Source organism: Biomphalaria glabrata, chromosome 10 (genome assembly GCF_947242115.1).
Source record: "Biomphalaria glabrata chromosome 10, xgBioGlab47.1, whole genome shotgun sequence".
NCBI lineage: Eukaryota > Metazoa > Mollusca > Gastropoda > Planorbidae > Biomphalaria > Biomphalaria glabrata.
Window position 1 is genome coordinate 10,258,891 of NC_074720.1, and position 122,824 is coordinate 10,381,714.

Genomic DNA, 122,824 nt, shown 5'->3' on the forward strand with positions numbered 1-122,824 from the left:
ATAGAATAAGGCAGTCTCTTTTTTTATTTATTAAGACTGATGTGTGAATAAATAGTTTGAATCTTGTCTGTTTGGGACTAGACAGCAATCGAACCCCTTGACACTCTTGTATAACCACCCCGGAACAGTAACATAAAGCTAACTTGTGAAGTGTATCTAGTCGTAAAATCGTACATTTCCACCCTCTTTAGCAAATTAGGGGAGCTAAGCGCTGCGATTCCCCCACCTCTACCCTGGAATTGGGCCTCACTCTTGTTTCTAATTCATTTCCTGTAATTTGAGCTTCAGCCGACAGTTCATCCTATCAGAACGAGCGCAAGTAAAAGAAGGGACGAGCAGTCCAGCAGTAGGTAATAAATTCGAGAGACAGGTAGTTTTGCTTACAGCTGTAATAGGATTGATCATCGTAACATCATCTTTGCACTAAACAGAACTTCTTTTATCTGGAATAAAATTCTTAATCACAGGTAATGACGTCAATGTCACGGCCCTTGGGAAAACATATGGGTAGAATTTGATCGACTGAATTATTTCCAAAAGTCTACTGTAAGAGAACAATTTGAACCCATTTCTTAGCAGACACCTCGCACAAATACTTAACAAAGGATCCTACTTTTTCAGATATGAAGAGGTGTCTTAATTAACTATTTCAATATGTCCAAGGCATTGGTTAAAATGTTGTTTTTACTTGATCAACTAGAACACTCTTTTAATCCCTTGAAAACACAAATTACCGACTGCACAATAATGTCAAATATCTGACGGACTGTTTAGTTATTGTTTACTCAATATTTTCACATTTTTATCCTCCATGGAGCTGAAAGCTTTCTGGAGTTTTGTGACTCTGTCTCTCTTCTTTGTTATTCGTGACTCAGGACTGACGCAAGTTTTATTTATTCAGGTCTATCATTGTTCTATTATGTATCATACATTGTCATGAGTTTAACAATGAGTGGGCTATTTGTAAAGGACAAGAATGTTGAAAAAAGAAAACAAACAAATAGCGCTATCTTCATGAAAAACAACAACAAGTTCGAAAATTTTTTAATACAGATTTCGTTTATTATATGAGTGAGAACTTTATTTAATATGAAACAGACATATTGCACAATTATACATAAATAAGGGCCTTTTTTCTGTCTGCTAAAAGAATTTCATCACAATGTGAGAAAAAAACAAAGAAGTTTACTTAAGTTACAGAATTTTAATAGCTATACAATCCGCTTCAGAAATTTACTGCACATGTCATATGGAAAAATCTATAGAACATCGAATTTCAATCAAAGACACTTTTAGAACATCGAATGAACTCCAAAGACACTTTTAGAACATTTAATTAGCTACGAATTATCCCAAATTCACTTTTAGAACATTGAGTTAAATCCAAAGAATCTCCCAAAGCATAGAGTTTAAACCAAAGACACTTTTATCATTTTAGCTCCAAAAATACTGTCATTCTACTCCACAGAAATTCTTTATAATATAACTCTTATACATTTCAGACATCCAATCAACTCCACACTATAGACATCAACAATTTAACTTGGAAACGCTTTTGTTATGTCTGTGAAACGAATGAAACATGGAATGAAACGTCTTTCTATATAGTGAACTCATCGTATAATAAACAAACAAACTAGAGCTTGAATTAATGTGTTCCACTATATTGGATACCATCCACAATATTTGATTAAATCCATTATTGTTTCCATAAGCTACAAAGTTGATCTTTAAGATTGCAAATACGCAGAGAATTAAAAAAGGGAGATAAGTAATAATTAAGATTATAGCCAACAATGCGGTGATCTTGCTTATAGACTTATCTCTCTTGGTTAAAACATCCAGCTTCGAGTCTCCGTACGTAGCCAGACTTTTTCTCCATTTTGTTTTCTTGGCGAGTTGAAAGGTCAAAAACAAAGTGGCAATAACTATGACGAAAAACAGAGCGACGAAAAAAATTGAGTTTATCGCCCCTGAGACTAAATTTATGTAATTGTAGTTGTCGTTGAGTGCCAGTCCAAATCTGGAGGTGTTTGCCGAGTACTCAAAACGGTTTGTTAAATAGACAGCGCCTGTGTACACATGAATGTACACAATAAATGTACAGATAACAAATATCGATATCAGTATTATCAAAGTTTTGGTCGTTGTCAGCAGGCTCTTCACTTTGAGAGGTGACGCAATGCACAGGCATCTTTCTAGTGTGATGAAGACTGTGATGCAACAAGTCACTCTGGAAAAGGCCGCTCTCGGAGTCACTATGGAGAGTGATTGGCTTTATAAAATTTGGGACTGAACACATAAAGCTGTACTAAAATTATTAAAGTTTCATTTGTGGGACTGGAAATATTTTTGCATACGACAAAATCATTGTTTTATTAGGGTGTGTTCTTTAAGAAAATTTAAAGTGTTTACCTATTTCCCTGTTTTCCCTGCCATCTGCCGGTCCCAAGACCGGGTGAGAAAGGAGGAGGGTTTGGTGTAGGGCTAGCGACCCCACCCCGTAAAATCTCAATTACTACAAAAACGACAAACTTTAAACATAAAGATAATTTTCAAAAACTAGGAATCCACCACTTAGGTTTTGACAGAGCTTCGCAGGTTTGCAGGACATGTTCTCGACTAAATGAACTACGCATACCAAGAGTTGCGATGACATGGAGGCCAATACGAGGAAAGCGCAAACAGTGACGTCCTCGTTAAACCTGGCGTCATACTTCCATGGAGGACGTCAGTACAGTGGACGCCACGTGGGAAGAGACTTCAGACATTACCAGCAGCAGATCTTTGTGAAGGCAGCTTGCCGCCCAATGTTCGGAACGGTGCGGGAGGATCTAAGTCTAAGTCTTAAGTAAGTTTACCTATTTAACCTACAGATATAGATAAGAAATTACTATAACAAGCTAAAGATACATTGAACATGCACCAATGAAGAAGCTTTAGAAAAGCATGTGTAGAACGCTAACATGAAGTCAATTAGTTTACTGGACGTAGTTATATAATATACTCGCCGAACTGTCTAAATGTTTCACTCTTAAATAGAGATAAATTTAGATATTTTATTTTTTTTAGGGCCCCCCGGTTGTAGGAGGACATTAAAGATGTTTCAATTTTGTAGCGGCGACTAAATTAAGCTTATACCCCCACTTCAGTCAAGTACAATTTCTTTCCCTTGTTACCAAATAAAATAATTACTTAACAATTGTTTATTAACTAATTGGTTAATTTTTCAAAAATGATTGTTGCGTTGTCAGATAAAAGAATTTATTGTGCAAAATGTCAGCTTGATCCGACATTGGATGTCAGAGAAATAACGTGTACAAATTTTAGGCCAGACAGACAGACACACAAACAGACAACCTGATCTGAGAATGGGAGCTGAATACGTGTTCAAAAATTTGTAACAGACTGGCAGAATACGTTGATATGAGCTTTGTAACAGACTGGCAGAATGAGTTGATATGAGCTTTGTAACAGACTGGCAGAATGAGTTGATATGAGCTTTGTAACAGACTGACAGAATGAGTTGATATGAGCTTTGTAACAGACTGGCAGAATGAGTTGATATGAGCTTTGTAACAGACTGGCAGAATAAGTTGATATGAGCTTTGTAACAGACTGACAGAATGAGTTGATATGAGCTTTGTAACAGACTGACAGAATGAGTTGATATGAGCTTTGTTACAGACTGACAGAATGAGTTGATATGAGCTTTGTAACAGACTGACAGAATGAGTTGATATGAGCTTTGTAACAGACTGGCAGAATACGTTGATATGAGCTTTGTAACAGACTGACAGAATGAGTTGATATGAGCTTTGTTACAGACTGACAGAATGAGTTGATATGAGCTTTGTAACAGACTGACAGAATGAGTTGATATGAGCTTTGTAACAGACTGACAGAATGAGTTGATATGAGCTTTGTAACAGACTGACAGAATGAGTTGATATGAGCTTTGTAACAAAAAAGAACGCACGTGTTTCAATAACAAAAGTACTATATTATTACTACTACTATTTAAAAGTCCGTGTTACGATTACCAAGGTAAGATTGTTTAAATTGACTTTGTTTTTAATATTACCATTTACCTGATAAAATGTAGATAATAGTGATTGGATCAGTGACCAGGTCCGTTAACTGAGCCAGCGCAAAGTTTCCACAAATCGAATAGACCAGCCCAGCGCTGAGGTTGAGAACATCTGTCAGAGAGAGTGCCAGAAAGGTGAGGTTAGAGGAGGTCTTGATGCCAAGTCTGGAGAAGAGAGTATAGAATCATGATCCTGTACAAGGTCTAGCCTAGATCATACATTTATTGTATTCTTCCATAGCATCTAGGCGTGCTTACACAAATAGCGTTAATGTCTAAAATCTTTAATGGGCGGCTGTGTTGCGCTGTTTAATTAAGTAGCCTGCAATCAAGTAACTTACAATCAAGTAGCTTACAATCATGTAGCTTACAATCATGTAGCTTACAAGCAAGTAGCCTGCAATCATGTAGCTTACAATCATGTAGCTTACAATCATGTAGCTTACAATCATGTAGCTTACAATCATGTAGCTTACAATCATGTAGCTTACAATCAAGTAGCTTACAAACATGTAGCTTACACTTATGTAGCTTACAATCATGTAGCTTACAATTAAGTAGCTTACAATCATGTAGCTTACAATTAAGTAGCTTACAATCATGTAGCTTACAATTAAGTAGCTTACAATCATGTAGCTTACAATTAAGTAGCTTACAATCATGTAGCTTACAATTAAGTAGCTTACAATCATGTAGCTTACAATTAAGTAGCTTACAATCATGTAGCTTACAATCAAGTAGCTTACAAACATGTAGCTTACAATTAAGTAGCTTACAATCATGTGGCTTACAATTAAGTAGCTTACAATCATGTAGCTTACAATTAAGTAGCTTACAATCATGTAGCTTACAATCATGTAGCTTACAATTAAGTAGCTTACAATCATGTAGCTTACAATTAAGTAGCTTACAATCATGTAGCTTACAATTAAGTAGCTTACAATCATGTAGCTTACAATTAAGTAGCTTACAATCATGTAGCTTACAATCAAGTAGCTTATAATCAAGTAAAGTAGCAATAATACATAAAACACTGAACCATAATCTTCAAATACAAAAACAAAATTTAATAAAATACTCTGAAAGACACAAAGATAAAGGCACATTCCTCGTCCCATATGCTAGGACAAATTTGTACAAATACTCCTTCTTCCCTAGTGCTATTAGAGCATGGAATGGGTTGCCTGAGCTAGCCAGGAAAACCAGTGACTTGGCAGAATTTAAGTCATTGGTTAATATGCATGACTAAATGCATGACGCGTAGGACGTAATCATCTTCTTTTTTGAAGTAACGTCTGTATTATATAAGATAAGATAAGTAGCTTACAATCATGTAGCTTACAATCATGTAGCCTGCAATCATGTAGATTACAATCATGTAGCTTACAATCATGTAGCCTGCAATCATGTAGCTTACAATCATGTAGCTTACAATCATGTAGCTTACAATCAAGTAGCCTGCAATCATGTAGCTTACAATCATGTAGCTTACAAGCATGTAGCCTGCAATCATGTAGCCTGCAATCATGTAGCTTACAATCATGTAACTTACAATCATGTACCCTGCAATCATGTAGCTTACAATCACGTAGCCTGCAATCATGTAGCTTACAATCATGTAGCCTGCAATCATGTAGCTTACAATCATGTAGCCTGCAATCATGTAGCTTACAATCAAGTAGCCTGCAATCATGTAGCTTACAATCATGTAGCTTACAATCAAGTAGCCTGCAATCATGTAGCTTACAATCATGTAGCTTACAATCATGTAGCTTACAAGCATGTAGCCTGCAATCATGTAGCCTGCAATCATGTAGCCTGCAATCATGTAGCTTACAATCATGTAGCCTGCAATCATGTAGCTTACAATCAAGTAGCTTACAATCAAGTAGCTTACAATCATGTAGCTTACAATCATGTAGCTTACAATCATGTAGCTTACAAGCAAGTAGCCTGCAATCATGTAGCTTACAATCAAGTAGCTTACAATCATGTAGCTTACAATCATGTAGCCTGCAATCATGTAGCTTACAATCAAGTCCAACAAAGCAGAAAAAAACAAGGCAAAAAGACATTCACTTGACTAACCTTGAAAAGATAATGGTGTTGATGATATTTGTGACGAGACCAAAAGTTAATATAACGACAGACAACGACACGTGTAGTATATTTGGCCACTGTGTCGCCAGATTGACTGTGTCTTGTAACTGGATCTTCCAAGGGACAGAACTAGCATTCATTTTGAAAGCTATGCCAAAAAGTAAATGCCATTAAAAAAAAATGTGAAATGTTAATTGGAGTTTTATTTTCCTACTAAAACAATAAAGAAGTAGAGTTATTGTTTTACATTTTTGTTATTATTTTACTTTGAAATTGTCTCAAAGGGTTGTACAAATGTTTGCTGAAATATGTAGACATAAAACAAATCTATTTTAATTAGGTAAGTCCCTGTAATTCTGTTCAATGCCCTAATGAAGCATGCCTATATCTACATAATTTTGCTTTTTTAAAATAAAGTACAACTACGCTGAAAAACAAATGTAAGATAATTGATTGCAATAGCGAGTTCTTATTTCATATTTCCGGAGACATACTGAGTTAAAGTTCATCTCATTTCTGCATGTGGTCCCTTGTGGGACATAGGCCACCAACCAGCTTGCTCCAGGCGTCTCGGTTCTGGGCCAGTCTTTAAAGTCAGTCCACCAAAAAGAAAACCCGAAATGGAATTTTAAAATGATTTGTGATTTACAAATGCAACACACACCAGATCCACAGTGATCGTATTTCAACGACATTTTTAAAATAGTCGAAAAAAATGTCTATTCTCCTGACAAAGACAGCCCTAGACAGTGCTAGACAGCCCTAGACAGTGCTAGACGCCATAATAATGTTATTAGAAACTTAATTCTATATTGTGGCATCATTAATAATAGTGTACGTCTATGATCCAGAATTAATTAAATAGTATTTGTCGTTTCTTAGTATCAAATTATCTGTAAGGAATATTCAGTATTCGCATTATAATCTGCCACAACTCAGTTATGTTAAATTCTAATGGTTGCCCTTTAGCTATACATGCATTTAACATAGTAAGACAAAGATATGGGGATATAAATAATAGCTATTTATAAAACGATCGAAAGGGGAGTGAACTAATGAAATCGGATTGAAGATTTATCAAAATCTGGAGAGCGGTTATTAGTCTAATGGCAGTACATAATAATTATAATATACGTATATCCAGATGCAGCACGCTGTTCTTAATATATATTTAATAATTCTGTGCTTATTCTATGTCAAGTTATCACCAGCCATATCTACATTTTTAAACAATTTTGTTAGGCTTGCAACAGCAATGGAGAATCTGGTATTCATCATTCAAATAACATATAATGGAAGCGTACTCTACTACGCAAACAAACTCGTAATGAGACATTTTGAAAGATCGCATATGAAATGGAAAGAAAAACTTTTTTTTGGTAAAGTAAAGCTTTAGTTGAAAAAAAAAGCTACTTAGTTTTGATAAAGATATTAACCATGGCATCTACAGCTGTTTCACTGGACAGTGTAGTCAGGGAAAGAACAGGTGCAAAATAAAGTTTCTGCAGGATGACTCGATTTGGCTTTAGTAGCCACTCAACAGACGAGAGGTGTCCATCATCACACTCTTGAACCCGGGCTCACGATGACCTTGTCACACCACTGAGGTGTATCATACTGAGACAGGGCAACTTCATTGACACTATCAATGTCCTGGTATCCTGCTAAGAAAGACGTTAAGTCTCAACACGTTTTATAAATAGACCAACACTGATATTATATGTTGAGAGAACTTAACGATGCTATAATTATGAAACAAAGAGAAACAGACGTAAAAGAAGAGCATCGATTGTGAAGATTACGGATGAGTTCAGTATTTCACAGTACCACTAAAACCCAGCTGCCACCTACGTATTTTGTCACGTCTGACGCAGATACATCCCTTGATTCTTTTCGTCTTTTGTGCTCACACCAAAAAAAACGATCGTATTTTTCATGCGCCCATCCCCATACAGGTATGGTGTCCGAAGCAGTGCAGAGGTCGAATGGTAAGTAGTGTTTCTATAATCTATACTGTCCACAACATGTTTGTTCGGTAGACCCCTGTCAAGAAGATTCTTTTAAAATTTAGACTATATTATTTTTTATTTAAAATAGTAAATAGATTAGTACATTTTTAGAATGTTGAGGCTGATTGGCAAAACTCAATGGGGTTCAAGTTCGAATCCCGTCTCGAGTAGAGCGCCTAAAGAAAGCCCGGAAGCTTACTTCTAGATGTCCCCTCCACCTGTGTATTGTTTCCTGTGATTTGATCAGAACGCACTGAACATGGTTAAAGAAAGAAAAAAAAGCGTGTTATAAAAAGGTATTTACAAAAAATTATAAAGAGAAGATTTAAATCTCAATGTAACTTTTGATTTATAGATTTTATAGAATGTTGAAGCTGAGAGGCAAAACTCATGTATCAATGGGGTTCAAGTTCGAATCCAGTTGTGGGTAAAATACGGTGTGGTGAAAGGGACGCCTTTGTCGGGTCCCAAGATTACACTTCATTGGGTTGGGAATGCAGAGCAGGTTGCACACCTGCGTATCGGAAAGATTGCCTTTTTGAAATCTGACTTTGCTGTTAGGCTATGTAGCACAGATGTGGCACTGATGTAGCACTGATGTAACACAGGTGTAAGAGGTTCGAGTCAGATCGGGTTATAACAAGGACTTAAAGTCTCAGACTTTTAATTTACATCTACGGCATTGTACTTTTATGACTTAATCTTTCCCAGAAACAAATTTTTAATAGACAACCAGATGGAGGCAAACATCGGGTGGTCTAAAAATTCCGAGTCTAAGATGCAGTTCTTAGGACAATTACGAAGAAGAAGAGGAAGTATTTTATATGATTGCATAAAACATATCAATGAAAATATCAAATCAAGGAATATAAAAATATCTGATAGCATACCAATTACATATAAGTTAACTTACACTGTTTTGTAGCTTTATCTCTTTGTGGTTAAGGGTTTATGAAAAAAGTTTTTGTTTCGCTTCTATTCCCTAGAAGATATAGTAGTATGCATAGTCTTATGATGTTATAATTTTTTGTTACAAACTCGCTTGTCCTGTGTTGGTACACGTTAGTTCTTCCACACCCAATCTCGGATCAAGCTGAAATTTTGCAAAAAGTTTTCTTACACCTGACAACACAAGAATAAAAAAAAACGTAATAAATTACTTTTTTTTCTCTAATAAGGGAAAGAAATAGCACTAGACTGAAGTGGTGTAATTGGTTGAATTAGTCCCCTTTATATTAGGCTGCCGGCTAAGTGAACACAAACATGAAATAGAAAAACTAGATAACTATACGAATTGTCGTAGACAATTCACCAGTAGAATGGATACCATGCTGGCTTGAGAAGGCTTGAGCCATGAGTTTGAATTCAGGTCGTTCACCCTTTTTTAGCCGCCCCCGTAAGGGGAAAAAGCCGCTATTAGGTTTGTGCAAAATGTCCGTCTGTCCGTCTGTCCGTCTGTCACACTCAGATCTCGAAAACTAGAAGAGATATGAAAAATATTATTTCATTATTAAATCCGGCTTGAAAAGTTTAGGTGCAACGGCTACTTTTGGTTTTCTAAAAGCAAACCGTTTAATTTATAAAATTAATTATGCAAGCGATTTTTTCATAAAAATACACCAATTCTAAAACAATTACGTAAATGTAAGGGAGGCAATGTTACAATATGCTAACAAAGATGGGCAATTTCTGTGTATTTTCAGTATCACTAAGTCAAATATATTTTTAAAATGTACAGGAAATGTTTACAACAAATACAAATAATAGTTAAAGACGTTTTTTCTGGTCAACTAGCTGCTAAAATTAAAAGAAAACATTTCTGTTTGTTTATAAAGGCTAATAATGCACTTTGTATGTAAATATCACGCACATTTTTTTAAATGGACTTTTTATGCAGCGATTTTCGTGCAGTAGCGTAACGTCGCAACATGATCAGGTGCTAAACCAATTCCTTAAACTTTTTTTAAAAATCAGATTTTATTTATTTTTTGTTTAGTGCCCCCATCCGAATAAAAGAAGCTTATTTTTGTGCGTTTTGTCTGTTGGTCGGTCTGTCCGTCACGATTAGATTTAAAAAACTAGAACTCTAAAAGCTATTGAAAATCTGATTTACCCTTTAATGTTCCTCCCATAACATCTCAATAGTTTTAAGTATCTAAAATTGATTGTTCCGGATTTTTTTGTGCAAAACTAATCAACGCCAACAAATGTTTGTTTGCTCTTCTAACTTATATTACATTCAATTTCCATGCTTAAACGTTGCAAAAACACATTATCAATAATATGTTGTTCCGTTTTTTATGTAAATAGCATATTAATGCTAAATCATAATCTCTATACTGACTTATATTTCATTAAGTGTAAAAATGTTCCGGATATTGTTTTATAAAACATGAATTATGCCTAATGATTGTTTGAAATCGCACAAGGCTTTAAAAAAAAGTAATTTACTAGAATTGATTACTGAAAATTACTTTTTAGACATTTAATTTTCTTGTAAAACATAACATAGAAGTTTTGTAATCGATAAAGAAAGTTCCGGATTTTGTTTCTTACAAATCGTCGCCAGAAATTTCCGAATTTATTTAAAAATCTACTAACGCCAAATAATTGTTTGAACTCCCTCTTCTAATTAATAAACAAATAATCTTCTCATTTACGAAATAATGTTTTTACGGATTTTTATGAAAAATATTTTATCTCACTACTCTCTTACAGTACATTTAACTTTCTACCTAAAACATTAAAAAATCTAATTATCGTTAATATTATGTTCCGATTTTTAAGGAAAACAGAATCCAAACACCAAAGTAAGGTATGAAAATCTCTCCACGTGGCTGTAGTACATCTAATTTTTATACGAGACCATCCAAAAAATTTAATTAACGGTATTACATTTATCTGAAATTCTCTTTTTCTTTTACTATTTATACAAACATCCGGAACAATCTATTATATAAACTTTTCAATTGTGTTCATACCTAAAAATTATTGCGATGTTTTGAAACGTAAAATAAAGGTTAATCAATTTTTAATAACTTTTGGTTGTTTTTTTTATATCAAGATAACGGACAGACCGACTGACAGACAAAACGCAAAAACAATGTGGCTTTGATCTTTTTTAAATAATATCTATTAGAACTCAGTGCACCAATGTCAATGAACCCTCGTTAAATATCTCGTGTAAATAAAGACATTTTTTTTATGGTACCGGTACTAGCCTATTGTGAGGTAATGGAATTTTTTTTCTTTGACGTCATATGAATGGACTCTTTAAATGTAATGTTAAAAGAACGCACTCGGTGCACCAATGTCTATTAACCCTCGAAAAAAATTGCTTGTATTAATGAAAACATATTTTAGTCTAACTAAGCCGTGTGACGTAGTGTTTTTTTTTTTCCTTTGACGTCACATGGAATGAATTCTTTAAATGAAATGCTAAAAGAACGCCCTCGGTGCACCAATGTCTATGAACACTCGAGAAATCGCTCGTGTTGATAAAGGTGATTTTTAGTCTAGCTAGGCCTTGTGACGTAGTGTTTTTTTTTCCTTTGACGTCATATGGAATGAATTCTTTAAATGAAATGCTAAAAGAACGCCCTCGGTGCACCAATGTCTATGAACACTCGATAAAAGGCTCGTAATGATGAAGGCGATTTTTATTCTAGCTAGACCGTGTGACGTAGTGTTTTTTTTCCTTTGACGTCATATGGAATGAATTCTTTAAATGAAATGCTTAAAGAACGCACTCGGTGCACCAAAGTCTATGAACACTCGATAAATGGCTCTTATAGATGAAGGCGATTTTTAGTCTAGCTAGGCCGTGTGACGTAGTGTTTTTTTTTCCCTCTGACGTTATATGGAATTAATTCTTCAAATGAAAAAAGAACTCGGTATAGTAATGTTTATTAAGCCTCGTTATGTGACTCGCGTTTAAAAAAGGAATGATATCTTGATTTAGATCTAATCTAGATTTTTTAAACTAGATCTAGATTTTTAATACAGTATATCTAGATCTGGATTTATATTCTAATTAAAATTATTTTAGAGTCTAGATCTAGAATTTCTAGATCTAGTTTAGACTAAAATAGACTAGATTAAGATGTAGAATTTCAATTTCTAAACTTAAAGTGTAAAAAAAAATGTAGATTTTCATTTCCAAACGTTTTGATCAATATTGTAATGTTTTAATATACTAAAACTAATCTACTTTTTTTTTTTTATTAAATTTAAATTTACGGCAAATGAATCTTTGAAACATTATTACTTTTGACCATCGGATGGCTGCCTGGTCGTGCGGTTTGCGCGCTGGACTGTCGTTCAGATTTATGGATGGCCCAGGGTTCAAACCCTGCCCGCTCCCATCCCCCGTCGTCCTGCGGGAGGTTTGGACTAGGAAGTAATTATCTTCAACTCTGAAGGAACATCCGAAACGTGTAAAACATTTTACATCAAAATTAAATCACCTCTTGAATATTATTTGCGAATATGCAGATCCGACTTCGACGGGGGCCGCCTCTGAGTTTGTGTAACACAATCTCTCTTTGTAATCTTGTTGTATTTATATAAATCCTTTTTGTTATTGTTAGTCTAGATCTATTACAAATTCAATTGCGCGACTGATCCGAACTAATGGATACAAATACGCTTAATATAAGCTTTGTTTTGTTTTTAAGTATTTTAAAATATTTTTTCTTGTTACACTTATCTCTTCTCCCTCTCTCTGATCTCCCTCTCTCTGATCTCCCTCTCTCTCTTCTTCCTCTCTTTCTTCTCTCTCTCTCTGATCTCCCTCTCTCTCTTCTCCCTTTCTCTCTTCTCCTTTCTCTCTTCTCCCTTTCTCTCTTCTCCCTTTCTCGCTTCTCCCTCTCTCTCTTCTCCCTTTCTCTTTCTCACTCTCTCTCTTCTCCCTTTCTCGCTTCTCCCTCTCTCTCTTCTCCCATTCTCTCTTCACCCTTTCTCTCTTCTCCTCTCTCTATTCTCTCTCTCTTCTCCCTTTCTCTCTTCTCCCTTTCTCTCTTCTCCCTCTCTCTCTTCTCCCTTTCTCTCTTCTCCCTCTCTCTCTTCTCTCTTTCTCTCTCTCAATTCTTCCTTTTCGCTTTCACTCTTGTACAATCTGACAACGTTTTCCATGGTTAACGTCCACACGAGGTCACCTGACCGCCGGTGCCATCTTGTAATTCACTCAAAGACTCACCACGAGATAGTGAGTGTATCATCTGTCCTATCCGCCCATCTAGCACTGCACACACACACACACGCGCGCACAGTCTAACTTACGTTTGAGCTCAAGACTTGCACTGTCTTGAAACTAAGTAACGAAAAAAACTCAAGTAACTACTCGAACAGACAATGAACAGAATACCGGTTTAAAAGTCAAAGGTGAGTTCTTCACTTGATTTATTAGACATGTTGTGTGCTAACTTTGGTTAGTTCTTTGAGGGGGTGTCATTTAATGCCCCGACTGTAGATCATGAAAGCGTACAAGTATTATAGATATGAAACCCAATGTATAGAGCGACACTGACTAGGTGCTGGTCATTTTAAAGTATGACGAGCGCAGCTGGGTTTAACACCCACGGCTAAGGGTTTGATTCTCAATTCATATTCAACATGAGATGCCACCGTGGACGATTCCCCGATATCACTTATTGCTTATTATTGGTTATTTTAGTATACACTCAACAAAGGAGAATTAGTCTTTATTTACAGCATACAATGGGTTACATATGTAATACACAATCACCAATACTAAAACGTATTGAATGTGCCCAAATTAAATATTCAAGGGCGCTTAGACTAGATTCAATGATCGATTACCTTAAGGGTATTATGATACAACATAACATTATCCAAATATTTAGCAATTTCCCCTAGAAAGAATAAAATCTCCTTACTCTAAACATAATAACCGAAAAAAATCACCAACACCCTACTCAGACCAAGTCAGCTCTCCAACTGACTAGACTGACCACTGGAAAACCTTATTAACCCGAGCTAAAACAGTTTACTACTCACAACCAGGGCCGCCGCTACCTATTGTGCAATGTGTGCATTGCACGCAGGCGATCGAATGTAAGGGGCGGACAAATCATTTCCAAGAATCATTTTTCTTTAAATTTTTGGTTTAATAATTTAAAAAAAAATTATGTTTTATTTGAATTCTACTGATTCCATTATCCTTTGAAAACTGGTGGGGGGGGGGGGGAGGGGAGACGATATTTGTACAATAAGAAGTTATTTTGGAAACTTAAGAAGAAAAACAAAGTTTCCCCACGGGTTTTTCCATAAGCGCCGACTCTTTCTTGACCTTGAATTTTCGCGGGTTGTTTGTAATCTGGTATAAACTTTATCACATGTAAATTATGATTGAGTCTGGTGTGAATGTACACTTTGGTTTCTTATAGTTATAATGTTTTTTATTTGGTGTAATGCACAAATTTTAAGACAAATTTCCATACGGACAATAAAGATTATTATTATTATTATTTGTTTCGAGTCAAATAGTGTAAGTAGATCTAGTAATTAAAATGTCAATTTTAAAACATTGTCACATTGTATCTCGAATTGGGGGGGGGGGGGCTCAACTTCCTGACAAAAAGGGGTGTTATAGAGTGTGTGTGTTTCCTAGGCGGCGTTAAGAAGAGGTTAAGCGATTGATTGGTGATTATGCTTCGCCCAGGACCCTACCTGCGGAGCTTCGGGGCGGGGGGTCAGCCGAGTGGTCGGGGTGATTGCCCCTACCCCCCCCCCACACTAATCCGCCAGTGACACAATCTCACATCTTACACACCCCTGCTCTTGACAACCATATTAATTTAAAAAGAAATATGCCAGTGTTATTATCAGAGATTTTCACACTAAATTTCAATCACAGTAACTCTGCACAGGCTTTCATCTCATTCCTATCAGATAATAATAATAATAATAATAATCTTTATTGTCCGTATGAGATGACCCATAGTTTGTTTAATTAACACAGGCTTTCATCTCATTTATATAAGATGACCCATAGTTTGTTTAACATAGGCTTTCATCTCATTTATATAAGATGACTATGACCTAGAATTAGGATAGGTCATAAGACCAGTGACCTCTGCTGTACTGGCATGTTAGTCCAGTGGTACTTTGTGGTCCCAAATTATATTATCTAGGCTATTAATTATAACCTCTAGATATATAACTTACTAAGACATACAAGTAAAAACTTTGAGATTTCATTACAACTAATAAAGAGTTTATTAAGGAACAAAAGAAAAAGATCATTAAAAGAAAATGGGCATAAGGGCCAACAAAGGCAAGTCAAATAATGAAGAAAAAATCAAAATAGTAGGGCTGGTTCAGTTCAACACAATCATAGAACTGCCATCACAGAGGCACAATAGTGTCTCAGCTCAAAACAAACAATGAATTACAATAATATAATACAGGAATCAAAATAGTCCATGAGACACACAACTGTCTCTTCTCAAGACAAAAGTTTGTCTTTTACATACTATACGACCCAAATCTGGTCTTTAAAAAAAAAACATGTACAGGAAAAGGATAAGAGACTAAGTAGACATAATATTCACATCAACCAACTTATTAACAACAAATAAATAAAGTCTACTTAGCTCGTTAGTGAAAGATACATTCCTATAAATTGACACACTCCTCTTGATTAACAGTCAGAGCAGAACATCAAAACTATCATATAAACATTATGGAAATTTAGTTCACAATAATGTACAGTGGTCAGCTCAAAGACTGAAGAGGAAGTGGCAATTGTACACAGTTAACAGCGACTAAAATCAAGTAATAAAGGGGAGTAACTCTAATAAAAAAAATAAGGTAGCCACCCTTATTGTCCCTCTTGTCACAATGACCCATAGTTTGCTTTGCAACTGAAGGAGTCAATATTTAATATAATTATGTGCATTTGCATTTCAGATCACACTTGAACATATGCAATGGCCAGCAACATCTCCTTGGGAAACGTGACGAAAGAAACTCCGCAGCTTTGTTTCGGCATTCAATTTTTTGTCTCCTATTTCACGGTGGCCAAATGGATAGATGTTTCCACTATAGTTATAGGCACCGCAATCAACACATGGTTAATTGCCGCTATTTTAAGCTCCAAAGACCTACGATCGCGCATGCGTAATAAAATGCTTATCGGCATGTGCTTCCAGCATCTCTTTGAGGTTCTGATTTATTTACCGCTACAACTGAAGGTCAACGATGAGTATAAGATACTCTATCAATGCCACTTCGCAAAGGCTTATATATTAGTCTTCTATTCCAACGAATTCGTTTCTAACTGGAATTTCGTAATGATTTTAGCGTTTGCTGTTTATACCGCTCATGGATCTGAAGTCTTCTCCAAGATGATTGGCTACAAGCGTGTTATTGGCTCCTACGGTGTCCTCTTGGCGCCATGGCTCAGTTCATTCATCTTCATGCTGCCGATCGTGTTCGGCTTTCAATTCGCCTCCATCTCCCAGAATCCTTCAGGCGTCTGCAAAGGCGACCAGGCCCGGACGAGGCCGATAATATTAACACTAACCGTCGGCATCCCAGTGACTCTAGTAGTGATGCTCTTTGCGGCTTTGGTCTTCTTGAAACGTAGGCGCCAAGCGATGGAGAAGCAGGACGAGGATATGTCACAGCAGTTGATTGATGAGAGTTCGGAAGCTGACCCTCTCGCTCCATTTGTAGCATTTGTTCTGATTGTCGTTCTCTGCGACATCTGGATTTTGAATATGTTTCAAGTCGTGGACATTTACAAGGACTGCGCAAAGTAAGTGTTTTTGATTGTTAATTTAAATGTCAATATTTCTAAAGAATGCGTACTCTATCTAAAGTATTCTACAACCTTCATATTGCACATATGATCTATTTTTTTTTATAAAGTTTTTATTAACTCTATCTTTCCGTCTGTCTGTCTGATAAAAAGTTTGTACACGTTATTTCTCCCACACAAAATCTCAGAAAAAAAAATAATTTTGCAACATTGATTCTTTTACCTGATAAAACAATAATCAATTAAAAAAAAATGTTAATTAACTATTGATAAATAATTATTTTGTTTTGTATTGAACTAGGAAAAAAAATTAATTGACTGATGTGGTGGTATGAGTTGAATTAGCTCGCTTTTAACTATATAGAAAGAAATTGGTGGCCGTTTTAAGTTTGAAACGAACGACAGATAACTTTAAAAACTTCTATTTTCATAATCATTTCCTTTGCACAGTGGTTAGTGTTTTGGCTTGAAGAGACTCAAATAGACTTAAGACATCGAGTTCGAATTCAGGTCGTTTCAACTTTCTTTTTTTGTAAATGCATTTAAAAAGCGATCACAGTAACCTTTATGCAGGTATCCCTTCTCCCCCCCCCCCCAAACCCCTTTCCCACCTGGTCCGGACAAGTAATAGAATCATAGCGTATTGAGAAAGTTAAAAGCAGGAAATTGCGCTAAACAAAAGCAATTGGTAAAAATATTTCTAATCGCACATATTTATTATTGTTAGTCTATTACAAATTTAATTATATGACTGATCCAAACTAATTGATAAAACTACACTCAATATAAGCTTTGTTTTTGTTTTTTAACCATGTTTTATTCTCTTATTGTTTAGAATGATGAACTTGAAAGCGCGTAACAGACAAACTTTAGTGAAAGAAATAACGATAGAGACACATTTCTTATTCCATATGCTAGGACAAATTTCTACTAATACTCCCTCTTCCCAATGGCCATTAAATAATGGAATGGGTTGCCTGAATGACCCATGAAAACCAACGACTAAGCAGAGTTTAAGTCATTGACTAACATGCATGACTAGATTGACACATGAAATGTGTATGACGTAATTATCTTCTTGTTTGAAGTAACGTCTGTAATATATAAGATAAGAAGAACTATAAACTAGCTTTCTACAAAGCTTATATCAACTGTTTCTCTCTGTCTGTCTGGTAAAAAGTGTGTACACTTTTTTTCTCCCACGCCCATTCTCGGATCAACAACATTAAGGAGATGTCCATTCACATTGATTTGTGGAGCTGAATTAGTTACGAATGGGGACTTCTGAAGCATGACCTCCGTCTTATTTTTTTTATCCTTGATGGACAAACCAAACGAAGCAGCAGTCTCAACAAATTCCTGGTCAAGATAGGCGTGTGCAAGAAGGGCCCAATCGTCTTCATTGGGCTGCTCAGTAACAACCCTCTTGTTTATTTTTGTACGGGAGCCGAATGTTATTTATACTGCCATCAGTACAGAACTTGATTTAGATATGTATATGTGAGGATGTGTACATGTGTAGATGTATACATGTGTACATGTGTAGATGTGTAGATATGTAGATGTGTAGATATGTATATGTGTAGATGTGTAGATATGTAGATGTGACCACGTGTAGATGTGTAGGTATGTAGATGTGTAGATGTGTACATGTGTAGATATGTAGATGTAAATTCCGGCACTATTGTCTAGATTTCCTATAATTTGATAATTTATGGGATGTACATGCGTAGATTAATAAATAATCATTTCAACAAGTTCAAGAGCATAAATCTAGACTATCGATGGAGAAGTAGGTAACTATGTTAACAACACATAAATACCTGGAAATGTTCCTTACATAACAAATCTAATGTGTAATTCTATATGTTTCAGAATCTTAGTGTTGTTCATCCTAAACATCCTGGAGGGAGTTCGAGTTTTAATACTTCCATTGGTGTTGCTGCTGTTTCCAGAAGTAAGAGGTCAAGCTTTGCAACTCTTTCGATTCCTAAGACCCAAGACTAAACCAGCTTTAACTTTTACCTACACCAAGGAAGTTTAGTTGACCCCAGTGGACTCTTTGGTAGCATCCTCAAGATGTGAACCTGCTGATGTTTATAAATTATTATACATTCCTTAAGAAAGTTGAGATTTGACTGCAAGCCTTTTATGAACAATCAAGTTATTTACAAGTTTGAATAAATGTAATCGGAATGAGGATAACATTTCTTTTATTTTTCCTTTTTTTTTTTTTTTGGCTTTTAAAAATTCTTTTAAGCTTTTTTTTAAAACTTCAACTCGAACAGAAATGTGACTTAATAAATGGGACGTTTAGAAAATATGGCTGACGAAAAAGCATTCTCGGCTTGCAAGACGCTTTTAAACCCGATCTTTTATTGCAGGTCAGGTTCTAAGACACTATGGATTTTGCACATGAATAGGGATGTGGTATTTTCCCCAAAGAATTCCTTTTTTATAGACACCTCTGTATTAATTTCTTTTTATATTAGTCACTTCCATCAGTACCTGCTGTTCTCCATAATGAACAAATATCAGGTGACCGAGCCTCGCTCGGATGAATAATTTGTTAAGGAAGAATACATCCCCGAAGTCATTTTAGGAATATTTTTGTAATTACGAAAATGAACGATCGGGTAAAGACTATCAATCCGAAGAGTTGCTTTTTCGTTCTGTCAGTTCTCAATGTAATCGTATATGGCGATTAGAATAGAAAGTCCCCCCAACAGTAGGCCTATAGTAAACCACAGCTTACGTCTTAACGTTTTACATTGCTTCTTTCGCGTAAAACTATTGGGCTATTGTTGTAATTATGAAAATGAACGATCAGATAAAGACTACTAATCTGAAGAGTTGTTCTGTTAGTTCTAAATGTAATTGTACATGGCGATTAAATATAAAGTCTCTTAAGTCCTCCTATAGTCTAGAGTTAGTCTAGACCAACCACAGCTCACATCCGTCTTATAGTTTTACAATCCATCTTTTGAGTAAAACTATTGTAGGCCTACTATTATTGGCTTAGAAGAAAGTCTTTGCAGTGTTACTTCTCAGATGGTTACGTTCAGACATTTAATTATGGAATTAGTATATATTCATTATGGCTTTAGTACGAAACATCAAGTGACGCAAATCTCTACGTTATAGGGTAAAAAAGGCACTTTGTGACAAAGTAAAATGGCAAATTTTTTCTTAATAGACTTAAATCATTGCATTAGTTTTCTAAAGAAACGTTTCCGTGGGGCACCTCTGTTACGCCGAAAAATATGTTCGTCTCCCATACGGGATACGTGCCCTGCCCAGCCTGACTGTCGGACTATAAGAAGTTCATAACGGCTTTTGTCATCCATCCATCCATCCCAGTGGTGCTACAGCCCGTGGAGGGATATGGCCTGCTTTTACAGATCTCTCCATTCAGATCTCTCCTGGGCCTTCCGTCAACACGCCCTAATTCCAAGCTTTTTACCGAGGTTTATAATTAAATCAAAAGAGGCTGCAGCGTACGCAAACTCGCTGGCCGCTGGCTAGATATCATGTTTAGTGTGAGCAAGTAAGGCGCAGAGAAGCTGTGTTATGACCATTTCCTTTGTTTTGGTACAGGACAGTAGACACCGAAGCATGAACACATGGTAATAATTCACCAGCAAAATAATAATAATAATAAGGCTTGTCTTCGATTCCGAAAATTAATGAGGATTGCAGCTGTGACCTACATATTTTGCCACATACAGGGCAAGCATAACCATTGTCCGCGGTGATCGATTAAGATTTTCTTTTAGCGTCTGCGTCTGTCCTCGGCAGCAGATTTTCTTTTGGTCCCAAATGTGTATCCGCGTCCTTTGTATAGAGGGAATTCTTTAAGTCCGACAGTTACGCTGGACAGAGCAGTATCCTGTATGGGAGACGAATCTCAGACGAACGTATGCCAAAGGCAGTCTAGCAGAGAACAAGAAAGCTGGAGGTCACCAGCAAAATAAACAACAATGTAAAAGGTATCTACACCACTCTACGCAATTAAAGAGTAAACAATTTATTAAGCACTTAAAACACAATAACTAATCATACATCGGCACATTTAATTTCATTACTTTTCTTTCATAGTTCTATAATAAATCAATCCACAATAAGATGGTGCGCAAATGTTTAATTAGGTCTATTGATCCTTTAAAACTCGTTCTTGTTTGCAAAGAAATATTTTAGTGTACTGCGGTAAGCCTAGTGACGTAAGCAGCATTTTTCCCGTTTACGTCATGGAAAATTTTCATTCATAAAACATTGCAGCCAAAATTAATTTTTCGATAATGAGGCATTTTCAAACCGATATAACGGTCGACCTCGAGTTTTCCCGATGTGGCCAATGAGTTGAGAATTTTTTTCTCACTATTATGCACATACCTTGAAATTTTAAAGAAAATCGTTAGAGCCGTTTTCGAAATAAAATTTATATATATATATATATATACATATAAATATATATACATACATACATACATACATACAAGAATTGCTCGCTTAAGAGTATAGGATAAGAGTTCAGATTCATGTCTGAAGATATTGCTAATAGTGGGGTTTGTTTTATTAAGTACAATTTTCCAGATACAACCACGTGACCTCTAGTGTAGATGAATGCTTAATTTTTTTGAGCTGTACAATGACTAGTTTGTACAGTGTACTTTTTAATAAAGTGGTTCAGCAGCCCAATAAGCTTTAAAAGTCGGCGATTTTACTGACCAGTGCAGATCACAATTAGAGACGCCTATTGAAACTGAAACTGGAATTAACACCCAGTATATCTTCTCAAACAGAGGTCCATAATTTGTGTATCACATGATGGGCATCCCATTCTACCTGTCCTCAAATTCATTATGTTAAGTTTGATAAAGTTACACCTTTCAGACATTGCGATCTATGAGGCAGATGATGTAAAAGTCATTGTCATGTACGCTTTGTCTATATTTAGCTCAAGGTTCGCCGGCAAGATTTCAGCTAGCTCGAGATATTACCGCCAGTGTCGAGCGGAATGTGTTAGAGATAAGATGTACTAAAGTCTCGTGTTGGAACACAAAGGAAGATGACATAATTATATTATTGTGTAGATCATTTAATCTAGTAGAAATATACATATTCTGTTTTATTCAATTACAGTTAACCATTGTAATTATTGTGAATAGCTTTTCAAAGTTTTGAATTAAAGTATTTGTATTTGACGAGCAGAAGTTTCTTCATTGATTATAATAATAATATTCTTAGATCGTCTTATCAACTAGCAACTTCTAGATGATCATCTTATCAACTAGCAACTTCTAAATGATCATCTTATCAACTGACGATTTCTAGATCCTCGGCAATCACGATCATTGATTGTGCTGTTTAGATCAAGATTGACGAGGATGTCATGTGGCCATCACAACGACCAACCACCTTCACTTTTCCCCAACTAACGTCAGGTATCCGTTAGAGCTGGGTGGATCCCGAAATTAAAAGTCTCAGTCTTCACCAGGATTTGAACACGGGACTCTTCGTTTCAAGCTTTCCCACTCATCCACCGCGCCTCTTGTCTACGGGCGTAGGCTGTTACATTAGTTTTAAAAAGTGTTAAATTAGTATTACACTGTAGAGTCTGTAAAATTGTTCTTTTAAATACGTCGCTCAAATGGTCACTTTAATAAAAGAATATTATAAAACCACTAAGAATTCATCATTGTCTAATGCAGCGGTTTTCAACCTTTTAAGTACGGCGACCCCTTTTTACAATCTCCCACACTGCCGCGACCCCACCTCACACACACACACACATACAGCAATAGAAGAATAGACAATAACAATCCATATTTTTGATAGTCTTAGGTGACCCCTGGCTAATCGTCAATCGACCCCCAAGGGGGTCGCGACCCACAGGTTGAGAACCCCTGGTCTAATGGCATCCATACGGCCATTTCGGTGGTCTACCTTTTTGGTACCGGCCCACCAGGCGCCCGAATGCCCATATTGCCAGTCCGGCCCTGTTCACTAAGGAACAAGCCATGGATAATAATACAATTATTGTCAATGAGGAAATTTGTCTTACAATTTGTGTAACTTTTAAGATAAAAAGCATTGTAGCAAAAGAACTTATTTTAAATAGTACAAATTGTGACATTCATTAAAATCTGCCTTTCTTACCGTCGGAAAGACGGGAAAATGAGTAAATCTTTTTCCTCTTATCTTTGACTTTTTCTTGGCTTAATGGTCAGTGAAATATATAACGTTTTCATGTTGACAACATCTAAGTCACAGGTGTGGACGACCTGATTTGGAAACCGGATATCCTTGTAAAAACTAGTTGACACGTTTTCTAAGAACTTTTATCCGGAAAAAAAACAACAACAACAAAGAGTTGTCTCTCATTGTTGTTGTTGAGTCTGGGTGAAGATAGAGAAATAGGTCATAAAGATTAATGACATATTGTAGACTCCACTAGAGTGTTTGAGTGAAAGTACACTAGGTGTGTGTCATCCAGTAGCGTAGCAAGGTGACCGTTGGCTCCTGGACAGAATGTGATGGTAGGCTCCCTGTTGATGGTCGTTGGTTTGTAACTCCAAACAATAAGTACAACTAAACCGGTGTATAAGTATTATATTCGTAGTGCAGAACTTGGAAATAAACTTCAATATAGCTCTTACACAGCTTTCAACTTTATTATTAATGTACGTAGAAATACAAGTTAAAAATGATTCTTTCAACTTAAACCAGCTCAAGCTCTCACTAAAATGCAGGTTCTTCTGTCCCGCATCTCTCGAATGTCTCGTCAACTTCTACATCTCTATTTATAAGCAGAACTACGACAGACAGCCTCGTGGTTTCGTCAGAATCTCTTCAGTCTACACAACCAAACCATCCGCTCACCTTTACTCGTGGTAACATCAGAAATACGCATGTTACACTCCATGAAACCCTCTTCCGTAGTGTAATGAATACCTAATCGAGTCGTCCCGTGTATACAATACATTTAATAAATGGTATTCTAACGCAGCTACAGCTTTTAATAAGGATTAGTGACTGTCATTACACGCCATACAGAAGCGGCGTATCGCAAGTAATACATGACAAACGAATTAAACATTGTTTTTCTTCTCTCGAGTCCCTGTGGGCCCTAAATGGGCATGGGCGTTGGTGAAATTAGCCTGTTCGCGTCATGGTTGTTACGCCAATGACCAGTACGACATTATACTTCAAAGATTTTGGTTTACAACACCACTGACCGAGACCACTTGTTATAGAGGATCTGAGCGATGACCAGCAACGTCGCAATCTGTGGGCAGTTTAGACCAATAGCTCGTTGCCACGTCGTACAGACCTGTCTCGCTTCAACACTGACCTGCGACATCTCGACCTGAGTGCAGTTAGGACCAATAGCTCGTTGTTTTCTCAATGTGTGGTAGATATGAGTTATTTTTTTCCTCAATATATTTGACTTGCAAGTTAGTTTTTTTTTTTTTTCGTAATATGTTCTATCGGCACTTCTAGATTTAGCTATTGCATAGGGTCTTCACTTGCTATCCCCCCCCCTTTCCACCCCCAAAAAAAAATCTTTCCATTGATATTTGCAAGCATTTCGAAGAAAGAGCCAAGAAAAATTGCCTTGGGCTTATCTTATCTTATATAATACAGACGTTACTTCAAAAAAGAAGATGATTACGTCCTACGCGTCATGCATTTAGTCATGCATATTAACCAATGACTTAAATTCTGCCAAGTCACTGGTTTTCCTGGCTAGCTCAGGCAACCCATTCCATGCTCTAAAAGCACTAAGGAAGAAGGAGTATTTGTACAAATTTGTCCTAGCATATGGGACGAGGAATGTGCCTTTATCTTTGTGTCTTTCAGAGTATTTTATTAAATTTTGTTTTTGTATTTGAAGATTATGGTTCAGTGTTTTATGTATGATTGCTACTTTACTTTTGAGCCTTCTGTCCTGAAGGCTTTCTAAATTTAGTGATTTTACTAAAGGTGTTACTCTAGTCAAATGTGGCTTATTTAAAGAGGGCCCCTTTTTCTGAGTTCGCTTATGATGTGGACATATATATGTTTGGTCCTGATTACGGGACTCCTAATGTTATAAAGTAGTATATAATCTAACTTTCCCAATATGCCACAGATAGTTAATTAACTGCTCACTTATTATGCTACATGAAAATGAAAAAAAAAAAAAAGGCTGGATCCTTCTCCAAGATTATAATTTTTACAAGATCCTTTCAATCCTCGTGTATTTAAACATAGCAAAAAAAGAGAAATCCTAAAAAGTCGAAAAAAGGAGAGGTTCGGAAAAAAGTTTAGTGGTCTCCCCTGTTTTTCCAAAAATAGATGTCATAAATCAAGCGGCTCTCCAGGTGGGTTATAAAGACACAGCGTAAGTGGCATAAAAAAAAATAATAGGATTGTCACGGATACACAGAAATCAATATAAAGCAGCAACAAATTATGCATGAAACAATAAGACCTCCCTTTAGTGTAAAAATTGCATCTAATTAAGAAATTATCCGAGGATTCTCTGAAGTAAAATGCTGCCTTTAGTACTCTTCACATTCTCTGCTATTTTCTTCACTAATTCAGGTACGTACATTTTATTTTTCTAACATTGCTTTCTCTTATGATGTAGCCCGCATTTGATCATATAATACATATACCTATTTATGGCTAGACTATTTATTTCAACCAATGGATGATATAGTGTTGAATGTGTTGACGTATACATTCTAGAAATTTCTTTTTCGGAATCAAAGCATAGGCTTTAGACATTAATTCATTAATTTTGACCCTCCTGACATAGTCAAACGGTCAACTATTTACTATTATTATTCAATAATTTTAGAAACCAGTTATGTCACAGCTAGGGATACGTAGCCTTCTGAAATACTGCACTCTCCCTTAATCTTCGGATTCGATGACAAGCCTTATCATTATTACTATTTTTTTAGAAATGAATTAATATTCATTCACTGGCACTGCCAGGGTCGAGCTTCGTTAGAGAGATTTTCAGCAGTAACACAGAGCGTCTATCCACAACAGTCTGTTTTGTGAAGTGTAGACTAATATAGATTCTCATGAAGTCCTTGTACAAAAGTTACATCATGTACATGTATTATTGAAATGAATTTATTTTCATTCTGATTCACTTCCTGGGTCGAGCTACGTTAAAGGGAAACAAAATTCATTGTAGCCCCCTTATTATTCATTAGTATTATAATAATCATATTATTTTTAGTATCGGTCCTAAGGATTATCAAGAAAACCACCCTCTCTCGAAAACCTACTTTTCCGGCCATTCAACATAACTCTAAACACAGTCACAAAATGAAACTGTCTGGTAAAAGTTATTCTGATGATTTCAAAATTCTTCTGAGAAGGCTAATGTATTTTACATGCGATATCATTCCACTGATGATTGAAAGACAATGAACAAAAGCAGATTATTACCAAACCTGAAAAGAAATGCCCTAGAAAGCAGCAAGCAGAACATGAATAAATCACAACTTAATGAATAATGGCATTCTGGTAAAGATAATTTCAAAATCATTCAGCAATTTTTTTAAACTGGGGGACCCAGAGCATTAAGGCCAACCAATCAAATAGCAAATAGAGACCAATCGTAATAGCAGGCCTGACTGCAGTGGTCTCGACTGACCAATCGTTGCCCCATCCCAGGTCTGCAGTCAGGCCAACTGTAACGAATGATTTAGGTTCAACACCAGACATTCAGGCTCGTGGAGGGGAGAGCACCTAGAAATGTTAGGGATACATTACTCAGGCTTCACTCCTAGCATAAGACCGTCTACTAGATCTCCTTGCCAATATAAGAGGAAGTATAAATAAGAGGAGATAATAATACTGTAACTAGCATAATTAACGAGATACTTGGAGTTAGCTCCCTTTTTAATGCAGCCGTAAACCAGACACTTAATATAAGCGTTTCTCTGTCTACAGTTATCGCGCAATGGAATCCTTGTAATGGCAGACCGGAAGGCGCTTTGGCAGAGATAGCATGCTGGGGCTACAAGCGATGTGAGAACGGTATTGCCAGGGTGTATAACTGTCCCAAAGATACGGTCCTGGAAAGAGACTCCTTGAAATGTGTCAAGTAGGTACCAAGCACATATTATTTCTTTCTGTCAAACATTTCAGTTTAAATTAATGTTTTCCAAACATATGTTTTGCCTTCCTGTGTCCAGTACACGCATGCCCTTAGCAATGAAGTAGCAGTAGCGGCGACAGAAGTGGTGCGAGAGGTGCTAACTGCACATTTAATCTAAATTAATGTTTTCCATATAGTTCTTTTGCCCTCTTGTGTCCAGAACTGGTATGCCCTTTACAATAAAGTAGAAGTAGCTACGCAAGGGGTGCGAGGGGTAACGAAATGTAAAAAAACATTTTATGAAACAAATCGGTGCATATTTTACAGTTGTCTTAAAGATTGTAGGGAATTATGTATATCGCCAACGACTATTAAAAAAAGAATACAATAAAAACAGATTTTTATTGGGAAACTTTATTTGGAGGAAAAGATTGTATGCAGGTAATCGCGCACCGGTTAACGCGACTCCCTGCGACGACGCTGCCTTTTAGACTGTGGGTTGATGATTCATTGAGGCTAGTCCAGACCAGACTTGAATGATAAATGTATTTGAATGCAACAGTCACTCTTGGTGACACATACTAGCACACTGCTCTGCTGTCATTCTGACCAGCTTGTCTCCCCCTTATCTTTTAGAATTGGTACAGGTAACACAGCTTGCGGCAAAGTAAAGGACTGTACCGGCCTGGCTGATGGCAACTATCCAGACCTTGATGTAGGATGTATCTCGTTCTACGCCTGCTCTGGCGGGACCTTTATGGGCAGACATTATTGTGACGCAAGTAAGTGTTTTTCTTTTTTTTTTTTAAGTCATAGACTTCTAACTGAACACAGTATTTCTTCAAATGAGTAAAAAGAAATAAAATTTAAAAAAAAGATACAGATTAAATTATACAAATAGTTTGAAGCTTTTTTAATCACTAAAGTGATAGATGTAACGAAAATGCAAAGATAAATCATAGCATACAGCAGCACGCCAGACAATATAACCAAATGTTCAATACAAAAAAAGATACAAAAAGTGATTAAAATAACACAATAAAGACACCAAGTAAAATAAAAAGACAAAAAAAAAAATAGAAAACTAAAGACAATAATACTAAAGAAAATAAGACTAAACATCTCAAATATTTAGTTTTGTGACCGAATTTGTGTATCATGAAACAGAAAAAGAGAGAGAGAGAAAATGATTTCTTTAATTTTTTTAGTTTAATAGTTATCTTTAGATTCTTGTGAGTATCTGTTGTCTTCGCTCTTTATTAATACGTGATCTCTTTGGTGTATTAAAAAAAGATCTGAGTGGCTCTAGAAGTCACCAAAGTAGTGAAATACACCCGTGTAACATGTGACCAGAGAATGACCAACCTATTCTCCCATATTATACGTCATCTAAAGGCACGAACAATGTAAAAGAAAAGTTCCATTTTCAGACCTTTCGATCTATAGGGCAGATGATGTTAAGCTGTGTGGTTAAGCGCCTGGCTTCCGAGCCTGGGGCTCTCGCTCCGAATCTCGACGTAGACTTGGATTTTGAATTTCGGGATTTTTTGGGACGCCCCTGGGTTTACCCAACTCTAATGGGTACCTGACTTTAATTGGGGAAAGTAAAGGCGGTTGGTCTTTGTGCTGGCCACATGACACCCTGCAAGTTAACCGTTGGCCAAAGAAACAGATGACTAGCAATGCACTGGCCTCAACTTATCCATATAGAAGAGAAACTGAGGAAAAAAAAGTGCTACCAGATCATGAAATCACTGCGCAGTTCATCTCAAATATAGTACAAGTTTTTGTAACCCTCCGACATGAGAATGACAACGCAGGAGAACATTTGAAAATTCACACCTTAAACTTTCCAATGCACATTAAAACGATATACATCAAGTGGTTTCACCCCACGCATACACATGCACACTTATTAAAGCAATTACATGTTAGCGACATTGTTAAAGAATTGGTTACAATCATCCTTGTAAATGTATTAGTTTAGCGCATTTCCTAATTGTCTCAATTCTTTTAAACAGATCTGGTGTACGATCGTCGCCTTGTGGCCTGCAACTACAAACAGAACGTTCCAGCGCCATGTGGCACCTCCATTAGAGGCTAGGATGTCTAAGCCTACTGAACAAATTTATATTTAAGCTTTGTTTGATTTGCTATTGAACAAGAATTCAGATTGTAATGATGAATGTACATGTTTCTACTACATTTATAAAAAAAAACAACCTTGATCTCAAGTTCCTTTGGTTATGCATGTGTCTAACAATAGAATAATGGGAGATAAATGTATCAAAATGGCGGAGAATACTTTTAGTTAACTCTTTCATTCAGTAATTATTTTCCACGTTCCGATGGAATTATTCATTTTGTTCATTTGTGTTTCACTACCTTGTTATGATTAAACTTCAAATTTTTTTTTAATGTTATCAAGAAATGTTATATTAGGTATAGAATTATAGAAGAATGCATACCCTTTTTACATAACAAATTAAAGTTTATAAAACCACATTAAACGTAGCGGGGTAGATCCCATCAATAGATTACCAATTAGAAGAGAAAGAGTTATATACTTTATAATTTTGTTGTTCTATATTTAGTTAAAAAAATGTTTTTATAAGCGACAACATACTTCCAAAACACATTGAAACAATTTACTTGTAATTATTTGTCATTATTATAGATGTTTTTATCATAATGCTTTGATCAATGTATCTATTTTTGTGGGTATCTAATTTAGACAAACCAAAAACAAACCAAAAAAAAAAGGTAGTTTTTTATTGACAGGTGTAAATAACCGCTGATGTAATGAGAGTGGCCACAAGTTGATGATAGATCAATATAAATCCAACATTAGTATGGAGCAGAATGCTGACAGAGTAATTCAATTTGATAATAATGTAATTTCATTGATTGTAGCAATGCTTTAAAATCCAATTAAATATAAATATATTTTTAAAAAGTTGTGACTAAATCATTTGTTGCAAGTAGGGGTGCACCGGATAGTCCCTCCGGCTCCGGCTTCTGCCGAATATCCGGCATTTTTTACTATCCGGTGCTATTCGGCTCCGGTCGGATATCACTACCGGATAGTAAACCGGATAGTAAAAAATACACCTATTTTATATGCATAAAGTGGACCTCGTTCCATTACTGTCTGTTATAGAATGTATTAATGCTTATATGAAAACAAAATAATGTGCTTAAAAATAGAGCCATTATGAATATGCACCAAACTTCGTTTATTATAAAGACAAGGCGTGTTAATAACTTAATATAAATAGAGATGAAACTTTACATCATAAATGCGCTTTACATACAGAGCAGCAATGGCTGGCACTTTTTTTCAATTTGTCTTGACCTTTGAGTAAGTTAGTTAACATGTTAAAATGCTACATTCCTTGACTACGTCATGCTGACCAGACGTCTGTCTAGCTGTGCGGGTATATCTCCAGAGGTAGAGATGAACAACTCCCACCCCCTTTTATTTGTTTAGTCCATCACATTGAGTTTTTTATGGGTGGGTAACCACAAGTTAAATACGATGGACGTAGGTTTAATGTCAGCGTATTGACACTCTCTAGTGGTCACACCTTTCGAGGGAACTGAGTTTGTTTACTTAGTAGTTAATCTTTATTAGGGGGGGGGCTGGACTACAAGAGCCACACCTCTAATGTAACCAGATATATTTCTAGATGAACAACTCCCTTCCCCTTTTATTTGTTTAGCCCATCACATTGAGTTCATTGATTGACAGGTGACCCCAAGTCAGATACGATGGACGTAAGCACTCTCTAGAGGTCACACGAGGGAACTAGGTTTGTTATTGGGGGGGGGTGGACTAGACTTTTACATTATAAATTCGTACTACATACGTAGCAGCGATGTCTGGCACATTTTAAAAGCTTGTCTTGACCTTTGAGTGGTCTTGTAAACACGTAATATTCCTTAACTACGTCACGCTGATAATCGGTCTAGATGTGCGAGTATATCTCCAGAGGTAGAGATGAGCACCCCCACCTCCTTTTGTTTGTTTAGTCCATAGCCTTGAGTTCACGGATAGGCAGCTGACCACATTAAGCCAGATGTCAACGTGTTGACACTTTCTAGAGGTCACATCTTATGAGGGAACTGAGTTTGTTTACTTGGAGAGAAATGTCAATTAGGGCGCTGAACTACAGGACACATCCCTACAAGTATTTTGTTACACAAGCCACGGGTATAAAAGTGGCTTGCAAGGGCATTTAGTAAATTAAATAGTAATAATAATGACTGATAAAAAGAGTCATCACTTATATGGCGTTACTTTAATGTCAAAACAATGGACAACTCTAAAGCAGTTTGCAATGCTTGTAAAATACAACTGTCACGTGTAAACCAGGCAAACCTAAAGACTTCTCAACCACCACTATGATTAGTCATCTACGCTCGAAACACCCAGACTTATTCAACGAAATGACTGCATTGAAATCAGCATCAAGTAATATCACTGCCTGTGCCAGTACGTCTACGAGCTCCAGTGATTCGCCAAGCCTCACACACAAGCAGCAACCAGGGATTAAAGAGGTCTTAGACAAAGCTAAATTGTGGGATATTAATAGTGATAATGCTAAACGCATTCACTTGGCCATAGCAAAGATGATTGCAACTGACATGGAACCTTACCAAGTAGTTAAGAAGCCTGGATTTATTGGACTTTTAAAAGTACTGGAGAAAAAATACACTGTGCCTAGTCGCAAATATTTTACAGAACGTGTTATTCCAGATATCTACGACAATATTTCCTCAAAGCTTCGTGAAATGCTATCTGATGCTAAAAGCATCGCTTTCTCAACGGACACTTGGACAGCTGATAATACCACCGAATCATATTTTGGTTTAACTGCCCATTGGTTGAATGAGTCATTTGACCGAAGCAGCTATGTTTTGCATTGTACAAAATTTAATGGCCAGCATACGGCTGCAAATTTGCTGTACTTAAGATATTTACTAAGCCATTATCTGTATTAGATACAAACCAGAAGCGGTTTGTGGCCTTTAAAACACGAGCCTAATGACAAGTTAATGGTGTCAAATACATGAACACAAACATCTACCCACTATACAACTTAGATTGTACTTAAGAAAGATTTACGCTATAAAACCAAGAGTGAACTTTACCTTTGAAAGATTTACATTAGTTACATATATGTTTATATATTCTGCATGAGTTATCCCACATTCTACTTTACAATACATACGCACACACCATCTCATGTTACAAAGATTAGTTTATGATAAGCATATCTGTAAAAAAAAAATGCTGTTCATTTTAATTTATCAATCAGTGATAGAGTTTAAAGTAAGAAAGTAAATAACAAAATAATATGAATATAGGTATGTTATATAGAAGATTTGCAAAAACTTCAGTAAAACGAGCTGTTTGAGTCATGTAGGTATCCGGCTCCGGCTCCGGCTCCGGCCGAATATCTAATTGTACTATCCGGTTATATCCGGCTCCGGCCGGATATCAAAAAGTACTATCCGGTGCACCCCTAGTTGCAAGTCTTTTTTTTTCTCTTACTACATTACCAGCTTTAATTGAAAAACATTTGATTTCATCCAGGGGTTCAGGGTTCAAATCCTGGTAAAGACTGGGATTTTTAATTCCGGGATCTTTAAGGCGCCTCTAAGTTCACCAAGTTCTAATGGGTACTTGACATTAGTTGCGGAAATGTAAAGGAGGTTGGTCGTTGTGATGGCCACATGACACACTAGTTAACCGTGGGCCACAGAAACAAATCCCATGATTGCGTTCATTATTATTATTATGTTAGAAATGAACGAGTAGTCCTTCTCTGGCACGGCCATGGTCGAGTTTCGCTAAAAAAAATTCATTGTAGTACCTTTATCAGTGTCCACTGAGGAATTTTTTGTTGATGTGGCAGGTCTGCAGCAGTACCGCCCTCCGACAGGCAACGAGAATGTTCCTAGGAGTGTTAAGGGCCTTGAAGGCATCTGTGAGGTCAGTTGTTATTATCCCCTCGGTTGATATAACAATGGGGTATATTGTTGTTTTTGATAACTTCCATAAACGCTTAATCTCCAAGCCTAGGTTCCCATATTTTCTTCGTTTTTCTATCTCAGTTTTTCATAAGTTATGAGACAGTGGTACTGCGATGTCGATAATGGTAGCGGTTTTTTTTTTTTTTTATCAACGAACAGCAGATCAGGGCGATAAAAATCGACCGTTTTGCCGGCCAAAATAGGCCTATCCAGTACTGCAGATGTTCAGTAGACTCCAGAACCTTTTGTTGAGTGTACTTATAATAAGGAGGAGTATTCTAACCGATCAAATTGTGTTTCAAAGCCAAGTGTTGGTGTATTAGTTTTGCAATTTGATTATGGCACCTAGGTAGGCAGATTCTGATAGGGCTGAACATCCTGCCATAATGTATTCAATCGGGATTATTATTATTATTGATATTACACAATAGCAGTTAAATCTCAGGATTGATACACACTAGCTATATGCCTGATACACACCAATGGTTTTTGTGATACACAATAACTAACATTTTTCACAAGCATGTCTGAAACAAACCAATTCGCATAACATACATTATCATGGCAAGGCTAGTCTTGGAGTCTAAATATTAAGAAATAGCGATCAAGCCAACGTGCAAAGTGATATTAGCATGTCAGCAAACCAGGCACCAAGTCAGACAACAGTTGAAATGGTTTAGAAAAAGTATAGATTTAAAAATGCTCAGGTCTTGAACGAAACGGACTAACGTTCAATGCGATGATAGCTTATATACCTTGGAGAAGTATATAGACGTAAGGACCTATCAGAATTGGCCTATAAAAAGTTTGACCAAAGGTCAAGCGAATGAAGCGCACCCATCGTCTAGACAAAACAAGTGTGTCTATAGATGTTTGAATACGTCTGGCCACGGCTTTGATACTAGCCAGCCAGATCGGCCAGATAAATTGAATGCCAAGGCCAGTTTGTCCAAGTTTCCTCTCTCTTCAGTGTGACGGCCAAGAATATAGTTCACGGTTTAATTTGAGTAGATCAAATGTTAAAAGCCATTTTCAGCTGAGTGACATCAGTCAAAACGGCCGAAGATGTAGTAATAATAATTTTTTTTTTTAAGTGGCACTTTTAACAAACATTCTGTAGAGTGAAGGCGCTGTGATAATAACAGATGTATAGATAAAATAACAGACATAAAAATAAAATAACAAACTTAAAGATTAAACAATAAATATAAAGAAAAATAACAGACATAAAGATAAAGTAACAGATATAAAGATTAATTAGCAGATATAAAGATAAAATAACAGATATAAACACAAGAGTTAAAATGACAAACTTATCTAAATAATTTAGGAACAATCTGTTCTTGATGTTCTTCTTGAATACAGTGGAGCCTGTTCTTTGTCTGAGAGCAATTGGGGGGGGGGGGGGCGAGTTACAAAACTTTTGTCCATGCGCTGAAAAAAAAAAAGCCCAAAACCGTTACTTCTGAAGGATACATGTGTCACAGAAGAATTGAGACCAATTCGAAGAAAGCGCAAAAAAGGAACGTCGTCGTATAACTTGGCGCCACGATTTCATGGAGGACCTCAGAGCAGTGGACACGAGGTGGGAAGTGGCTTAAGACATTGCCAGTGAGAGATCTTTGTGGAGACAGTTTTCGCCCAGTGCGCCGAACGGCTCGGGAGGATCTAAGTAAGTCTAACGGGGAAAAAAATGAGTCCATGAGAAACATATGAGCTGATCAGTTTATTAAGGTACAAAGGCATTTCTTGATGTAGATGCATTGATTTCCAAGAGTGGCCACCTTGTCGTTGATTATAGCATTCACAGGAAGCCAAAGGAGTGTACGCAAGGGGGCAGTGGCAGCGGGGCCGGATTTAAGTATGTGGAATTCCCGGGTCAGGATTTGTGTGGATGCCCTATAATTTTATAGAAAACTTTAATAAGGATCCACTTACAAATGAAAATACATATTTCTAAAAGCGTGATGCATTTTAGAAGAAAACTATTGTAAAGCTAATCTCACTTTCCTTTAAAAAATATTTAATCTAAATAGGTCGATTCTTTAAAGTAAGATTGTAACAAACAATAGATAACTATGCAATTCTCTATGTTCATAGGCACCTCACTAGCAGGATGCTCTGTATGTCAGCTTGAGGAGGCTTAAGCCCAGAGTTTGAATTCAGGACGTTCTTTTTATATATATATATAAATGCTTTAAAAGCGAATACGTTAAGAATTCACCCACATATCCTTTTTCTTCCCCCCCCCCTCCTCCTCCCCCGTTTTGCCAACTGGTCCAGATAATATGATCACAGCGTATAGAGAAAGAGAAAGCTGAAAGCATAAAATAGCGCTAAACGAAAACAATTGGTAAAAAATTCTAATCACACACACTTATTGTTTTTTGGTCTAGATATATTAAACTACATGACTGATTCTAACTAATTTACACATCACACTTTGTATTAGCTTTTTTTATAAAGTATTTTTGATGTTTACCTTGTTTCAGATTTGTTGTTAATGGTTCAGTAGCATTTAAAATACATTGCAGTGCTGATTATAATGCCTTTATTAGACAGTCCAAATTTAACAAAAAAAAATACCATCGCCATCAATTGCCTAACATGTGAAAAGCACTACTTTTAGTATACGACGAGTTAAGTAAATAAGTTATAGTTTTATAATTTATTTCATTTATTTTTCTTTCAATTAAGGTTATGAAAACAAAATATGTTGCTATACTAATTTTAATTGTTAATTTGTATTACACATTAAATGATGAGAAAATACACGTTCTAGCATTGCACATCGGCTACGCCCCTGGATTTGTTCCCAGGCTTCATATTGTTGACTTAGGACAGATCATCCGTTCATGTACTTCTAAAAAATGTGCAGCACAGCAACGAGGCCCGTAACATATTTTTTAGTCCGTGATAACTAGTATCTGCTAAGTGAATTGGAATGGCCCACACTCTTTATCTTTCCTTCTCTCTCTCTCTCTCTCTCTCTTTCTCATTTTCTCTCTCTCTCTCTCTTCGGAACTTCATTTTATTTCATACTGTGAATCGTTATGTTTTAGTCGTTCTACCTTTCTCTCTCTTTCTCTCTCTATCTCTCTACTTATCTCTATCTTTCCCTTTATATCTCTCAATTTCCCGTCTCTTTCTCTCTCTCTACGTATCTCACTTTCCATCTTTCTTTTTTTTTCTCTCTCTACATATCTCTATCTTTCTCGTTTCATCTCTCCTTCTCTCTCTTTCTCTCTCTCTCTATCTACGTATCTCTCTTTCTACCTCTCCTTTTTCTCTCTCTCTCTTCGGAACCTCATTTTATTTCACACTGTGCGTCGTAATGCTCTCTGACATAGACTTTTAACTTGAATTGGAACGACCCGTTTTATAAAGCTTCCCCCCTCCCCCTCGACACACACGCGCACAGCCATAAATTAAAGTATCTATCTTACCTGGTACCTTAATCCAGGACATGCCCAAACAATGGCAGGGTCCAATGCGAAATGGATGCACGCGGCCCAGTCAGGGTAGGGATAAGGATAATAAATGATAATTAAGATTTTATGTTAGAAAATAAATTAGTTCTATCATTACAAATTTATTAAATGAAAGCTGACAATGTCGGGTTGTTGTTTTTTTCGCGCGTAGGTAGGATTGACGTTTACTATATTGAATGACACCCCGAAATGACAATAATGTATACTTTTAAGGACATTTTTATTAGTTTTCATGAGATTTGAATAATTTCAGAAGATTTCCAGGACTACTTTTTTTGTATATTTTGCGATTTCACGAGATTTCGAGGACTTTTTCGTATATTTTGCAATTTCAAGAGATTTCCAAGAGTTTCTGGAAAATCAGGAGGCCACTGGAACCATGCTATAAGTTATAATTGTTTAATTTAATAATTTACTCCTAGAATTAGCGCGGGGCCTATGAAATAGCTGGGCCCACTGCGGCCGCATAGGTTGCATTGGCTTAAGACCGGCCCTGCCCTAATCTTGGTATCTTAGTGCTGCTATTCTTATGTTACATGTCTTGATCATTTCAGTTATCTCTTATCTACACAGCACCATGTTCACATTTATCTAGTAATTGTAACTGCTACATTATCTTATTTCAACGATTCATTAGCCAACACAAATAGTGTCATGAACTCTTTTATTAGGAACAATACGGTAAAAACTAACCGCACTAACTACTCTCTTTATAGACCTTTGCTCATTCTCACGGTGATGGCGTTCCCTGAAACGTTCCGCAAGGCGGAACCACGTTGCTGATCCAGTCACATGATGCGCTTTTCTCACTGAAGACGAGATCTGGTAAAAAGAAAAAGTGATAAGCACGTGACCCTGACGACTGATATTTATAGAAAGTATTGACAAAATAATTGAATAGTTTGAATAGATGATCAGAATAAGTGAAATATAGTTTCACTTGGAAGCTTTTTTAATTAGTTCTTAATTGACTAAATTTTTGTGTCATTTTACGTCTGCATATTAGATCTATTCTCTTTGCAACTTGTGTGATTAAAGAGGCCAACCATTAATGCACAGCTGTTGTCACAGATTGGGCATATGTAATCACCAGGCGCCGTTGCATTTCCCCCTTTCTTTCTGCTACTGTTGTGTATGGCATCTGCAATCCGGGATCCTTCCTTTAAGCTCGCTCTCCATGTGAGTAAATAGAACCCTTTAAAATAGGCACCATTTTTACCTTTGTAGACATTTTTTTTTAAATCGAGGGCACTCTTGAGAATGGACTCAAAAAGAATAGACTTTGTCTTTAAGTGCAAGGATCTTAAGGTACATGAACTATTCGGATACATAAACTATTGGGGAACATTTGGGTACATGAACTATTCGGATACATAAACTATTGGGGAACATTTGGGTACATGAACAATTAAGGGAACAAGAATGATATGAGTACGTGAGATATTCACAGACATGAGTTATTTGGGTAGAAGAGCTATTTGGTAACATGAACTATTCGGGTACATGAATCATTATGAATGTTCAAGTTTAGTTCTGGTTTATATTAAAGTTCAATTGAAAGTAAGTTCAAGCCTTGTAAACTGGTGCTGGTTTATATTAAAGTTCAATTGAAAGTAAGTTCAAGCCTTGTAAACTGGTGCTGGTTTATATTAAAGTTCAATTGAAAGTAAGTTCAAGCCTTGTAATCTGGTGTAAGATCAATATAAGCAGCTATATTGATCCACTATGAAACGCTTTGGATAAATATTTGTTTATAAAAGCAAATATTCACACAACATAAACTACCTAGGGCCGAAATAACACACAAGCAGTTTTCCAATCTATTAAAAGACGGAGCCACGCTGAACTTTTTTAAAAGTCTGATCGGCAGGACCGCTGATGACGAATCTCACAGAGTGTGGCTGCCTTTTCCCTGGGTATGCAAACCGGGTTGTGGGACTGTCGTTTCATTGGTCCCAGGTTCGAACCATGCACTTCGTCAGAAGGTTTAAGCTGTGAAAACAGGCGCACAAGTTGCTGAGGAAAAGAGAACAACGCTGGCAGAAGAAGAACGCCAGAGAAGAAAAGCAAGGCCAATGACAGTAGCTCCAGCTGGAATAACCTGCCCAGTGTGCAACCGAACATTCCGGGCTCCCATAGGTCTCACCAGCCACATGAGGAGGCACAAAACCCCAGTGCAAAGCCCTCAGCTCCCTTGGATGACAAAGTGGTCATCATCAAACCACGATGGACGAACTATATATTTAAGCAAGGACATTATGATCTTCAGTTCTGAAGGAAAGCCTGAAAACGTACACTCAGTAACACACGAGTTCTTGTTCTTTTCAGTCCTTGTTCAGACAGAAACCAAAATTAAACCTTCCATTACAAATCTATTCCAGGACAGGAGCCAGACTTGATAGGGCCCTAGGCCAGGCTAATTCAGCTATAGGGCCCCTTGTAATTATAAGTATTGAGACTGCACTCATTTTTGGCAAAAAGATTTTCAGAAAGACTAACTCAACTAAACCTTTGGATCGCGGTGCTGGTCTAATTTATTAAAATAATCCATACTTACGTGCAGCGCAGTACAGTCGCCCTAGACTGACCTCCCCTGCACAAACGTAATACGAGATACAGTTGTCTGACAGGTCAGCGTAGTAGCCATCAATCTTCCCTAAGCAGGGCTGGTCCTTGCCGCATTCTGTGTGGCCAGTTCTCGGACTAAAAACAAAAGGATCTAGATTTTCAATACTTGAAAAGGTGAGTTGTCAAAAAATATTCAGAAAGTCAATGCTTTAAAAAATGTTACTAGTTTGTTTTTGTTGTTGTTTTTTTTTTTTACAAAGCCTATATCAGCTCACTATGTCCGTCCGTCCGTCTGTCTGTCTGGTAAAATGTTTGAACACGTTTTTTCTTCCATTTCCTATTCTCGGATCAAGTTACAACTTTACACAATTATTCATTGAGCCTGACAAAAAATACATCAATAAAAAAAATCAGCATATTAACTACTAGTAAGAATTGATGTTCACTTGCATTGTTTAATACAACGACGTTGTCAGTATCAGTTGGAGAAAAATATGTAGGCCACAACGGGGTTTGCGTGGCCATGCACTCGTCCTTAATCTTCGGAATCGATCGCATTGTCATTATAATGACGTAAACTTGGGCTTATTATAAACACATTGTAAGGATGAAGACAACCTGAAGTTAGTTCCAAGAAATGTTATAGCTCTTTAAGCAAGACTGTCACGTTACAATAGCATACATATCTATATCTTCGGACGCATGAAGCAAATGACCATCGGCCATCTTCTCCATTTGTAACTCCAGGTATTCTTGTTCATATGTAACTCCAGGTATTCTTGTTCATATGTAACTCCAGGTATTCTTGTTCATATGTAACTCCAGGTATTCTTGTTCATATGTAACTCCAGGTATTCTTGTTCATATGTAACTCCAGGTATTCTTGTTCATATGTAACTCCAGGTATTCTTGTTCATATGTAACTCCAGGTATTCTTGTTCATATGTAACTCCAGGTATTCTTGTTCATATGTAACTCCAGGTATTCTTGTTCATATGTAACTCCAGGTATTCTTACTGTTACGGAGTGTATGTGTGTCTCGAATGTAACGACCAGGGAAGGGAAAGTTTGTTTTTGGTGGTTTAGGCTGATGAAACCATGGGCTGGTCTGTCATAATAAAAGTTAATAGAAGTCAAGTGTTTGAGAGTTCAAGGGGAATCTAAGTATAGATAAAAGACAGAAAGGGGGTATATTTGTAAAGAGTTATCTCTTGTTTCTCCATACAACTTCTCTCAAGTTGAATCCATGTATAGCTGTTAATAAAAGCTTCATTACGTTTTATTTAATCAAGAAGTTTAAAATAAAAGCATAGTATAAAGGGGACTAACTCAACTTATACCACCACTTCAATCAAGTACAATTTCTTTCCCTTGTTCGACATACCAAACAAAATAATTAATTACCAATTATTGATTCATGTTTTGTCTGGTAAAAGAAATAAAAAAATACGCCCACATCGGTTAAGTTGTACTAGATGTTTGGAGCTACAAGCCAATGACTGACCAACACCACTTACGCTAGACATTGTTTAGAGTCTCTGTCCAGGACCGTTCCGTTGATGGTGCAGTTGACGATATCGACCAGCTTGCTAGAGTTACAAAACTTGAATCCCCAGCAGCCAATCTCCACTGTCCAGTTGTCTGGCCGTCCAACACACACAGGATCTTGGGACACTGGAGGCACAAAAACAACATTGCAACAACTCAGAAGTAGAATTTATTAAAGATGTTCATCTCTTGCGAATTACTATAAACAAATAGCTACAGAATATAGGAAGTGTATATTAGTTATGACGCAAACACATGCACGAACTGAGGCAAAATCGGCCGCTCCAGAATTGGCTTGATTAGCCCCGTCTCAAGACGTAACCAAAACCAGTGACTCATCTGGGCGCATCCATTGTCTTCCGAAACAAAAGGAGCCATATATATATATATATTAGCTATGTAATTAAGAAAGTATCTGAAAATTAAGTGCACAATTTTGAACTAAGTTTTGTTATTTAGTAGGCAACTTGTGATCTATTAATTGAGCGTCCTTGACATTGTTTGAAATAAATATATATCGTGAAAAGTGTTATGGAGTTTCTATGATGTAGCCATAAAAAAGAAGAGAAGATGGTTTTGGTTGTATAGACTAAAAAGTGTTAAATCTGTGTATAATGTTAATAAAAGTATTAGGTTTTATTTAATTAAGAAGTTTGTTCTAGTTTATTTAAAGTTCTATATAGAAATAGTATACAAATATAAATCTATTTAGTTCTACTAACCGTTTGGAGTTGAAAACCAACGACCTAGTAGCAACTGGCAGTGATGTGTTATAATGTACGCTAATAACCGAACATGGGTAGGCCTAGCTAGCCCAAAGTAAATGGTCCTTTTTCATTTACCCTACTATTCGTTCCTTCAAAATGGTATATTACTAAATACCAGCCCAAACCTCTTTCTGGATGGCGCAGTATAGTGGGCAGGTTTTGAACCCAGGACCATTAAAACGACAGTCCAGACCACACGACGAGGCAGTCATAGTCCCAAAATAACCATTAGATCTAATGGCGAACACTACCATAAAGATACAGTCAAATCAATAAACGTTTATAAATGTTTTCTTAATTTCGAAATAATTGCTGAGCTCCAGATTTCATTGTTCTCTTTTGTTTATAATATTAATTAAAGCATTCATATGTTTAGTTCTACTTTAAAAAAAAAAGTTCATCTGCCAAAGATAAAGAACAAGGAAGCTACAGATAAGTGTAACATTCGACTATCTTGTTTAATAAGGACTCTCTAATTTTTTTAGGTTGTAGATTTCAAACAAATAAATTTGCAACTTTGGAAGACATGCTTACTTATAATGAAAATGTTGATATTGTATTGGGAAACAGATTACATAGATCTATAGGAGAATGAGGAGGCGCGGTGGCTAAGCGGTAAAGTGCTTGGCTTCCAACCGTGGTCCCCGGTTCGAATCCCGGTAAAGTCTGGGATTTTTAATATTGGAATCTTTGGGCGCCTCTTGGTCCACCCAGCTCTAATAGGTACCTGACATTATTTGGGGAAATTAAAGGCGTTTGGTCGTTTTGCTGACCACATGACACCCTCGTTAATCGTGTGTCACAGAAGATTAAGGATGAGTGAAGTGTTTCACTTGACTTCGCAATCCCAGTTGCGAACTACTTATTTTTCCGCACATCGTGCAGACAAAGCCGTTGACTTCGGTGGTCTATTTAACTCTTTCTCTCCTAACTAACGATACCAACGTTGATTCCACCAGAATGTTGTAAATAATTACGGAGAGAAAGAGTTAAGTTTTCTTATTGTCTTCTGCGCTTTTCTTCAATAAATGCAATGTTGAAAGTTAGCCGCTTTTTTACTCGGGGTCGATACGACAATACGTAGGATTTGTGAAATAATGTAAGGCATCCAGCCTGCGTTAGTTGTTGTTAAAGTGGGATGTGGATTGCGCAGTCACTATTAGGAATCAGGAGCGAACATTATTTCAAAAGAGAAAGGTTTTGATTTAGAGACAATGACGCGACTAGTAAAAACAAGACCGGGAATTGAGGAAGATTAGCGAAAAGTAGTCAGACTAATTTTGACGGCCTTAGAGAGGGGCTGTTTTTATGGACGTATAGATTTAGCTTGACGACATTCGACTGTTCCTTTTATTATCACTAAACTTGTTAATCGACATCGCACCTCTGTATCGTTGGTATTTCGCCTGTGTTATTTTGCTATTTGAAAGTTAATTCAGCGTCCAACCTGCGCTAGATATTGTTATAGTGCAGGGGTGGGCAAATTACGACCCGCGGCCACATGCGGCCCGCCGGAGTGTTTTATGCGGCCCGCCGACACCTACAGAAGTCAGGTGTGCCCACAGTATATACTTATAAAAATGCAAATATATTAAAAAATGCAAATATATTAAAAATAATATAAATATAAATTATTGAAACTGTCATTATAAAAAGTTTCAAGCAAACGAAGACTATGCTTTTTGGCTATACATCAATACACTCAATTCAAGACACGGTCTCTGATCAGTATTTATTTAATGCTATGAAGAACTGTGTTGAATGTTGGGTATGCTTGGAACAAGATGGCAAGGGGGACAACTGGTGAAGGTCGATCTTTGACAGTAAAATGGTGTTTTTTTTTTGAAATACCCCAACCATAAACTTTAAACAGGAAAGTTTGCACAAAGCTGCATAAAATTTCAACTTCAGAAGTGGAAATCTGTTGTAATAAAACTTATTAAAGCCAGGGTGTATTAAACACAGGTAGTTTCGATTATGAATAAAATAATCCAATATATCCGCCATCTTAACATGGGCAAGGTAAACGAGAACACTATAAAATATCAAGGAAGAAATTCTTCTGTTACTTGAAGGACATTGACTGTGACTTTGTTACCAATATTTCTAATGAAGAGTGGAAGACAGATTTTATGTTTCATAATTGCTACTGCAATGAGTCTTTTGCACATGAAATGTAAATGGATGTTAAATCTTTTCAAACAAGGCCTTCCCATTTCTACAAGCAAGCAAAAGAAAACAAGCTTTGTCATTTTCCTTTGCTGAAAGGTGAAATTATTTCTAGTGAAATGATTAAAAGTACAACACTTATTAAGATTCCTTAATTTTGCAATTTATAAAAGCAAATTTTAAGACGTCAAGAACCGGCTTTCAATACAATTACCTCACCCTTTAGCGCAGAAGCTGATTTAGCTGAAGAGTACATAACTCCGAGCAAAGAGAATTTCCAGTCAGTACTTCCAAAGGAGTCTTATAGGTGCCAGAATCTGTATGTCACTTTACAAAATGTGCTTCTGTTCACACAATTTGTGTACACATACACCTGTTCTTCTTCTTCTTCTTTCTTCTCATTTTACATGTTGGAGGGCTCAGATCAGTAATCCTATATCTGAGATGAACCGCGCAATGTTTTCCAGATCAGGCAGTTCTCCGAATAGCTTTGATTCTATAGGAGGGCTTTGGGGCCAGAGTCCTGTTCGGGTCTCTGATTTAGTATGCACCATTGAAGGACATGGTCTGCATTCTCTGGTGATGTCCCAAAAGGGCAAGTTTCTCTCGTCCCGACATTTAACTTCCGGAACATATGTTGTCTCATCCAGTGAACAAGCATTATATTTTGGGTGGGAGGAAACTAAACAAGCATAATTACTGGTCGATTTTGACTGACTCTAATTTGACAGCAGTCACAAGGGTAACAACTAGTAAGCTAGTTCCACAGTTCCGGAACATTATGCACGAGTGTAAAAAGTAAAATACTACACATTAAGTACAACTGTATATTAATGGGGTTATTGTAATATAAAAAGACAGCTATTAAAAAAATATTCATTGATTTCAAAAATTGCTAACTTTTCTTGTAATTCCTTAACGTGGAGTGTGGAAAAAAAGAAACGTGAACATAATACAGTGTAGCTATGAATTAAAAATTAGCTAGAGTATTTTTCTAAGTTGTGTATACATATGCGGCCCGCCATTCCCAAATTTAAAGAAATGCGGCCCTCGATCTAAAAAGGTTGCCCACCCCTGTTATAGTGGAATATGGATTACGCAGACCATGTACTGTACATAACCGCGATAATGCGATATTGTGATGGATAAAAAAAAAGAGTGTTATTGAAAAATATGCAAAAAGAATTTACTTACAAGTATATATTACACAAAAAGCCAAGGCAATAATTATATATACTACTTTGGTCATTGTTTGGCTTCTTTTGTTCTGTGTGTAGAGATAAAGAGATTTTAAACTCCAAGAAAGATAACCCATTCAGCCTTGTGTGTTGGTTATAAAGAGAGAGAAATTCCATGGTCCTACAAAGATTTTAAAAAAAATTTTTTTTTTTTTGGAAGTGGACATAGAACAATGACATTGTCTGGTCTAACATCTGTCGCAGTGCGTTACTTGGAGCGAGTTTTTCTCATGCGTAGATGATCAGGCTGTTATCAATGTATTCTCATCCTGGTTCGACCGCGTATTCTCATCCTGGTTCGACCGCAGCCACCCACTTAATGACTTCTGAGAACAAAATGAATAGATAAATAAAATACAATAAATGAATTAGAATATCCTTTTTTAATTCTTCTATATCAGTGTGAGTAGGTCATCTAGTGCCTTTCGACTTATCGTGAAAGTCACACCTATTGCTTGACTCAGGGCTTCGGAGTAACATGCAGCTCCCTTTCCTAGCTTACTAGAGGGGGAGCTGCTTTTCTAAGACTATCTCCAGAAGAACTATGTTTCTAGTATACAAAAAAAATAATTACGGACCACTTTACCGATTAAACGGACTAGCTCTAATGAACATTCATTACCTTACAGTTAGATTTTAAGCATTTTGTACAAATCTATGCAAAGATTACAAAGAGAGTTTGTGTAAACACAAACTCAAATGGGGCCCCCTCAGTGATCTATATCCTTTGTCTATAAATTTATATATTATTACATTCCTAAACTGCTTCCGGATCCTAAAATGATAGCGTCCCCTCAGACCTCAAAGGGGGACGAATGATTTGTTTTTCCGTGTTGGAGGGAGCTTGTCACAGTTTAAGAAAAACTTATATATGTCAGTCCGCGAATGTTTACGGTACCTTCATAGCCTACAAGAGCATCCTTTCAGGTAAAATATTGAAAAGTGTTTTTGAAAGCAGTTAGGCATAATTTAAATGTTGCTTTAAACCAGTGCCCAATGTTATTGTTGAAGTACACAATACTAGTGGCTTGGTCGTAAAGGTTCTGGATTATTTTATATATGTTTTTATTTATATTGTATTTTCCCATTGTCGTCAACAGCCAGACTGTATAGAGTCGTAAACCTTATAACGGCTTTTCGTCTTTCGTGGCCAATTACTAATAATTAAAAATTAATTTAAATACATACCTGTATAATATTTGAACAGAATTGATGATTCTTTTTATGCATTTTAATATAACCAAAATATTGAACAAGGTGACTGCAAGAGAAATAATGCCGATTGCGCTAAATGGGAGACAAAACTTAATTGCAATTATCCCTCAGGGTTACAAGTTGACTACTAATCAGGCGTGGTTAGATAACATTTTCAAAGAGAAGTTTCAATAATTTCTAAATAAAAGAAACTCGTGTCGATTTAACACACATCACTTTCTTTTCCTCTAACCTAGTGATTCCCAAAGTGGTCTATATAGACACTCATGGGTCCTCAACGACTTACAAGGGGTCCACGAGACCAAAAATAATTGTGAACCACTGCTCTAGCTCATCCACACCCTCGACTTATAAAGCCTAAGATCTTCAATCGCTTATTAAAACAAATTACATTAATGAGATAAACTTTGATTTTTACGAAGCTTATATCAAATCAATCTTTCTTTCTGTCTGGTAAAAAGTTAGTAAAAGTCATTTCTCCCAAATCCAATCTCGGATCAAGTTGAAATTTTGCACAATTATTTCTTGTACCTGACAAAACAAGAATCAATTTGTAAAAAAAATGGGTAAATAACTATTGATAATTAATTATTTTATTTAGTACTGAACAAGGGAAAGAAATCGTACTTGACAGATGTGATGGCAAAAAGTTGAATTAGTCCCCTTGAGGAGGTTTGAGCCCTGAGTGACTAAGGTTTTATTTTATGCATTTCAGATTAGAAGATTGAAGAAGCGGTGACATTGACAATTTCCCCCTTCTCTCTCCCCCCACTCGGTCCTTTTCCCCACTGGTCCAGACACAAGTGATAGGACGATAGCGCATTGAGAAATCTAAAAGCTTGAAAACATTGCTAAAAAAAAATTTCGAATCGCAAAGATTTTTTATTGTTATTCTAGATCTATTATAAATTTAATATCATGTGTGAGACACTTCGTATTACTAGTTTGTATAGAGACGCAACATACTAGACAAACTTTAGTGAAGTCACGACTTAGTTGTGTTATAGTTTATTTATGTAAATGATGGTGTAACTCAGCTACCGAGCCACACTGATGCTGCGCTTCTGAGCACTACTAAACACTAGTTATAGAAGACATGTTTAGACAGGAAGAAGGACTGTTGTGGAGCCGGCTAAAGTTATGGGAGTCTGAATAGTCTGGTGCTGAGTGCTGTCCTGTGTGATACTAGGAAACTGTGTGGGAGACCTGGAGCGACACTGGGAAGTGTGTCGGTGGTCTGTTCTGTGTTCTGGTATGAAGTAGGACTCTTAGAACTGTAACTTTATCGCAGAAGTCCAAGTCTAACTAGTAACTATTACTATTTGTTGATGCTTATAATAAATAAATACATCGTTTACTGTTCAAACTGTTGCCAACCTGTCTTTTGTTGAGTGCCTGCCTTAGAGTTACAACAATATGCTAGGACAAATTTGTACAAAGGCTCCTTCTTCCCTAGCGCTATTAGAGCATGGAATGGGTTGCCTGAGCTAGCCAGGAAAACCAGTGACTTGGCAGAATTTAAGTCATTGGTTAATATGCATGACTAAATGCATGACGCTTAGGATGTAATCATCTTCTTTTTTGAAGTAACGTCTATATTAAAATAAGATAAGATATAGTCAGTTGGTGTTAGGACTTTATAGGGATAACGTGATATTACAGACAGAGACTCGAGCGTGGCATTTTCAATATTAAACGACATCTGAGTATATAACGGTTTGGACTTAATTTTTTCTACTTGAGTAGATCTTGTTACTTATTAGTTAAGTACATCGAATACACCCGTACAAGAAACTCAGACATGCCAGAGTAATCTGTCAAAGTCAGACAGCCATCAGCAACCAAAAATGACAAGGCTTATCACACAAGACTGATGTAAACTAATTCTATCGCTGCCATTTCTTTCATTATTGCAAGACTCTCATATTAACGTTGTATAATGGACCTCATTCACCAATCGTAAACAAACAATATTTTGCCACGTGGTTCTCTATCTCTTCTATACAAATTACGATCTAATTTTAATACATAGTGGCTGTCACGTGACAGTTTTTTTTTTCGTTGTTTTATCAATATGATCACGTGACTAAATGTTGTTTGTTTACGATTGGTGAATGAGGTCCATTGTCCAAAGTTTCAACTTTCTCCTAGAAGGGGAAGTTGGAGAAACTAGGTGTAAACGATTTTGACTAGACAGACAGACGGACAGACGGAGTTAATATGTACTTACTACGAAAAACAAAGCTCGAGCTTGTGCCCATTTATGACCCTTTGACCAACGGGAATGATTTGGCCCATGGGTGACCTCTGTCCATACAAAATATCTGCACGTGGGGTGAAACTGTTGCCAGTGTGAATATAGGGATGTCATTAGTAGGACGCTGTCAATCTCCATAAGTACTCTATGAAGTGGAAATAATTTTTATGAGCCTGGCTTAATGCTGATGTGATCGATCATATGATTGATGATATCTACCATAATGCATTAAATTACCCTACAATTATAAGTAATGAAGTATTGTGTATGTAATCAATCATACACAGTTCGACATTTTATAGGTTTTGGACATTCGTTCAGAAATTGTGTAATAGCCCAGACCTCCCGCAGAACGGCAGGGGGTGGGGGGGGGGGGAGGCGGCGAACTGGGTTCAAACTCAAAGCGCGTACCACACGACCGAGCAGTCACAAATAAAAACATTATTTTTGGGTAAAAGGACAAATTTGGAAAAGTTAAATTAAAAGCAAGTTTTAATTTTAAAAAATGAGGAAGAATAACTCGGATAAAATTCGTAGCAGAAGTCAAAGTACAAAAAGTTTGGCACGGTTTTGTCCCCTTTCAAATGACTACTGTTTTATTCTAGCCCCGAGTTTTGAGGTAGTTCGGTCAGCGAAATAGTCTCGCAGTGAAAATAGTCCGGTCAGCGACGAAATATTCTTACAATGAAAGAAGTCCAGGCACAAGTGAAATCGGTTCATGTAGTCCACTCATCAGCAGTGGTGCGGACAGTGAAATGTATCCGTGCATTGGTGATAATCCGTTCCATGAAAGTATTTCTGGCAGTGAAAATAGTCCGGGCAAGGAAAAAAGAAAATGTTAAAACTTTATTATATATCTTGGTAGCCAGGTGTCAACAACACTGAAATGGATCCTCTTGCACTGGCTGACCTGACATAAACTAGATGGATATTATTTGTAGCATTATAATACATTCTTTTACAGTCATTAATCAAGAGATAAGTGTACCTGTATTGCTGTTTCCTAATAGGGACGCGCTCTGTCCCTCTGTCTCACTTGATATTCTTTCTCTCTCTCTCTCTCTTGCTCTTTCTCTCTCATTTGCTCACATATCTCTCTCTTTCGCCATTTATGTTTTCTCTTTTCTTTTGATCTTTCTCTCTCTCTTTCGCTCTCTTTTTCCCTCACAAAATCTTCTCTCTCTATCCCTCTATATGTGTGTGTCTCTCTCTCTCTAACATGATCTGACTATTGTATTATGTTAAAAAAAATGAAACATTATCAGAACAAAGATTTTACGTTAGATTTTCGCAATCTGTGGATACTCTGAAAGAGAAACATCAGCTTCCAACTAACATTAAAAGCGTATTCTTTGCTAGTGAACACTCTAGTCTTACATGGTTGTGGAAGTTGAACACTGAACACTGAGACTGAACGAAGAATTCAAGCCTTTGTATTATATAATACAGAAATTACTTCAAACAAGATTACAAGAGGCGGCCCCCGTCGAAGTCGGATCCCTGTCGGATCTGCATATTCGCAAATAATATTCAAGAGGTGATTTAATTTTGATGGTCAAAAGTAATAATGTTTCAAAGATTCATTTGCCGTAAATTTAAATTAAATAAAAAATAGTAGATTAGTTTTAGTATATTAAAACATTACAATATTGATCAAAACGTCGGAAATGAAAATCTACACTTTTTTTTTACACTTTAAGTTTAGAAATTGAAATTCTACATCTTAATCTAGTCTAATTCTAGATCTAGACTCTAAAATAATTTTAATTAGAATATAAATCCAGATCTAGATATACTGTATTAAAAATCTAGATCTAGTTTAAAAAATCTAGATTAGATCTAAATCAAGATATCATTCCTTTTTTAAACGCGAGTCACATAACGAGGCTTAATAAACATTACTATACTGAGTTCTTTTTTCATTTCATTTAAAGAATTAATTCCATATAACGTCAGAGGGAAAAAAAACACTACGTCACACGGCCTAGCTAGACTAAAAATCGCCTTCATCAATACGAGCCATTTATCGAGTGTTCGTAGAGTTTGGTGCACCGAGTGCGTTCTTTTAGCATTTCATTTAAAGAATTCATTCCATATGACGTCAAAGGAAAAAAAAAACGCTACGTCACACGGCCTAGCTAGACTAAAAATCACTTTCATCAATGCGAGCCATTTATCGAGTGTTCATAGACATTGGTGCACCGAGTGCGTTCTTTTAGCATTTCATTTAAAGAATTTATTCCATATGACGTCAAAGGAAAAAAAAAACACTACGTCACACGGCTTAGTTAGACTAAAATATGTTTTCATTAATACGAGCAATTTTTCGAGGGTTAATATACATTGGTGCACCTAGTGCGTTCTTTTAACATTACATTTCAAGAGTCAATTCATATGACGTCAAAGAAAAAAAATTCCATTACCTCACAATAGGCTAGTACCGGTACCATAAAAAAAAATGTCTTTATGTACACGAGATATTTAACGAGGGTTCATAGACATTGGTACACTGAGTTCTAATAGAATTTATTTAAAAAGGATCAAAGCCGCATTGTTTTTGCGTTTTGTCTGTCATTCGGTCTGTCCGTCATCTTGATATAAAAAAAAACAACTAAAAGTTATTAAAAATTGATTAACCTTTATTTTACGTTTCAAAATATCGCAATAATTTTTAGGTATGAACACAATTGAAAAGTTTATATAATAGATTGTTCCGGATGTTTGTATGAATAGTAAAAGAAAAAGAGAATTTCAGATAAATGTAATACCGTTAATTAAATTTTTTGGATGGTCTCGTATAAAAATTACTTGTACTACAGCCATGTGGAGAGATTTTCATACCTTACTTTGGTGTTTGGATTCTGTTTTCCTTAAAAATCGGAACATAATATTAACGATAATTAGATTTTTTAATGTTTTAGGTAGAAAGTTAAATGTACTGTAAGAGAGTAGTGAGTTAAAATATTTTTCATAAAAATCCGTAAAAACATTATTTCGTAAATGAGAAGATTATTTGTTTATTAATTAGAAGAGGGATTTCAAACAATTATTTGTCGTTAGTAGATTTTTAAATAAATTCGGAAATTTCTGGCGACGATTTGTAAGAAACAAAATCCGTAACTTTCTTTATCGATTACAAAACTTCTATGTTATGTTTTAGCAAGAAACTTAAATGTCTAGAAAGTAATTTTCAGTAATCAATTCTAGTAAATTACTTTTTTTTAAAGCCCTGAACAACCTATTGTCGATATTTTTAAAATTTGTTTAAAGATGAAAATACGGAACAAATTAATATTGATAACCAAATTATAGTGAAGCATTGTCAAATAATATAAGTGTAATATTAGTAAATTATGCTATTTCAAACAATCAATAGGCATAATTCATGTTTTATAAAACAATATCCGGAACATTTTTACACTTAATGAAATATAAGATTTTGATTTAGCATTAATATGCTATTTACATAAAAAAACGGAACAACATATTATTGATAATGTGTTTTTGCATTGTTTAAGCATGGAAATTGAATGTAATATAAATTAGAAGAGCAAACAAACATTTGTTGGGGTTGATTAGTTTTGCACAACAAAATCCGGAACAATCAATTTTTAGATACTTAAAACTATTGAGATGTTACGGGAGGAACATTAAAGTGTAAATCAGATTTTCAATAGCTTTTAGAGTTCTAGTTTTTTTAATCTAATCGTGACGGACAGACCGACCAACAGACAAAACGCACAAAAATAATCTTCTTTTATTTGGATGGGGGCACTAAACAAAAAATAAATAAAATCTGATTTTTTAAAAAAGTTTAAGGAATTGGTTTAGCACCTGATCATGTAGCGACGTTACGCTACTGCACGAAAATCGCTGCATAAAAAGTCCATTAAAAAAATGTGCGTGATATTTACATACAAAATGCATTATTAGCCTTTATAAACAAAGAGAAATGTTTTCTTTTAATTTTATCAGCTAGTTGACCAGAAAAAACATCTTTAACTATTATTTATATTTGTTGTAAACATTTGCTGTACATTTTAAAAATATATTTGACTTAGTGATACTGAAAATACACAAAAATTGTCCATCATTGTTAGTATATTGTAACATTGCCTCCCTTACATTTACGTAATTGTTTTAGAATTGGTGTATTTTTATGAAAAAATCGCTTGCATAATTAATTTTATAAATTAAACGGTTTGCTTTTAGAAAACCAAAAGTTTCCGTTGCACCTAAACTTTTCAAGCCGCATTTAATGATGAAATAATATTTTTCATATCTCTTCTAGTTTTCGAGATCTGGATGAGTGTGACAGACGGACAGACGGACAAACGGACATACGGACAGACGGACATTTTGCACAAACCTAATTGCGGCTTTTTCCCCTTACGGGGGCCGCTAAAAAAGAAAATGATTATGTCCTACGCGCCATGCAATTAGTCATGGATATTGTTACGTATTTCTGAATCTTCTGGCTAAATGTACTAGTAGGCACACAAATAAAAACACTGTAAAGAACTTGACGACTCAACTTTCAGCTTCATATAACTTTATTGACTATTTACTCTAACAATTCGTCACTGTAACATGTATCGTAGAAGACTGTACAATATCTGTCAGTTTACAGTTCGCTATACTTCGTTGCAATTCATCTGTTCACTTCGTTGCAATTCATCTCTTCTCAACTTGCATCGAGTCGTATTCCACAGAAAAGACCAACGACACCCTTACCAGTGTCACTCAAGGTCTCCCAAAGCTGAACCAAGTTGTACTCAAGTCTACCGAATCAGAGCCGTAAACGTCTTACATCGACTGTATCGACTGTAACGGCTCAAGTCCACTGTAGTTCGCTGTATAGACTTTAACAACAGTAGTCCACTCCAGTTAACTCTACCCTAGTTAACTTGCATCGTGTCGTACACATCTCTCTTCTACTGTCTCACACAGTAGACAACAGTAACGAAGACTGTACCGACGATTCTACCTACTACTCCATAAGACTGACTTTCACATTAACTCTCTGGCTTATATAGAGTCCCTAATCGATCCTCGAAAGTTGCACAAACACTGCTAGTATCTTCTGGAACAACACGTGAGGAAACGTCACATCCTGTCTTTGTTGATACATGCACATTCCAGAGAACACTCGCTGCTGTGTTATCTCTCCGGGGTCACACGTTAACCTCTTCCTGTCACTGGTCATTTGTAACAATATTAAACAATTACCTAAATTTTGCCAAGTCACTGGCTTTCCTGACTAGCTCAGGCAACCCATTCCATGCTCTAATAGCACTAGGAAGGAAGGAGCATTTGTACAAATTTGTCCTAGCATATGGAACGAGGTATATGCCTTTATCTTTGTGTCTTTCAGAGTATTTTATTAAATTTTGTTTTTGTATTTGAAGATTTTGATTCAGTGTTTTATTGCTACTTTAGAGTCTTCTATCCCGAAGGCTTTCTAAATTTAGTGATTTTACTAAAGGTGTTACTCTAGTCAAATGTGAATATTCGTTTGTTATGAATCTCACTGCTCTATTTTGTGTCTGTTCCAGTTTCTTAATGTTTTTTTGAGTTGAGGGGTCCCAAACAGAGGATGCATATTCTATTATTGGCCTAACCAAGGTTAAATAACATTTTAGTTTTATGTTCTTATTTGATTTATAGATATTTCTTTTAATAAACCCTAATGCTTTGTTTGATTTTTTATAGTTTCATCAATATGGGGATTCCATGACAGTTTTTATTTATTATAATACCTAGGTATTTTGCGTGTTTAGTCTGTCTTACTGCTACAGATACCAAGACTGGAAGACCAAGTTTGTACTTTTACAAGTGAACGCTCTAGCAGGCCAATTGGAGGAACTAAATACTGTGAAGAGACGAATGCTGAGCTGGTTTGGTCATTTTTAACAGATGACTCACTGCCAATGTCACCCTTCAAAGTACAAGGGGGGGGGGGGAGACCGAAGAAAGGGATGTCCAGAGAAAAGCTGGCTGGACAACGTGAAAGAATGGACAGGCCTCTCTCTGAATACCATGCTAAGAACAGCTGCTGATCTGAACAAGTGAACTGTCACAGCCTTTCTACGACGAAAATCAAGGAACAGATGAGATGATGATTATGATGATGATTAAGATGATGTGAAAACATGAAGAATAGATGGGAGGGGGGGGGGAGTAAGCAAATAATGCCAAGAGGTTTCTTTAATAAAGTCTTTGAGAACAGAGTCATGAAAGAGTCAGCTGTTATACCTCAACCAACTCAGTTAGAGGCCCAGACTTTTGATATAATGATATCAATATTGGTTACAAGTATCGCAAAGGCAACTATATTATAAATACTAATAACGACAAATGCATTTTAAATATTTCCAAAGTTGCCTCAAACCTTTTTATCTACAAATGGCAGGGAAACAGACAGCACTAGATAAAAACATTTAACAGTGTTGGGCATTTTTTAAAATGTTTTTTTTTTGGGTGGGGGGGGGGTAGAGGTGGAAATATTTGATGGGTATTGGGTAAAAAATATTGAGCAGACATAGCGAACAATTTTAGCCTACATTTGTTATTTTGGTTTTTGTCATAGTGACATAGTGAGAAGGTCAAAAATGATTTTTAATGACCGAACTTTTGAAAAATAATTTTCCGAAAAAAAAAACCTCTCTAAAGAAAGGTTATTTGATTTAGGACTCAGGGTAACTTTTGATCTTTTCAAAACAGGTTTTGTATAACACTCCTTTTCAAGGTTTAAAATGGCATGTGGTGATCAAGAGATGTCAGGCTGACTCCCCCCAAAAATACATGTCAAATGCTTTCCATGAATTAACATGATAATAACATCAACATGAACGTAGATTGAAATCTTGGCAAATTAAATGTATGCTCATAAGTGCTAATATCTTTGAACGCCCAATAGGCATGTATGTGTGTTTGTGTGCACCACGCACTAGTTGCATTAGGTCATGCTAGACCTAGTACAAGCTAATGTAAAGCGAAATTGCAGAATATTCTGGCTTAACTCTTTCTCTCCGTAATTATATACCACATTCTAGTGGAATCAACGCTGGTATCGTCAGTTAGGAGAGAAAGAGTTAATATAACAACGTAGAGTAAAAAAAAATAAATATCTTTGTTTTTGATTAATTGTAAAAGCTCAGAACATCGTGATGAAAAACATCAATAATCAATGTTCTTATTTACAATATATCTTATCTTGTATATTACAGACTCTACTTTAAAAAAGAAGATAATTACGTCCTACGCATTTCATGTGTCAAACTAGTCATGCATGTTAATCAATGACTTAAACACTGCCAAGTCGTTGGTTTTTCTGGCTGATTAAGGCAACCCATTCCAATGATTCCATTCTCTAAAGGCATTAGGGACGAAGGAGCACTTGTAGGAATTTGTTCTAGCGTATGGAATCACAAATGTGCATCTATCCTATATATAATACGCCAAACAAAATTGTTATTAAATACTATGTGGAAATTAACAAGAATACTTTTCAATGACAATAAGAAACTGTATTGTGGTATTTTATAGTACATTGCAATAGTCATGTGCTTACTTTTTTTAACACAATTTTTGTTTACTTTTCTGGTTTGTTTACTTTTATGGTTATAACCTTTTTGAATAAATCTATGTCATTTCTTTGCACAAATTGCTTTGGGACGTTGAGATACTGTCGAAACAATTAGTGTTACAGTAATAGCTATTTTTGTTTCCAGTTCTTTGAATTTATGTAGCATCCCACACTGTATAGGCCACAGGTTTAAGTTACTCCTGCTGTGACACGTAATGAGATTGTGAAAAGACTATACGCACAGCTAAACTGTTTTGACGGCAGACGTAGGTATGGCATCACAAAACATGTGTTTAATGCCCAAACCAACGCTTCGTTTTTAATTAATATTTTGGAAGGCTTTGTTTACTTGTTGTTTTGTAATGTCCTTCTAATGGCTTGAAACAATATGGCTTACGTTAATGAGGACATTAGCTGAAGGCGTTGATACGTTGAGCTGTGATATGAAAGGGGTGGGGCCGGCTCGAATTCATCAAAAAACCATGCTGAAATATCCTGAGTCGTGAAACCCGGAAGTGCGCCAGCTTACGTCACTTTGCGGGCAAGTCGCCCCTCCAGGACGAGGGTGGGGATAAGTTTGAAGCAGTTCAACAGGATACGGCTGGACCCAGGTATGTCCACACTGCAGGTATATAAAAGACAGGTGGGCCATTATTCACTGTCCCTAGATCTTAGCTTACAGAGCGAAAGGTGAATAACTTTATAAAGCAATTGGAGCAGAAGTTTCAAGAAGGATGAATTGGTTTCTGAAACTCGTCTCTTTTCTGGCTCTTGTTTTAATCTGTTATGGTAAGAACCTGGCAATGTTATTATTATGGTGAGAATCTTGCAATGTTATGTGTTAGAAGTCACTTCTAACGCTTTTCTTTAGTGAATGGATTAAATAACCAAGGATTAAAAATGATTTTTACCAAGTATTTGACTTTTAACAATTTTTTTACTGTTTAGATGTATTGTAAAAAGTGTAAATGTAACTGGCAAAGTATGTAACCCTGGCATTCTATATTTTAGCTGGCATTTTTTTGGCAAAGTAGAAAGTTGCTTTACATTTTCCTACTTTTATCTAATTTTTCTATAGTTAATTAAGTTTAGTTTCAGGGCAAATGATGTTAAGGTTACTTAATATTTCTTTTGCCAACAGTTAACAAGCGGGGTGTCATGTGTCCAGATCAATGACCAACCGCCTTTACTTTCCCCAAAGTCAGGTACCTATTAGAGTTGAGTGGACCTAGGGGCGCCTTTAAAAAACCCGAAATTCAAAATCCGAGTCTTCACCGAGATTCGAAAGCCAAGCGCTAACCACTCAACCACCGGGCCCCCCTAAATTTTCTATGCTATGACCGAATTACTTTGGGCAAAGTATAAAATGTTCAATCTAGAATATTCTAGAAAGATATTGATACCTACACTAATCGCAAAGGAAAATTACTGACAAAACGAAGTAAAGAATGGAGTAAGTCGCGAATAGAGATGTCTCTACATTCAAGTAAAGAATGGACTAAGTCGTGAATAGAGATGTCTCTACATTCTAGTAAAGAATGGACTAAGTCGTGAATAGAGATATCTCTACATTCAAGTAAAGAATAGACTAAGTCGTGAATAGAGATGTCTCTACATTCAAGTAAAGGATGCACTAAGTCGCGAATAGAGATGTCTCTACATTCAAGTAAAGAATGGAGTAAGTCGCGAATAGAGATGTCTCTACATTCAAGTAAAGAATGGAGTAAGTCGCGAATAGAGATGTCTCTACATTCAAGTAAAGAATGGAGTAAGTCGCGAATAGAGATGTCTCTACATTCAAGTAAAGAATGGACTAAGTCGTGAATAGAGATGTCTCTACATTCAAGTAAAGAATGGACTAAGTCGCGAATAGAGATGTCTCTACATTCAAGTAAAGAATGGACTAAGTCGTGAATAGAGATGTCTCTACATTCAAGTAAAGGATGCACTAAGTCGCGAATAGAGATGTCTCTACATTCAAGTAAAGAATGGACTAAGTCGCGAATAGAGATGTCTCTACATTCAAGTAAAGAATGGACTAAGTCGTGAATAGAGATGTCTCTACATTCAAGTAAAGGATGCACTAAGTCGCGAATAGAGATGTCTCTACATTCAAACTATACCGCGGAAAGAACAAAGCTTAAAAGTAGGTACTTCTTTTATTTACGGGTACTAACTGTGTGTAGTTCAGGTGCATTATTATACGCTAGGAGGGCATGCTTTGTTTTAAGACTTTGCTTTACCAGCCTTTCATTTGAAGGAGGAAAAGAAAATTGGGGCGGCTGAAAAGATCGAGGTTGGGAATGAGGGCTTTTTATTGAAGGATGCCAAAAGATAATGTTGTATTATTATAATCCAGGTGCTCTGTGAAGACAGCTGGAGGTCACTCACAAAAGTCGCGGCATACACATTTCAGACCAAAACAAAATCCGCTGCCGAGGGCAGACGCAGAAGGCGAAAAGAAAATCTTAATCGACCACGGGTGGACAATGGTTACGCTAGCACTAGATGTGGCTAAATATGTAGGTCACAGATGGGGCTGCGTAGCCTCGGGAAATATTGCATTCCTCATTAATCTTCGGACTATAAGACAAACCTTATTATTATTATAATGGCTGTTCCATTAAATGTACAACGGCCAAGGAATGTCTTGTAAGGGAAGGGGCGTTTCATAAAACAAAAGTGTGTGTGGTGTAGATAAGAAGGGTAAAACTGGGGAGCCTAATAAGTGTTAGTGCATAATCCAATATACGGGTTTGCGTGCTGCTTTATGGCTAGAGGGTAAAGAAAAAGTAACGGGGACAGAATTAGAGAGCTAGAAAAGTGTAAGCTTTATCAGCTTCAGGTACCGTTTTAATGCGGGCCGTTTTATGGATAGGTTTAAAACGTTCAAGGCGATATACACATATACCAACTATTTCAGCACGGGTATCAGGTTCAGCTATGCACTTTTAAAATTCAAGGACAGCCGTTTCATTAGAACATACAATGGCCGAAAGTGTGTTTGTTTGTAAAATGATTGTTCTGTAAAATGTTTTACATGTTTCGGATGTTCCTTCAAAGTTGAAGACAGTTTACTTCCTAGTCCAAACCTCCCGCAGGACGACGGGGGATGGGAGCGGGCAGGGATTGAACCCGGTACCATCGATAAATCCAAACGAAAGTCCAGCGCGCAAACCGCACGACCAGGCAGCCATCCTGTTGTTGGAGGAGGGGCGTTTTATTTGAAAATAGTGTGTGTATATTATGTAGACACTCTAGTGCTGGGAGATGGATGGCTACAATTGATGGGACTAAGAAGTGCCTACTCATTAACAGCGGTTGCAGGCCCTTCGTTTCTAGGATGGATGAGACAAAAAAAAAGGACCTTAAATTTGGGGAACAGAAAATTGAAAGCTTTGCTGTGGGTGGGGAAAAGTTGTATAGCGGGTGTCGTTGTATTGATGGTTTTAAGAGTGTTGGGGACACAATAAATATAAATATACCAACCGAAGCATAGCGCAAGTGTCAGCTAGAACACAATACAACAATTGTTCGAATCATTATTTAAATGCTTATTGCATCTTGTCCATTAAGTGGGAAACAAAATTTACCCCATGACTCAAAAACATATTTTAAAACAACCAACTAGAGTTAATAAAGGACAGTTGATACGTCCACCAACTGCTACGCCTTGATATAGCATTATGGTTATAGTTAAATAGTATTTTTATTTAGTTGCCAACTGTGGCATAAATATTAGCGTCCTTAACATTGAATTAATTGTAATGTTGTTGTTTTTTTTTGTCTATTCGTTATCATAGAATGCCACATTTCCTACTTCGCTAGTAACATTTAGGGTCTACATAACAAATGTTGGTGGACAAACTGACAGTTTAAAATAAGGAGATCAGTTTAAATAAAACAACTCCCTTCTAGACGTCAAGGGAGTTATTTTTAACCAGCAAATTGTCCTAGAAAATTCAGAGATCTCGTTGTCTAATCCATTGTCAGTTATTGTTTTTGTAAAATCTGCTAATGAGTTATACATAGAACAAATGTGAATTTCTGACTACTTCTAGGACAAGACACACACAAAAAGAACGAGACATCGTGTACTGGACGACCAGATGACTGGCTGGCCGAGATAGGCTGCTGGGGCTATAATTACTGTAAAAACGGAACGACCATCCCCTTCGTGTGTCCACCCAGCACAGTCTATGACAGGGACGCCAAAAAATGTGTCCCGTAAGTAGCTGACTTTTTTTTTTAACCATTCAGTGCCGCAAAGTGACCTTAGTTTCAGCACTTTAAGATTTGAATTTCGGGAATTTCAGGGCGCCTCTAAGTCCAGCCAACTCTAATCGGTATCTAACTTATGTTGGGGAAAGTAAAGGCGGTTGGCCGTTGTGCTGGCCACATGACATCCTTTTCTCGTTAATCATTGGCCTAAGAAACATATAATCTTAACACCATCTACCCTAGAGATGAAAGGTCTGAAAGGGGAGCTTTATTTTTTTACCTCAAGAAGAAGTTGATGTCTAGTTAAACCAAGGCATCCAACAGAGGCGCAGTAAAGGGGGCAAGGAGGAGCGCGATGCCCTGGGCGCCACCCTCAGTAGGGAGGCGCTAAATGCGGAGAGGCGCCAAAAAATATTGTAAATATTTTAGTCAGATAATACATTCTAATGTAATTTGTATTATATTATTATTAAATAATTTTTCTATATAAGCCTATATTTGTATGTGATGTTCAATGAAAATGGGTGGGTGGGGGGGGACGCCAATAAATTTTCTTGTCACGGGCGCACGTTTTGCTCACTACGCCTCTGGAGTCCAAGGCTTTTGGTGTTTTCCGTTTCCTAGACGTTTGTTTCATTCTAACTATAATCAACAACAGGGTTGAATTGACAACACTTTGTGCAACCCACCCCCTCCCAAGCGCACACAGATTATAAATAATTAAATGTATGCACGCTAAAACAAAAGAAGGCAATTGAGATTAAATGTATACGCACTCTCGTGTGTAATTACTTGCATCAATTACGTTTATTTTGATGAAGGTCTTCAAAACAGGGCGTCCACTTATTTAAATCCGACCTTGATTAAATAGGCTAAATAATGGGAATAATAATAATAATTTTTAAAAACTCTTTCCACCCGACTCTTAAATGTCAAAAGATTAAAATGAAATCGGGTTGGGGTGTGTTGTAAAGCAAGTCAGAAAGTCGCAAAATCTTCAACTACAATGAATTTCACATTTCATGGTGAACCTCACGTTCATGGTATCATCCAGTTCAATATCCTTCCACTCCTTGGTTCCTTTCTCCCAATCATTTCATGCTCCAAGAAGAGCATAGACCTGGGGTGTCTGCTTCGGTTTGGTGACGTTTATCATTTCTGTATGCGTCATTGTCACTACTTGTCAGCAGCCATCGAAAAAATAAATTTCCTTTTTGGGATAATAAAAGTCCAATTCTTCTCATGACATTCTTAGTACATCTTACTGCAATTTGTTTATCTTCCGTGCAATACGCGAGGGACAAAATTAATTGGCCTGCAATTAGAGGAAAGAGGAAAATGCCTTCAGCTGCTGTCTGACCTCACAGTTGTATATGAGTAGTAAAGTATAGCTGCCCTTTCAGACCTAACGATCTATAGGGCAAATGATGTAAGGGAATCTGTTTCTGTGGCTTTTGTTAATGAGGGTGTCATACGGCCAGCACAACGACCTGAGATGAACTCCAATTGGTGGCAAGGCTGGAAGGCTCCCGTAGGGCCTTGGCAGCACAACGACCAGACTCCTTTACTTTCCCCAACTAATGTCAGGTACCTATTAGAGCGCGGGGGGACTCAGAAAGGTCCCGAAATTTAAAAAAAAGTCTTCAACAAGACTACCAGAGCCATTACTATGCCAGGACCATCGCTCTACAAGAACTATTACTATGCCAGGACCATCGCTCTACAAGAACCATTACTATGCGAGGACCCCGACTAACTCACTTTTCCCTAATTTATACTTTTCTCATTCGTATTTTCTAGAATCATAGAAACTTCTCCCTTAATTATTTTATTAACAGTGACCTTCTAGAAGCTGACGTATGCTATTTTTTCCCATTAATCTCTTTTTCTGATTGAATGACTAAAATTAACTTGTTTACACTGATCAGCACTGCCTTGACCTGGGCTTCTAGAAACTGGTCGAAATAGGTCACAGTCTCGACTCGTGACAGTCCCCTTCCACCACGTTTTTGGTATATTTGTTTTTTAACAGAAATCATAATGGGCTTCTTATGAACATCTTGGCAGCAACTCTCCCGCGTAATAAATAGTTCCAGTTCTCCTCTTAGAAATAATATTGTAAACATTGATTATTCTTTCACTAGTTTTTCTTTGCCTTTATTAACATGAGGAGCTTTAGACTCCTTTAGGAAATGAGATAATCCTAATCAACAACTGTTCGTGTCCTCACAGGCCTGGGAGTAGCAGCACAGCCTGCGGTACAAGCACAATCTGCTCTGGTCTTCCCGACGGTCGGTATCCAGACATCGGCTGCAAGTCCTACTACGTCTGCGTTGCAGGTGTAAACAACGGACGCATTTACTGCCCGGCAAGTAAGTAATCACGCAATAAAGCAATGACGAAGCTATGGTGTGTGTGGGGGGGGGGGGAGAATTTGACTCTCCCCCCCCCTGGGCCCCAACTTTGGGGGGGGGGGCAAATGAATGTTCAAGTGTAACATTATTTCCAGATAATTTTATAATATATAGAACAAAAATAAAACAAAAAAAATAAATTCTGAAATGTGACAGGGAAAAATAGAATTGCAGAACTGATAATCTAATAGGCGCCTGGCCAAAAAGAAAGAAGAAGCACATTAAGAGTAACCAAAAAAATCAATACAACATAAAGAAACTAGAACAGGTGCGAAATAGAGTTATGAAATTTATAACAAAAGAGTAGTCAAATTTGATATTTCTTGCTCCTCTGCATTGAAGGGCTTGTCTCAAGTATTGCGCATTGGACGTCCTGAAAGGATTGGACCAACACCGTCATCGGGGGTAGGCCGCCCACGCTGCATGTAACATTTTCTTTATGTTTCAAGTTTGCCGTTTCTGCAGCACACGAGGTATTACAGTCAGGGCTCGACATTTCACCATCACTAAAATAACTAAACTTAGAGACTATTCAGGACAGAATTCTAGAAAGTAATAAAACAATAATGCATCAAACACCGAACTAAAGCTTTACAAATATAGAAACATAGCATAATCAAATAGCCAGAGACACACAAAGATAAAAGTACATTTCTTATTCCATTCGCTGGGACATACTCGCATAAGTGCTCCTTTACTAATGCCATTAGAGCTCGAAATGGAGTGCATGAATCAACCAGGTCAAACAAGACTTAGCAGGGTTTAAGCCTATAATAGACATGCACATGCATATTCGTAATTCTTTTTTTTTTTTTAAGAATAATCTGTAATTTATAAGATACGATTCCATGTAATTTATCCCAACATTCAAAAGGCAATCCCAAACTTGTATTTTCTCTCATTTCAGCTCTGGTCTTCGATTCAAACTTAGACAACTGCAACTGGGCTAACAACGTCCCACCACCCTGTGGAACAAAGAAAGATTAATTAAAGAAAACAGAAATCCTTCATCTTTTGATTGTTATGTCAAATTATTAGCATTTACATCGCGCGGTGAAAATCCAAAACAAATTATATTTTGTTTATACTAAGGTTTTTATTATTAAATTATTTTAATTCTTACACATTTTTATAATTGTTTTCAATATTACTCTATACTTACACAACTTTATCAATTCATTATTTTTTTCCACTTAAGAATTTCTTCAATCTAACAACAAAGTGTACACTCCTCCAATGGCTGTAACAAGGAGGGTCGGAGTTCAACCCCCCTTCACCGAAACAAAATACGCCATGCGGAATGGAGGGAGTGAAATTGTGACTAGTTTTGTGTTAGTACTTTTTTTTTTAAATAAAGCAAAACTCCTCCCCCTTCAGCTATACCCTAGTCTGTTGGACCGTTGGGGCACCACACAAGATTTCAGTGGCATTCTATCCATCCAAAACTACAGTCAAACAAGTTCTATGACTATTGTCAAAAGAGATTTTGAAGTTAAGATCTCTCCAGTAAAAAATTATAGTGGTGTTTAAGTTTGGTTCTAGCCTGATCGTTATGCCTTGTATAAGTAAAACAATAAAATATGTTTAATTACTCTAAATCCTTATCTTGAAAAGACATCTACGGATATTTCCACATGTAGGCATTATTCCTTCAAGAGCCTTTGTAAAATATATGATCATGAAACTTTGTGCACTGTCGTCTCAGTCAAGATCTCAAGGCCTGTCACTTGAATATTATAAAGTCTTGTAGATTCATACATTCGCTTTTTCTCGGAGGGAGGGGGAGGGGGGTAAAAAAATCTTTTTTTTTTATAACTATTATTTATTACTATTAAAGAATAGTACTTAGAAAAACAAGACAAGATTCTGCTACTACGCTCTTGCGCAAGCTCCATTGGCTTCCGTGAAAGCGAGAATCGATTACAATGTCGCCACACTTTGTCATCAGTGTATATATAACAATGAGATGCCCTTGTACCTTAGCGAACTGATTACTCCATATGTCCCCCAGAGAGCCCTGCGCTCAATGGACTCAACACTATTAGTGGTGCCACGTTACTCCCTCAAAAGCTACGGTCTGTGGGCTTTTTCAGTGCACGGGCCAAAGGCTTGTAACTCACTCCCCATTGATCTCAGACAGACAACATGCTACACCACTTTTAAGAAGAACATTAAGACCTACTTGTTTAAAACTTTTTTAGATTAGTTCCTGGATACCGCTGTCGTGTTTGTGTTTGTGTTTGAAATGTTATTACAGCGCCTTGAGCCTACGTTTTGTTTGTTACAGCGCTTTATAAATAAAATTATTATTATTAAAAGTATTATTATTAAAAATAATCGCTCCATTCGTTGTATAAAGGAGATTAGCCTATTGTCTAATTTATTATTGGCTGACATAGAAGAGAGCACCTGGTTGCATGCGGCCTCACAACGAGACAGCTGGAGGTCACTCACGAAGGCCGCGAGATACACATTTGAGACCAAAAGAAAATCCGCTGCCGAGAACAAACGCAGACGGAGAAAAGAAAATCTAAATCAGAAAATCTAAATCGACCACCTGCGGTTATGCTTGCCCTAGATGTGGCAAAATATGTAGGTCACAGCTGGGGCTGCGCAGGCACGAGAAATACCGTATTTCTCGCTAATCTTCGAATTCGAAGACAAGCCTTATTATTACTATTAATTTATTGCTACACTGTATATGTTTTTTTTATTATTAGACAAAAAAATAAAACTACATGGTGTTGTAAGTATTGGGTTAATACAATACTTCTATTCAGTGAAATAAGATCAATTATTTTGAATTAATTCTGTAATTGACGTTTACTAGATCAAGACAAGCAATCATGCAATGGTGCGGTTGGAAATAATTTGTATCAACTGTTTTTTGTTAAGCGCAACTTTCATGTTTATAGCATGCTCAGTGCGTTATGGTTCAATCATTTATGTGAACCAGTCGGGGGAGGGGGGCCTATCTAGGAGAAGGTTTTCGTGCTGTCTTTTCAAAGAATTTTTTTTCTCAAATCTAAATTTGAGCTTGGGGTCTCAAGCTTTCGTGATGGAAGGCCGACGTGCTAGCCACTTAGCCATTCTAGTGCTTATAAAGATAGAAGGTTTTACATACTATTGGTACATTAAAATGTTTAGCAAACGATCTATTTCTCTACACCAGGATTATCTCCCTTAAGCTTACTACATTTTCTATATAAAACTAAATTTGATCAATTACGACTAATTGATGAATAAATTGGTTCATAATTTTTTGACTGATTCGTGTGTTGCATTTGACAATGGATAATTCAGCAAAATTACAGCTTGATCCGAAAACAGGAAGTGTAAGAAATAATGTGTACAAGATTCCACCCAGACAGACAGACTGACGGAGTAAATTAGTATAAGCTTTGTAAAAATAAATACATCAAGGTTAACTTGACCCAATAAGAAAAGTTGAAGCATTTAAAAACAAGAAGGCTTTAGGCCCAGTCTCGTGCTATAAATCGTGCAAAGGAAAGCTGTTAAAGACCAGTTCAAACACTAAAGCAATACTTCCTTCCACTGTTTTACCAAGACCTGCATACCTGAATACCAAAAAAAAAAACGTTTCACAAGGTTGTAACGTTTGCAAGTCAAAGATCACCTGCGCAGATACAATCTACAAAATAATGTTAAAAGCGGTAATAAGTAGATGTCCCACGAGCTTCAAACTATACATAGACATGTTTACACACATACGCAGGAGGCAGAGATTATCTTGCGGATGTTTCCAATTTACTGAATCGTTTTTATAAGACGGTGAAATGCAGTTATGTATTTCCTTCGGTAACCCAACTTTCAACATTTCTGTCACTGGTAATCTAATATATAAAGTAGAATGTAAGGAATATGTATGTATGTATGTATGTATGTATCTATGTGTCTGTGTGTGTGTGTGTGTGTGGGTGCATGTATGTATATATGTATGTATGTATGCATGTATGTATGTATGTATGTATGTATGTATGCACGCACGTATGTATGTATGTATGTGTATGTATGAAGGTTTGTATGTCCCAAATAGAAATCAAAACCGTTTGACCAATCGTGATAAAACTTGGCATAAATGTTCCTTAGATCATGGCGCAGCACGTAGTGTATGTTTAATGTCCCACCCACAACTGGAAGTCTCCCATAAATAAAATAAAATATATCCAAATTTATCTCTGTTAAAAAACGAAATGTTTTTAACAAATCGGGAAAAACCCGTTTTCACAGAATTTTAAATTTGAAAATTGATATCAATATTGCGGCTAAACTGGTAAAGCCATTTTCACACTACTTTTATTTACGTGGCAAAATAAAAAAAAATGTTTGCCATCTTTGACATAGATCTAAATCCAATTGACTAGATCAGTAATACCTAAACTAAGGCTCGCAGGCCGCGGGTCATATCTGGTTATAGACTATTTTACACATTGAAAATGAGTTTTTCAATCTAAGATCCGGTCGCTGTTTCTAGATTACAAAAATATAGGCCTCCAACTTTTGATCTAAATTTTAGTGGCTTATAATATATAGGTTAAACTTTCAATTTCTTTTTTGTAAAGTTATATCTTTCATGTTTATAGCATACTCAGTACGCTATGTTCAATCAGTTTTGTGAACCAGTTGAGTTAGGAGGAGAGGGTATCTGGGAGGTTTCCGTTCTGCCCTTTCAGAGATGCAAAATAACTTTTTTTTTCCTTGTGCTATCAAATGATGAAATGGGTTGCCTGAATCAGCAAGAAAACCAAGGATTTCGTGGAGTGCAACTCTTTAATTACCATGCAGGAATAAATTAACACATGTACTTGGAACGTCTAGAATTTATAACGTAAAATAAGATAAGAATAAAAGTAAATAACAATAGGAGCCTTAAATGGCTCTTGAAAAAAAAAATTAAATGCATCATATAGATCTAGTTGTAACTCTGTGTTAAGGAGTGTGTGTTTGTTTCTGTGGTGACGGCGGGAAGAGGTTAGCGATTGGTTCTGAATTATGAAAGATATGTGGCATTGTTGTGAGCGGTCTTAGGTAGGGGAAGCGAACGCCAGACTGAAAATATGTGTTATTATAATGAGTTAGATTTTGTTCAAAATATCATTTTATATTATTACTTTTATATTATTACTTATATTATTACTTAAGTCTAATATATTTATTGCATTTAATTTTAAGTTTAATTTGTCTATATTGTTATAATAGTTAAATTTAGTTTTGTTCACAAAATAAGTTATTCAAGTTATTTCAAGATTTGTCTGTCTTAGAAACAGTGTAAGTGTGGTTTAAGTGTCGTTCCTGCGAGTGGAAGAAATTCCTGATAGTTCTGAAAGGTAAACGATCTTGAGACAACCAGAGAGGATAGAGAACGGCACTAACCCCACTGTAGGGATAGAAAAATTATCCTATTATTCAATTAATTATTGGTAACTCCCCTTTGATCTCAGACAGACAACATGCTACACTACATTCAAGAACCTTAAGACCTGTTTAAAACTTTTAAGATTAGTTTGTCATTTTAGTTCCCGTGTTTATTTGTGTAATGTAGTTACAGCGTCTTGAGCCTACAGTTTGTTTGTTGACAGCGATCTATACATTAAATTATTATTATTATGCGAAGCCAGGGTCGAGTTTCGTTAAAGGGAAACAAAATTCATCTTAGTCTCTTTATCAGTTTCCACCGAGGAATTTTCTGGTGATGTGGCAGGTCTGCAGAAGTACCGCCCTCTGACAGGCAACGATAATGTTCCTTGGAATGCCAAGGGCCTTGAAGGTATCTGTGAGGTCAGTTGTTATTATCCCCTTGGTTGATATAACAATGGGGTTGTTGTTTTAGATAATTTCCATAAACGCTTAATCTCCAGCTCAGTTTTTCTTAAATTATGAGACAGTGGTACGGCGATGTCAATAATGGTAGCGGCTTTTTCTTTTTTATCGATGAGCAGCAAATCAGGGCGATTAAAATCTACCCTTTTTTCTGTCAAAATAGGCCTATCCCAGTAGATGATAAGTAGACTCGAGAGCCTCTTTTGGTGAGTATTTATAATAAGGAGGAGTATCCTAACCGATAAAATTATGTGTCAAAGCCAAGTGTTGGTGTATTAGCTTTACAACTTGGTTATGGCGACCTAGGTAGGCAGTTTCCGATAGGGCTGAACATCCCGCCATTATGTGTTCAATTGACTCACCCACATTTCCACATTTTCGGCATTTGTCAAAAATATTGAGTTTTAGGATGTGTTTCTCGTATTTTTTTGTCCTGATTACTCTGTCCTATATTGCTGTGACAAAGCCTTCAGTTTCAGGGTAGAGATGACCTGCTTTGAGCCATGCTAAGGAAGCAGCCTTGTCAATGTTGTCCCCATCTAATAAAGCCGGGAATTTTCCGTGGAGTGTTTTTTTATTCTAATTGGCGAATTTCACGCCCTGCGTGTCCAAACCGACATTAACATCCACATTGTGTAGGTTCAGAGGGGTTGCAACATAGTCATATTTGCGTAGGAAGAAAACTAGTTCATTGCTGGAGGCGTGCAGTATTGATCGTATTTTTGAAACTTGCGTCTTACACAGTTTGAAGATGTTATTATTATTATTATTAACTAATTATTTTGTTTTATATCGAAAAATGGAAACAAATTCTATGTTGTAAAGAAGTGTAATTGTGGAGTTCTTCTTCTTGGATAAGCCTTTTTTAAAAGTATTTTTATATTTTGCTTTGTGCGTTATTTTTTTTTTTGCGTGCGTGTTAAAATATCAGAAGATTTATGTGGTTACAAGTGACAAATGACATATATTTACACACATTAGAATCCACGCAGGGGATTTTCTGACATCAACAGGTAATTGTATTTGAATCTTATTCCGCGTGTTCTTAAGAAGGTGTGACTGTGTCGCAACGTGCTAACACAATGATGTGACTGTGTCGCAATATGCTAACACAATGATGTGACTGTCGCAATATGCTAACACAATGATGTGACTGTGTCGCAATATGCTAACACAATGATGTGACTGTGTCGCAATATGCTAACACAATGGTGTGACTGTGTCGCAATATGCTAACACAATGATGTGACTGTGTCGCAATATGCTAACACAATGATGTGACTGTCGCAATATGCTAACACAATGATGTGACTGTGTCGCAATATGCTAACACAATGATGTGACTGTGTCGCAATATGCTAACACAATGATGTGACTGTGTCGCAATATGCTAACACAATGATGTGACTGTGTCGCAATATGCTAACACAATGATGTGACTGTGTCGCAATATGCTAACACAATGATACAATCAGCACGCTGTAAATGTACAACACACCTTGTTGGTCTCCAGTGTGCCTTACAATCATTACGACAATATCTTAATCTTTGTAACTCTCCAAGCATAGAGCAGGTAAAGTTTAAGAAAGTAATGTGTGCTCTAGACCAAATCCATATCAAATCTCAAATCGTTTTGAAACGATGACTCTGATTTTTGGTCCAGTGACTTTTATGTCACTGTTGGTTATCTGCTTCGGTAAGTGTTTTTTTTGTATGTATTTCTTTTTATAATTTTGTTTTCTTATTCATAAATATATCAAATGCAACTATTTAGATAAAAATGGAAAAGGAGAGCTCAATAGAAGGCCAGGAGGGAACTAAGGTTAGGAAAGGTGTCAGATTAGAGTTTTAATGCATCCAGGGGCGGGCTGGACGTCAGCAACGGCACGGGTATCACCAAACAATCTAACCTATATACTGTAAGCCATATGATGAGCATTCAATTTTAGCCTACTTGCCACAAAATCATTATGTTTCAGTTTAATAACCTATCGAAAACTGTGCGCGTGTATAGGTACGCCGACATAACATAATGTAAATGTACAGGTATGTAGCCTAGTTAGCTGTGTGAATAATGTGTCGCATGATTTTTGAAACTATTTAGTATTTATAAAGGTGTAGGGTATAACACTTAAAATTGGAACTTTCTTAACGTGAAAAACCAATTGCGCTGAAATATAGGCCAACATTAACATACCTATGTACATGATGTTCACATTTGAGGCTTGTGAAGGTCCCCACCAACGAACTACTCGCTGGGACATCGCTTAAGAATGTGTCCAAATACATTTCTCGTAGTGAACGTCTTGATCAACAGTCCACAACATCAAGTTTTTCCAAGTGTCTTTGCGCCAAGAAGCTTCTCATCCTTTTCTTTACACATTCTTAACGTGCCATGACTTCTTTCACAATCTCCTTGCGTAAAATACAGGACAATAACAGGATACACTCCTACCAATAAATTGTGCATCTTTTAAATGCATTAATATAACAGCAAGTATCACATCATTTGAATGTTCTCACAAAGTTTTGATTTCACACGCGCCATTTTCTCAGCATTTGGTCTTCAATGTACAAATTCAACTTCGAAATCATATGATTTGTTTATATTCTTGTTACATCCTGCACATGCTCTCATAATACTTTGACCGCACCCTCCCTTTACCCTTACTATTATTGATTTATGTTTTTGATATCAAACTGCCCCTTTATTTCAACAATCCTCTTTAGGCGAGTGTATTCTAGTCTATAGTATATGTTACGTTTATTTATAATGGCCCACTTTAAATCGCCCTCCCAAACAAACTCTCGTCTGTCTAGGAACTCTGTATCGCTTTTCTTTCCTCTTTTATCTTTTTAAAAAATATTTTTTAAGTTTCAAAGTTGAAATGAAAATACCAATCCTGCCTCCACTCCTTATGTTTTTGTCATTGTGTTGTCCTCTTGTAGGTCATTACTTTGTATCGGATTGTTATGATAAGGAAGATGGCACGCCTGTTGGTGTAGGATGCTGGGGTGTTGCCTTCTGCAAAGCTGGAAAGGTTGTCCGTAAGGTCTGCCCGCCAGGCACTATATTGGGCGATGGTTCGACTCTCTGTAACATCACGTGTGTCAAGTAAGTAGATCTTTTTTCTTTCGTCTTACATGCAAATTTTATAAAACTAAATATTTTGAAGCAAAATGTATTGAATTGTGCTACCTAGAAGAAAGGCACATTTTATTTTGCATTTAATTTTTAATGAAAGTGATGATAATACGAATAATTTAGAGTATCATTGTCTGTTATACAGCTTTCTGGTTGGATTCAATCTATAACAACGCTGACACTGATAGGATAGATGAAATCATAAATACAAACAATAGCCTACAAACCCGAAATGGTAAATACGGAATTGACAGTCAAAGTAAACACTTGCGATTTCTATAACTCACAATCGGACTTAAACTTAAAGCATTCAGCTCAAGCTTGATCAAACTAATGTCTGAACATGCTAGGAGAATTAACAGAAGGAAGAACACCTCTATCCCCCCCCCCCAAAAAAAAAAAGGGATCCAAATCAACCGTCAAACTAACGCCCTATCACTTCCTTGTCAGTGGCATACACAACTACTTTGCTCCGAACATAAACTAATAACATAATAACAAGACTGCATACAGGGTTCGATCGGCATCTTCGACACGGAGGTCACGGTTCGATGGGCTGTGAAGTACATATTAATGGCAGTATATTACACCAAGCAAATATTTACCTTTTATTGATACACATGAAAAAAGAGCAATAATCATGGACATTACGGAGCCACCAGACTCTATATAATATGCCGTAACGTTTAAATGTCGAAGTTTAAATTCTTATGACAGAAAAATATTTTAATAAAGAATAGGCCTACTCTCAGCTTTAAAAGTGACTTATCATTTTAGAAGGCCTCAACACTGACGTAACGTGGCAACCTATGGGCAGTTTAGACCAATAGCTCGTTGCCACGTCACAGGTCTGTAAAATGTAGCTACGAGCTATTGGTCTCCACTGTCCACAGGTTACAACGTCGCAGGTCAGTGTTGAGGCCTTCAATTTTAACGCCTTGTTTTTTTTTTTTAGACCGGAACCAGATAGCATGCCATGTGATGAGAAGGAGATCTGTACAGGACTCCCTGACAGACGTTACGCTTACTTTGACTGCAAACAGTTTTTTTATTGTCAAAACGGTTACTTTTTAGCGAAATGGTCTTGCCCTGCAGGTACGTTTATCTTATTAAAGAATTTATTTCATATTCTTTTTTATCTCTTTCAAATAGTATGTTTTTTTTATTGGTGTGTAGTTTTGATTGATTTTGTTAGAATTCTATTGGTGCTGCCATGCACGTTTTAACTCTTTCTCTCTGTAATTATTTACCACATTCAGGTGGAATCAACGTTGGTAACGTCTGTTAGGAGAGAAAGAGTTAAACTAAAATAAAAAGAAAAAGGAAGACAAAGTCTAACAAAACATTAAATTAAAAAAAATACAAAGTTAAATTTTTAAATAGACTTAATATCTATCTGGAGGCGCGGTGGCTGAGCGGTAAAGTACTTGGCTTCTGAAGTGCTTGGCGCCTCTGAGTCCACCCAGCTCTAATGGACCTCATTCACCAATCGTAAAGAAACAACATTTAGCCACGTGGTTCTCTATCTCTTCTATACAAAATACCCAATCCATAAAGGCTGTCACGTGATACTTTTTTTTCATTGTTTTATCAATATTATCACGTGGCTAAATGTTGTTTGTTTACGATTGGTGAATGAGGTCGGTTGGTAGGCCTAGCTGACATTAGTAGGAGAAAAGTACAGTCTGTTGGTCGTTGTGCTGGCCACATGACACCCTGCTCGTTAACCGTTGGCCAAAGAAACAGGTGACCTTTTATATCATTTGCCCTATAGATCAAATGGTCTGAGAAGGGAACCTATCTTCTTTCTTTTTTTGATAAATGGTCAGTAAATCGAAGTCTAATAAATGTATATTAAGTAGGTCTATCTTATTATCAAACTAAACTACTAATCATAGTAGTTCATCGATCGCGTAAACCATGCGATATCTATGGACTAGAAAAGGCCCTATGATGTTTGAGATATGGAGAGAACGCGACTAGCAGTATTGTGGGTGTGACAAAAGGTAGCCTAAGTTTCAACTTGATTCTAGAATGGGTCTGGAAAAACAACGTATTAATTTTTTTAACAGGCTGACAAACAGAAAGAGTGAGTTGATAAACGCTTTGTAATAAAAAGAGATGGTATTGGGGGGGGGGGGGGATGTCATAAATAGAAAAACAAAATTTACAATTTCACGAGACAATATTGAAAAACATTTGTCGCCAGCTAAGAATAAAAAATAACTTTATTCTATAAACAAAATAGTTAAGAAACTTAATTGAAATTGCTAAAACAAGCACAAGAATGACTTTATGCTTTTTAAAGTACACATATTATCAACTAATAGCAACACTTCAAGCTTAATCTGTACACCAGAATAGACAGCGATTTATAGCCAAAGATGTTAATTTCTACTTAATGTGAAGATGTCATATATAGGCCAGTGAGGTGTTTTATAAAATATTTTCTATGTTTCGGATGTTCCTTCAGAGTTGAAGATAATTTACTTCCTAGTCCAACCTCCTCCAGGACGACGGGGGATGGGAGCGGGCAGGGTTTGAACCCAGGACCATCGATAAGTCCGAACGACAGTCCAGCGCACAAACCACACGACCAGGCAGCCATCCTATATAGGCCAGTGAGATGTTGCATTTGTGTAGTGAGTGTAGTGCATTACAACAGGTACCTTTGAAGGAACGTCTGTAATTTATAAGATAAGATGAGGACACTAGTCAAATTATTACTTGCTTATGTCAATGACAAAGTTTATGCTTTATAAAAATGTGTAATTATTTTTAGATCTTGTCTTTGATGAAGATGTGCAAGTCTGTAATTGGAGACATGATGTTCCCCCACCATGTGGTACACTGACTTCAAAAACTTCTTCCTAATTTTAAAGGCTGTTTTATGTAAAATTTATTAGTTGTTTTTTTAAATTCAAATACAATTCTTTAAAAATTGTAAGTTATGATTCACTTTTCTTATGAATTTTAAATCTATTTATAATGTAAATATTATTTTGCTGCTTTATTGAATAAATTATTGACATTGATTTCAATTTATTATTTATTTATTTATGCACAACCACCATTTTTTTTAAGGTAAAAACAGTTGATAACGCTAGCCAAATAGCATTGCGATAACTGTTTGTTACATTGATCTTCTAATGTGAGGATTTAAGTATTTAATTATTATTATAGCTTTTATATAGCGCTACTTTCATGCTTATAGCATGCTCAGAGCGCTTTTGGTCCAATCTCATTTGTGGACCAGTGGGGGGAGGGGGTATCTAGGAGTTGGTTTTCCGTGCTGCCTTTAAGCGCTCAGTAAACACAACTCTGCCCGAGTCGTGTGTCGAACCTCGAGCCCCCTTCTAGGTAGCCAAGCCAAGCCAAGTTCAAGCGTACTTGGCCTCTCGACCACGCTTTTATTCCTCTGATGCATTGAGTCAAACGAAGACTAAACTATGATTTAAAAAACACCTATTAGGACTGAATAGAAAGACATTGAAAGACTAAGTCATTACTACAATCAATTTAGAGAAGGGGAAAAACAAAGCATCTTTTTTCTTTCAACATTTGTTAGGTTTTGAACTAACTTGTCTATGACATCTTTTAAGAATAAATAAAAATATATGTCAATTTAGATAGATAGGACCAAAGTCAAATGTTACTTTTAAAACCACAATTTAATTTGTTTTCACTAATGAGTACAAAAATGGTTGAAAACATTGGAACACCAGTAAAAAGTAATACAACACTCAAGTCATTCATTATCAGTTCAACTCTAAGTCAGCCATTCATCAACATGTGCTGTCCAATCCAACTAGAACAAGAGAAACATTCATCAACATGTGCTGTCCAATGCAACTAGAACAAGAGAAACATTCATCAACATATGCTGTCCAATGCAACTAGAACAAGAGAAACATTCAAAACAGATTATGAACATCCTGAGCCCTTGATATGAATAGAGCAGAGCTATATAAAAATATGAAAGCAAACATTCCAATACTAAAAGCAGTAGAAAAATAAAAATCAAATTAGTCAAAAGATAACTTATTGTCTTAAACATAGTCAAATCCAGTCTATTGGACTACGTTGGAGTACAATTGTTTTAGTCCTACTAACAGGCTTCAGATTAACTATTCATGATCTCTCCTAGAGTATAAACAGTATAAACAGTAAGAGATTCAGTCATATTGAACTTTTTTGAAACAATACAAAGCTCATTTAGCTTTCACCATTATTATTTTTTTTTTTATAAAATTGTTTTTTATAAGTAACAGTAGTTTAACTACTCCAGGAGCTAAATCCAAGCCACATTTTTCCCTTGCATAGGGTTGCCATTCTTTCCTTGTTACATCACTCTGATTGTCCTACTAATATCTTGTGTTGAATGTAAGGAAGAAGATCAAAATTGAGCATTGACTACAGCAGTCTTCCCCTGCAGGTGGCTGAGCCGCAGTAGCAGTAGAGAATTTTATCTGGCACGCTGCCAACCTCATAGTTGTAGTCCCAGGTCAACTCTGTGCCTGCACGGATATACCTGAGGAGAAAGTGCGTAGTTATTTTTTTGATCAAGTCAAAGAAATAAAATCTTAAACCAACAGCTGGTTAAGAAAAAAAATATATAGGAAAAAAATGAAAAGAAAAGAAACATGGCCAACGTAAGCTTTAATAAAACAACAAACTTTCCATATGAGAATAATTATTAAGTTACAGTTGGAATTCCATAGTTAAAAATAACTAAGCCCCCTTTCACAGATTTCAGGGTCCAGCATCATTTCCATTATACAGGCTGAGTGATATTTTCTTGACACAAAAAGATATTCATTAAACGTTAGCCAACCTTTTTATTCTAAAAGACCTCTACAAATTCAAAACTGAAAATATTTTCAAAATTCCAACTACTCTTTAAAGCTTTTTTTTTAAGCTAATGCCTATGAATGAGGTCAACGTCTGCTGATGGATTATTTCGCCTTACACTATTAGTTTCATGTTTTCTTCTTGAAGGCAGATTTTGACAAACTTTGATTGTAAGTAGCCGCCAGAGCACAAGACAAATGTTATAAGAACAGACAATTTCAAGCTGCAGTTTGTTCAACTCCAAGCTCAACATAGGAGAATTGTTAACAATCTTTTACTTTGTTCATTTCTTGGCACTTAGTTTATCAGAGAGGTCTAATTCACATTTTGAAGTACAAGAATACTTTCCTGTAGGTGAGCAGGAGTCATGAACAAAAAAAACAACAAAACTATAATATAATGGTTATGACCACAAGACTCTCACCTCAATACAAGACTTTTGATAAGAAGTATTCAAGACCAACAACTAGAAATAAGAAATTTTTCAAAATCGACAAAAGGGAGTTTTCTCCAAGGTTTTTCACATTTATTGAAGACAGTGGCACGATTCTGCGCTAGTCTCAAATCCATTTACATTCATTTACCCACCCACTGTGCTGTACCTCCCAAAAATAAAAATTACAGCAATATAACACATTGCCATGCAGTACAACTGTATTAAAAGACACAAAGCAAAAAGACTTATTTCCCAGCATGCATGGATACTTACTGGCCAGCAAAGAAAGCCACCCAAGGAAACCTGAGATCATGAGTGTCTACAAAGATGTTCTGCACAAAGACGTTGGGGCTGCAGCTGTGCTGTAAAACAAAAAAGACAATTTCTTAAAAGGAGACAGACTACACCTAACATTGAACTATCCCTGACATCTAACATTTAAACTGAAATATATTTTGTACTAATCACTGAATATGGCTCCCAAATAAAGATAATTTTAAGTTGTCGTAATAATGAGCTTTTACATTTATGATAATTAAAAATTGGTGTTTGTGAAAATCATTTGATATTTGTTTTATTCCATTTTAAGTCCTGACTTCCACTAAACATAGGGGAATCAACATTGAATAGAAGAAAATCTTACGTTGAGATATCTGCCTAAGTTACCCATCAGCTTTGCATCCATAATATAACACTCTGTGTCGTCAAGGAAATAGGAACGTGTTGGTGCTCTTTCTTTTTTGATGTCTAAGAGTCAAAACAAAAAAAAAGTACTATAAAGACATGTCCCGAAAAAAATACCCAAGCAACATCTTGATTATATGCCTGGAAATATTAAATTAAAAATTAGATTTTGTACATTAAGATTACCAATTCAATTTTCAATTATGTAGATCAATATTTTTATTATTACAAAAATGATTAATATCACTAGTGTTGAATACTTCAATATATACAGAATATCTATGTTATAAGCTAGTAATATTTTGCAGGCTGTTTGAAAATTTGCTGGGTGTACAGGCAAGAAAAGATAAAGAAATAAAAAAAATAATATATATATATATATATATATATATATATACAACTGGCATACTACATATTAGTTTCATTATTAAACACTTTCTTTGAATGAAAAAAAAAATTCACAGAAAATTTGTCAAAAACACAGCAAAAACTTACTGTATGCTTACATATGATGCTCATTCAGAGACACCTGGATTCTGAAGCTCATCTCTTTTAATGCTCAGACTAATAAAAAATATTCTAAAAAAAATACTTTTTTTTTTCTATCTGCTCTGTTTTTATAATAAAACAAAATGAAAACCTTTTTCTGGTAAGGCTTCTTGAGTTGTTTTGAAGGATGTCGACAGATTGAATCTTGAGCCCCCAGTGCTTTTCTTAGCTCGACTTCTTAATTTCTTAGTCACTAAAATAAAGAAAAACTATCATTAGTTTCTATACGTAAAGCCAGAAAACATTTGCATTAAATATTATGGGACTAAAAACTTGAGGCATAGTGGTAGAAAACCAAGACTCTAATTTACTATCACATGTTTAATAAATGTTTACTAAAAATCAAAACAGTTCATATTACAAAATTAAAATATTATTTTATAATCAACATTTCTCATATTTAAATTATTATCAGGCTAAGTTTTTAGTATTCCTAAAAACAAATATTGTAAAAACTTATTTTTCTCTATGCTAGCACAAAATAAAGTTATTTAATCACCTTCTGGACTTAAGGGGCCGCTCGGTTCTGTGACTTTCTTTGGATTTGGATCCTCGTCATCTTCTTCCTCCTCATCATCAGAGATACTTATTGGCTTGTCCACGGTGGTAGGTTCTGGAACTTGCTCAGGACTAAACAAAAAATTAAGTTAAATTATTAAAGTCTTGGGAAAAAAATTGAAATACAGAGTTGACTGGATAAATTAAGTAGCTAAGGAATCATTCAAATGTAATGCAAAAATAAATGAATGTCTAGATTAAATCCATTTAAAAATTTATTTTTTTCCATTTGCAGGTACAGTTTTCTTATCAAATACAGATGTTAGTTCAGAATAGAAGATGATTACTTCTACATATGTCCCTAGGTCAATCTAGTCATGCATGTTTCATAAGCATGTTATCAGTCCAGTAACCCTTTTCTATTCTTGGTTTTGTCTTTATTTAAAAGATTAAAATCTAAACTACACAAATGCTGTCAATTAAATTTGTTTTATTTTTAATATCTACTATGATGCTCATTAGCTTTAACTAACCTTTCATTCATTCAAATATATATTTTACATTCGTATCTTACCATTCACTTCTATATAAATAACTTACCTTTCTGTTTTATCTTTTTTAGTCTCAGATTCAGAATCATCTGCTTTTCTTTTTCTCAGTTTCCTAAAAGTACAATTTTAAAAAAACTTAAGAAAACTAAAATAGAGAAACTTTATGCACTTTATTTATTGTAAGTTTTTTTTTCCTTACCGTCTGCTTCTAGGTGGACTGTCCTCAGTGTAATCACTGAAAAAGATTTTTTAAAATAAGAACTTTTTGTGGAATGAACATATATTTTGTGTGCTATCATATAATTTGTTGTCTCTTATTGTACAATTAAGTTTCCTCAAGGATAATAAAGATTATTATTATTATATGAATACGTCAGAAAATGTGATTACATACAGAGTAGAAATAAATCCATCTAAATATCAATAACATCATTTAAAAAAAAAAAGGTTCAGTTCTCCTTAGTGGCTCTGTAACTTGCAATGTCTCAAAAACTAATAAAACATCAGATTTTTTTTGGGTCACATCTAGATGTTTATGTAGCCTGAGATGAACTCCTATTGAAAATTCAGAGCAGGAAGGACTAGTCCTCCCGTAGTGCTCTGGCAAGAAACTTAGCCGTCCGGCGTAGTGCCTCATAGCTACCATACAAGTCGAGTGACTGCACAGGCAAGTCCCCCCTTAGCTCGCGGAGCTGGGGACACTCGTACAAGACATGCGACACTGTTTCGACGCTCTCTCCACAGTGACGGCATCGGGAGTCAAAGTTAGTGCGGAACCGGGCAAAGTATGCCCCAATAGGACAATGTTCCGTCCTGCACTGCGCAACTATTGACTGCTCTGACCTCCTCAGTCGCCACCATGGATTGTCGCGATCTGGGTGACGCATGCGCTGCCAGACACCACGTGCTCTGTCGGATTCCTCCCAGGATTTTAACCACTTCTCATGAATGAGTGCTCGGATTTGTGCCGTTGCTTGTAAGTACGTGCTTGGTGCTTCGAGGTATGTGGCTGCCATTGCACCCTCCCTTGCGAGGGCATCTGCCGTTTCATTGCCCCTCACGCCGCAATGTGAAGGCGCCCACTGCATATAAACGACAGCTCCAATAGCTCGGCGGATGTTATCTGCGGCGCCGATTGCCTCTTCTATTACGGGCGACCCTCCCCCGCCGCCACCCATAACTAGGAGACTGGAGCGAGAGTCAGTGACCAACACCACCGTAGTGGCGCTAGTCTCGCGTTGGAGCATTCGGGCCCTAATGGCCTCGAAAGCCCTAGTTATCCCTGTAAGTTCGGCATCCATGGAGCATGCAGCGTAGCCGCATGGACCAGAGAGCCTATCTGGTTCAGTCCGGTCGGGGTAGACAATAAGGGCCCCATACCCCGATCTATCGGGGTCCCTCATTACCGACCCATCGGTATAGCAGAATATGGCATCTGATGGGTAGGATTTTATGGTTATGGATGCCAAATTTTGGAGAATGGCAGGTGTTAAGTGCCTCTTGGTGGCTCCCTCTTGCCCTAACAGGGACAGGTTTATTTGTGGGGCCGGCAATCTCCTCCTCGGAGGGCACGTACTGATTCTCCTAATGGGGATTCTATCAGTGGAGAGTCCAGCTGTATTTGACAAATTGGCCGCTATATGTAGGAACGATCGCATTTTAATGCGGTTCCTCTCTCTCCACTGTCGCACTAAAATTGAGGTGGGTAGCCTAGAGTCGCCCCTTTTATAGCGCTCGTAGGCCGTAAGTACTGCCCTCTCCCTCCTAAGATGTAAGGGTGCCACGTTTGTAAAGATTTCAGCAGCGTTTGTTGGGCTTGTCCTAAAGGTGCCACAAATGAACCGTAGAGCCTGTGCTTGTACCCGGTCGAGTGATTCGAGAGCAGTTTTACTAGCATATACTTGAGCTGTATAGCTGTATTCAATTTGTGATCTGACTGCCCCTAGATACAATGTGCGTAGCATGTCAGCTTTGGCACCCCACTTTGTGCTGGCCAGCTTTCTTAGTAACGCTAACTTCTCCGAGGCTTTTCGTTCAACTTCCTGGACGTGCTGGAGCATTGACAGTTTTCTATCCAGGGTCACCCCTAGATATTTTGGCGTATTTTCACGCTGGAGTCGCAGCCCACCGAGTTGAAGCTGGAATGGAGCCTTAAGGATGTCGATTCCTAGGCTGAACAGGGACCAGGTCGTTTTGGCAACGTTTATCTGAATCTGCCATTTGTCGCAATACGAGGAGATGGTATGGAGGTCTGCTTGAAGTGCCGCCTGAATTTGGTCGGCTTTCTTCCCGGTTGACCAGAGGACAATATCGTCAGCATATAGCAGTTTTTTGGACCGTAGTGAGCTGGGCAAATCATTAAGAAAGGCTATGAAAAGTGTACAGGACAGGGCAGAGCCCTGAGGCAGGCCATTAAGTTGTTGTTTTGGCTTGCTAAGGGAGTGCTGGTATTTTGTACGTGTGCTCCTCCCTGACAGAAAGGATTGTATCCAATTGTATATCTTGCCCCGCACACCCATAGCTCTTAGCTTAAGATAGAGGCCTTGCTTCCACACACGATCGTAGGCCTGTTTTAGGTCTATGAACACCGCGTATGTGCTCTCGGACCTCTGGAACCCGTCGGCCACCTCCTGTGCGAATGTCGTGACCTGGTCGATCTGGCTCAAGCCTGCCCTAAAGCCGGCCTGTTCTGGCGCCAGGATACCGGCACTCTCAAAGCACCAAACTAGCCGCTCGTTAACCATTCGCTCAGCAACTTTGCCAAGGGTTGAGGTTAGTGAAATGGGTCTGTAGGACTCCACGTTAGTCGCGTCTTTTCCCTTCTTAAGGACTGGTACAATGACAGCACTCTTCCAGGCCCCGGGCAGTCTGGACTCTGCCCAGGTTCGATTCATAAACTCCAGGAGTTTATCTCTCGCAATGCCCCCAAGGTGTTTTACCATCTCGGGGGTAACCTTGTCTGGCCCCGGAGCTTTTCGATTTTTGCACTTAGCTATCGCTCTGTCCAGCTCAGCACAACAGAAGAGCGCGTTGCACGTTGCTTGGCTTTCCGGCTCATCTGGCTCCCTCTCGAGCCTCTTACGTTCTTTGTTGAGGGCTTTGGACATGGCAGACTTCTTTTCGGGCTTGCTGATTTTAGCAAAATGTCGATTCAACAAGCAGGCCATTTTGGTTACCGTCGAGACCGGCCCTCCGGGTGACAATAGAGGGGCAGCCGTTCGCGCTGTGTCTTTGGCCTCTAGGTTTCTCAGAAGACGCCAGGCTTTCGAGGTATCCCGAAGATCCATCCCGGCGCAGGCAGCGTTCAAATGGTCCGACCGGACGCGTCGGGCCAGTTCACTCGTGGCTCTGCAGAGCCGATTGTACTCCCACCGGATTTCAGGGGTACCCTTCCGCTCAGCAAGCCTCCAGGCTCGCTTTCGTCTCAGGACCAGCTTATTCAATTCCTGAGACCACACTTGTTTCTGCCTTACGCCAGGATAAGTCCGCAGGACAAACCTCTTGGCCGCACCCAACATTGCTGCTGTTATTTCGCCGTATATGATGTCAACGTCCCTATCCTCCACTGCAATATTCATAAGGGCAGTGTTGACTGCTGCCTCGTAGGCTGGCCAGTTCGCCTTGGTGTAACTCCATCTACGCGGGGCTTTTGGGGTTACACCACTGGCCTCTGAGAGGGCAATTGTGACTAGTATGGGTCTATGGTCACTTCCAATGTCATCTAGGACTTGAAACTGAGTATGTGATTCTAGATTAGCTGTGATTAGAGTAAGGTCTGGTCTAGATTGGCTGCCATTTCCGGTATGGTATAGAGTTGGGGGAGTATGTTTATTTTGCAGACAGAACAAATTAGAATTATTTAGAAGTTTATGTAGCCAGAAAAGAACTCCACACTTAACTCAAGGGAGAGAACAGAAGATCAGGATATTAATCCTCAAATGCCATGCATAAACAAGCAAAAACTGAATTTGAATCCCCTAGAGAAGGTGACAGTGGGGGATACAGAAATACTGCTAAGTTGCTCAGGGTATTGGGATGAGTTGGGACAAACTATACAGAGTTGGTTAGATCAAATCCACTGGAGGAGTACATAAAAAAAAATATGAATACAAATTTCCCTGTATAATATGATATTTTAAATTCTGATGTATAAACCAAATGATGACTACATAACCTTATAATTATATAGCAATTTTTGCACTTGCCAAACTAAACACACACACATAAGTAAATTTATAAGATCAAGTTTCTCAAAGAACATTTTCAAAATGACTGTTTGAAAGCAAGTCCAGTTTGAAAGCAAGTCCAGTATTAGCTTTGATGATTTAGAAATGATAAATGATATAAAAGATAAATGCACAGTGGTCAACAAAAAAGATCACCAAATAGTAATTAGAAACATTCTAAACCTGTCATCCTCAGCTTTGTAGTTATCATCTTTATCATCATCAGAGAAGTCGAGATCCGCGTCACTTTCATAACCCTCTTTCTGTCTCTCTACCACCTCAATGAAATCAAGTTCAGCCAGGTATTCATCCCCAAATTGTTTGCCATCCTAGTGAAAAGTTGATTGAATAAGTTTACATGAGATACATATTAGAATGTGTCATCTGAATCATAGAAAATTATAAATCTAGTTCTTTATATTTTTGTTTGACCTTTTGAATTAGAACTGGTTAGCTAAGCTGTTAGAGCATCAAGCTAACAACAGGAATGTTTTAGGCTTGACCCTCATAAGAGGTCAATTTTGTTTTATTTTAAATTTTTTATTTGATTTCACATTACTTGCATTTTAGAAGTTAATATAAACAAATGCAGTGACAGTGAAATCAAGTTTAAAGCTTTCTTTAAAACTAACAATACAAATACATTTTTGGACATCCCTAAGTTCTAATGAAAGCCTCTATCTTTAAGGGGAAAGCAAAGAAGGTTGATCATTGTTACAGTTTTTTGTTTGATTAAAGAAAGTATTGCATAATAATCTCATAAATTACAGATTTTCCTTCAAAAAAAGATAATGATGCCCAACATGTTATCTAGTTTTACATGTTACTTAGAGACTTAAACTTAACCAGTGGTTTTCTTTGGCTGATTCAGGCAACCCAGAATATAAATATTTAAAGGAAAAAAAATATTGAGCACACGATAAATGATAATGTGCTTGTTTCTTTAGGGACTAATTGCACACTATTCTGGGGGGTCCAGATCACTGCAAAATGTAATCTGTTGGTATGCTAAACACAAGGCAATGATAACAATTAAAAAGTGTTTAGCCGACTAATCAAACCTTACTTCATTAGCCCCCTTGTCTGTCAGAAGCTGTCCAGCATATATACATATAAAACTTCCTTTGGCTATGTCATCTAAACAGCGTAGTCCCCAGCCCCTGCAAACAAATTAAAGACATTCAAACATCTTTACAAACTTGTTAAAAATAATCTAGTATAGTAAATTTGAAAAAAATATTTTTAAAACGTCCGTAACCAATACAAATTGATTAGAATGTACAGCTAAAAAAAAGGTAACAATAAAAATAAAATTTGAATGTATGAAGTTCTAATCTATGGCATGACCTAATAAGCTAAGAGTTTGTATTGTAAAAAGTAAAAAAATTGGGATCAAAACAGGCTTTAGGTAAAAACTAGTAGATTTAAACTACAATTTATATGCTGGCATCTAATTCCTTTTCCTCATTTATAGAAGTCATAGAAATTCAAGATAATGTGATCAAAGGTCATAGTCAAATACTTGTATGTGTCCTGTGAAGCAAGGACATGAACAACTGAATTGGAAATTTAAATGCAAGCATTAGAAATGAGTTTCAGAAAGCTGTCAGGCAACACATAATACACTATTTTCAATGACCTATGTAGCATGCTCAGAGTCAGTTAATCACTTAGCAGATCTCTTTATCATTTGGAATATATGCAAATTTTAAAGGTTATAAATGTTTCACAGGTATGTCAAGATACACAACAATAGACAGTAACAGGATACAATAAATGAAATGTGAAGCTGCCATTAACACATTGACACTCCCATCCTTAGTTTGAAACAGTCAATCCTGTTGGATCAATGCTCCTAACATCAATGCTTTAAAACTCATTTGTTTTATTATCTTTCTTCCCTTTCTTTAATTGTTTAAAATTTTAAAATTTTTTTTTTACTCACATGACTATACCGACAATGGTGTGTTTTATGAAAGTAGCTTATACACTCTCATTTTTCAGCATGCTTTTTCTGATGGTAGTGCCAGACCTCCATTTTATGTGTTCTTAAATGTGTTATTAAATTATTTTTTTTTACTGATAGTTGAAAATTTTATTCAATGTAGTCTAGATTTAGCTGATTGGACACCAATTTGTGAGCTTTCATTTTTTTTTTATTGAAATTTTTTTTTCTTGAAATTAAAAACTGATATATCTATATTATAAAGTAGAATGTGTGGTGTATGTATGTATGTATGTATGTATGTATGTATGTATGTATGTATGGATGTATGTTACTTATAGACATCAAAACCGCTTGACCAATCTTGATAAAACTAGGCAGGAATGTTCCTTGGGTACCAACTTAGACCGTAGTGTATGTATTGTAGCCCTAAAACAAACTTAAGACCCTAAAAAAAAATATAGTTGTCCGATTCTATTACAGCTATAGTATTTTATGGATCTAGGCCATGTCTACAATGTTGACATTAGAAAAGATAGAAAGGATTTAGACCTAGATCTAATTTTAAGAAATACACTTTGCGCAGATAGTTTTTTACTTTGACACATGAAAATACAAAAGAAGATCCATTGATTTCATTATATAATAAAATTAACCTTCAATTTTGTGTTTCAAAAGCATTTTTTACATAAATTAGTTCCTTATATCTGTGACTACAGATTTCCTGACGAACATTCTTTCATTAGACAATACCGTAATGAATCGCGTACTAAATATTAATTCGTTTAATTGTTTACTTTATAATCCCATCCCTAGATCTAAAACTCTAATTCAACTCTAAGATGATAAAACTTCTCTTCGCACAGATAGTTTTATACTTTAACACTTAACATATTAATTAAAGTCCATTCATTTCATATTTTGATCAAATAAACATTCAAATTTGGTTTTCTAAAGCTACATTCGTTTACGAAAGCTGCGAAGCCGAGTTGAGATAGGCCTAGATCTATATTCATTCATGAATCGCGTACTAAAAAATATTTCGTTTAATTGTTCACTTTATAATCCCATTCATTGAACAAAGCTATCGCTCTTTTCGTTTTTAATAGATATGAATGTATCGGCTTCGGGTAAACCCATTTTCGCAAAACTAATTTTATTTTCGTAGCGAAAGAGAAAAAACGTGAAAGGATCATTAGCTACGTTTAACATACATCTAAATCCAATCCACTAGATTATTCAAAAGCATTTTTTACATAAATTAGTTCCTGATATCTGTGACTACAGATTTCCTGGCGAACATTCTTTCATTAGACATTACCAAATGGTTACACATTAACACATCTCTCTACTGAGTCTATTCCTAGGCCTGGGTCTAAAACTCTTATTGAACTCTAAGATGATAAAACTTCTTTTCGCAAAGATAGTTTTATGCTTTAACACATAAACATACTAATTATTGTCCATTCATTTCATATTTTAATCAAATTAACATTCAAATTTTTTTTTCTAAAGCATTTTTAATACATTCGTTCGCTGTTCGCTAAAGCTGCGTAGCCGTGTTGAGATAGGCCTATATTCATTCATGAAAAAAAGTTCACGCATGCGCAGCACAGAATGAACTCTATGAAAGCCAATTTTGTAGATTTAGATATATGTCTACCTCAAGATCTACTTTATACTTTATACACATGAACATACAAAATTTAGTCTATTCATCTCAAATTTTAATCAAATATATGTAGGCCTACAAGCAAATGTTTTAATTTGAAAAAAAAATGGATTTAAGCCTATTAGCTATTTTGATTTGATAGCTTCATTCACACTATTTTTACACTGACACATTCGCTTTACTTATTACATTATTATTTCGTTTAATTGTTTACAAAACACTCTCAGTGACTATATCGAAAGTAATGCGATAATAAAGACCCGCGGGTCGCGGGTAACATATGTCTAGTATATATATAAGTTTAACTTTAACCGTAACATGATAGTTCACTACAATTGGTCAAAATGAATAATTTTGTCAGAATGTGGAAAATAATTGAGGAGAGATTTAACAGACAGAAGACTGAGCCCCTAAATAGGACAGCAAAAACAAGAAAGCAACAATTGTTGTTTAGGAGTATTGTAATGACTCAGTCATTTAGAAGATTAGTAGACAAGTGAACACATCCAAAAATGAGCCTATATTTAGCCCAATATCATGAAAAGTAAACAATGTTAATCAGGGTTTTTTTTTTAGGCAGAAAACATCAAAAAGTTTACTTATTAACTCTTTCTCTCCTAACTGACGATACCAGCATTGATTTCACCAGAATGTGGTAAATAATTACGCAGAGAAAGAGTTAAAAATGTGCTTATGCTAATTAATAGTTTGTTGGTAAAAAACAAAATGTACTTCTTCTCTGTCTTGAAGACCTGCAGCCTCATTTTCAGGCCATTCTGAGCAACTTTGTTGGCACACCTTGAGTCGCACTTACATCTAGAGTTACACTCAACAATGCTGCAAAGTGAAAGAATGAAGGAAATCAAACTTTAAAAAACAGGAAAAAAATCTATAACAGCTGACTAGTTATGGGAGACTTCAGTCATCTGTCATTGACTAAACACTTGTGAATAAATAGTCAATGTTCATTGTCCTACAAGGCAAGATCTCTAGACATGCGTTAGAACAGCATAAAAATGGGCCTACACATCTCTAACATTAACTCCACTCAGAGAGTCAGACCTCACAATAATCCATCTGACTCCCACATACAAATAGGTTCTAAAAAAAAAAAAACAGAGCTTCAGTCCATCTAGTCAAGGTCTGGTCTGACAATGCTGTATTAAATATACAAAGTTGTCTCAAGCAGATTGAGACATGTTTGTAAACAATTGCCCAGACACTTGAATCAACTTATAACTGCTAATTCTTATATCCAGTTCTGTGAAAATATGATTTTTACCCAAGAAGAAATGTAAAACATTCGTTACCATTGTCAGTCAGGGTGATTCAAGGTCTTTGTCGCCACCCAGAAGTACATAGGAACCTAATTCATGAAGTACTAGTTGTGCATGTGTGTGTGTGTGTTGTTTGCATCTGTCCTGGTAATGTTATAGTAGGAATGCTAAGGCGGGCAATTGTAGTCTAACCAAATTTCTATTGGTCCTAGCCAATTAGGTAATCTTGTCTTATCTTAATCCATTTTTTTGTGTTTTAAAATAAGAAGATGTAATTAGGAAAGTTCTTGATTATCTTGACTATTTACTAGTATTATTTTAAGTTTGTGACTAAAAACAAGGTAGTGGTAAGTCAACGCTAAACATTTTTGCTACAAAATTTAATTGTCCATGTAAAATAAAATAGCTTCATGCATTTATATATGTATTATATATCAGATATATATCGGATTTGTGGAGACAGCTTGCCGGCTTCAGCGCCGAACAATGCTGGAGGATCTAAGTCTAAGTAAGTAAGTAATATATGAGATAAAAAATAATTATAAAGTCAGGAAAAAAGGATACTGAGTAATGTATATCTTCTTAAATTACCTTTCATTGGGAAAGAGAAAACTAATATAGAGAAGAAGGTAAAAGCTGAGCAAATTTATATTAAGAATGGGTTTAGGCAGTAGCTTATAAACATTATAAAAAAAAATTTCCTAAAGGATAATAAAGATTATTATAATTAAAATCAAATGACATGTTATTGTTGCTTAATACATTTTTACATTCTAACAAGCATTTCTTTTCAACAAATTAATATCTAAATATTTATCAAAAGAAATCTTACTATAAAAATCAAGAGTTAAAAATTTATATGAAATCCTATTCAACATTTTTCAATAGGCATTAGCTAACAATCAACTGTGCTGATTTTAATCTATCTCTATAGAAATTTAAGATGTATTATCCCACTTTATCTTCACTTTGACAACTTACCCAGTAAACAAAGGTTCTGGCAGCCTTCTGTAATGATAGCCAGCATTTTCATCTTTTTCCCCTATCCATGAAGTGTTCTCAATGGTCATCTGTTGGCAGGCACATTTACTGCGATCCTGTTTGTTATTTGCATAATACAAATTGTATTATAACATATATAACATAATAATAACAATTAATTAATAAATAATTAGATTTAAAAAAATAAATTAATACTATAATTTAAATTATATTCATTGACAAAAGTTGCTTTCAAAGCTATGCTTTTTAGCTTTTTTTTTTTTTAATTTTATAATATTGACTTTTCTGAATCCATACTTCATAAATACTTATAAAACTAAATAGTGGGCTTCAGGCAGGAGAAGGAAGACTCTGAATCCAACCTCTGCTGCCTTGCAGCTATACCCAAACAAGGAAAAGCTTTGTTAGTCAACCCTGAGGAAAAATCAGGAGCCAGCGACCCTAAGCAGCTTGCAACACACAGTGCTACACCCTGGCAGAGCCTGTGATGCCAAACTTTGGATAGGTCAGCTGTGTGGTGGGGGGGGGGGGGTGAACTGCTGTTTAAGCAACATTGCTCCAACCGTAGCTAATGCCCAGGCACTCATCTCATTTCCATTAGATGATTGAAAGTATGCTTCCCGATAGTAGGAGGCCATAACAAAAATATTGTGGAGGACACGCTATTAAGTATGGTCCTAAACATCTCGCATAAGTAATCACAAATTGTGCTTATTCTTGAAAAATAAAGGAAATATGAAATAATTAAAAATAATAAAACAGGGAACTTCTATTGTATTGGTGTACAGACATATTAGAACTTGTACATACAGTTCACTAACAAATACATACCCTGCAGTTATCTGTACAGTCACAACAAGTCAGGAATTCTGGGTCCAGGTTCAAAGTGACACCCTTGGATGGAATGCGATGGTCAGAGTACTCGACATAGTCAGGGTAGTGACGGTCAACACCATTAACACAGGAAACAGGATAGTTTTCTCTTCCGTAGGACAAATCTTTGATGTCACAGTAAGTCTAAGGGAATCAATATTATAATTTATATAACATAACATTATAAAAATATTAATTGTTTTGTAAAAATAACACCAAGTTTCAATGTAGTTCATTAATATTTTAATATTGATTATTCAAGTATTATAATTATATATTTGCTTGAAAATAAAATATTTGTTCAAATTTGAAGAAGACAACTGATCCTGTAGGGAAAAGAAGTAGAGATAAACCAGACCATGTACTAATACGCACAAGAAAAAAAGCAATGTAAGAATTGGATTAGAATCCTCAAAAAAAAACATGGTGTGCGAGCAAGCAGAAACCAACTTAGAAAAAAAAAAAAGAAAAGATATAACCTACTAATTTGAATCAGCTAGATTGGACAAAACACTATAATCTATCTAAAAAAGATTTTCTATGTTTGACTCACAAAGAGAAAAGTTTTTTGTTTTTTTTCAGCTGCTGTTATATAATAAAGTAAACATTAACACACAAAACAATGTTTTGTACTCTTTTAAAACCAAAACACTCTAACGAATAAACATAGAGCTTGTTATGGCAGATTCCAATAAACTGCTAGAATAACAATTATAGTTCATACATTCTCTGCTAGAGAAGCAGAAGGCAAAAGAGATGAGTTCAAAGGTCAGAACTTTAGCTTGCTGCTGGTAAAGCAAGAAAGAACATTCCTAAATCTATCTTAGGAGAAGAGAAGTGTCTGCCCATAGAAATGGACCTCATATCAGTATCGCATTTTGTTGATAAACCAATTTACAACAGAGATCAACCAAAACATTTGGTGTCACATTATATCATTGTCATTTCTTATGAATACTTTTTTTTATCATTTTATAAATTATCAAACATAATTTTTTTTTAAATATATTACAATCTTTCTTTAGAGCTAACAATTGATGTAAAAAAAAAAGTTTTCAATTGTCCTGTCAAGAAGTCAATTGCTATAACGAGCCCCCACCTTGACGGCCACAAACTCTGTATTGACGTGCAGCTCTTGGTCAAAACAGAACAGATCTATGGATAGCTGGGAGTCTGTTGTGTACAAATACTTGTCCACTTCCTCAATGGTACGCAACCTCAGCCCACAAGGTGCCCGATACACAATAAAACGCTTGGTGCTAGGTCGAGCCTTGCACACTTGCCTATATCAAAATTAAATCCAAAATTAATAAATCAGTCCTTTAATTATAAGAAAATGTTAAACATTGACAAAATCAGATTTTACTTCTAATAAAAATGATCTGTGCCTTTATGTTAGATGTTTACCATCCAAATTTATATAAATTATTTTATGTTCAAGCACGATTTTCTTTAAAAAAAATTATTTTTAATTTTGTTCATTGGCTTCAAGTAAAACACTAAAAATACAAATTAATTAATAGCGCAGTAATGAAGTGCATTTACTTAATGAAAGAAATGCTGAAGACAAAACATGCACAATTACATTTCCTATTTTCAAATGCATGCATTTTGTCTGCCACAAGTGCTAAGAGATTGATAGATATATTTTGAAAAATCCATTTGGAAGTATTCAAATACTTTAATGTACTAATTATTTAAAATGAAATCTATTGGCTGTCATGTTCCTAGTGTAAAGTGAAGATGAGAATGTTTCCTACCTTTCCCAGCCTAACATTATTGGGATTTGTAGGGAACTGTGACCTTTGAACTTTTCCAGCCCAACTCTTTCATCCACACAGCTTGGACCACATTTATGTGCTTCTGAAAATAAAGAAGAAAGTCAAAGTTTATATATGGCAAACAGACCTCATGTATGTAGAGGACAAGACCTCATGTAAGTAGAGGACAAGACCTCGTGTAGGTAGAGGAAAGACCTCATGTAAGTAGAGGACAAGACCTCGTGTAAGTAGAGGACAAGACCTCATGTAAGTAGAGGACAAGACCTCATGTAAGTAGAGGACAAAACCTCATGTAAGTAGAGGACAAGACCTCATGTAAGTAGAGGACAAGACCTCATGTAAGTAGAGGACAAGACCTCATGTAAGTAGAGGACAAGACCTCATGTAAGTAGAGGACAAAACCTTATGTAAGTAGAGGACAAAACCTCATGTAAGTAGAGGACAAGACCTCATGTAAGTAGAGGACAAGACCTCATGTAAGTAGAGGACAAGACCTCATGTAAGTAGAGGACAAGACCTCATGTAAGTAGAGGACAAGACCTCATGTAAGTAGAGGACAAGACATAGGACTAGGAAGTAAACTATCTTCAACTCTGAAGGAACATCCGAAACATGTAAAACATTTTTTCAAACATATCTTACATGACATGAAAGCCAGGGGAATCAAAGGAGGGAAAAAGATGGAATGACCAGCAGTTCTGTAATTACTTCAATCCACAACATTTTTTTGAGAGAAATACATTTGATATTGGTGTACTTGTAATAACTTTAAAATGTTTTACATCATGAGAATGAAGAACATACTGACATGGTTAAGGGGTCAACTGTTTCATACAAGTCAAAATATAGGGTCAATATTATTAGGTCACTTTGAATCAAGTCAAGAGAATGAATATTGCTTAATTCATAAAGTCAGTGTTTCCCATGCTGTGTTCCATCGAACCCTAATGTTCAGTGAGGCCTGAATAGGTGTTCCATAAACTACTGGAATAATTAACTTGTAGGCCACAATGTGAATTAACCTCTCTAAAAAAATGACCAAAACTTTTTCCAACTATTCTGAATAAGCGAAGTGTTCCATTGAGGAAAAAAGTTTGGAAACACTGCATTAAGTCAATATGAATTAACAGTATAAAGAATATTGTAAGCTAAAAGAGATTTCAATGTATCAAGTTTTGATTCTTACAGTAAGTTGAGCAACACAACTTGTGTTTACTACCAGAATAAGCTAGATATTGTTTTGTCCACAATTATGTCTGTTTTATATTTTGACAATGAAACATATTGACATTGTTTGTTTGACATATTCCTTCAGAATTGAAAATGCTTACAACCTGGCCCAAACCTCCTCCCGGGCATCATGGGATGGTGGCAAGCAGGGTTTGAACCCGGGACTATCTAGAGGAGAGTCTGAAACACCTAAGCGGAAGTGAAGTTTTCTGTGTGAACTACAGTGAAGTTACAATGACATAGATTACATTAGTAACAGAGATTTGATGACAAGGGCTTCTGTAAAATGAGGTCTACATACTCATATTTGTTTAGATCTCCAATTCAATGATTAAACTGAACATCTTTAAAAAGAGAGTCATTTTCTCCACATTGCAACATGTCTATTCCTCTGTCTGCTCCTGGCAATCCACAACCAATGTTGTTGTTTTATTTTGACATTCATATTGTGCACTTCTGCACTTAGAAAAAAAAAATAGTTTCTTTATCAAGGTTTTTCTAACTGATGAATCAATCCAGAAAGAGACACTTTGGTAATTACAACAAACAAATTAGGAGTTTTTGTTTCATATATTTTTTTAAATGTCATCCTACAATAGTTCTACAAAGCAGACAAAGAATATTGTGCCACTTGTATAGACCATTGGGAAAGCTTGAACTATTCAAGAAAAAGACACTTACTGAAAGTGACGTGAGTCTGGTCGTTGATCTCAAAAGACTTCTCCACTCTCTTCCCTGTGGCCTGTTCCTCGTCATATTCCACTTGTGGAGTCGATGAAGCTGCCAGCCGTTCAGCCAAGACAGTGGCAATGTCCTTGAACTTTTGAGAGTTCCCACTGCTAGGCTTGGTTTTTTCTAAGAAACATTGTCAAAACTAGATATAAACACTTAAATAAAAACATAAAAAAAAAATAAAGTTAGGCTGAAAATGTCAAGTAGTATTACAAAATCTGAACACTTCAAGTTTTATTTCAAGTCTAGAGGATTAGACCACAAGTGACCTGTGGTCAAAACAGACACTATTATTTTGTACTTAATCTTAAACCAGGACTGGACTTTGTCAGCATGACCTTTAATTATAAGTAAAAAAAGAAAGATAAAACAATAATTATAAAACAATTAAGTTCCAATAGAGACCAAATGGTACATTAGGCAAGTAAAAAAAATATAGTTAATCATTTGTATGACCATCAATTTAAAGGGGGTTAGCCATGCTGTCTTTACTTTCTTCCAAAAGTAAAGCAAAGAAACTGTAACAGCTGCTTAAATTTAGAGACATCCTACAACTAAAACTAGATCCAAGCCTCTTCTAGGATTCTGACTTGAGATGCTTGATTCATCTTCCAAGCACCTAACTCCAGACCAATATGCAATAATATAGGGTACAGTAATAAAATTATTTGATTTTATGAGAAATAAAATTACTTGATACTAGAGAAAATAAGCAACAAAAAAAAATTAAAAAATGAAGATTTCTAAAGATAGTTGCAAAGGATCAAACATTTTGTAACACATTATTTGAACTATTGCATGAAAGCAAGGTTTCAAAACCAATGAAAAGAGAACCTCTAGTTGTAGAGACTTTGTCCGAGTCTTGAGATGTGGAGTCTACACTTTGGGATCTCTGTGTTGCAGGAGCTTTTCTTTGGTACTTTGTCCATGGTGCTTCCCATTGGATAGATTTAGAAGTGTCTGATAGTTCAGGGCTAGGGGATGAAGTACCAACAGTGGGCACAATGCCACCAGTACTTTTCTTAGCCACATTAGATTTCTTCTTTGAGCTCTCAGCTGTTCGACTCACAGGAGCAGTAGCTTTAGCTGTATAGAGAAAACATAAATAAGAGATGATACCCACAGTATAATAAATAAATAAATAAATATATATACATATGAACACATTATATAATACATTTGATTCAACAGAAACAAAAAGTTCTCAGGATTTCTTGATCATAAAATAAATTTAGACTTGATTGCCTTTAAAAAACAACGAACATTATTATCTCAAGATTAACATCGGTGAAAGCATTCAACCCAGTAGAAAATAATTACTTAAAAATAAGAAATAAGAATTAACAGATCCATTTTCAAAGTACCTTGCTAAATTTAGGTCCTAAATTTGTTTATATAAATTTAGGACTGTTTAAAGTAGATAACATTTAAAAGCCTAGCACTATTACAATTATGGTCTCTTTCAATAACAAAGTGACTACGGATCGACTCGACTGGGATGAAAGCCTGTGCATTAGCTATGGTCTCTATCGAAACAGTTCATGGGTCCAAAGGAATGTCAAGTGCTGATACAATTTGGTATCAGCTGCATAACAGGTTCTTCCAGGGTGAAGTATAGAGTGCTTTAAGCTGCCTAAGGGTCTTTACATAATCCTACACAAAATAAATGTAACAAATCTAATGAGCTCAAAATACCTTTATCTTTCTGTGAGGAGGCTGGAGAGGAGTTGCTATCATCATCCACGACACCTCTTGTGTACTCTACAGAGGGCTTGGTATGAGTGTCAGATGGCCTCATGTTCAGGTTGTGTCTACGGCCCCTGGAACTTCCAGCAGCTTTGATGGCGTCTGCATTGGCCTATGGATGCATAGCAGTTGACTTATCATGCATGCTGTTTTTATTTTTTAAAACAAAAGTTTTAGATTGACAATGGTTAGAATTTGCAGCAATTGTTTATCCTTTTTTTTAAAAGGACTAATTTAATGATGAATGAATTCAACATTTTAAAAGATTGAGAAATAAATACTTGAGCCTGGAGAGAAAAAAAGAAAGAGTGGGATAGGTAAGGATTGAAAGACAGTAACTAAGCTCCTTTAGGAAGAACAGGCAGGCTTCAGAACAGGCAGAAACACTGATGAACAAATATTTAACATCAGTCTGTTAAATGAAAAATGCCATCAACATCTAAACAAATATTCCAGCTCGTGTATCCTTAATGTGGCACCTTGGTGGAAACGTTAAGTAGTGGAAACTAGATAGGCTATTGACAATTATCAAACACAACTTGTGTCGGATTACCCTGGTCGAGCTTTTTTTAAAATCTACTGACAACCCAGTCCAACAAGTCCACCACACTGTTCCACAAGTCATCAGAGACAAGTGGCCAGGTGGCATTCTTGTACAATATTGTGGCGTTACAGATTAGGAGCATGAAGCTAGTGGGGTTCAGGAACATGGGCCCCATATATGGCACAACCAAATCGTAGTAATGGATGCTGCCACTGTGGAGCCTTCAGACTGGACTTGGGATGAAGAGATCCTAATAAATTTTAAACAATCTTTGCTATGCCATAAGTTCATTCTTTTGAAAAAAGAAACATACCAGAGCTTTGAACAATGGTTCCAGCCGGGTAGAGCCTCTGTAGATCCACTCAGTACGTTTGTCGGCCTGAAAGTACATCTTTACCAAACTGGCATCCGTCTCTTGAACTTTGGCAGTCCACCTATAGAAAAGTTATTGGCATTCTAGTTCCTGTTAAGATTACACTTTTTAGATGCTTTCATCAAGTCTTATCATAAACACAAGTTTTTAAATTTAAACAAATAAAAAATTACCATTTTCCATTCCATTCTGTTCTCACCACTTGACCTTTGGAAAGCCTGACCATTGGTCTCTACAATTTATTTTTAAAAAAGTAGCAAATTGTCACCATTTTTTAAGTCATTTATTTTTCTAGAATCTTCTATTTAAATTTCCTAATGTTAACAGTTGTTCATTTTAAATTTCTTAAAAAAAAAAAACTCAGCATCAACCTTAAACGTAAAGACATTGTTCAAGGCAGACTAGTTACCTCTGGGTATATGCGAAGATATTCTTTGATAAAAGCACTAGTATCAGGATTAATATCCTCCCAGACATTTTCACCTGGTCATTGGAAGAAACACAAAATACAATAAAATATGTTGGATATTGAAATGGCTTCACTTTAAGCCGCTTTCTTGTCATTTTGAATTGGGACATATTTTCTGGCATGACTATAATCACAGTATTCCTTTCAGAAGTCAAGCACTCTAACAATGGAGCCACTATGTTCCCCAAGAGAACAATTTAATTTTTTTTTTAAATTGTAAAAAAAGTTTGAGTTTGTCTAAAGACTATGCTAAACATGTTTCAAAACATAGCAGTACAGTCTTCACTACTAAATGTATATGTATATCTGCAATGATTTAGATGTCAAACAAAATAAAAAATAAAAATATGCATAGAACTGTTTCCCCTTACCCAGCCTAGCTACATGCATTCATAAGCCCCCTTAAGAGGTAGTCAAGGTAAGTCCAGCTACATGCATTCATAAGCCCCCTTAAGAGATAGTCAAGGTAAGCTCAGCTACATGCATTCATAAGCTCACTTGAGAGGTTGTCAGGTAATTACTCTCAGACACATCCCTTTCCTTAGAAGCTTGTTAGGAAGCAAGAGTGGGAAGTGTGTGATGCTAGTAATAATAAGTATAATAGCAGTATTTAATTTTTCCTAACAGAAGGGCAACATTTAAAAATAACTAAAATTCAAACAAACAAACAAAAAATATGTTTGCTGTATGTGAAAAGTTAACAAACACTATATTTGAATGTAAACACTATATTTGAATGTAAACACTATATTTGAATGTAAACTTAAATACAAGTTGTGGATTGAATCCAAAAAATGCATTACAACCAACTCAAGTTTTACAGAGTACGCTGTGCCTGTCCTACCAATTAGTTATAAATAAAACAAAACAATCTTACTCTGCATGTAAACTTTGTGAAGTTCTTTAGCATCACAATACTGAGCATAGCCATCATCAAAAAAGACCAGAAACCTAAGACAATCAAAACAGACAAAGTTTAGACCTACACAACCATATGTTTATAATACTGAAGTGATAAGACTTTAGAACTAGTAGATGGAGCTATTTCAATAGATATTAGGAGAAAGAAAAAAAAAGGCTTCACCTTCTGTTATTCTTTGCACTAGGAGCTTCTGCAATCACTCCAGCATAGAAGGAATTGGCTGCATCTTCTTCTTTATACACAGCTATAGGATACAAAACCAATTATCATGGAATTTATCTTCCAAGATTGTGATATGCATTACTAGCTTTCTCCCAAAACATTAACAACATAGGTGTGGATACAGTATTGGGAGGTGAATACTACATTTTATCATTAAGGAGTGAAAATTTTTGCACTATTCTATTAATGATATTTTAAATTTGTTGAAACTAATGATATTCTTATTTCCTAAAGATCTACTAATGTTGTACAATTGTAATACAAATAGATATAAAATTGTGCTTATTGTGCCAAGTTTGTTTGAATATAAATATTTTTGTATATCATTTCTTTTATCCTTGTTTTGCAAAAACTGATAAGATAAAGCATTCCATAGACCAACCTAGTCTGAGCAGATCCATAAAGTTTAATACAGGCATATAAAAAACTTACTATGACCTGAGGGGCTGCAGTCTACTAGTTTTATGTAAATTAGAAATAATACAATAGAATACTATAATTAATGGTATACCTGGCCCTTAGTTAGCTAAATTTGTAGTACAATTTGGTACTTAAAAATTACTATGATTACGCATTATTTTCTTGTCATGATGATTGACATCTTTTCTGGGATACAGTTTATTAATGTCAGGTTGAAGCTTCTTTGCCACTGACACTTTCATCACTGATGAAAAATTTTGATCAGATAATCTTGAATGGTGTGATGTTTTTGTAGCTTTCATTATGGAAAAGAACTGCTCACAGAGATCTGTGCTTGCAAACATAGCATGAATCATGGCTGAAATTTTCCACAATTCAACGTACTGTTGAGGTAAATAACTGTAAAATTTTGGCACAGCCACTTCTATCTACTTTACTTTCAACAAAGAATCTGACTGCTATTCTATCAGCTCTAGTTGCACATTGTCAGCAGCATTTTCAGGGGCAAATGAAAATGGAGATACAAACAACAAAAATTCTGGCTCGTATGAAATAAAGTCATGAATACGATCATTGAAAGCATCTTTACCAAATGTTGCAGCCGTATTTAATCTTTTTAGTTCCTGACACGAGAACTGAACAAGATTTTCTCTTCATATTTGGTTTATCCACAGTCGTAATTTTGCTTGAAAGAACTTCCCGTCATCAAACGCAGTTGTGCCAATTTATCTCTACTTTGAAGTTTCAAATTCAAATCTTGCAGGTGACCAGTGAGAACAACTGCAAATGCCAAATCCTGAACCCATTTGTCAGTTTGGAAATGTTTAACAGGTTCACCGTTCATGTTCAGAAACAATACAATTTCCTCATGCAGTGCAAAAAATCTCTTCAATACTTAAGACATGAGAGCCAGCAGACCTCTGTGTAGTAGGGAACACAATCAAATTTGTGTCTGATGTCATTCAGAAACATTGAAAATTGGCGATGATTTAAAGAGAGCGACTGAAACCGGTCTTATGACATGTTGGAACTGTAATTGCTTTGCGCAGAATGTTTCTTGGTGAATGATGCAGTGAAAATGAGTAAATTTAAAATTAGCATCAGTCTCTATTATTTTTGAAAGTAGCTTTGCATCAAAACCATTTCATTTCATGGTTGGTGCGCCATCCATTGCTAAACTAGCTAGCTTCACCTGTTATTTCTCAAAAACATCCTCGCTTGTTGTGGTGTTATGCATAAAACGAGCTCAAGTAGTTCCTCGTGTATCTTAAAATCCCTGTCACAGGCACTTATGAATTTAACCAACTGTGCTACATACATCAATGGACTCATCGAGAGCCAATGAAAATAATTCAAAATCAACTATTTTGTTCTTTGATTGTTCAGGCAATCTGACTGACATGTCATTTATTCTCTCTACCACAGTGTTCCTGGTTAACGCTATTTCTTTGAATGCTTTCACCTTTTCTGGACAAATTACTTTGACAGTTTTAACGACACACTCCATAAAATCACCTTCACTAAATGATTTGCTATGGCTAGCAATTAAGTTAGATAAACGTCACAAAATGTAACTTGCTTTCACTGCAGACTCACTCTCGTTGTTCAGTTTAACAAATACTATTTTTCAATTCAAGTAACTTGTCATCTCTTATTTTCCAGCGTAATAGTTTAACATTATTTTGATTATTTTTTAGGTGGCCTAGCGGGCCGCATGCATGGGCCACATGCCGCCCCCGAACGCTGTGTTTGACATGCCGGGTTAAATACAACTGACATAGTTTTGTAGTCTACAAAATAAGACAACGTTTTGAAAATTTAATAAATTGTGACTGCAGAACTAACCTACAACTCTAGTGCCAACCTTGATGAAGTAGGCAATGGAGTCCCTGTATGCCACATGTTTTCCAGGCAATACCTTCAACCCTTTACCATCAAATTTGACTTTACAGGACCACTGTTGAAACATAGAAAGTTCTGGTAAGATCATACAAAATGACTACATGAGGAATGAAAATCAGAGAAGAAAATTTGAAGTCAAATCTGTTAGTCTAAAACTATAAATAGTATAGTAGGTATAAAAGTGGAAGACTTGGTGACAAACAAAACTTAAGTAATCAAGATAAGCATCCTAATTTTGGTTTTGAAATTCTCAATATAAATGTAACCTATATGAAATTTTAAAAAAATTTAAAAAAAAACAAAAAACGGGGTAATTTGAAAACATCTCAGAAAACAACATAGTTATCTCCTAAACGAACTGAATAAAAAGTATATATACCTCAGTATTTACAGACGCAGGATAGATGTCTAATATAGTACCACTGTACCAGACATCATTAAACTTCTTACCCAGAACCTTGTCATGAACTTTGAGTTCGGGCCTATACACAAAAAAAAAAACAACAGAAAACAATGGTACATTCTTTTAATCTGTGAACTCCCTATACAATTCACTGGAAAATGTTACTACTCCACTATTCTTTGCATACTAAAGTAGAAAATCAAACTAAGGTAATTTAATTTACAAGCAATATTACTAAACTGCTTGCAAGTGCCTTTCAGGTACGGGCCAGGGAAACAATAGGATGGATCACATTCAATCTAAAAATACCAAGATATGAACTCACCACTTGACAGGAAGTTGCAGAGAAAGAGTTTTGTTGGCAACCTGTGGCTGGGTCTGCTGCTGTGTAGCTTGCTGTCTGGCTGTGGTAGTCAATGTACTGTTCTGTGTAGAAGTGGTAGAGGCTGTGCTAGACTGTAAAAATCAAATATAATAACAATTTTATAAAGGTGAAGATTGGAAATAAATCACTATAATATATATATATATATATATATAAGGAAATATTATTTAATTTTTAAAAAACTTAAATAAGTCTACTTTACAAATGATTAAAAAAAACAAAAAAGACAAGGCCCCCTCACCCAAACAAGACATATACACACATCACATATAAATAGCACAAGAAAACGTACTGACACACATATAAATACTACAAGGCACTCACAAAAATACCACAAGAAACATATTATCATTTAGTAATATACACAAAATCATCTTCAAGACCATACATGGCAATTTACTTGGTGCTGGAAAGTGGTAATTAGAGAAGGCCTGGACTTCAAGACCATACATGGCAACTTACTTGGTGATGTAAAGTGGTAATTAGAGAAGGCCTGGACTTCAAGACCATACATGGCAACTTACTTGGTGCTGTAAAGTGGTAATTAGAGAAGGTATGGACTTCAAGACCATACATGGCAACTTACTTGGTGATGTAAAGTGGTAATTAGAAAAGGCCTGGACTTCAAGACAATACATGGCAACTTACTTGGTGCTGTAAAGTGGTAATTAGAGAAGGCCTGGACTTCAAGACCATACATGGCAACTTACTTAATGCTGTTAAGTAGTAATTAGAGAAGACCTGGACTTCAAGACCATACATGGCAACTTACTTGGTGATGTAAAGTGGTAATTAGAGAAGGTATGGACTTCAAGACCATACATGGCAACTTACTTGGTGCTGTAAAGTGGTAATTAGAGAAGGTATGGACTTCAAGACAATACATGGCAACTTACTTGGTGCTGTAAAGTGATAATTAGAGAAGGTATGGACTTCAAGACAATACATGGCAACTTACTTGGTGCTGTAAAGTGGTAATTAGAGAAGGTATGGACTTCAAGACAATACATGGCAACTTACTTGGTGCTGTAAAGTGGTAATTAGAGAAGGTATGGACTTCAAGACAATACATGGCAACTTACTTGGTGCTGTAAAGTGGTAATTAGAGAAGGTATGGACTTGTTCACTGCATTTACAAACTTTGACCTCAGCTCATCAATGGAAGGAATGGTTTTATTGGCAGGGCTGCCCAGAATATTCTTGATATTGGGGTGACTTTCAGAAACAGTAGTTTCCATAGACGAAAGATCCTGATGTTGCTGCTTCTCTGCATTCGTACCAGCTGCTTGTGCAGCAGGTTCTCTGTTCAATACACAAAAGAATCAAGAACTAAAAAACCAGAGAATGAGAACTATTAACCATTAAGCCCAAGACAGATCAAAGTTGTGTCAAATTGTTCTGCCTAATAGTGCTTGGAACATCGATATATTCATATAGCCAAAACATTATATCCATAACAGTTGAACTAAACAAAATGGCTGCCTGGTCGTGTGGTATGCACTCATAGACTGTTATCTCAATGATCCCTGGTTCAAACTCTTCAATTCTCAAAGAAAATCCAAAACATAAAAAAAAAAAAAAAAAGTAAAAAAAATTCAGTTATAGATTTTAAAGCCAATATTTACTTCTGAGGTGATTTTTTGCTGTCACTTGATGGAAACGATGAATTAAGGATGGTAAGATCGCTTTCTTCATCACTGTCTATCAACAGACAAGTCTCTTCATTTTGTTTTTCATAAAGAGCAATTCTGTAAAACACAAACAGAAGACAAGATGACAAATACATTCCAACTATTGGGAAGTTCTAAAGGAGACAGACAGCAAACTTTGTTTTATACAAATTATATACTTCATATTATCAGAGCATTTTAAATCAATTTTTTTTTTTACATCTAATATTTTTAATTCTAAGAACAAAAGAAATATTACAGAAAAATAACTCTTGATAATATAGAACACAATTCAATACTAATTAGCATTTTCATGATACATAAATATTTATATATAGATAGTATAATGTGGCAGTATACAAAAAAATATTTGCTGTATTTCACACAAAAAAATATAAAAAAAATGTTATTTACTCAGCTTCAACATCAGCTAGCTCTTTGGTGAGTTCCTGCTTCAGTTGTTTAAGTTTAGTGTGGCACTCCAGAAAGATCTTTGAGACGGCCTGGTTGGATTCTAAAACATTTTTAATTTATAGACATTTTAATTACTAAAGATTTTGGTGGGTTGAGTAAAAACGTTTGAGAAAATAACAAAAGGAATTTGTGTTTTCACAGAGCCCTGTGGGTCAGCTGTTTGGTGAGCACAGTATTTTAATGGGCAGATTTTGAACCCCAACAAATATAAGGGTGAAATTATATTTCAAGAGTGCATTATGTGCAATTAGAGAACTGCTATTACCGGTATAGTGGTATTTGTGTAAACCAAGAACAAATCTTATCTTCGAAAAACAAAAATTCATATAAAACTTCAGGTTCGGAAATCAGAAACTATGTATCTCAAAAACCCACAGTCCTACATACAAAATGTACATTTTAAAATGAACACCTCTTAAGTAAGACCCTTGTATAGACTCTACTGCTCACAATCTTACATTACATAAAGGCCCTGATTAGCCTGCCTGAATATGGTCGATGTGAATAATTTTATTACAAGAAGAAAACAGACAGATAATCATAATGTAGAAAATAGGCATAAATAAAACTTCAATAATAAAACTGCCTAAAAAAAAAAATCTTGTTTAAAAAAAATTGATGTGTAGAAACAATGTGCAGACTTAATTTTTAAACAATATAGCACCATTTCTGAAGATCCTAAACACCAGTTGCACATTAAAAACATATGTAAAAGTTCCCCTTTCAGACCTTGTGATCTATAGGGCAGATGATGTTAAGGTCAACTATTTCTTTGGCCAATGGTTAATAAGCAGGGTGTCAAGTGGCCAGCTCCACGACCAAAATCCCAGTCTTCACCGAGATTCGAACCCAGTACTCCAGGTTTGGAAGCCAAGCGCTTAACCACTCAGCCACCGCACCCCCTAAAAAAACATATATGTAACATTATTTAATCTTTTTTTTTAAATCTGGTCATCAGATTACAAATGTTGAGTGCCAACAATCTAAAAGAATACTAAATGAAATGGAAGAAGGTGTTGGGAGATTTTTATTTATTTTTCTCATACAAGGAGGCAAAGCTCATAATTAGCAAGTTTGTTGGTGCATTCAGTGTACAGGATAGGGAAGTATGGATAAGCATAGGATTTAAATAAACCATATAGTCATCTGTGTTCCTGTTTTCAGCACTGTAGAATATTACATCTACACTTTTTCACTATTTCCTAGAATTTGGAATATGAAATGTGCCTTTATCTTTGTATCTTTCTGAGTATTTTATTAGGTTATGATTTTTATATTTGTAAGTTATGGTTCAGTGTTTTAAGTATTGGTGCTACTTTTCTTTTAAGCCTTCTGTCCTGAAGGGTCTCTAAATTTAAATTTAATAACTTTACTAATGGTTTTACTCAAGTCAAATTATAGTCACTTGTAGATATCTAGATAAGTACTTTTCATAACTTAGTTGACAACAGTAATCTTTTCAAATGGTGTCATTGGCAAGCAGATAATTAGCAGAAATAAACCTAAACTATCCTGGATTTTAGAAATGCATTTGTAATTGCATAATGAATTACCATCCGATAAAATAAAATATACTTTCAATTGAAAAAAAAAATACTTTGAAGAAAGAAAAAAAAACTGAGCAGAAACTCACTTTCAATTACATCCAGTTTTAATGCCATGCTGGAGAATTCTCTATCTGTTGGATCAAACCGCTCTTCAGGAGGAATGCTTTCAAAGATATTAGTAATCATGTTTTCAAGAGCCTTCTCACTCATGGGTATGTTGAGCAGAGCCTTGGGGTTGGCCATCATACAGGTCACCATGTCATACACACCATCTTCCAGAGGATATGTCTGGGAGTTTGAAAAGCTACAGCTTTTACCATAAATATTATCAAGCAATATTTTTTTTTAATCACTACAATTATCTTGCGCTCTCATCATGTGACTGAAGGAAGAACTTGGAAATGAAAAAAAAAAATTTGTGTCATTAGAAAACACTATGTATGTAGAGATTTTCCTAGAAATTTGGCAGTTTATATCTTTTGGGAAAAAAATCACTAGCTAATTGGTCACGCAGTCAAAACCATGGTTCGATTGTTATAATTTTTCAGAACTATTTAATTATCATAAAAGTAAATTTGGCTTACATCTTTTAATAAATTGAATTATTCCCAATGACATCCCCAAAAAATTGTTTATTACATCACATGGCTTCAGTGGGAATTAATGCAATGAACATTTTTCACATTGTTGAACTAGGAGTTAAAGTTTGAGTCAGTGTCTACGTGTATTTGACTGCTGATGAACAGTAAGTGTCATCTCCAAGAATGTTTTGAAATATACTAATGTAGAATACTGGATTACATCTAATAATGAAGCTGGTCTTTGAGTCAGAATATTAATGAGGAATGCAGTATTTCCCATGGCTACGCAGCCCCAGCTGTGACCTACATATTTTGCCACATCCAGGGCAAGCATAACCATTATTCCGCCTGAGGTCGATTAAGATTTTCTTGTCGCTGTCTGCGTCTGTCTTGTTAATGATAGTTAGTAGCTAACTGGAAAGACTCCTCACAATCATTGGGAATTACAAGAAATGAATAGAATGAGAAATCAAAGTACATAGGAATTAATTTCTAAAAATTTGTTTTCTATATTACTTGTTTAGTCCTAACTTAGTCCCCAAGTATGAGTACCATTAGAATATTACTACTGATACCAGTGGGAAGCACTGTTTGGCAAAGTTTTCAATCAAGATTTTTGTGTGTCTATTATTGAACCAAAGGAGAAAGTTCCTAAAATTCTACTACATAAGTACTAAAGAAAAAAACTTTTGAGAAAAAGTTGTTTTAGTATCGAATTGCTTGCCCAACCCATTTGCTAAATAAAAGAATATATTTATTGATGTATGGGTATAACATTTATATATCTAAAACAAATGCAGATATATTAATTGAATGTAACATTCATATACCTAAACAAATGCAGATTAATTGAATGTAATAGAAGCTACTGAGAGATACAGAAGGTTGGAGGACGATTATTCTAATAAACTGCTGACACAGAGAAATAGGAAAAACAAAAAAAAAAAAAGCAAAGAACTCTGATCCAACTTACTGACGAACTAAAACACCACCTACCCAATAACAGAGAAAAAATCATCAGATTTTTAAACAACCAACCATTAAAACACATTTGCTAAATAACACCCTAACAAAAGAATCAAACTCACTGGAGCTCAAAGTAGGCACTCTCGAAACAATTGAAAGCTATTCAAAAACAGCCATCCATATATACACTGACGGATCAGCCTTCAAAGCCACCATCAATGCTGGTCTTAGTGCCTTCCTGGTCTTCCCCAAAAATAAACATTTTGAAATAAGTGCACCCTGTGGTGACTACTGCTCAAACTGCCAAGCCGAAATTGAGGCAATTACCATAGCACTACAGACAGTGGAAAACAAATTATTATAATTACATGAAGGAGTGCAATCACCATCAGATATTGTTGTCTTCACAGACTCCCAATTCACTCTGCAAGCACTTAACAGCAGCATCTCAAAAAGCCCAACATCACATTACATTGGATCCCTGGACACATTGGTGCCATGGGAAATGAAAGGGCAGATAAGCTTTCAAAGGCAGGATCATCTATGGAACAACCAGATAGACCTGTTAACTACCTCACCCTTAAGGTCAATCTTAATCAACAACCACAAAGAGTAGTGGCTCAACCAATTGGCAACAGGAAACACAGGCAGAGCCATGTACAAAGAAATGAAAGAAATTAACATGCCTAATGAACTGGACAGCATTAACTGACTCCCCTGCAAAAAAGCCATCTACAATCTTCCAACTAAGGACAGGACACACACCTCTGTTAAATTACCATCTTAATAAAATAAATCCCACACAACTCCCCCTTTGTAGACACTGCACCCACTCTTATGAAACCGTAAACCATATCCTTTTTGAATGCCCCTTCCTAATCCACTTTAGGCAGACCCTACTACCACTCCAGCCAACATAACCAATACCCTGTACGGCAGTGCTGAACAACTGAAGAACAGCACACTATTTTTCCTTGGCACAGTCTGCAAAAGAGCTGACAGCTCAGCAGCAAAAAGCTGGCTAGAAGAAGAAGTAATTGAATGTAACAACCATATATCTAAAATAATTGCAGATATATTAAATGAATGTAACATTCATATATATCTAAAATAGTTGCAGATATATTAAATGAATGTAACATCCATATATATCTAAAATAGTTGCAGATATATTAATTGAATGAATGAGAAGTCACAAAACGTCCATCCAGATAAATACCTCTAATGTAACTATCTCTTTCTTTATCAACACCAGCTCTTCTTCTGAGAGCTGAGCAACTTGTTTCCCCATCGCAATGGCTTTAGTTATATCTGCCAATGTCACAGTGACCTCAGCTTTCTCAATGTCTGCTTCTTCCATAATAACAACATCATCGTCCTCATCCTTAGAAGTAGCTGGTGTTTCTGCCATTTTGCTGTCCTCAACAACTTTTGGAACTGTAAAAGAATGTTACATACACATTTCTTAAATACATTACCTGGCAAGTCAAAATTTAAAAAAAAAAAAACAATGTCAGATTGGAAGAGAAAGAAAAGTTTCTAAACAACTTTTAACCATATTTAATTTTTAAAATTATTTTTTTTTTACTAAAGCTATTAAATCTCAATTTTTCTACTGTCTGTGACAAATGTGAAGCATTTGTTTTACTTTCTTGTTGGGGAGTGTTGTGCCTGTCCATTTCATACTGAAGTTCTTGTTGTCTTTTCGCTTCTCTTAGTTTGCGGCGTCGAAGAGCATTTTTTTTTGCCCCAGGTGTAACTTTTCCAATGCGTATTTTTTTTGGAGGCATACTGAACCTAAGGAAAAGTTTTATGTAGTACATGTGGAAATAAAACTATTATTGATTGATAATGCCTGTTTTATTCAGAGCCATTAGTTTACTATTTATAAACAACATGTTTACACAGACCCTTTAATTTACTGCCAGTTACAAAGGTACTTAGATAAAGATATTTAAACAATTAAAACATACAATTTTTTTTTTTATTTTACAAATGAACTGCACATTTAGTAAAATTTCAAGACAAATGACTTTTGTGTTTGAAAAATATTTGTTTCAAACGTTTTCTTATGAAAGTGAAAAAAAAAAAGCTGAAAAGAAAACAAAACTTTTATGTTTTCTTATTTTCACTTTATACTTTGGCTTTGAAATGTGCCAATAGTAACATAATAGTTTCACAAAAATGAATAATCAAAATGAAAATAATTTTTTAAAACTTTTCTTTTCTCTATTATACTTCATAAATAATTTAAAAAATTATGCAAATAGATTTATTACTTCTATAATGGCAAGAAAAAAACTATACATATTTGTGCACCTCAAAAAAATATTTTCGAAATGTATACTCAGAATGCTTTAGGCCAGAAAAGAAAGAGGTCTATCTGGGATGTTGGGGCTGGGTAAAAATGATCTGAAACCATATTTTTTGGTACATCACAACCATTTTACAGAAATGTATTCAGGGCACCCAGTTAGTACTTCTAACATATTCTATGGCCTTCATCTAGGTCTCAAGATTATTTGTATCACAACTGGACCTGTTTACTTTTCCATCAATCCCTAGAACACAACAGAAGTTAAATAGGCTAATTTCCTTTACACACTAGTCATGGTCGGCTAAGTGACCACCCATAAAAGTGCTTATTAAATATAAAATTTGTTTAAAAAAAAAATTTTATAAACATATTTTTTTTTTACATATAAAGGGACTTGCATGGCCTTATGTTATAGCTCTCACTTTTCTCATTATATTTTTGATAATAGCTATTTAAGCACATGATTTGATATGTTTTGCACCATTTTTAAGATAATAATCAAAAATACTTTTTTAAGAGTGTGCTATCTATTTTATCAAAGTTTTATTAGTGAAAAAAGTTGCATATTATACACATATATATATGGTAGACCTAGATTTTAGATCTAGATCTCTATATCATAATAATAAAATGATAATCATGGTGATAACCTAAAAACTGAAAGACTATCTATAGTAAAGAATTATTTTCATGCACCCCCCCCCCCTCCTATTTCTAACAGCTCGCCCTATGTTTATTTTATTTCGATAGAAATGACAAAACTTTCTATTAGATATTGTGCATGCTCCATTTTATTTTTCTACACTTTTTTTTTTGTTTTATTCAACAAAATTTATATAAGAGTTCTATCATGAGTCATAGTGACCTAGTGTAAGAGTCTTTTTTTTTACCGTCCCAGAGAAACTTAAGTAGGTTTTGCATTAAGAGGATTTTTAGACCCAAGATGCATCAGCCCCCCTGAAACCCATATATTAGGCGTCTAAAATGGACACTTTCTTTCTGTCAAATGAACCAAAGTAAAATAAATTGGGGGTGTTAAATTGTAACAAGAATCACCCATTTAAAAAATCTTAAAATTAATAGAAGCTCTTAATATATATATAGCTAGCATTACCCTCTGGCTACACCTAATGATTGGGTCCCAGGCTATATATATATATATATATATATATATATATATATATATATATAATTTTGTATACATTTTTCCTACTTATAGCTTAAACCAGTCCATAAACTTGAATATCACTTTTCTCCACCACCCCACCCCCTCCACACACACTCTGCCTTAACAAATAGTCTTCTTTACACTATCTGGCTATACTTCTGCATTTCAGTTAGTTTGAAATATTTGAAAGGCTGTATGATAGTTTTTTTTTTTGTTTTTACATCTGCCCCCCCCCCCCCCCCCCAAAAAAGGATTTTATATGTTACATTTAATTGGCACAGCCTTCTTTATAACGCCACTCTCCCAACCATATACATTAAACCCTTGAATTCCTTTTATTTTAAATGGTATCTTACCCCCTGCCCCATTTAGGAAATAGTTCTACATACAATCTCTGAGTATTCATTGGCTTTTAGTTCTTAATCAAAATATTGTAAAGGCTCTGTGAAGCTTTTTGGTTTGAGCCTTTTTTTAATATTATATTGCATCCTGCGCATTGAATGCTCAAATATTTTGGTTGACTTACCCTGTTTCCAATTTAACTCTCTTCTCAGGTAATTTTCACCTAGATGATTAATAATTTGTTACATTGAATTACAGTGGCCTTATCTTATTGGCCTGCCAATATAGACCTCCCATACAAACACATACTTCTGGATTGAGAATTCTAGTTTCACTTTTTTTTAGCTTTCCTGAACACCACCTATAAAAAAATTATTTTACATGTACAATCAATGAATTTTCTTTGGCTTCTTAATTCCATATTTAAAGTGCTTCATAGCTTTAGGCCCTTAGGAGGGTAATACAAGAATAGTGCAAACAAAGACATCCTCATATAACTTGGGCATTGGTGTAACAATTTCATGGAGGGTTCAGACATTGCCAGTGACAGCTCTTTATGGAGACAACTTGCCCCTCAATTCTCTTCAGAAACAGTGGGGGAGGATCTAAGGCCTAGTAAGTAAGTCTAGAATATCTAGATAGATCTGGAGTAGAGATAGAGATTATTTTTAGATTTTAGATATATCCTTAATTAAGCCTAAGTTAAACCATGGAGCTGGTCTAGAAATTATAAGATAGATAAATCTATAAGTATAAGTATGATGTATATTCTACTTCTAGGCTAGGTCATAAAATATTTTTCTAGACTAGGACTAGACTGACTAGATCTAAATCTAGATTCTAGATCTAGCTCCTAACAATAACTCCTATGCCTATGCCTATACAAAGATATATATGCTCAATTAATATAGTTATATAATTATGTCGACAGTAGACAAAGTACGCCATAATACTAGACTTAACTAGACTAGATCTAGATTCTTATTATTTATATAGCCGAAGTATAGTGAGATATGCCTATTAGTAATTATTAATACTTAGTAATAGTCTAAAATATGATTTATAATATAATAAAAAAGTTTAACTATATAAATTATTAAATAATAAACCATAAGATACTTTTTTGTCTTTTAGTCTTATTAATTGTCTTAATTGATAATAATAATACAATCTAGATATCTATATTAATATTAACTAGATCTATATATATTATAATTACAAGATCTAGATTTATAATAAGATTATACTAGAGTCTAGATACTAGCCCCCCAATATCAACACTGTCATCATGGCATAACAGTAAAGAACGTTATAGTACCCCTGTAATAATGCAGTGGGTACCGAGTCACATAGGTGTGACTGGCAACACAATTGCAGACTCTTTGGCCCACCAGGGAGGGCAAATTCCACCCACTGAACAGGCTGTAAGCTTTCATCAAGCCCTAGCTATAATTCAAAAAACAGAAATGGAAAAGTGGTTTGAGTGCTGGGACAAGTCCCAAAAAGCCAGTGGAGTCTGGGAGCGCATGAGGCGCCCTGACCGCACTTCCCCATGGTGGAGGCTGTCCAGGCCTGAGCAAGCTATTATAGCACAGTGCAAAACAGGCCATTGACCTGTTGGCTCATATAAAACATATTTCTCGCGGCTATGGCCAAATTTTGATTCACGGTGCCCCCGCTGCGGGGAAGAAGAGGAAACCGTGCCTCATATTCTGTTTGACTGCCCCAGACTTGCTGATCTCCATCTCGACAGGTCTGGGAAACCCATCATTCTCGACCTGTATCAGTGTATGGCAACATTTTTTTTATGCACCACGCAAGACAGCAGGGTTTCTGTCCAGGACCAGGGCTTTTGACCCAAATTCAATCAAATGGAGTTTGATGATGATAGTACTACTACTAGTAGATCTAGAATAATCTAGATCTAGTCAATACTTCAATACTCAAATACTGTCAATAGACATACTGATACTGTCACATACTGTGACATAGTTGATAGAGTACATAGATGATAGACCAGATAGTTACCGCACAGCCTAGTTTAGTATAGTAGTCTGAGTAGTACAGGTATAGATCTAGATCTAGGTCAGGTCTAAATAAATAAAATTATACATAATGATAAATTGTCTAAATTCTTATTATATTCACCTAGACCTAGATAATGTGTAACATATTACATAAAGAATCTAGGAAACTAATCAAGAGTAGTCTAGCATTCGAATAGGTAAATCTCATATCTAGATTATTTTAGATCTATAACACAAATTGTATTTTAAACATTTTTTCCAGTCCACACATCTCTAAACTGTCTATAAAATCTCTTGAATGCAGATTTTAGCTTTTTAATAAAATATCCCAAAACTTTTTTTAAAAAGAGTTCACTACATAGATATATAGGCTAGTTTTAAACGGCCATTAAAAACATTTTTACCTTCTTTTTAAAGATTAACTTCCGTAGCAACAAAAATGTCAAATAAAGACGTTGACGCTATTCCAATCAAAACAATTACTAAAAAAAAAGGATTGCCAAGTATTTCAACGAACCCTGATACTGAAACAGTAGAAGATAGTGTACCTGTCAAACGGAAGAAAAGAAGAACGCCAGTAGATGCCGATAAAGTTGAAGCTCCCACTACCGATAACCGTAGTAGTAACGAGGTACCGTGTATTGTGTAGCCGTAGACCGTCGGCGTACAGTACTAGACTAGACTAACTTCACTAAGTACTAAGTCACTAACTTCACTTGACGTAGTCGTATTCCGGGCGTTGCCTAGCCCCCCCCCCTCCAAGACGTAACTGTTTTTATTACTTAGTTAGCTTAGGCCTTAGTATATTATTACTTTGATTCAACGATTGATACATATGATATATTTATAAAATAAAAATATATATTAATGCAATGACATTATATTGTTTACTCAACGAAAATGTCTGTTCAATAATGATAATCCTTGCAAAATTGCTTTTTTTAGTAGATAATAATTATTATATTAGATCTCTATATTATTTATCTATATTACTTCAACTTAGTCTAGACTGACTAAGACTTAATGACTTAACCCAGGTGTTCGTGTTACATTTTGCTTACATTTCAAACTCAAAATATCACAATTTATACAATAACCATTTCTGAGTGCAATGAAATGAATATTGTGACATCTTTTTATCAGAATTTTTTGAGTTATTGACTTTTTAGTGAACCAATACTACCTATTTGTCATCAGTAGTTGAGAAACACTCATATGTAATATAGTCACATTACGTAGGAGTATCGCGTATGGTATCCAGTTTTAAAGTAAGATCTATATACTATTATATAGATCTTTCATCTGCAAAACTGACATGATAGTTAGGTTCTAGATCTAGATCTATAGATCTAGACCTAAATTAAATTAATAATATTATAATTATAGTATATATATGTCTTACTCTTAGATCTATATAGATCTATATGATTAATATATATATATATTATATAGGCCCTATGCTTCAGAAATATGTTAAAAAGAGATGGAGAAAGAATGCATCCTTGTTGCACTCCTAAGGATGTCCCAAAACTTTCTCCAATTTGGTTGTTCACAAATACTGAGCTATTTGCATTTTTATATAGATCTGTTGCTTTGAAAACATTGATAATGTTGTATCTATGTTGAACTGCCTCAACACTTGCCACATGCTATCATGTCCCACCCATTCAAAAACATTTTTTGAAGTCGATGAAGTTGTGAACCAGTTTCTTTCATGTTGAAAGCATTTTTCATTTTAAAAATCTGATGTAGTTAAATATTTGTTTAACAATGCTTCTACCTGCTCTGAAGCCTGCTAGAGAACTAGGTCTAGATCTTGATCGAACATTGGCTTTGAAAGGGCTCTATCACCTTGAATTTCCAAATGTAAGGCATTATTGATTCAAGAGTTTAATAAATTAATGTTCAGGAAAATTTTGCGCACCATCTTTTAAGTCTAGATTTATAGGCCTATCATTGGCATATTATAAAGTGTTGTAGATCTATACATTTGCTTAATCAGGATTCATTTTTGGGTAGAGGGAGGGGTAGGGTGAAAAATGTTTCATTGTTTTTTAATCTAAAATTCATTAGTTATTAAGAGAAACAATCGCTCTATAAGTTGTATAAAGGAAGTGTTGTTTTTTTATGTATATATATTTTTAATGTTTTTCTTGTTTATTTCCTTAACTTATAATACAAAAAAAAAGTTATGTGTGTAAATGTGCGTAAAAAATATGCTAAAAGTAAACAAATTTGTCTGGTCAATGTAGAACAAGCCAACACCTAGAAAAAGACGTCAGCCAACAAATCAAGCTACTACTGCTGAGGAAAGCACACCAGTTTCTTTAACTGCAGATAAACCTGTCAAAAAAAAGAAACCAAAAGCTGCCAGCAAAGAGCCTTCGGATGCTACAGCTAGTCCTTCTGCAGGGGAGGCTAATCAAACTAAGGTTACTGCTCTTTTCATGCATGATATCTATTTTAAATCTTTGTTCTAAAGAGCCTTTTTTTTATCTTTTAATCACACTCTCGTTTGATTTTCTAGGTCTCCAATTTTCGTTTCTTACTTTTTAAAATTAATTCTTAATTTCTTAATTCCAGGTTAGTTTGATAAAATGTTAGTTAATCTAGTTTGATATGTCACTGACTGTGGATCATGTTTGTTACCTTCTACAACAAATTGAAGCTGATCCCTAAATTTCTTTGACCCTATCATTCTTGGAGACTTTGAAGTCAAGTGCAGCTCGTCATGATTTCCTTTCATATTTAATTTTTTTTTTAAAATTAAAACCTTTACCTACCAAAATGGAAAATCATTGATACACTCAGCTGTCATCAACTCCACCATTCTCACAATGTTTTACATTAATATTAAAGCCCCCCAAAAAAAAACATGTAGAATCTATAAAAAATTATAGTTCTGCAAGGGAGAATAAAGCTTCATTTCATCCTTTTGATTCCCAGTGGAGCATAGGGCTGCAACAGTACCTCACCATCAGACTCTGTTCTGGTAGATTCCCACCAGCTGGGTCTATATTCATCCTGCCATCTTTGCTTCTTGGTCTACCATCAATCCCCTCCATGTTTGCTTTGGTCTCCCAGCCTTTCTTTTCCACTGCTATATCCCCAGCACTGGGTTTTATGTTACACTTTGTTTTATATTTTAAGTAAGAGTGTAATGTCTTAATATAAAGCAAAAAAAAAACTGCTAAAAAGATTTTGACTTTTTTTAAACTCACTTTTTTTAAGAAAGTTGATACATTTGTTTACTGCTGAAATGAGAAGCTTGTAAAAATGTTTGTTTGTTTGAACTGTGTAGGAAGGACAAGGCAGTAAAACAAGCTTGATCACAAGAGATGATGACACCCCCAGAAAAAAACAGCCCAGGAAGAAGAAAAAGGCAAAGAAATCTGAAGCAGTTGCAGATGAATTTGGTGATACCCCTTGGGCAGAAGATTTGAGAACCATGAGAGAAGATATCATCTCAGCTGACAGTCAGGTCAAAGAGGAGCAAGAGCTCGGAGATACAGTGGAAGAGAAGAAACAGCCCATTTCATTTATCACCCCACAAGTACTGCGTAGCCAGCCTTTGGATAAAATTTTTATTGAGACCAGCAGTGAGTTTTTATTGTTGATATTAATATTATTGCCCTTTTTAAGAAATCACATAACAAAATTCATTTTGAAAACTGTTAGCTTCCTCCTTAAATCTTGCTGCTTCTGTATTTTTCATGTTTGACATGTTTTGGATGTTCCTTCAGACTTGAAGATAGTTTACTTCGTAGTTCAAACCTCCCCCTGGATGACGGGGGATGGGAGCGGACAGGATATGAACCCTCGACCATTGATAAATCCGAACGACAGTCCCACACGCAAACTGCATGACCAGGCAGCCATGTTTAATGTTGGCATTGAGTAGATGGGGCCATGGTTTTCTATCACCGTTCCATGTTGGAGGTTGTCTTTATTTTATTTTATTCCTCTTTCATGTTAAGAAAAGTGTTTAAAATGCACAGTCAATGAAATAATGGGTAATACTTTATGTAGATCACTTCAAAACTCTGTGACGATCCTTGACATTACACCTCTGCAGTCTGTGTGGCAAAAATGCAAAGCCCACAAGTTTCTGTCGCCAGCATTTATAATGATATCATGTGGCCTGCACATGACCATCTGTTTTTATTTAAAGATTTAGGTTCTCATAAGAGATGGGTGGAGTTAATAAATGCATTTAAATTAAGTTGGTACTGTACAAGGATAAGAATAGCCTACTGCTCTTTCTTAGTATTTCATACTATAAAATAATTTCCTGTATACTTTTAAAAAGAGGTTGAGATTACACACTCCTGGACAGAAGTCTGTGCTACATACAGTTTGTTTTAGACATTACTTAAACATTTCAGATGTTCCTTCTGAAGTAAAACAATTAAGTCCTAATTCAAATCTCCTGCAGGATGTCTGGACAGTCATGGTTCTGTAGCCTGCCTAAGAGAAAGAGTTTCTGAACTTGAGAGTGTGGTGTTATGAATTTGCCTGGATGCAGAATGTGAATATTCCAGATTTGACCAAGTGCAAAGTCTGTGCCTCTATAGATCACTTTTACTACTTCTTGGATTGGCTTGTGTAGTGAACAAGAAACCATCCCGCTAATCATGTGTTATCCCGTATTCTAGATATCACCCCACATCTGACTTTATAACAGGGATCAAAGCTTGTTACTAAAAAGTTTTTTAAAATGCCCCCTTGTAAATTGTTCCATATCAACAGTCATGATGACTTATATGGCTCAGTGAAATATAGGCTCTACTAAATTTGTGTGCATATTAATTCCAGATAGATTCAAGGGACAGAACAAGAGCACTTTGTCACGGCAGCAGTTTGTAGAGACATTCCGGCCCATTGAACCAAAGCCCATCTCCAGAACCACCACCATCGACTTCGCCATCGCTTCCCACAAGATCTTCAGAGTGGTCACCCTTTTCCTACAGGGACTTACTGCGGGCTTATCCTTGTGGCACATGGTGATGATCTACGTGCTGTCTTCCTTTTCCAGCGATGACTTCCTGCAACACTACTATCGTGTCTCCATGCCTTTACATTGTTCTTATTACTTCCTGTTGATAATTTTGACTGTATCAGCCTGCGACAGGTAAAAGTATCAGTAGAATAATTATTACAGAGCATGTCCATCAAGCCCTATGGCTATTAAATATAAATACTTTTCTAGGAAATGCATAGACACTACTATCCTGTCGCTCTTCCTTTGCATTGTTCTACTTCCTGTTGATAATTTTGACTATCAGATAAAAGTATCATAAGAATAATTATTACACAGCATATCCATCCATTCGCTTAAATTAAATATAAATATATGCCTTGAAAATCCTAAGTCAAGAAATCATTAAGCTCTATCATGTCTTTCCAAGAGAACAAAAACAGAGAATATCACCCTTTTATTTACTGACCCCTGTTTCTCAACTGAAAAAATGATTTTGCTCACAGACTTTGTAAATGTTAAACAACTCTATTCTCCCAACTAATATTTGAGACATATTAGAACTGTGTGTACTAAATAATGTTCTAAAGTTCTTAGTAACTACCCCAAGTGCTATCAAACCAAGAAATGACCAAACACCACATGAAAAAAGTAATCTATAGTAAATTTTTATCTTGCAGTCCTAGGCATTTAAAGCATACATTTTTGTTGCTAATTTGATTGTTTTAATGTTGTGGGTCAGAAGCCTGATATCTAACCACATTAGACAAAAAATTGGAACATTTTAACTTTTATTTTTACTCCTCACTTTGGCTGATCTACCTAAAATGTTAGTGTGAAAACCATTTCAAATGTTGTATTGTTCACCTATTCTGATTCTTCATTTTATGTTGCTACAGATTCGACTTAGGCAATCCTACCAGAAGATTTCTGCTCAGAGCATTCACCTTGCAGAATGGAGCTGTTGCCATCATCTTCAGTCTAGTGGCCTTAATTCTAAATGTTGTCCTTATCAAGTATGATGATAGAATGTATTTGTATAAGGAGTTCACTGACCTATATTCAAGTGAATCGGTATGTCTTTTTTTGTTTTTTGTTTGTTTGTTTTAGCTACAATTAACTTATATTTTAAAACCCTTCAGTAAGAAGCTTTTGTTTATTTTATAACTACCACCCATCTTTTTTTTTATGCTGTTGACTTGAATTGGAGCGATTTGTTTTTTAACACTTCCCTAATCCCCCACACAAAACATATGGACACTATTTGCCATGAATTCTAGTATCTCTTTCTCTACCCCCCCCCCCTCCCCCCCAAGCCTTCCCTCACACCATCCAAATATAAAAATGTTAGTCCTACTACAATCTGTGAATGTTTTTTGGCTTCTCATATTGAAATATTTAATTTACTCTATATTGATTTTTGGCTGGAACCTTCTCATGCCTTTTATAGTTTTGACTTTGAATGTTCATTTAAGCTATTCTCCTCTCTTGGAACAGTTCAAAAAACAAAAGAGACACCACTATTCGCAAATCATTCCTCTCCAGTCCTAATTCTACTTCTTTGTATTGCATCAAAACTTTTCAATTTTTTATCATATTCAATTGTATATACTACCCTATTAATTATCAACATGGATGGTTTCTAAGGAAACAAATAATAACACAATTTAAATAATAATAATTGAATTTTTTACAAAACTATAAAAGTTTCTGATTATTTCTATTTGCTATTATATTGGACAATTCTAATCACAATAATACAGGAGGTGGCAGAATTTAGTTTTCAGCTATGATATTATAGTCTTATTTTCTGAAGCAGCATTGTATAATTTAGAACTTACTATAACTTACCAAATATTTGGTACAATTATTTGTTTTGAAATAGAAATGTGTTTCCATTCTACCAGGAAAAAGCCAGTGACATCTCAACATTCCAGTCTATCAACACAGCTCGAAGTGCATTCATCATTCTGACTTGGCTTGTCTTGTCACTAACGCCTGGCTCAGACAGGCTGGGTAAAAACTTAAGGTCAGGAGAAACTGGCCTGGAAAGAGACCATGACCTGGACAAAGTTTCAGCGGCCTAACAGAGTCTCTGTGACTCCTCTCTCTACCTCTTCGTCATCCCGGAAGTCTTGTCGACCTATTTGTATAAAATCCACAAATTCTGTACATTTTCAAGTGCATAATGTTTATACATGTTATGTAACACTGAGAAATGTTAAATCTGTGATATTTCCTAACCTGAGCTTATTTTGTTCAGCTGGTTAGTTGTTTGTTTTTTATTCCAGAGCATGAATGATAGCAATGGACATTTTTTGGGAGGGAAATTTTATTGTACCAAATAATAAGTTGGCTAACTGTATTTTTTTTTTCATGTTTAGATGGCTACTGTTAATATATAAACGGTAATTAATTCTCAATCTAATATTTGGATACTTCACCAGCGATGTCCAGAAACTTTAGTGAACAGGCACTGGAACAGCTCAACAGAAAATATATATTGGGTTGTTTATTCTATACTTGGCTTTTTTTCTTTTTGCATATCTAATGTATATAGATTTAGTAGATTTGATATAAATTTTTTTGCTTCAAAAAAAAAAAAAAAAAGAAGAAGAAAGGAGGAGATATGATTGTGAAGACTTCCTTTCTTCTTGTATAAAACTTGATTGGTAGAATTTGGCAGTAGTTTTTTTTTCCATAATCTTGTACATCACATAGTAAAAAATCAAATACCCAGTTTTAAATATAATTTTTTTTTATTTGTTGGTCTTGCATTTTTTTCATAATACACTAGTTACCTTTCAATTAGAGAAAGTCTCAAGAATGTAAATCATTTGTTCTTCTATTACTTGTGAGCTATTTTACTATTTTATACCCCTGCTCGTTCTTTAAAGTTGGAATCTCATGGCTGCATGAATGTATTCTTATTTTGAAGAAACTGCATCATTTTCTTTTTTTGTTCTCTGTATTTTATTAGCAATTTTAGTTTAGTAACTGTTAAATTATATGATTCATGTTAGTTTTATGCTTTATCTTCATTGTTATGAGAAATTACTAGTACATTCAATTTTTAATCATATTCAATTGTATATACTATACCATTAAATATTAACATAGACGGTTTCAAAGGAATATTTAATAATAAAAATAATCTTTTTTGATCCATTAAGAAATGTGTCTCACACTTTGTGCATTACACCAATTTTGAGACCAGTTCTTTTACTCAAGTCTACCTTAATTGTTTTGGACAAGTAAATTTTAAAATGTATATGTCTGTCTTGTGACTGATTAATTGGTGCTTATCACTGTTTATCATCATTGAAATAAACCCCTTTTTTTTTTTATTTGTCTCTTACTAAGGCTTTTGTTGTATGTTAGTTTGCCTTTTTTGAAAATTTTTTGTTTTTATTTCAATAGATGTCAGTTACATGCGCCAGATACTGTGCGAACCAGAAACTTGGTTGAAAGTTTGTCAACAAATGAGCCTGTTACATTCTGATTATAGTGTTTGTCAAACAAAATTAGATCATTTTTAACAAGTTTTTTGTGTCTTTATCGTGGTTTCTGTAGCAGTAATTTAGTGATATGAGGTTGCTAGCTTTTATCTGGGTTTGGGACCAGCAAAATCAGTGAAGTTTTGTGTCCTAAATGTTGATAAAGTTCCCCTTTCAGATAATATGGTCTATAGGGCAGATGAAGTAAAGGTCATCTGTTTCTGTGTCCCACAGTCAGCAATGGTGTCATGTGGCCAGAATAATGACCAACCACCTTTACTTTTTTGGTAACCTGTAGACAAGCAACTTAAAAGATCCCGAAATAAAAAATCCCAGTCTTCACCAGGTTTTGAATCCGGGACCATCAGGTGGAGAAGCCAAGCACTTTAAATTACCATTCAGCCACCACACCTAGAATGTTGATAATTATCATCAAATTACATTTTTTTGTTCCTTTTCTGAAAACAAAATTGTTTTACCCAGATACAGTTGTTTTTTTTAACAGCGTCAGACATTTATGTTCACTGAAACTGAGTAATCATAAGTTTTATTGCGGCCATAACTTGATTCCGTCCAGTGATATCTTTGATTGTTTTGTACAATAAACTCTGTACATGATTGAATTTATCTCTTTTATTCACAAATTAATGTGACATTGATATGAATGCACACATTTGTTAATACTGACAGGAATCCGTACTCTGATTGACAGGTCAAATATTCTCACATTTGTATGTTTCTTATAAATAGATGGAAAGTAATTGTTTTGAGAAATAACTTGTAAATTTTTTCCCATTTGTTGCTAACTATTTTTTTATTTATATCTCACTGTCAATTTTTTTTTCCTATTATAAGATCTCTTAACCTAGCTTAAGTTAAATAAGTTACAGTTCTGGTTACTTTTGTATTCAATGACAATCTATATCATGTGGGTTTATACATGTATATATATGTTAGGTCTGTATGTACTTCAACATGGTCTACAACTATGTCAATAAACTTTTAAAAACATCAGATGATAAAGAAAAAAAAAGGTGGGGAGGGGGGGGGGGTCAAACAAGATTGGAAAATAGATGAATGCCAAATCAATGTAATCTTTTTTTATGGCTCATGTTGGCCAACATGGCAAACAGAAACAAAGAAATAGTCTGGGTATAAATGACAAGTGCGCTGTCCCTTTGATGTGAAGAAAATCTGGTCATCGAGAGCAATGAAAGGAAAATGAAATTAGTGTAGTGACGTATCCTTGTTGATATACCTTCTAGACATAACTCTATTGTGACACGATATCTTTGTAATGCTCAGCATTTTTTCCCTTCACATATTTCATTATAACGTAACTTATACATACCAAGTAAAGTGAATTAGGATATGTCTAATATGTAATCTATCACCGTATGAGTGGCTCTCAATATTAACAAGCACCCATTATATTACTTCCAGCTTATCATTAAAATTTAATTTTTGGTTGTCATCAAAGAACACATTAATGTATTTCTAATAATTGAATATTTCGCAGTCAAAGCATTTCGCTTCATAAAACAACTGTAGTCAGGTACCTATGATACTTAGTGGAATTAAAGCTGCCTTCATAAAACAACTGGAGTCAGTTACCTATGATACTTAGTGGAATTAAAGCTGCCTTCATAAAACAACTGGAGTCAGGTACCTTTGATACTTAGTAGAATTAAAGCTGCCTTCATAAAACAACTGGAGTCAGTTACCTATGATACTTAGTGGAATTAAAGCTGCCTTCATAAAACAACTGGAGTCAGGTACCTATGATAGTTAGTGGAATTAAAGCTGCCTTCATAAAACAACTGGAGTCAGAGATACCTATGATACTTAGTGGAATTAAAGCTGCCTTCATAAAACAACTGGAGTCAGGTACCTATGATACTTAGTGGAATTAAAGCTGCCTTCATAAAACAACTGGAGTCAGGTACCTATGATACTTAGTGGAATTAAACT

The 122,824-nt window shown here is 35.7% G+C and overlaps 8 protein-coding genes across 14 annotated transcripts; 5 read left to right on the top strand and 3 right to left on the bottom strand.

Annotated features, from left to right (window-relative positions):
- Nucleotides 1-1,220: 1,220 nt before the first annotated feature.
- Nucleotides 1,221-6,388, bottom strand: LOC129928516 (uncharacterized). Its single transcript, XM_056043118.1, has 3 exons — nt 6,179-6,388; nt 4,092-4,255; nt 1,221-2,258 (listed from the first exon to the last, which is right to left on the bottom strand). Exons 1-3 carry the CDS (start codon nt 6,328-6,330, stop codon nt 1,531-1,533), a joined length of 1,044 nt encoding a protein of 347 aa, XP_055899093.1. The 5' UTR covers nt 6,331-6,388; the 3' UTR covers nt 1,221-1,530.
- A 7,030-nt stretch (nt 6,389-13,418) lies between these two features.
- LOC106069226 (uncharacterized) lies at nt 13,419-19,257 on the top strand. Its single transcript, XM_013228843.2, has 3 exons — nt 13,419-13,581; nt 16,132-16,981; nt 18,860-19,257. Exons 2-3 carry the CDS (start codon nt 16,152-16,154, stop codon nt 19,026-19,028), a joined length of 999 nt encoding a protein of 332 aa, XP_013084297.1. The 5' UTR covers nt 13,419-13,581; nt 16,132-16,151; the 3' UTR covers nt 19,029-19,257.
- A 6,154-nt stretch (nt 19,258-25,411) lies between these two features.
- On the top strand, nt 25,412-30,048 carry LOC106069225 (uncharacterized). The gene is made up of 4 exons (XM_013228842.2): nt 25,412-25,573; nt 26,945-27,098; nt 27,729-27,874; nt 29,114-30,048. Exons 1-4 carry the CDS (start codon nt 25,522-25,524, stop codon nt 29,194-29,196), a joined length of 435 nt encoding a protein of 144 aa, XP_013084296.1. The 5' UTR covers nt 25,412-25,521; the 3' UTR covers nt 29,197-30,048.
- Nucleotides 30,049-37,272: 7,224 nt separating this feature from the next.
- Nucleotides 37,273-45,026, bottom strand: LOC106069224 (uncharacterized). Its single transcript, XM_013228841.2, has 4 exons — nt 44,869-45,026; nt 40,708-40,864; nt 39,180-39,325; nt 37,273-37,444 (listed from the first exon to the last, which is right to left on the bottom strand). The coding sequence occupies exons 1-4, from the start codon at nt 44,987-44,989 to the stop codon at nt 37,353-37,355; spliced, it is 516 nt and encodes a 171-aa protein (XP_013084295.1). The 5' UTR covers nt 44,990-45,026; the 3' UTR covers nt 37,273-37,352.
- Nucleotides 45,027-56,549: 11,523 nt separating this feature from the next.
- Nucleotides 56,550-63,729, top strand: LOC106074580 (peritrophin-48-like). The gene is made up of 4 exons (XM_056044622.1): nt 56,550-56,761; nt 60,034-60,199; nt 62,426-62,565; nt 63,515-63,729. The coding sequence occupies exons 1-4, from the start codon at nt 56,707-56,709 to the stop codon at nt 63,592-63,594; spliced, it is 441 nt and encodes a 146-aa protein (XP_055900597.1). The 5' UTR covers nt 56,550-56,706; the 3' UTR covers nt 63,595-63,729.
- A 6,106-nt stretch (nt 63,730-69,835) lies between these two features.
- Nucleotides 69,836-74,628, top strand: LOC106074566 (uncharacterized). Its single transcript, XM_013235349.2, has 4 exons — nt 69,836-70,144; nt 71,398-71,563; nt 72,549-72,688; nt 74,376-74,628. Exons 1-4 carry the CDS (start codon nt 70,090-70,092, stop codon nt 74,465-74,467), a joined length of 453 nt encoding a protein of 150 aa, XP_013090803.1. The 5' UTR covers nt 69,836-70,089; the 3' UTR covers nt 74,468-74,628.
- Nucleotides 74,629-75,245: 617 nt separating this feature from the next.
- LOC106074579 (histone-lysine N-methyltransferase SETDB1-like) lies at nt 75,246-112,691 on the bottom strand. Of its 7 annotated transcripts, none has more exons than XM_056043584.1 (33): nt 112,500-112,666; nt 110,536-110,712; nt 108,173-108,321; nt 107,744-107,961; nt 105,064-105,265; nt 103,371-103,470; nt 102,912-103,034; nt 102,369-102,588; nt 101,227-101,357; nt 100,878-100,980; nt 100,442-100,553; nt 98,117-98,198; nt 97,910-97,983; nt 96,973-97,046; nt 96,737-96,795; nt 96,504-96,624; nt 95,596-95,758; nt 94,735-94,986; nt 93,850-94,023; nt 91,918-92,020; nt 91,257-91,440; nt 90,116-90,301; nt 89,264-89,379; nt 87,738-87,842; nt 84,455-84,548; nt 83,572-83,717; nt 79,362-79,397; nt 79,212-79,274; nt 78,613-78,743; nt 78,205-78,306; nt 77,524-77,627; nt 77,154-77,242; nt 75,246-76,124 (listed from the first exon to the last, which is right to left on the bottom strand). In XM_056043584.1, exons 3-33 carry the CDS (start codon nt 108,312-108,314, stop codon nt 76,007-76,009), a joined length of 3,927 nt encoding a protein of 1,308 aa, XP_055899559.1. In that variant the 5' UTR covers nt 108,315-108,321; nt 110,536-110,712; nt 112,500-112,666; the 3' UTR covers nt 75,246-76,006. The 7 variants fall into 7 exon arrangements, with proteins under 7 accessions (XP_055899559.1, XP_055899562.1, XP_055899560.1 ...); XM_056043587.1 differs by having other exon boundaries at nt 112,529-112,664; XM_056043585.1 differs by lacking the exon at nt 110,536-110,712.
- Nucleotides 112,692-112,788: 97 nt separating this feature from the next.
- LOC106074559 (transmembrane protein 237-like) lies at nt 112,789-121,476 on the top strand. The gene is made up of 6 exons (XM_056043591.1): nt 112,789-113,009; nt 114,631-114,810; nt 115,680-115,977; nt 117,194-117,509; nt 118,256-118,430; nt 119,264-121,476. The coding sequence occupies exons 1-6, from the start codon at nt 112,818-112,820 to the stop codon at nt 119,441-119,443; spliced, it is 1,341 nt and encodes a 446-aa protein (XP_055899566.1). The 5' UTR covers nt 112,789-112,817; the 3' UTR covers nt 119,444-121,476.
- The last annotated feature ends 1,348 nt before the right edge of the window (nt 121,477-122,824 follow it).

Bases quoted from the DNA above. Each gene is read 5' to 3' on its own strand.
- LOC129928516 (XM_056043118.1), bottom strand. From the start codon at position 6,330: ATGAATGCTAGTTCTGTCCCTTGGAAGATCCAGTTACAAGACACAGTC. The intron at 4,256-6,178 runs GTTAGTCAAGTG...TCTCTTCTCCAG, and splicing joins AACACCATTATCTTTTCAAG to ACTTGGCATCAAGACCTCCT. The intron at 2,259-4,091 runs GTAAATGGTAAT...CACTCTCCATAG, and splicing joins TATTATCTACATTTTATCAG to TGACTCCGAGAGCGGCCTTT.
- LOC106069226 (XM_013228843.2), top strand. From the start codon at position 16,152: ATGGCCAGCAACATCTCCTTGGGAAACGTGACGAAAGAAACTCCGCAG. The intron at 16,982-18,859 runs GTAAGTGTTTTT...TATATGTTTCAG, and splicing joins ATTTACAAGGACTGCGCAAA to AATCTTAGTGTTGTTCATCC.
- LOC106069225 (XM_013228842.2), top strand. From the start codon at position 25,522: ATGCTGCCTTTAGTACTCTTCACATTCTCTGCTATTTTCTTCACTAAT. The intron at 27,099-27,728 runs GTAGGTACCAAG...CTTATCTTTTAG, and splicing joins GACTCCTTGAAATGTGTCAA to AATTGGTACAGGTAACACAG. The intron at 27,875-29,113 runs GTAAGTGTTTTT...TCTTTTAAACAG, and splicing joins CAGACATTATTGTGACGCAA to ATCTGGTGTACGATCGTCGC.
- LOC106069224 (XM_013228841.2), bottom strand. From the start codon at position 44,989: ATGGGTTATCTTTCTTGGAGTTTAAAATCTCTTTATCTCTACACACAG. The intron at 39,326-40,707 runs GTAAGTGGTGTT...TTTTGTTTTTAG, and splicing joins GACTCTAAACAATGTCTAGC to TCCGAGAACTGGCCACACAG. The intron at 37,445-39,179 runs GTAAGTATGGAT...TCTTTTTACCAG, and splicing joins GCGACTGTACTGCGCTGCAC to ATCTCGTCTTCAGTGAGAAA.
- LOC106074580 (XM_056044622.1), top strand. From the start codon at position 56,707: ATGAATTGGTTTCTGAAACTCGTCTCTTTTCTGGCTCTTGTTTTAATC. The intron at 56,762-60,033 runs GTAAGAACCTGG...GACTACTTCTAG, and splicing joins TCTTGTTTTAATCTGTTATG to GACAAGACACACACAAAAAG. The intron at 60,200-62,425 runs GTAAGTAGCTGA...GTGTCCTCACAG, and splicing joins GACGCCAAAAAATGTGTCCC to GCCTGGGAGTAGCAGCACAG.
- LOC106074566 (XM_013235349.2), top strand. From the start codon at position 70,090: ATGACTCTGATTTTTGGTCCAGTGACTTTTATGTCACTGTTGGTTATC. The intron at 70,145-71,397 runs GTAAGTGTTTTT...GTCCTCTTGTAG, and splicing joins ACTGTTGGTTATCTGCTTCG to GTCATTACTTTGTATCGGAT. The intron at 72,689-74,375 runs GTACGTTTATCT...AATTATTTTTAG, and splicing joins GAAATGGTCTTGCCCTGCAG to ATCTTGTCTTTGATGAAGAT.
- LOC106074579 (XM_056043583.1), bottom strand. The intron at 97,984-98,116 runs GTGAAGCCTTTT...TGATTGTCTTAG, and splicing joins AGTGCAAAGAATAACAGAAG to GTTTCTGGTCTTTTTTGATG. The intron at 94,024-94,734 runs GTTCTCTTTTCA...AATGTTTCTTAG, and splicing joins CAAAGTCTCTACAACTAGAG to AAAAAACCAAGCCTAGCAGT.
- LOC106074559 (XM_056043591.1), top strand. From the start codon at position 112,818: ATGTCAAATAAAGACGTTGACGCTATTCCAATCAAAACAATTACTAAA. The intron at 113,010-114,630 runs GTACCGTGTATT...TGGTCAATGTAG, and splicing joins ATAACCGTAGTAGTAACGAG to AACAAGCCAACACCTAGAAA. The intron at 114,811-115,679 runs GTTACTGCTCTT...TGAACTGTGTAG, and splicing joins GGGAGGCTAATCAAACTAAG to GAAGGACAAGGCAGTAAAAC.